Here is a 139972-nt window from a genome sequence, read left to right on the forward strand (position 1 = left end):
TCAGACTGGCGGGACCTCCAAAGGGACACAGTCTTTCATCTGTTTCTCAGAATAGTTGGTCCATACCCTCGTTCAATCAATGAGTCTCTCTTCTATTTTGTTAAATCTTTCCAGAGAGAACGTTTCCATGATACTCCCTTAATGAACTGCTTCAGTGCTAAACAACCCTCACCATTTGAAGGTTCTTCCTTCTGTTTAGACTCAGTCCACTTTTCTTGATTCAATTATTGAGAGTTTGAGCAGGGCTAGTTACCACATAGTCTAGCATGGCTGTCTCAGAAATGGTTCCGAAGCCATCCGGTCTCTAGTAGTGCCTTCAGCGGTGTGATGTTGGGCAAATCACTTAACCTCTCCATGCCTCAATGTCCCACCTTGCTCAGCTTGTGCATCTGAGCCATAGTTTCCTCCTCTGCTAAAGGCGATATCTTCCCTGGCTTGGTGGGCATCTTTGTTGTAGAACAGTATGCTGTAATTACTATTTATGCATACACTCTCCCACTGGACAGTGAACTCTAAGAAGGAGGTAACCACGTCTTCATATCTCCTCCAGCGTCTAGAGTTGTGCCAAAGAAGCGGAGTAGAATAATCTGTAGCCAAAATATTCTATGGCGAATTTTCCGCATCCACCTACAATTACAGGTTTCAGGATGGACTCCACTCCGCCCTTCTCTTCACACCAGTTGTAAGCTGGGGTACGGGTGGAGACAGGGCCCGGGAGGCTAACACTAAGCTCGCTTGCAAGAGGTTAAGACTGGTCAGGAATGTGGTCAGCCGGGGTCGCGGGTGGGGGCGATGGTGCAACTACACTTCGGCCACGTTTTCTGTTTGCGCTTTTATTTTAGGGTGTGGGGTAGGGCTGAGCTCCCTGCAGCTCTGCAGAAGTAACACACGGCTAGCTGCGCCCGGAATTTCCCAGGAACTCGGTGAGAACCTTTGGTGCTGGCGGCAGGCGCACTCCAGCGCCCCGAAGACGACGAAGTCCTGGCCGGGTCAGCCCAGGTGGGGGTGACGCACCTGGAAAGTCGTCCGCAGCAGGCTGGGTAGAACCACAGCAGCAAGGAGTGGGGGGATACATCACAGATGATCGCAGGCAGAAGCGTTGATCTGCACACACGGAAACATCGAGAACTCTCACGCACAGAGGACAGAAGCATGCACTGCCCTACGGACGGTAGTCATGGGGGGCGACACCAGGCAGAGTCTCCCAAACCAGAGTGCAGTGGTTGATTCCAAGTCCAAGATGGTTGCAGCACAGTTGGAGCTCTAGGCAAGCAAGGACTGGACCTGTGGGCGGGACCTGTGGGCGGGGTCTGCCCTGTGGGCGGGGCCTTGCGTGGGCGGGGCCAGGTGCTGGGCTGTCTCTGCTTGTCAAAAGGCTGCCGCGCAGCCAGACCTCGCCGGGAACGCGGAGCAGCGTGCCCACCCGCCAGACCAGGTGCGGACCGGGGAGCGGCGGGGAAGGGGGCCCCCGGGTCGGGATTAGTCCCGGGGTGGGGGCGTCAGGAGTACCAGGCCTGAGTGTCCAGGTGCAAAACTAGAGTCTAAGTCGCAGGGGCAAACTTGGCGACTAAGATCCGGGCTGTCGTGCCATGAGGCTGGGTCACCGAAGGGACAGACACTGTGGTCTGAGAAAGAGTTGAAGTTCATGCCAGGCTGGCGAGGGAGCAGCGACCTCTCCGTGCCCAAGCAGCTTAAAGCAGATACGGTCCGCTAGCACAGTGCTCAGCACTTGGGCAACAAGAACGTTTGTTTCCTTCCTCTGTCGGGGTGCCTTGGCATGGAGTGGAGGAATAAGACTGGGCGAGATTGGCTGTCGATGGTGCTAATGTCTCTTAGGGGTGGACTGTGTGTGGCCTTATTATCTTGTAGGACCCAAGTATGGTCACTTGCCATGGTGGATCTTTTAAGTAGAGTGTTTCTCTTTTCTTTTCTTTCATTTTCTTTTTTCTTTTCTTGACTTTTTAACCACTAATGACTTTAGACCCAGTTGGCCCTAGGGCACTGGCTTTATGTTTCAGGAGCTGTCCATAAATGCCCAGCCGAAATCAGGGGCAAGCATCTAATAGAGGAGGGGGCTCAGGGAGTAGTTTCTGTTTTGGAGAGTGAGGAGCTGGCACGTTGTGGGCAGTGGGTGAGGAGGATTCCAGGGAAGTATCTAGGAGGGCACATGTGTTCTCGAGGGAGCAATGGACATTGCCCACCTCCCCATGGACTACTGAGGCTGAGACCCAGGCTGCCTGAGCTGGGAGAGCCCTGGGTCTCTGAGCCCAGGCCCTTCCCGCATCTCCTCCTCCTCTTTCTCCTCCTCCTCTTCCTCCTCCTACTCTGTGTGGTGAGTGAGTCAGCCTCCTGTCTGGGCTCAGTTGCAGCCAGAAGGGCCAGAGCCCAGGCAAGCAGTTGGGCAGGCATTTTGGGAGCATTGCTGAAGCTCTCCTGGGCAGAGTTCAGCTCTGCTCCGGCTCCCGGCTGCAAGGCCATCTTCCTCATGGCCGGTGGTGGCCACTTCTGAAGGAAACACCCAGCACAGCAATCATTGTGGATGGCTATGATATGATTCCAGGAGGGATTATGTGAAGGGATTATGGCTTTGTGGTAAATCCACAGCTCTTCTCCTTCCAGGATCAGGAGGAGCATCCCAGCACTGCAGACTTTTCTAGCCCCTCATTCCATGTCTGCCCCTGAGCTTATTAGCTGCCCGTCTCTGTTAGTGAGGTGGGTGTGCACAAGAAGGCAGGAAGGTTCTGCAGCTAGGGAAGCCATGGTGTTGGCAAAGGTTTTAAGCCAGGCTAGGAAGTGGAGGTGATTTGCTGAGGCAGAAATGGATTATTCAGACACTGGAGTCTCAACTCTATGAACCAAAAGTATTGTGTATTGGGGGGTCTTCCTCGTCCCTTCCTTGCCAAGGTGCTGGAGGGATTGTGGGTCCTTTTGGGATGGTGTCAGGACTAGGGTGCAGTCAGGCCTGGAGGTAGTAGGACTGCAGTTTTTTCTCTGGCTTTTGTTTTGGAACCTTCAGATCCTTGAGCAGAAATAGAGGCCCCCAGAGTCCATTGCCCCTCATTCAACTGGCCTCTCTGAACCCATTGGAGAAAATTCCACAGCCAGTTGTGGGGCTGAATCAAACTGGAAAAAAAACCTGGGGAATTCAGTCGGTACTCTGGCTGGTCCTATGGCTTCTGTTTGGCTGATCTCTCATCAGGCACAACTTGGACCCTTTCCACGGCAAAGAATGAAAAGGGAGGGGAGAAAAAACTTCAGAAAAAAGGAGAGTGGGACAGGAAGGAGGAAGAGAGTTCGAAAGCTTTCCTGACCCCTCACAGCTCTTCAGCCAGGACTTTATTTATATAAATACTGTGGAAGGTCTGATGCTGTCAGGGTGCACTGGCTATTGGTGTTTAAGGTCTCTCAGTCTTCCTCCTCTTTTCAACCTCAGAACTGTCTCCTTTAGGGACTGAGTCCCCAAGAAAGCACCACAAGGACCTCTTGGTCCCCCACCCTTCACTCCCAGAATAGCTAGTGTCTAAAGCCAATGTTTTCCATGTTTGGAGAAAGGCCTGGGGCTCAGTGGACCAGACCACATGGTTATCCACAATAGGAGAAGGCATTTCGGTCATTCCGCTCTTTACCCCACATCCGAAGGAGGCAGCGGCCATCCCGGCGGATCGGCCACTGCTGGGAGCCAGCAGGTGGGTTCTAGTGGCCAGGGAGCCAGAGTCAGGAGCACCTGGAAGGTTGAGCTAGTATGACATTCTGGTTGGTTACCGGACAGGATGAGTTACAGGACTCCAGTTTCCCACTTGTCACTGCTGCAAGTCTGTTTTGCATGCAGGTAGAGAGAAGTAAGGAAAATGCCAGGGTTTGATTGACAGCCTCTTGTTTGCTCAGAATGACGCCAGACCCTCTGAGCATGAGAGGAAGCAGAACCCACCAGACCAGGCCTCTTCCCAGAGACGGTCTGAGTCCAGGATGGGCAGCTCTGGCTGTTGCTCTGGGCCACCAGGACCTCACTTCTAGTTACATTTCTCTGATTCCCCCTTGACCCTCTTGCGTCAGTGCCCTCATGGATGTGCTGGCGAGTGACCATGTAACTTATTGTCTATTGAGACTTTTGCATGAAAGGAGGTGCTATTAATAGTTATGTCAGTACAATAAACCAAAACTGTCCCAGGCAGAGTGGCATATGTAATCATTCTAGTAAATATCACTCGAGACCTAGTGGAGGTCACAGAGGGAAAGGTAGGTGGAAATGGGTTTAATGAGGAGGAGAAAATGGGGGTGGTACTTAATGGGGAGGGGAAGATGGGGATAGCTTAATTCTGAGGGCAGCCTCCCCCGCTCCCCCCAGCCTGCTCCCCACGTATTATCAGCCAATTTCCCTCTTCTCCCCGAGGGCAGCCCTGCTCCCAGCCACCCTCTCCCAGGACCCAGCCTACCTCTCATTCGGGTGCCTTCCTTTCACCCTTGACTTGTGAATGGCTTCACCTTTGGTTTTCCTGCCCCACCCCTACCTCAGACAGGGACAGGAAGGCCTGCCAATTTCCCTTTAGCTGCCCCTGGGGGAATCGGATTTATAATAGAGCCAAGACTCAGCCCCATGCTTCCTCTTCCCTCTTCCCCCATTTCTGCTTCCCCGATTTCTGGGGGCCACACCATTCCACGGGAACATCCAGCTCTAACGCAGGTAAACAACTAGAAAGGGAAGCGTAGTCAAACCTTGCCCATGTGGAAAAGGGACACAGGTCACGTGTAATCAGGTTCCGGGGACATGGTAAGCAAAGTGGAAGCCAGAGCCAGAGAGAAGCTGCTTCGCAGGAGATGGGGGTCAGTTCCTGGGCCACTGGAGTTTAACTCCCTGGTCTGATCTGACTATTGGGGAAATGGTCCAGGGTGGAGACAGGCTGTTCTTGCTCAACCCAAGCCATAGGCGTTGGTGGCAGTGACTGCATCCTGCCCTGGTGACATGTGGAAGAGAAACTGCCCTCCCTTCTGAGTCCTTGGTCGTTGTGGTCCAGATGCTCAGGGTGGATTCCCTGGAGAGTCCCCAGAGCAAGTGTTCGAGTGATGGGGACGTCAGCGAGGAGGGGTGGAGCCTCCTTGATGACTGCAGTGGTTCTCTCTATTCTGCAGAAAGGAAGTCATTCTCGTCACTGACAAATGACAAAGGCAAAGGAAGACCTTTTGGGAAGTCCCACCCTTTGAAGTGACTTATGGGGAGGTGGGAAGGGAAGATACCTCCTGGATCGGCAAGGAGAGGATGGGGGGCTGATCAGTAAATGGCAGGAGTGAGAGGCAGAAGCAGCAGGCTTCTGAGTGTGTGTCATGCTTTTGCAAACCTGCCCTGCAGGTCCCGTGCCAAGGAATAGACCAAGCAGTGTTCCCACAACCAGATGCCACACAAAGTCCCCATTCTGCACAGGGGAGAGTCCTGATCCTGAGCAGGGTGTGGGCAGCTGCACCAGCGGGAAAGTGGAGTTTGGGCAGGACCAGCAGCTGGTTCCTGGGAAGCTGCTGCCTCTCACTGGCCTTCTGATGACAGGTTGGAACTTTGAGGTGTTATGCAAGGTGACATTCAAGGCCCTGTGGGGCACCTAAGGCTTTGCTGGTAACACATCCAGTGTGTGCCACCTGCTGGCACTGAAGCTGTAGCTCCAGGAACAGCTACTTACGGAGCCCTCACTTGTACCAGGTGCTGTGCTAGGTACACGGCATAGGCAGCCTCCCGGGCCTGCCGCCATCTGAGAGAGAGAACTGCTGTGATCCTTTCACAAATGGAAGCTGAATCTCGGTGAGATTGAGAAGCGTGCCAAGGTGACACAGCTGGTGAGTGGGAGTGTCAGGATTCACACTCGGGTCTGTCTTAACCTCCATGGAACCCTACCACCTCTACATTTATGGACAGCCACAGGGCATTCAGGGCCATGCCTTGCACATAATAGGCCTGCAATAAATGTTTGTGCGCGGCAGGGTTAGATTCACTAACTAGTTTGAACAAGTTGACCTGGGAGCAAGCTTGGTTTGCCCAAAGGTTACTCTGGGGACAGTGGCTTCTCAGAAGGAGCCTCTCTCTGCCAGCACCCTCAGGCCTCCGTGCAGTCCTGGGTAGCTTACTTGGGTAAAAACAGCTGACAGGAACCTGAGAGAGGTGGCTCTGTGCAGGGTGATCGCATGGGAGCAAATAAGACTTGAATGGTCTGGAAGGCAAATAAGAAACACTTTCAACTTCAAGCAAGCCACTTTATTGATAATCTTCTCTGAGCTAAGTGTGCCAAGAAAGAAAAGGCCATTGTCCCATTGTCACCTGGGAGCTATTCTTGCCTTGTTTACCTCTTCCCTTCCTGGCTACCCTTAAAGAATACTCTTGAATCTAGCCCGCATGGAGGGGGACGTGGACTCTAGCCTCATCTGATAGGCTCTGCTGGGCATTGTGCCCATCACTCTGCTTGTCTCCTTCCATCATCACAGCTTCTCTTTGGAGTAAGTTACTATGATTCTCTCCAGCGTATATGTGGTGAAAATATGGTTTAAAGAAGTGCAGTAACCTGCTCACGGCTGCAATGTTAATCTGTGACCATGCTCTATACCCCTTGCTGGTGCAGGGCTGGTCTTACAAACCCCTCCAAGTGCCAGAGCCCAGACACAGAGGTAGAAGGAGAAAACACTCAGCTTACCGTCCTCAGCTCTGGTTCTCAGGGTTCCTTGGTATACGGCTGACATTTTAGGCAGTGCTATTAAAAGCTGAGCCAGCAGCCTGGTGGGATGAGCGAAACACAGGGTTTGCATTTTGGGTTCAAATCCTGGTTTTATCACTTTCTGGCTTGTGTCCTTGGGCAAGTTTCTTAATCTCTTCAAATCTCAGTTTTCTTATCTGTAAACTGGGGGTTATAATAACTCACGTGTAGGATTGCGTGAGTATTGAAGATGATCTAAATCAAGCGCCTGGGATGACATAGGCCCTTGAAAAGCATGTGCAGACAGTCATTCAGTAGATACATGTCAAGGGCCTTCTGTGTGCCAGGTAGTATTCAAGAACCTGGGGATTTACTCAGTGAAAAGACTCTTACAGATGTTTTCAAATGTACTAGACCAGAAACTCATCATTGCAAGAGGTTTCTTTAGAATCCAGGAATGGCTGTCTGGGCTAAACTCAGATTCTGTACAATTTCTCTTTCTGTCATTTGTTAGCTGATGAGCGTGGGAAAGTCATTTAGCTTCTCAGAGTCTTCAGTTCTTTTTTTTTTATTTTTTAAACTGTGAAATATATCGTGCACACATGAGTATGCAATACACTTATGTATAGATTAAAGAACAATATAATATATCCTGTACCTGCCCCCGAAGTTCAGAATGGAACATTTACAGTACCAGAGAAGCACCCTTTGCCCTGCCCATTTGCATCCTCTTCCTCATTCTCTACTCCGCAGTAATTAATATTTTGAACTTTGGTTAATTATTTCCTTGCTTTTCTTTGTAAGTTATCATCTACATATGTTTTACAAAACAACATATTTAGTTCTACATGTCTTTGAAGTTTACATACATTTATGTTCTCTGTGATGCACTTTTTTTTTTACTCAATATCATGTCCCTGAGAGGCATCCATGCCAATACACCCAGCTGTAGCTCATGAGTTTTCACTGCCATGTGGTATTCGTTTGTGAGAATATGCCACATTCATACGTCTTCCCTCTTGTTGATGGGCGTTTGGGGGGTCCCTAGTTGGGGACCATTATGAGGAGATAATACTGCTTGGAATATGTTGTGCTCCTCTCCTGGCGCATATGTAGGCATTCTCCGGGGCACATCCCCAGGAATGGAATTGTTAGTTCAGACAAAGTTCCATGTTTGGCATTACTCTACAATGCCAAACTGTTTTCCACAGTGGTTGTACCCCCTCAAAACCCCCCTACTCCTCACAATAGTGAATAAAAGTTCTCCTTATTTCTCACTCTTTCAATATTTGGTACAGACTTCATTTCTAAACATTTTACTAGATGAGTTTCTGAAGTCCCTTTCAACTACAATAATTATACCATTCTTGACCTAAGGACCTAGTTTCTGGCTGATGTATATGCCAGTCTGGTGTGTTGTGCTCAGGTGGCTCCGGACGTGCCACAGCCTGACTGAGAGCCTGGGCAGGGTCTCTGGGTGCCCCTGAAGCACTTCCTCTCTGTGCTTCCACCAGCAGCGGGTGAGGGACCCAGGGCTCCACATCCTCCCCATACTTGGCATTCTGTTCCATTTACTCAAAAGCCTGGTGTCAGTGCTGAGCACATACGAGGTGCTCAATGAATGCCCACTGAATTGCATTTTTTGTCAAGTGCATTAAGAGGGATGTATGTTTTCTTTTCCTCGGGCATCAGTTTTGAGAAAAGGACATGGAAGTAACAGGAGCACATGTGTGCTAGCTAATCAAAGCACATGGGGCTGGGGGCTGTGATGGGATTTATGTCTGTCCAGGGCTCCTTGATCATTTCAAGGCTCCAGGTGAGGTAAACTGAATTTAATAGTCCGCACTGACCGATTGCTCAGAATCTGGCCTTGTTCTTTGACCGTCTGATTTGTCCAATCTGAGAAGCAGGGAGTGGCTGCAGGACTGGCAGAGAGACAACGGAGGTGGTGCCACGTGGAAGGAGCAGAATGCCCACAGAGAACCCCCTCTCCTTCCAAGGGTTGAACACTGTTCCTGGGGGTGCTGGTTTAAGAGGTGCTAGATGTACCCAGTGTTCTGGCAGCCACGTAAACAGCCAGCTGCCCACTCACCGGACAGAAGAATGTGGCTGGCTGGGCAGTTGCCTGGGCCACCCCAGCCCGAAATCCTGTAATTACTCATCTAGTCGGTGCCTGTCAGCTCTGGAGGCAGGGGAGCACCTCTGCTCGAGGCCTCCTCACCAGGCCCACGCTGGGCTCAGTGGCAGGGCCCCACCAACTCTCCCGCCATCCCCCACCCCCAACTCTGTCCCTGTGTTTCTCTCTGCATCAACCTTTGACCCTTCTGAAGCTTACATATCACATAATAGCTGCCAGTGATTATTATAACTTCCTCTATTCCAGACACTGTGTTCAGTGTTTCCCTGCATTTCTCATTTATGCCTCTAAATAATCTTATGCGTTAGAGAATATTATTTCCCCCGTTTTACAAAAGAGAGAACTGAGGTGCAAAGCAGTTAAGTGGCTTCATTTCTTGCCCAAAGCCACGGAGCTCTTAAATCAGAACCAAAGCTTAAGTTCAGGTCTTCCCAAGTCCTGAATGCATGTCGCTTCTTCGCCTGCTCATTACCTTTCCCACAGTGTCCAGGCACTCAGCTCGGTCCCCCCTGCCCCCACCCACCTCTCTAAGGAGGCTGGAAAGGGGGCAGCAGGTGGTGCCCATGGAGGGGAGTGGGGCAGTCCCAGGCTGGCCGGGAGGATGCTGGAAAACACCTTCGGGGCAGAGTTCTTTGTTCCAAACGCTCTGAATTGCTCGGCCTCTGCCAGGGGTGGGAAGGTACTCCTGTCCAGCCTATTTGGCAAGCTCACCAACGTCTTGGGTGCCATGATGTTAAGAAGTGGGGGGCGGACTGCCTCAGGTAAAATTCCATTATAATGAACTCCATCTGAGATCTGAACAGCTTTGTCGAAATGGAATTATGTTAACCTGTGGGCAGTGGAAGAACTCAAGTGTGCAGCTTGAGAATCTGGAGGTGAAATGGAGCTAATGTGCCACGGAGTGTTTCTCAGTGAAGCTCTGGAAAGGTTCGGAGCCTAGAAGGAAAGGAGTCAGACACACCCCCAGTTTCTTCTCAAACGCTGAGCTCCTGGACAGTTGGGGAAGGGCAGGGAGGAGAGAGCTTTGTGCTTAACTCCACCTGACAGGACCATGACTGCGCAAGCCCCGCTCTGCTGGGAGCCCCGGAGAACAGGCCTGAAACGCATCTCCCAAGCGTCACCATTCACAATACCTAACCCATCGCAGAAACACACAAGGGATGTTTATTGGGTGGAGATACGTTTGTAGGTAGACTGGGTCCCCTGAGCTAGAAGGGAGATTTGAAAGGCAATTGCTTTGTGTGGCTGACACATCTTTAAAGAGCTGGGCTGCAACTCACATAGATTCTCCCCAGTTATTGGACCAATGGCTCAGAATAACAAGCAACAACCTTTACTGCGCCGGTGCCTTGTGCCAGGCACTGTGCTAAGCACTTTACGTGCATTATTTCATGTAATCCTCAGACCTGTGAGGCCGGTATTGTTACTCTCCTCATTTTATAGGTGAGGAAACCGAAGTTTAGGGAGCCCAGGTCATTGGTTCTGGTCACACAGCTGGGAGGGAGCAGAAGGCAGGGTGGGGGTTCACACCTAGGCAGCCTGTTCTCTGCATCGCGTCTCTGTGATCACAGAGCTCCACTGGTGTCACTGTGGGCTGGTTCCGGGGGGTGAGGGCCTGGGGTAAGAGTGAGGCTGGAGGGATACAAACCCTGGTGGGATGGACTGGAGGGCACAAGCCTGGTCTAGGGGCAGTCTTGTCTCAGGCCAGCAGGGCGCCACTGGAACTGCAGCCCAGTGTGGCCAAATTATCTAATTTTAAAAATAGAAAAATAGACATCCAGATTGTTGTTGTTTTTTTCGAAAGTGCAATTTCTCTACTTTTCAAACAGTGACAACTAATTTAAAAATGTATAGTTACTGGTGGTGATGGGGGGGGCGGGGGGGTGGCACACAGAACACAGCCCAGTCACTGCAGGCCTCCCGTGTGTTCCCTGGTAGTTTCTTTCTTTTAACAGGTGCCTGTTACATAGAACGGGACCAGGAAAGTCCTCGTTTGGATAGGATTTCTCACTGAAGGCGCAACAGAGCACTCTCCGTGGGTACTTTGTAATGCAGAGTGAGGGTTTTTCTGAGAGAGATGATGAAATCTTTCGGTCTGATGATATTCCATGAATGAATCCTCTCTCCCTCCTCCCCTTTTTCCTCCCCTACTGTTTTCCAAGTTGTTTCTAATAAATATTTTTCTAATATTTATTAGAAAGGAAATTCTTAATAGAGAAATCAAACAGAAACTAACAGTAAGGAAAGGATCTCTAAGTATTAAAAAAAACATGGAATGTTCTGGAGGGCTTGGTAGGCAATGAATGGCGCTTACCACGTATGATCTGCACTTTGGGCCCTCCTGGTTGTGAGGGCCTCACGCTGCCAGAGAGGGTCATGCTCCGTGGAATACTTCAGAATGTTCTCTCACGGCCTCTGCTCTACTTTACACCTGAATCTAGTCCTCCTCCTTCTCATAAATACTGGGAGAATAATAGTAACCTCATTAAGTAACATGTTCATGGGTTATAACGATTTTTATAACACACTTTAAATATTTCATCTCTGCTAATACAACAGTCCCATGAGGTGGGCAAACAGGTGTAGAATCCCCTTTGTGAGGCTTGGTGAGGTGGCAGCGTAGGCGTGGAGGACTGAAGCCCACTGTGCAGGGAGCCCCGGGCTTCCACCGGCCTTTCCTCACCTGCCGCCCTCACTCCTCACCTGGGGTCCACAGGTGGAGGTAGGTGGGGCAGATGGTAAGTCCTGAGCCCCTGACTAAGGTCCCCACCACCCTGAGAATCTTGATCCAGGGGAAGTGGGGGGTAGACATGGGAAAAATTCCCTAAACTGACTCTGGGTGGCCGGTGGCCAGCCTTCTCCCATGCCTACCCCTACTGCCGGTCACCCTGAGCTATTGTTCCCAAAGCTGAGCAGAAAATAGCTCACTAGGGAATTATTTTTGTCTCTGTTAAACTTCAATCCCTGAAGAACCTGGCTGCAGAGTTGTTTTTCAGGTCAGGGGGAGTTCTGGGAAAAGTAAGAGGCAGGGGAGCAAAGGGGAAGTAGTGGGTGGAGGGGCCGTCACTTCTCCCCACTGGGCGGTGATGGGCCACAGCCGCTGGCCTCCCCCTTCCCATCAGCCTGCCTGACTGGCAGCAGCTCCAGCTGACAGAGAGGAGCCTGCTCAGCCAGCCAGAGCGGAGTTTCACTCACAGCTCCTTCAGTTGGGCGCAGGCTATGAGCTGGTGCATCACATCTCTTCCCCGGGGATGCTTGCCTTTGCTGGAAAGAGTTGGGTGAAGGGAGTAGGATGTCTGTTACCCTGTACGGAGGCCCAGGTGGGCAGCCAGGGCAGAGCAGGGCAGCCAGCTGACTGCTGAGGAAGGAAAGAGGTCGTTTCTCTGGAGACCCTGGTTTAGCGCCTCCTGAGGCAGTGTTGAATGCTGCTCTGTGTAGTAAATCTGTGCCATCTTTGCCCCTGGGCACCAAAGAAAAACAAGGAAGAGGAAGATGGCCAATGGGTAGGGTGGGGGAGGGGGGTTATAGTTTGGAGGGAGTGCATGGGTTACCACAAAGGGAGTTATTTCATACCACTTGGTGGCCCTGGGAATCTCCTGATAGATTAGGACATTTTGACCCGAAACATTGAAACCAAATGATATCTTCTATCATAGCTCTGAGGGAAAGGCTGAGCTTGTATTACATAAGCCAGCAGTGATGTGGACACCCTGATTCAGAGTGTGGGCTGGCATGTGCCCACACGTGCAGGGGACTTCCCACACATGTCCATGGTGCACGTTGTTTGTGACCATCGTGTATTTATGGCTGATGCTCTTCCTCAGAGTGATTCCTGGAAACGAGGAAGTGACCTTGTTGACCAGGAGAGAGGAGTGGGCCCTGGGGTTGGGTGGAGTTGGGTTTGGGATCAGTTGGCTGTGTGGTAACTTGGGTCTCCCTGTGCCCAGCAACCATATCTGCCACCCTGGACAGATTGATGCATTAAATATGGATTGAGCTGGTGATGTGTGACTGAGAGTTCACCAACTTCCATCTGCCCTTATTGAACCTTTTGTTCTTTCTTTTCATTTTCTCTCAGAAAACAGTTTTCCCTATTCATCTGGGCTGAATTTTCCAGAACTCTCTCCTCTATTTCTCCCTTCCAGCTCAGTTACTGATGGTCCAGGGTAATGGATTCCACTCCCCCCGCCCCCCAGCCCCAAAGGAGGGTAGGAGTGGTGGTTCTGGATGTGTACCAGCTGGGACCTTAACTGAGCTACAGGGGTGGCCGCTGCTTTGCTGACCTTGGGGGCCCTTTTCAAACAAATTGATGGGAGGGGGGCCCGTTTTAATTTACTTTACAACACTCAAGGCTGATTCATTTTGGAATGATTCAGGGGATCTGAATGGAGCCTGAAAGTCTTCCGTTTCAAAATATTATTACAATAATTAAAAATTCCTGGTATTCAATTCTCAGTGGTTTTACTAGAAGAAGTATGCAGTAGAAGAAAGAATAGAATATACTTCCTATTAAAATGGCCAGTTGTTCCATCTCTTCCTGATGCCCCCTCTCTCTTTCCAGCCATGCAGAGTAGTTTCTCTGCCTCAGCTACACTCTTTCCCTTTTGCTGCTTAGCCTTTGCACATGCATATCTGCTAGGGACCCTTGTTCTCCTTCTTACCACTGCCTGTCTCAGTGGAGAGGCTGGGAAGTCACCTTCTCTAAAGAATCTTCTCTACCTGGCCAACACAGGCCAGATGTTCTCCTGCACACTTCATCACCCTGTGCGTACCTGTACCACAGCACGGACTGCACTGAGCTGTAGTTCCTGTTGGCCTCCCCCAGTACACTGTGCGCTTTAAGATGGCAGTGTCTGTGTGTGGCTCGCCATCATGTCCGTGACTTCTAATACAGGGCTTGCCACATAGTCAAGTACTTAAAACCAGGCAGGTGTCACCATCAAGGATAAGGCATAGGAAGCCAGAACCAATGCCTGCCAAGAAGAAATGCTGTGGCTCCCCTGGCTTTCCAAGGGGTCCCCTAGAGGAAATCTACTCAGAAGAATGCTGGAACCTGACCATACAGAAGCTCTGGAAAAGCTCTCAAGGGGGGAATCATTCTAATCAGGACCCGAGGAGCAGCTGTTCACCCAGGGTGACTGCTCTGCTCTCTAGGTGAATGGGAACCTCCCTGTTGGCCTCAGCCCTAGCTTCATGAATACATGAGGAGTGTCTACCCTGGCGAACAACCCAGAAGATAGAGAGGGTGCCTTTAGGTAAGTCATCCTCTTATGGGATGGAAGCTGCCTGATAGAGAGTTATCCCAGCCCTCCCCATCTCAGAGGATCCGGGTTCCTTTACTGATTCTGACAGAGGCTTCAGAATCTATCCCACGATAAGTGAATGGCCTCCCAAATCCTCCAAGAGCTGGAGGCAACCAGGAGTCCAGGCCCACTGAGCCATAGCCAGCCCAGTGTCTAGGTTAGGGGTCACAGCAAGGCTACCTGCTGCCAGGGCATCTTCAGCCTTCACTGCCACCTTCAGGTTCCGCCCCCCTGGCACCCCACTGCAGCCTTTCCCAGTGCTCTGCCTTCTGCTGCATGCACTGATGGGTGGAGGAGGAGGTGCCACTGCCTTGATGATGAACAGGGGGACATGATGGGATTGCTGAGCTTCAGGCCCCACTAAGAGGAGAACAGATGCATGACAGATGTAGGACAAGCTCTAGATGACATAGGAGGTAGGAGAGAGACAGTGCTGGGTGACAGAGGGAAGGGAAGGGTGATGAGCATGAGAAAGGTTCGTAATCAGTGACACCTTAGAAGCCACAGGCCTTACATTCCTTATGGAGGAAAAGTCCACATGTGTGATTCAGCCACCCTGCTCGTTGGAGAGACAGTAGAATGATCCATTTCTCCCCACCCTGAGCAGCCAGATTTTTGGAAGCCACAGCCAATGGGTGGGTTGGTCAGTTGCTTCCCAGTTCAGCAGAAATGTGGCTCTCTGGGCAACGTTTGCTTGGAGTGGAGCGTTTGGGGTGAGAGCGGGCTTCCCGCCCCCACAGCATCTCTTTGGGCCCTGCAAGTCTTCTCATTTTCCAGGCCCTCAGCTCACCAACTATTGTATAACAGCTATAGTTCTAAAAATGAGCTAACATATACAACTACAGTGTGCCAGGAGCCGTGCTGAGTGCGACCCAGATACCTTGGTCCCCGCAATAGCCCTGAGACAGCAGTGCTATCATGTCTCCAGGAATGGATTGGTGAGAGCTGGATGGTGGTTGGGTAACCAAGGGCGTCAGCTGGCCATGTTGGTTGTGAGGTAAACAAGGGATGTGATGCCAAGGATCTTGAGTATCTCAGAGCTGGCGGGCCCGGGGGATGGGTACTGTCCTTCATACAGAACAGGAAAAGTCTGAGTGATTCAGAGATCACACTGGTCCCAGAAGAAAAATGAGGAAAAGGAGACTGGCTAGGGAGGCTGTGGGTGGAGCGGGCCTCCAAGCCATCTGTCTGAGCAAGGGTGGACTTGGGCTGGAGGAATGCTTAGTCTGGGTAGAGGCTAAAAACTGGCCTGAGAATCTCTTGGGAAAAAGAAGCAGCTCTCTCCTGCTGTTCTGCGGCCATTGGAGTCTTATGTGGGGAGGGGGGATTTCATTACCCGTCAACTGCATCAGCAACAGCAGGGGTTCAGGTCTCCCTGAAGAGGGCTAGCCTCACTCACCCTGTATTCTTGATGTTCTTCCTTTGGGCCGCCTTGGTTTCTATTCCATGGTCTCCAAGTCACCGGACACAAAGTCTCCCTGCCCTATCAACTTTCACCTGTAGCTGATACCCCAGGGAAGTACCCTCATCCTGGTATCTCAGGAAAGCAACCCAGAAGAGGGAGAGAGCAGGTCAGGTGTATCCTACTTCCCTCTCAAATGGGGATGGGGAACCTTTTTTATGCCAAGGGCCATTTAGACATTTATAATATTCTCAGGCCATACAAAATTATCAACTTAAAAATTAGCCTATATTTAGTCACACATTTAATTAAGTCATTCCTGATGCCTTGTCAGGGCCAGACCAAATGATTTCGCAGGCCTTATACAGCCTACGGGCCAGGCGTTCCCCACCCCTGCTTTAAAATATTCCCTGTCCTCAGTCCTCGTCCATTTCTTCAGGCCATGACGCCAGAGCAAGGGAGCTGGAGTTGGTCAGGCAGGACCACCCACCTCTTTGTTTCTCTGTATTGCGTGTATGGATGGAGGTTGTGTTGGGTGGTCCTACTGCAGTCTACACCAGGCTTCCTGCGTGGCCTCCCACAGCTCCCCTCCTCTGAAGAATGAAATTCCCTTTCCTCTCGTGGCCCATTTCTCTCTCACCCGACTCTATCCCCTTGGAAGCTGCTCAGGCTGGCGATGAGAGGTCTTGGGATTTGGCCAGGGCGGAGGTGGAGAGTCACTTTTCCTTGTTGTGTGGCTTTGGACAAGTCGCTCCCCCTCTGATGGTCTCATTTCCTTCAACTGTAAAACCAGAGATATTGGGCTGTAGCTTATGAATGGGTTGGTGCCCTATGCTTCCCTGGCCACTGCTGCTGCCCACACTTTCCAGCAGTGACAGGGCATGGCCTGCCTGTTACCTGGAGAGCAGTAATCAACCCAGAAATCTTGTTGACAAGGCTGAGGGCAGAGTTTCCACTGGAAAAAAGCAGCTTGCAGGAATAATTGCTGTAGATAAGAAATGGAAATATATCAAAGTAAGCTATGTATCTCCTGCTCCATGGCCTGAGGCCTCCTGAGACCCTGCCCCTAGACGCTGCTTGGCTCCAAGAAGCTGCCAGTGCTCTCAAGAGTGACAGGACAAGCAGCCAAGGAAGTCCTGGTGAGTGGCCAGGCCAGGGAGTTTGCAGCCTCATTTCTCTGGAGTGACCTGTTAACCCTTGACACTGCATGGGGCGTTAGCCCTTGACTTTTAGAAGATTCTCCAAGGCGCTGTCTATTCCCCAAAGAGTTATTTGCTGAGATTGTGGGTTCAATCCCCGGTTGGGGCACGTGTGGGAGGCAACCAATTGATGTTCTCTCTCACATCAATCTTTCTCTCTTCTCTATCCACCCCCCCCTTCCTCTCTCTAAAGTCAAATTTTTTAAAAAGAAGCACCTTCAGAGCTAAACTCCTTTGTGCAACTGCTGAGTCATCAGCCACTTCATTTCCCATCATTCAGTCAGTCATTGAATAGCTCGATGCACCTCATCTGTGTCTTAGAGCTCAGTGCTGGGGCCAGCCTACCCTGGAAACAATGGCGCCCCAGACGGAGGAGGCAGGAAGGCTTGGTAGAGCTCATGCAGCTGTTCACACTCCTCCACAGCGTCCTTTTCTTGAGCTAAAGTTTGTCCTCCCCAGGTGAAGGCCACGGAGGCCGATGCTGCCTGCATTCACCCTTACTTACCCTGTGGGACTCAAGATCATACCTGGCAAATTTATGAGGTCAAATCAAATTCAATGTAGCCCAGTCTAGCCTCCTCTGCTTCTCCCCTGCCACCTCACTCACATCATAACAATTTTCCTTTCTTTCTTTTTCATGACAATTTTTTCAGCAGATGGAAAATGGGCCCCTTTTTCTAATTTGCACAGTGGCACCATGTGGTGGCCCTGCTGACCCCTCCCCTAGAGACCCCGCGGGAATGGCCTACTAGGTATATCTTGGGTGGCTGCAAAGAGCTGGTCTAGGACCAGTGATCTAAGCAACATAATGAAGAACTTTCTAAACATAGAGCCATCCAAAGAGAGTGGATTGCCCTGGGAGATTGTTCTCCATGAGGAAAAATGTTCAAGCGCAGGCTAGCAAACTGGCTAGAATGTTATAGGGGTGGGGGGCGGTTTAGGTGGTTAGACTAGGTGGTGTGAGGTTTCCTTCCCATCTTGAGATGTTCTGAGATGACTGGTATCTGTTTGCTTTGACTTTGGACATTGTAGTCTGCAGAAAAAAATTTCCAACCATTATCACCCATATTTAAAACATGTGCATGCAGGAGCTGGGGAGACAACGGGGGTAAGAAGTGGTTTGCACAAGGTATCTATTTCTACAGTACGCTCCCTCTCTTCTTGCCCTCATTTTTGCCCTGTTCCCCCTCGGCTTCTTTTGGGAGGTAGGTAATGCCGAGACTGTTCTGGAAAAAGAGTGTGGGTATATGTTTGGGCTAGTGGAGAAGGAAGAAGGGGCATCACCCTGGCTGGCCATGATATTGCTGTGCCTAAGTTACAGTGGCATAAAAAGATGCCAAATAAAGAATAAGGTGGGTCAAACAGTGTTCACCACTCTATGGGCAGAGCTGGAAGGATGAGTAAATGCGAAGCTGCGAGGAAAGGGCGTGCACGCACATGCACAGATGTGGCTGGCATCCACACGGGCCTGCCTGCTCCCGAGAGCCCACGTGTGGTTGACTCTGTACCAATTTTAGGAAGCAGCAGAGTTTTCTCCCCTTCTGGGAAATCACTTAGCTTTCTGTTTCTTCCTAGACAGAGGAGGATCTTGTGTCCATGTGAACAATTGGAAAGCCCAGTTTTGATCACTCCAGTTCCAAGCCCGCTGAGCTAGGCCCCACTCCTGCGCTTCCCTTCCCCATGGGGCTCCTTAGGGGCCACATCACTCCTGCCCTTTCTGCTCCTTAGCCTCTGAGGGTGAGTGGGCCTCCCTTGCACTACCATGTACGTTGGGACTCATCTGGTTACTGGGGGTCAGGGAAAGCTCGGTGAGGGAATCTCACTCCTGAATGGTCTTAGGCCTCATCGTGATGGGGATTCTAGCCTTGGGGTGGCACATTTTCAGAGCAGCAAAGCCCTAAGAGGTCAGACCTCTTGTCCACCACTTGTCCTCCCAGAGTCACAGCTGCAGCACCCTCAGGGCTCTGAGGAGAGTCCAGTGAATGTGGTGGCGTGACCCTGAGCCCAGTGACTCTTTGATCCTTGTCTTGCCTGGGCTCTGCCCAGGACACCCTGCAGACACCACTCCACAAGGCTGAGCCGATGAGACTTGGCCTGGGATGCCCATTTCCCAGAAGCCACTGGAAGATGGGGTGCCTGCTGTGTGAGCCGATGGGCAGACGTGCCGGAGAGGCAGTGGTTTTGGTTTGGATGACTGGAAGGAAACCTGTTATCTCTTCATTTCTTGCAAAGGCGAGGTCAGGCCTGGGGTCAGGTTCAGGCAGGCGTTTGATGTGGGATGCAGACCCTAGAGGAATGGAAGCCAGGGGCTTTCTGCAGGGCTGAGCTCCACCCCCTCTGCCTCTCTATGGCTCTGCACTGGGCTTTGGGTATTTCTAAAGCAGAGGCAGGAGGGGGTTGCTGTGGGGACAGCCCCAGCAAAAGTAGTGGGGCGTTCTGTGTACTCAGAACATGAATTGGGGGTGGGAGTTATGACGCGGCAAAGGGGGCTGGTAGTAAGTGGTGTTTTTCCACTTGCCCTTTTATTCACCCTGTGTCTTTGCCTCACATTCCATGCACTAGGACCTGAGAGCTACACCTAAGATAATCTCTCTGACAAGGACCATCCAGTAGTGCACAGCTGCATGGGGAGGGGAGGCCGGTATGTGGAATGGTATTTTCCCAGATAAGAGGGGCTGGTTGGCGCTAGCCGGTTTGGTTCAGTGGATAGAGTGTCATCCTGCGAACCAAAGGGTCCGTTTCGATTCCGGTCAAGGGCTTGTACCTCTGTTGCAGGCTCCTCCCTGGTCCGGGCCCTGGTCAGGGCACGTGCAGGAAGCAGCCAATTGATGTGTTTCTCTCACATCAATATTTCTCTCTGTCTTTCCCTCTCTCTTCCACTCTCTCTAAAATCAATGGAAAAATATCCTCGGGTGAGGATTACAAAAAAAAAAAAGAGTTGATTGGTAGAATGGAGGTCCTGACTGAGGCCTCCCATGCCCTGATTTTGGGAGCCTTGGGAGGAAAAGACATTTTCCCCTCGTGGCTTGGGAGTTATTCTTTTCATTACTCCCTGACTCAGAAGTGAGAGGTGTCCAGGGCTTTGGCTTGGGGAAATGACAGATGTTTCCCTTGGGAAAGCCAACTGAGCAGAGACTCCGGGCTAAGATGCCTAGGTTCATATCTGAGCTCCAGACACAATCGAGTTCTCTGTGCCTCAGTTTCCCACTCCTGAAATCGTAATAGTAACAGTACCCACCTCGAGGTTGTTGTGAGGACTAAATGAGTGAGTGCATGTGAAGAACTTGGGGCAGGGCCTGGCAGAGTGATAGTGTCTATGCTGATGCTTATCGCTGGGATGGGAGGAGCCAGCAGGAGGCAAGGGACGCACATGAGCATGGCAGTCAGCCTGTCCTCATGTGACCCCTGGCACCCCACTTGCCTGGCCATGGAACCCAGGGCAAGTCACTCAGAGTTCTCTGGACTTTGGTGCTGCCATCTGTAGAAGGGGCTGCTGCTCACCTCACAGGATGTTATGAGCTGACATGAGATCCTGCGTGCGAGCTTTGCAGACTGGCACACAGTAGGTACTCCATGCACTTTATTTTTTAAACTCAAGAGTGGTGTCTACCTGGATCTCATGTCTGACTTCTGAGCATCTTAGAGGTGAAGGGCAGGAAAGCAGGGATCCTTTCTGTTCCCACTGGGCTCTCACCTCAGCCTCTGGGAGCAAGCAGGGCATCTGAGGGTTGATAAGGCCAAGGGGTAGAATCCTGAAGTGCATGGTCAGCCGGGGCCTTGGGCAGTACAAGTAGAGGGAGCAAAGGAGAACTTAGCTTGGGGGTAAGTGACACCATGTTTGTCCCCAGCAGGTATGCCTCCTCCCACCCAAGGTCCTGGGCAGTGGGCCAGCCTAGCCCAGGTTACCTCAGCTCATGATTCACTGATGTCTTCCCCGGATGTTCCATGGGGCTGGCAGTGCCTGAGAGGGTGGCAAGTGGGCTCAGTGGGCTGGGCCCAGATCTTGGAAGCCCCTTCCCTGTCTAGTCAGGCCACTAGGAGGCAGGGAGACCAAAGTTGGGGGTCTAAGCCTTCCCCATCTGGGAGGCTGTCAGCAGGTTGCAGCGTCAGACACCTGCATATCTATATATCACCCCAGCCACCTCCTGTTGGCATCAGTGAGGGGAGGGTGTGTGTGTGTGTGTGTGTGTCTACGGGTGGATAAGCAGGGCTGGGTGTGGGTGGAAGTGGGGAGAGTGAAATTCTGCCAGCCCCACCTTGGTGACCCGTCAAGCCACTAAAACCCAGAATCTGAGCAGCAGAGTCACCTTCAGCCCTCACTGAGGCCGGGGGAGTTGAGAAACTGTCTGGGGAAGAGCTAAAAGTGGCAGAAAACATCCTGTTTGCGAGTGCGCAGCTGGATTTAACCCTTGCAGCACTGTGCCGCCTACACCCAGTCTCCACAGACAAGAGATCCCAGACACCTGTCATTGAAGCCGGCCAGGCCCTGGGCCGGACCCCAGCCTACAGCCCCCAGCTCCCCTAGGACACCCTGTGGCTCTACTTCTCCGAACACCCCTCACACCTGGGGTGAGGGCTATGGAGCAGGAGTGCCCCCTTATAAAGAAGCCCTCCTCCCCTTGACACCCTCTCTGCGAGGGGAGAGCCTCCAGTCCTCACTGCCCTCGCTGCTCCTTGCTACTGCCTGCCCCAGGGAGGGCCGTGCTGCCTGGCTCCTGCCCCTCAGCCCTGCCCGCTCTGACATGGCACGCCTGCCCTCAGCAAGTCACTTCTGTCAGGTTTCAGTCCCTGACCTGGAATCGATGTCCCTGAAAGAGCCTCTGTCACCGGCTTGCTGGGCTCCTTAGAGGACCGGCTGTGAGGTCAGTGCTGAGCTGTAAATAAAATGTTCCCTCTCTTTTCCTTTCAGAGCCCTTTCGGTCAGAAGTGTCTGCAAGAACTCACAGAAGGGACCCCTGGGCTCGCCTTACCTGCCCCCTGCTCCTCCAGGTGGGTGTTCCACCCTGACTTTCTGTCTCCCGGGGCGGGATGAGCCATGGGAAGGTGCTGGGCTAGGGGAGGGAGAGGTCACTACCCTGGGCTTCCCACATGCGGGTTGGCCCGTGTCAGCGGAATTTGAAGCAGCCCACAGCTGAGGCCCAGAGACCTGCCAGAGAGGCAGTGGGGGCTCAGAGGAAGGGGCCTGCTGCCTCCCAGGCTGGGACCCCCGGGGACCATCCAGCATGGTGATGTCTCCTCTCCCGCTCGCAGCTCCTCGTTCTCTCTCCTGCCTCCGGTCTCTGCCTGTGTACATTTGTGGGACGGCCAGGCCCCAGGCCAAAGATGCCCAGGCCTCTTCCAACTCTGGACTCTGGTCCTCGACTCTGGCTTCCTGGCATCAGCAAATAACCCCACGCAGGGCTGCATTTTCTCTAAGCTCACCCGGAAAAGGTGCTTTTCACCGGAAGCCTCTGGCTGCCGGGCCCAGCCCTTCGGCCTGCCTAACCCAGAGCTCCGCCAGGAGCCTTGCTGATGTCAAGTCCTCCCAACCCTCGTGTATCATCACATCTAATGAGCCCGTGTGATGCCGGCCATTTCTTACACGGATTTGACTGATGTTCCCCCACCCCCACATTTGACTTCTCTTTTCCACCAGATGTTTGGGCTCTTAGATGATGCAGACTCTGTGGCAACGTCATGATGACTGGGAGTTGCAACATCTCAGCTGACCTAAGGTTAAGCCACAGGCATCCTAGACAGTTTCTCTTATTGCCCTGCAGTGCTATTGGGCCCCTGGGATCCCTGCCCAAATGTTAGATGTGTGTGATAATCTCGTAGCCCAAGAGTCAGCCTAGACCTGGGGTGGATTATAGGGACACTGTTGACAGACCCACAGTCACTTTTTTTTTCCTTTTTAAATTATTTTAAATTTGTGAAATGTTTTCTGTATACAGACAGGCATATAAAACATAAAATAATGTTTTAATAATAAGATACCGTATACTTACCACTCAAAGAAATAGAATGTGGCTACTACATAATGCCTCCACATGCCCTTTCCCATGCCTATCTCACCCCCTCCAAGGTTAACAAAGGTTTCTGTTAACCATTGCATTCTTCTTTTTTTTTTTAAATAGTTTATTGATCTTTAGAGAGAGAAGAAAGGAGAGGGAAAAAGAAAAACATCAATGTGAGGACACAACATCGCCCCCTACTGGGGATCGAGCCTGCAACCCAGGCATGTGCTCCGACCAGGAATCAAACCTGCAGCCTCGTGGTGCACAGGATAACACTCAACAAACCGAGCCGCACCAGCCAGGGCTGCCTTGTTCTTTATTTGAACGTGTTTCTCTCTGCTCCTCTGTCTCTCTCTCTTTCTCTCCCCTCACACCTCTCTCTCTCTCTGTCTCTCTCTCTCTCTCTCAGTATATACAAACATGATAGTTGAACAAGTGTCAATCTAGCTGCAATAGGAAGAGGTAACAGTGTCACTATTATTACATTAAAGTTCCCAGCAGAAGAAGAGCTGAAGGAGAAAGTTAGGGGACCTACTACACCTGTCCGCGATCAGGGCTCCTCTGTGCCTTTGGGACTGACATTCCATATCCTTATCTGTCCCACTTTCCCTTGGCTTGAAGCTCTTTGTGGAACTTTTTAAAAATTAAGTATTCATTTTGTGCATTTTATAATCATAGTTGCTAGAGATACCTCAGGGTTTGGGCTTCTCTGGGCCTCATGTGTAAAGAGAGTGATAATAGCATTTCCCGCATTGGGGTGATATGAAGATGAACTGAAATAAAACTCTCATGGGCTTTGAAGTGTCAAACCCTGGCCCAGAGAGCATGGGTGGGAGGGTGCACAGAAGGGTGCTTATCCCCTCGTAACTGGCCTTCTCTCTTATTTTTCTTCTGACCTGAGGGACCCTCCTACTGTGGGGCCAAGGGGCCACTTACACCTGTGATGACCCTTGCGAAGACTCAGATAAAGCTGGGAGGCAGCAGGGTCTGAACCCATTTCAGGGAGGCCCCAGGTGCCCCAGAAGCAGCTCTGAGGCTGACTGTGTTCAGGATCAGAGGCAGCAGGTGGAGCCAAGGGCCCAGCGTGCACAATGGGAGAGTCACGTCAGCTGTTTCCTGAAAAGGATTTCTCTGAACTATTATAGTTTGTTCCTTCTATCTCTTTCCCCCTTTTCTCAAGTTTGAAATCCATCTCTAGATGATAATGCTTATTTATAAAAGCCATCTCTGAAAACAAAATCAGTTCATTGTATATGACTCACATTACTCAGAAAGACATTGAAAAGAATATGCTAAATTTATACTGGGCGGGTGGGGGGGTGGGGGGGGGAGAGGGAAAAAGCTTGATTACCCTGGTAAACACAGCAGGGGCACAAGGCCTGTGGGTCCTGAGCCGGATGGCTGTGAGGAACTGGGACAGGAGTGACAAGGGCCCAGATTTGGGCGTGTGAGTCCTTTATTCCCTCGCCTTCAAGAACCGAGGGGATGAGAGGTCCTCTCTGCATGTGAGGTCTGAGGCTATGGGTGGTCCTCTCCTTTTCTCCTGAAGGGGCACTGGGCTCTGGGCAACACAGAGGCCTCTGACCTGCTGCTGATGCCAGTGGAGCTGATGCCAGTGGTGCACATATGTTCATTCATATAGTCCTTCCTCTCAACCTTTAAAGTAAAACTCCATTCTTCAGACGAGGCCAGTGGGGCACAGAGAAGCCAATCACTTCACTCAGGGTAGCCCAGCTAGTAAGTGGCAGCGGCAGCCTTTGCCCCCAGGCTATGAGCAACTTCACCACAGCGTTACCCACAGATTTGCTTTCTTGGGGGAGGGAGCCCTGCTCCTGCTGGTGACCAGGAGGGTAAGCTGGGATGTGGAGAGTCATGTAGTGAGGGCACCAAAGAAATCCTGCTCAGGCCTCGGGGAGCTGCCCAGCTCCACAGAGCTCCCAATAGATGGGGGCAGGGGGTGCCCAGGATGCCCGCTGGCCCCGGCACTGACTCTGGCTCTGGCCACAACCTGCCAGCTGTTCTTGCAGGGATGGAGGCGATGGCGGCCAGCACTTCCCTGCCTGACCCTGGTGACTTTGACCGGAATGTGCCTCGAATCTGTGGGGTGTGCGGAGACCGAGCCACAGGCTTTCACTTCAACGCGATGACCTGTGAAGGCTGCAAAGGCTTCTTCAGGTGAGTCCTCCCCGAGGGCAGGAAGAAGGAGAGGAAGCAAGATTTCCCATGAAGAAAACCCCTGCATTTTCCATGTCTCCTTCCTTACCGTGCCCATGGCACATGCCAGTTCTCACAGCCACTGGGAGCCACAGGGTCTTGGTAAGGGGTATCTCCTCCCACCCTTCTCCTCACTCCATCTGTGTCCTCTGACCCTCCAAGAAAATGCCTTCTTGAGGCCACTGTGCAGGTCCCCATCTTTCCATTCTCCCTTGACCCACAGCGCCCTGCACTAACCCATGTGTCTGTCCTTCCCAGTGAACTTCCTCCCCCGTTGACATGAACAGCTTTGTAATCCACGAGACAGGCATGTCCTTGGGGAAGCCCAAGACCTTGACCTCAGAGCTTGCCCTCCCATCCAAATCAAACTATTTCTTGGAATGAGGGAAACTGCACCCCGGGCCGGACCTCCATCCCTGATCTCTGCCCGTATCTTCCTTCCCCTGTGGCTTGCTTGTCCCGGGTTGGAAAGCAGCCTCAGAATCCCAGGCAGTGTCAGCGGTGTGCTGTTTGGCCAGCGCCAATTTCTCTACCAGCTGCCTCTTCTCTTTCTCTGTGAGCCCAGCATTACCTATGGGATCGGTGTGGGGAAAGTACTGGTAAGGAAAGGAAGGCGGTTCCCATCCAAAGCCAGGAAAGGAGGATGGGAAGGTGATGAACTACGGTATGGGACTGGGAGCCATGAGGAATTAGCACTGGGCATATATTGGAGGGAGAGAAACCTGAAGAAGGTATCCGGAAAGGAGCTCTATGCAGGAGTCTTGAGTGGAGGTAGGCAAAGGGAAGGACAGGGCTGCAGCCACCAAGAGCGGAAAGAGCAAACCTAGTCCAAAACAAGGACATGGAGGTCAGCCTGGCTCCCTGAGTTGCTGGGCTCTCGGCTTGGAGGACAGAGTGAATCAGGGGCCTCGGGACCTGTGTGTGTCCCCTCTATAAACACAGGCTCCAGGCTCACCTGCCCTCTGTCCCGGGAATCAGCAGGCCGGGAGTTTCATTGCCTTGAGTAATCGCTGGGCAGCGGGGTTTCTGTGGGTGCTAATTGCCTGTTTGGCCTGGCACGGGATGCCCGCTCCCCAGCTTGGGGAACCAGACCGGCAGCATCGCTGGCTCTGACTCTGTTGCCACGTCTCTCGTTCCTCTGGCCTGAAGCCTGCACTTCCTGCAGGGTGGGCCTTCCAGAGCCCAGGCCGAGGGTACCGGGAGGCACCTGGACCCTTTCCTGTGAGGGCCTGGGGATGAGGAGCTGCTCCTCAGTGATCATGGGGGAGTCTGGGTGCACATGAGGGCCTGCTTCCTATCACGAAACCAGTCAGAAATGTGTGAGCTGGGACGCTGGCCATGCCATTCGTTAACTGTATGTTCTTGCTCAAATCTCTTGACTTCTCCATGTTGCAGTTACTTCAACTAAACCACATGGTACATTAATATATAATCCCTCTACTATGTACAGTTAATCTGAGGGTTAACAGGATTGTATATAAAAGTGCTTTGAAAAAAACATAAAGTGCAAGATAAGTATATTATTTTTTAGTCGATGGGTCAACACTGATGTTCTTAGTAGAACCCCTCCCTAATAAAATAACGAAAGTTTCTCCAGCCATCCACCCCCCTTTTGTGTTTTCTTTTCACACATTCCCTCATCAGATTTTAATGAGCATCTACAATCCAGACATTGGCTCAGAGTTACTAATATGGAGACTCCTGATCTTGAGTCCCACAGTCCCACGGGGCTGGTGAGAAGGCAGGTCACATCTCCCCAAAGGTCTGCAGCAGCTCTTTGGGCTGTTTGATTAATTATGGACCCCACCCGTAAGTCCCCTTTTTTCCAGGCCACCTACTGCTGGGTTCAACTCTGGGAGATAGGACCCTTAGGTGGCTGCTGGTTGGATGATGGCATGTTGGAGGTCAGATCCTTACTAGAGTAGCTCAAATCTCTGTGCATCCATGCTTGCTGCCCTCAGACATACCTGTAGACTCTGAGTCCTTGGGACAAGACTGGGTGAGGAATCTGGGTGGAGGGAGGATGGGTTCTCTCATGCCAAGGGCCAAGTGTGGGAGATGACAAAATGGACAAAGACGGTAGCCACCACTGACACTGGGATTGGGATTAGGATTTCACAGGCAAAAGTGACAAGGGATTCTCGAACAACAGTTTGAACTAGACAAAAACAGCATGCTGCCCATAATGCCAGGACTTGCAGGCAGGGGTTTTGGCCATGAGCCAGGAATAGACTCTAAGGCAGTGGTTCTCAACCTTCTGGCCCTTTAAATACAGTTCCTCATGTTGTGACCCAACCATAAAATTATTTTCGTTGGTACTTCATAACTGTAATGTTGCTACTGTTATGAATCGTAATGTAAATATCTGATATGCAGGATGGTCTTAGGTGACCCCTGTGAAAGGGTCGTTCGATCGCCGAAGGGGTCGCGACCCACAGGTTGAGAACCGCTGCTCTAAGGAATCTTGGAGAGAGGAGCTAAGGGTGGGATATGGTAGCCTAGTGTGTCCACAGGCAACATAGCCACACTGTTGATCTGTGGTGACATGGATGGCTCTGGGTCTGTTATCTTGTTACCTTGTCCTCGGTCTGCTTGTGTCTTTACTGTCCCTGTCTTGATGACTGAGTCTGGCTGCACTATCTGAAGCATCAACATCTCTGGTGGGGTTTGGTTTGAGTTTTTGATAAACACACACACACTCAGAATCGATCTTCATTATTTGTGAATTCTGTATTTGCAAATTTGCTCACCTGCTAAAATTTACTTGTAACCTCAAAATCAATACTTGAGCAATTCTGTGGTCATTTGTGGGCATGTGCAGAGCGGTAAAAAGTTCGAGTCTCCCAATGCACACATTCCCAGCTGAGGGCCATGTTCTTCTGCCTTCTGTTCAGCTCTTGTGCTGAACAAGTGTCCTTTTCGCAGTCCACTTAGTAACAAGTGTTTTGCATATGTGTGCTTTGTGCTGATGATTTCACTGTTTCAGATGGCCCCCAAGCCTGGTGTGAAGTGCCACCAAGTGTTCCCAAGTGCAAGAGAGCTGTGAAGTGCTTTACAACGAAAATACACGTTAAGATAAACTTTGTTCACACATGAGTTCAATATTAACAAATCAGCAGCATATATATTAAATAAGGTGTCTTTAAACAGAAAACACACACAAAACAAGGTTATGTATTGGTCAGTTGACGAAAATGTTGTGATTGGAGGCTCACAGGCTAAGCCTGTATTTCCCCCAGAAGCAGTGGTTCAGTGTTCCCTAATTCAGTGTTAGGGTTGACTTTATAGAATGTAACTACCTCGCATAACAAGAATGGACTGGATTTACATAATTTATCCTTTTCTCCTTAGCTTCATTCAAATCAACTTAGTATTCTTCCATTTTAGTTTAGTTCAAATAGATGTTCGAGAATCCCTTGTCACTATGTCTGTGAAATCCTGAACCCAGTGTCAGTGGTGGGTACCATCTACGTCGAGCACTGCAAGCTTGGGAACACAAAGATAAGGCAACCAAGTCCTTTCTCTTGAGGAGTTCACCCAACCCTTTCAAGCCAGTTCTCAAGGAAAAGGCATCACTTTAGTGCTGAGTCACTGGCTATTTTTCAAGCCCTGGGGACCAGTAATCCTGTTTGACCATTAGTGTTTAATTGACTTCTAAGGTAGTCAAACTAAACTGCTCTAGGAGCTAGTTGTGGTCATCCAGCAGGTCCAAAACTCATAATCAAGCTCCCAGGGGAAATACAAGGTCAGTTTCCTGTGAGGTTCTGATCACAACATCTCATCAATAGATCAATACATAACCTTGTCTTGTGTGTGTTTTCTGTTTAAGCACCTTATCCTATATACTAAAGCCTACTATGCTAAGTGTCTGGCCATCCAGTCGGCCATTCAACCAATCAAAGTGTAATATACTAATGATTTGCTAAGGCCGCTCAACTGCTCTCTATACAGTGATGTCGAACCTATGACATGCGTGTCAGAGGTGACACGCGAACTCATTTTTTTGGTTGATTTTTCTTTGTTAAAAGACATTTAACTATATAAAATAAATATCAAAAATATGTCTTTGTTTTACTATGGTTGCAAATATCAAAAAATTTCTATATGTGACACGGCACCAGAGTTAAGTTAGGATTTTTCAAAACGCTGGCACACCGAGCTCAAAAGGTTCGCTATCACTGCTCTATGATGTGCACTGACCACCAGGGGGCAGATGTTCAATGCAGGAGCTGCCCCCTGGTGGTCAGTGTGCTCCCACAGGGGAAGCTCCACTCAGCCACAAGCCAGGCTGACGGCTGGCAAGCGCACAGGTGGTGATGGGAGCCTCTCCAGCCTCTGTGGCAGCACTAAGGATGTCCAACTGCTGGACATCCCCCAAGGGCTCCCGGATTGCAAAAGAGCACAGGCCGGGCTGAGGGGACCCTGCCACCCCACCCCAGTGCACAAAATTTCATGCACCGGGCCTCTAGTTTGATACATATTGTTGATTTATTAACATTGAACTTATGTCTGAACAAAGCTTATCGAACATGTATTTTCCCTGTAAAGTACACCACAGCTTTCTTGCACTTAGGGACACTTAGGCCATCCCAGTAGGTCCAAGACTCACAATTAAAGTGAAGTGTGATGATGAAGGCTGGACAGTTCTGTTGCTGTATGGTCAGGAATTAGAGACAGTTGTGAGCCAGTCCTCCTACAAGCTAATTCATGTTGCTCCTGCTTCCTGCTCCTCTGGAATACATGGACATCCTCAGAGAAAGATGACATGTCCAGTGCATGGGCAGGCTTGTAGATGGTTATATGTCTTGGCTATATGTTAACAACCAGAGTACAAGTAAGGGCCAGAGGGGGAAATATGTAGGACTCCTGCAAAGTATATTATGTAGTGGATGACCTATGGGTGTGCATGAATCTCTGGTCATGAAAGGCTTTGTCCAGGCTCTAATGTGAAGGGAATGGTGTGAAGGACAGAGAAGAAAACCAGAGGGGTCCCTTGATAGAGAGAATGAAGATCATGGTGAAGTTTAAGAGGATGTCCTGGAAGGCAAGACTGAGAAGCCGGTCACTGTTTGCCTCTCCGTCTTGTCTTCATCCTTCCTGTTAACCTCTCCTTAATCAGAACCCTGTGAAGCTGTATGTTGCAAAGTGCCAACTGAACAAAGACAGTGTGGAGAAATGCCTTCTCAATTGCTAGCCCTGAAGTTCTCAGGGACTTTGTCAGTTATGGGTCTTGTAGCGTGCAGGGGGGCAACGGGAAGGCTGATGAAGACACAGGAACACAAGAAATGTTCTTTCGGGAAGTTTCCCCAGCTGAAATTTGTAGAAACTGTGATGTGAAGGGAAGCAGAGAAATGGGGCAGGTGTCCAATGACTTAACACTCAAAGTGCTTAAATGTCAATGGAGTAAATACGTAGAGAGGAGGGGAGGAGAGGCCGCACAGGCCATTCAATGGGCACAAGTGAATGAGTCACCAAGAAGTCAGTGTTGCTGGGGGAACTTTGTCCAGGTCAGCCTGGTGCTGGCCTCCCGCCACAGCTGCTCAGGGGTGTGAATGGAAGAGAGCAGGGGTGGGCTGGGCACGTTCTCTATGGATGGGCTAAGAGCAATGCTGGAAGCTTGGGGAGAGAAGGCCGGAGTATTTGGAAAGGGAAGATCGCTGGAGTTGTCAGGAAAGGCAGCTGCAAAGAGGTGATGAAGGCCTTACATGTCTTTTGGGCCAGTGTTTTGTTTCTTTGGGAACTCAGCACTTTTATCAGGGCGCCCTGGCATGAGTCCACTCTGCACGATGGTAATGTAGGGCCAGCAGAGAGAACGGCCAGATGTTACCCACACTTCCAAGCCGTACAGCTCGGGTGTGCCTCTGTCCGTGGCTTGTGAGTCCAGGGGAGTCCTTTAAACATGCTCTCGGGCTGTTGGGGGCATGTTTTTGACTGCTGCTCTCTCTGCGACTGAGATCTGGGAGATTCCTAATAAGGACCGTATTACGTGAGAACCCCAGAGGCTTTGGAATCAAACAGAACTTGACTCTAATCCCAGCTTTCACATTTGTTAGCTGTGTGACACGAAGCAAGTGATGTCACTTGGGCCCTTGCGTGTCACCTGGAAAAGGGGGATAATCCCTCTTCTGGAAGGGTGCTGAGAGCCTGGTAACAGGTGATAGGTGAAGGACTGGCATGAAAAGGCTGAGTAAGCGACAATTATGCTTTCCCTTTCCAGTATCTTAGTTTCTGAGAACAGGTCAGCCTCTTCTCTCCTCCATCAGGGATCCTGGAACGCCCGTGACTGTGACGTGTCCTCGGGGATCTCTGAGAAAAGGGGCCTGCGCAGAAGTTAGCTGTCAGGTGCGAAGAAGGAAGGGCTGGGCCAGGAGGCTCTAAGCGACCTTTACTCCAGTCAGAGGCTCCGCGGAGACCGGCTGGTGCTCAGGGAAACGGGACAACCGTCCTGTAACTCCCACAAGGGCTGCGGGCCTGAGACACCAGCAGCAGCAACATAAAAGGCAACAGCACATTCAGAGCCTCTGCGGCCTGCAGAGCCCTGGTGTTGGCTCCCAGGTGCTCAGGTTCTCGCTGGGATGGAGCAATACCGCCTTCTGCAGCCGCCCCCCTGGCAGCACTCCCTCCCCCTGCCTCTCCCTGCCCTTGAGTGAGTGTGTACTTTGTGTCCAGTCCTGCGGACTTTACTTAATCCTCACACCTTCTCTGTGGGGTCGCTTTCATTTTACAGATGCAGAAACTGAGGCCTGAGGAGATTAAGTAACGTGTCCGCGGTTGTGTATTAGGATTTAAATCCAAATCTAACCAAAGCTGTACCTCCTTTTAAATTGTTACACAGTTATAGCGGATGGTAGATTTTTTTGGTTTAAAAAAACAAACCCCTGCGTATGGTTTTTGATGTTTTTTTTAAAGATGCAAACCGTTCAAAAGGACATATTAGTGAAAAAATTAAGTCTCCTTCCCACCCAGTTCTCAGGCCCCTAGCTCCTCCCCAGAAGCTGTCACTGTTACCAGCTCAGATTATTTATATAAAAGTGGGGGAGGGGTGGGTATATTCTAGTCGCCATTCTGTGCCTTGCTTTGATCTGGTGAGGAACGCTTCTTCAAGCTTGTTCCCGTCCCAGCATCCCTCCTGTGTCCTGCCCACAGCCACCTCCTTCTGTCTGCTGCCCTCGGCCTCCGTGACCAGGCCTCCACTGCTGGGCGTTTGGGCTCCGTCCTGGGCTTCTCCGTGCCGCAGAAACCACCCTCTGCACGTATCCTGGGGCCCATGGGCTGAATTACCCACAGGATGAATTCCTGGAAGTAGACTTACTGTGTTAGAGACTCTGTGCATTTTACATGGTGGTAGATGTTGCCAAACTGCCCTCCAAAAAAATAAGGCCTGTGCTCTTTGCTACGTCGTTAACCTACCTTCTGTTAAAGTTGATTTTTTAAAATCGCCTGCTGAGAACGCTTGGATGCCACCACATACAAACAGGCATGTAGGTGCCACCTGTCAGGCCACATTGGTCTTTCCTACCGGAAGCTCCACCCACCAGACTCCTGTATCCAGACCAGGTTCTGAGATCGGTGACACTCAGAGCAGCAGCAGAGACAGGGCCCAGAGCTGGTACTTGGCCCCAGGCTCAGGTTTTGCAAGCTGTGTCTCTGCTGGCAGGGTCACCTCCTGGCAAAGGACCCTGCTGTCCCAGGCCCGAGACTCTCCTGGCCCCAGGCACTTTATGCTTTTGTGAACTGCTTGTCTCTCGTGCCTTGGTGAACGGGTCTCTGGCATGAGATTTGGTCCATGTCCTCTCTCACCCCTGACTTTCTAGAAACGGTGTCTATGTTTAGCCCTGTTGCACCGCCCCTCCCCCTCCTGAACTGGGGTATAATTGCCAACCGTCCAGAGGATGACGGGGTCCAGGGTCAGAGCAGCAAAGGCAACAGGCTCCCGTGGAAACCCGAGGCTCACAGGCAATTCGCGCTGGGAAGAAGGCAGTGCGTCTTCCGGACAGAGCACAGAGCCAGGCCTGGCCAGTCCGGCTCTGACTCCTCGGGGGCACGCGTGGAAGTGTCCTTGGGAGGCAGGAGGAGAGCTAGGATGTGGGGCCCTCGGGACCTGTGTCCCGGCAAACAGCCGTGCTGGGCCAGACACAGCTGAGGGGCTGCTCTGGGACCTGGGCTCCACGAAAGACCTGGGGCTGCCTGGTGAACTGGCGAGGGAGCTTCCCATCCCCCAAAGCTGACCCACTCCAGAGTCCGATGATGCTCCAGGTGATGTGTAAACTCCGTCTTCCCTGCTACAGTTCCAGGGCCTTTAGAGGAGCAGGGGAGAGCTGCTGACTGTGTTTTTTTATAATAATAATTGAAGAGCTTCGTAAGTTTATAGGTGACTTTCTGCATTGCGCAAATAATGCAGAGATGCCCTGCAAGGTTGGTGAGCGCTGGGACAAGGTGTGGCCAAGAGTGAGAAGCATGGGTGGCATTCTCACCACAGGTCTGGCCCCTGCTGTGAGATAATGTGCCTGGCCCGAGGACTTTCAACTTTCTGCTTTTTTCCCTCCCTCTCGCCCTCCCTCTCTCTTTCCCTCCCTCCCATCCCCCCCCCCCCCACCTCCTCCTTCCTCTTCCTCTTCATCTCTCCTTCCTCCTCTTCTTCCTCCTCCCTTTCCCTCAATACTCCTAGGCTTCATACTGCAACTATGAAGCTGGAAGCAAGGGCACTGCTTTCTCCACAGCCGGGGCTGGCGAGAGGCTTTGGCTCATGTGTCTGGAGGTGCCCTGTGTGTGTCCTCCTGGAGCCCATGGCCCAGAGAATGAACAGGAAGATCACTGAGCCTGACAGGGCAGTGGGTGGGAGGATATAGCCCCTCAGCCCCAGGGGGGTGGGTGGGGGAATGCCCAGTTGTAAAAAAAGGGGGGGGGGGGCGGGCGGAGGGGAATGAGAGTTTGCTCTGAATTAAAAACTTCTGGTCTTTGAGTAGATTTAGAGAATTATGGGCATTCTGGGGGCTTGAGCATTTGTGGTAACAGGTGGAGCCTCAAGAACTGCAAAGTGGGAAGGAGTAAAGGGCGGGGGACCAAGCTCACGTTCCGGAGTGAGAGAGACGCCCTGTGGTGATGATAGCATGTCATTCTGGGGTAGCCCTCACAGAGCCCAGAGTACTTCCACACTCTCCTGTCCCCTGGAAGCTGCTGGGAGGAATGGGGGCTCAAGGGGAAAGGCTTCCTATTTCCATAAAGGTGGGCAAACGCCTGCTATACGGTGTTTCCCCGGGTAGTCACCGCAGGGGCAGGACACAGCCTTGGGTGGCCTGGGCTCGGGGCCAGACCACCCCCAATAGCCTAGGCTACTCCGCCTCCCTGTAGAGCCCGGTCTGCTGGTTGGCCTCAGGTAATGAGGGTTGTGACAGGAGGGACAGGGGCCAATGCCAAAACCAACAACAGCTACTTCCTGGACTGCTGGGTTGTCCTTCACCTTGATCTGTGCTCAAGGGCCAGCTGCTCGGAGCCCCTGGCCTGTGGGCTCAGCTGCATGCGGCACATTGAGTTTCTGGGGATGAAATAGCACCTTCAATCCAGGAAGCTAAACGATGAGCACCACATCCCTAAGGATTCCAACTTGGGAGCCTTCACTTCTTGCTGAATCGCCTCACTGATGAGTTTCTTTCCATCAGCGGTCCCTTCCATGAAACAAGGGGGTGCACTGGGCCCCTGCGGGCCTTAGGGACTGTAACCGCCAGCAGAGCTGGTCCTCTGGTCTCTTCTCCCCTATCTCTAGGGTCAGATTGGCTTGGCCCCCATGTGTCCATGTCAACTGATTGTGTTTTTCCTGAATCCCTCTATGTTCTAGTGAATGTGAACAGTGAGTCATTTGTCACCAAGAAACATAATGAGTGTGTGACATCTGGGGAAGATGATGTCACCAACTCATCTCCAGGAAAAGAGAAGGTCAGACCTGGGCCTTCAGTTCTAAGGCTTAGTGCCTGGGAGGATGCTACTCAGGGAGAAAATGATTCTGCCATCCTCTTTCCTGGCTAAATCCCGCCACCTGTCCTGGGGGAAAAGTGGGGCCTCCCCTTGCTGGGGCTGGGGCTGGGCTGGGGTGGGGGCGCAGAGGGGGAGAGAGGAGCCTCTAAGACATGGGTGTGGGAGGCCTCTCAGAAGGTGGCCTTGGTGCAGTGAGAGAGGAAGCGGAACCAGGAAAATGAGTTTGCACACATAGATACACGTTTACAGTGGAGACCAGGTGGGTGTTGGCTTCCTAGCCGAGAACCTCTGACAGTTTTCTACTCTTACAGAACCTTTGTTTCCTTGCCTTTCAGAAAACCAAAGCCAGGCCTTAGGGCTCCCCCTTGCTCACCTGGCCCCTTCTCCTGGACAGATTATGTTGATGTCTAAAGCTATGGTTGGGCCTCTCCTCCCTTCTCCCTGCACCTGTGCACACGTCTTTCCCTGGGTCGGGGATGCCCTACCCCCAGCCTTCCAGATCTCTGGACTCTTAGGAAGTAAAGGCTGACACTAGCATCCTCATCTCTCAAAATGGCTCTGTAAAAGCAGTGAGGGCTACTTTGCAGATTTCAGTACTTAAAAAAATTTTTTTTACTCGGTTAATTCACTCATATATTTCCTGTGTAATTAACAAGAAGGTGAGGGGTAGCGTGCTGTAGACGTAAATGAAGCAATGATGGGAGCAGAGCAGACAGGGAGGAGGAGGGCACGGCTGCCATGGTTGGGGGGGAGGAGGGTGGTGGCCCAGTCCTTTGGGGAGAAATGTACATCTGGGGCCTTGTGGGCAGGTTCCTGCTGTCACAGCAGCCAGGACTGGGGAGCTGGAAGGTGGGTGACCCAGTGGAGGGCGTGTCCTCTCTTGGCAGACGCAGCATGAAGCGGAAGGCGCTGTTCACCTGTCCCTTCAATGGGGACTGCCGCATCACCAAGGACAACCGCCGCCACTGCCAGGCCTGCCGGCTCAAGCGCTGTGTGGACATCGGCATGATGAAGGAGTGTGAGTGTCCAGGGGTCAGGGCGGGGGGTTGGGACAGGCCTGGGGGCAGAGGAACCTCTGGCTGCTGTTTATGCGGGTTTGGCCAGAGGGGTGTGCCCGCCCTTTCCCCATAGCTGCTGGCATCCTGCCATCCGGGGCCAGCAGCCTGGGGAGGGTGGCCGAACCGCCAGAGTGAAAGCCTCTGTGTGTATGGGTCTTGGAGGCCAGGAGGAGCCCTCCAGTGAGGCTGGTGGGAGGGAGAGGCCGGGCACTGCCTTCCTGAGCTCCCAGGTCGGTCTTCCTCCGACATGCCATCCCTGTGCTCACAGCTCCCTGGATCCGAGGGGAAAGAATGAGGCTCAAGGACCCCAGGGTGCTTTGGCCCTTGGGAGAGGGCCTGCTGTGGTTGGGCGGGGAAGAGTGGTGGGAGAATGAATGTTCCGAGCCTGGCTGGCATCGGGGTCCGCCCACCCCAGCCTTCCAGCCTCTCTGGCCCCGGGAGCAAATCTGAGGGCTGGTGCCCAGGGGATACTGGGTGGAAAGATTCTGTGAGCGGAAGCACTGGACTCTCGATGACCCTCTAGATCCAGACAGAGGAAGAGGAGCAAGCCTGCAGGACATTCTGTCCAGCTCTGGGCGGGAGGAGAGGATCCGTGGGGCAGTTTCAGATGTTCTGACCCCTGGACTTTGCATCTGAGCTCTGGCACCAGTTACTTGGTAACCAGAGTAGACGCTGAATTCAGTAGATCCTGGGAGGGGCTAACCAGCACCTTCGGGGGCTCAAGGCAAGGGCACTGAGCTGGCCTGGGCATGGGTGCCCTCTGTACATTCAGCCCCTGCTTTGCCACTTGCTCGCTCCTGTCTGCAATCTGCACTCAGCCCTGGGACCGGGCCTAGGCCCTCTAGGCCACAGGCCTGAGGAGGTTGGGGAGGTGCGCTTAGACCTGGGGGAGGCGGGGGGACAGGTATAAGGAAGATGTATCTGGAACCAGAGGAAAAGTCACAGTACAGGGCTGAGGGGATGGGAAATTTCTTCCTTGATGGGAAAAAACAATCCCCGTTGTTGAGAAACAGAGGCGAGTGGAGGCCCTCACCTGGGGCCCCTCCTCAGGCCTTGACAGGGTCCCCTCTGGCTGGTCTCAGCCCCTCACTCCTGATCCCAGCTCCCCAGCCAACACTGGCTGCCCTGGCAGGAGTTTCCAGGCCCTGTTCCTCCTCGCCCCCACGAGAGCCTGCAGGCCCCGACATGCCCATCGCTCCGTGCCCAGGCCCCTGCCCCGCCCGGCTCCTGTGTTTATCCTGGAGCGTGCCGGCTGCAGGCCTGGGTGCCTCCTGGGCTTCTCAGGCGCTGCTCAGTGCGTCCTGCTCCGTGTGAGCCGGTGCTGGACACAAACCAGGTGCAGCCGCAGCCCCTGCTCCGCCCCCGGGGAGTGCCTGCACAGCCTCCAGGGGCAGGGAGACTGTTCCATGGCTCCAGCCAACCGGGAGCAGCACAGAGTCACACCGCTGGGATTCAGTAAGGCCCTGCCCCAGGAGTTCCGGTCAGGGCCGGCCTCCCTCATGTCCCGGAGCCCCTCTCCTGTGTCTCAGGGGAAGCAGATGATCCATCCGCTTGCAGCAGGAGGAACACTTAGAAATCCTCCGAGCCCCATGAAGGTAAAGCTGTCAGGATTGGAGTCAGAAAGCAAGTTGAGACTCGACTCCAACTCGGAGTCCCCTCCTCGATCCCTCTTGGGCCCCGCGGAGAGCTTTGCAGCCATAGTGAGGAGCAGACCTTGAGTGGGTCAGGGGACCCCTGCCCAGGAGCACCCTGTGGTGGGGCCCGCCATCCAGAAGTGGATCCTCCCCTGCCCCCAATCAGCTTTGTGCCTCAGCCACGCCAACCCTAGCCTCAGTCCTGCCCATAGAACCCGTGTCCCTGGGTCTGCTGTATGCCCAGTGCGGCCCATGCCCACCACTCTCTAGATGCCAGTGCAGGGAGCCACACTGAGCTAGGGATGGGCCCCAGAGCTCCACTTAAAATAGAAAACTTGGCCCAGCCGGGTAGTTCAGTTGGTTGGAGCATCATTCCATACACCAAAAAGTTGTGGGTTCGATCCCCAGTTGGGCATGTTCAGGAGGTAACCAATCAATCTCTCTCTCTCTCTCCCCCTCCCTCCCTTCCTCTCTTTAAAATTAATAAACATATCCTCGGGTAAGAATTTTAAAAAAGGAAAATAATAGAAACCTTGGTCTAGCACTAAGCTCTTAGACCACTTCCTGGAAGGGAAGTTTTTTCCAGGGACAGGTGTGGTCCCTGCCTTGGGGCAGCCCAGCTTTGGGAGGCCTGTCAGCTCCCGGTCATATCCCTGGGCCCGGAGTTCCCAGTCATATCCCTAGGATTGCTGCTCATTTATCACCAGGGCTGGCTGTTGCCCCAAGGCCTCCCTCCTAGAGACAACTGAGTGTCAGCATTTGTAAACCGTAGGACACCCAGCTCCCTGTGAGAAGCCCTGGGTGCCCGGCCCCTTCTGATGGGGCAACGGAGGTGGCCTTTCCCTGAAGGAGGCTAGGAAGGGGGAAGGGATGAGCCTGGGAACCAATGTTTATTGACCACCTACTGAGTGCCAGATATGTGTCAGACACATGCATTCTCTTGTTAAATTCTTATAAATTCCTAAATATGTAAATACCCTTTAAGATTTAATAGATGAGGAAATTCAGAAGAATTAGAAGAACATGCCTCTAAGCTAATAAGATGATGGCATGGGCATTCTAACCTAGGTCTGTCTGTTTCCAAAGACCAGACCTGTGGGCTCCAGCCCAGCACAGCCCCCAAGGATCCCCAGTAGGCCAGAGCTCCTTCATCGTGCATTTCCAGGCACTGCCTAGGGCCCTACCAATGAGCTAAAGAGAACTTTGTCCTGCTGAAGTCTCCCTTTCTCTCTCTTCAAGTCCTAGTTGACTTTATGTCCTTGGAACCCAAGAAATTTCATAGTTGAGTTCTTGCTTCTTGTAGACCAGTCCTGCACAGAAGTACGTATTCTGTTCACTGGTTTAACATGTTCACAGTTGTGCATCTTTTGCACCCAGCATTAGCACAGAGCCTGGCACATAGTAGGCGCTCAGTAAACGTGCTGAATGATTGCATGTTTGCTTCTCTGTACCACTACATCTCCCACTGGTCTATAGCTCAAGAAGATCCCCCAAACCTGACATTATCTGTGTCATTCGTTTGGAAAACCTTTATGTCTGCTTCCCTGCTGTTAGGCCACCAGTGACAATTTGAAATGTTTGTAAGTTGTTTGTGCTCTCAGATCTTGCCTCCCTAACTCGATTCGCTGGCATGGGAATAACTTGCCCAAAGCTATTTTCTCGCTCGGCAAGGAACTTAGTAGGAGTGGAGAAAAGCTACTAGGAAGCCATACAGGTTTCAGAAAATCCATGTACAGCCGATTTTCGAATAAGTTTTATTCAACGTTGCTTCATTATAACGTTGATGAAATGTGGTAGGAACTAACTCTTATTCACATCATTTAGGCTGTGGTAAAACAGTTTTTGTTATTTGTCATTTTGCTTAATTATAGAACCTACCCACATGCTAGGTAAGGACTTAACTGCACATCTCATGCACTTTATTCTTTGGAGAGCCCATCAAATGCTCTTTCAGAGCCTACTTGCTCTTGTTCTAGGTCAGTGGCTTTTAACTTCAAAACATATGTCCTCCTACTTGATAGTAATGGCATTTTTAGTAGCAATTCACTGAGCCAGTGATAACCCCTACGGAATTAATAACCCCTTAAACAAATGATGTATTTCATAAATCACAATAGCATCTGCATATGTGAGAGACTTAGGAGTTATTCAGTCACCAGACAATGTGGCCTGGAGGGAGGCCCACGGATGGGTGGCCCCTGTTTGAAACCAGCAGATCCCAGCATTTCTTCCTCTGGGACTGCACACAGGATTGTGGTCCCTATTGATACAAGTGATCCAGGGGAACAGTGTCATAAGGTTAACATTGAATCTTCTTAACTTTGTCCTTTCGAAGTAAATCATTTACAAACTTTGCTACTTTAATTAATTTTTCATACTCTTCAGATGGATTGGAACACTGTGTGTGTTCAATGCGGAGGACCAGGGCCCTACTGAGCACTTAGCCGATTCTAATCAGAGGCCCTATGAGGTCCTAGAAAAACTATGGATTCTAGACCCACCCTGGCCTGAGATGAATACCAGCCCCACTACTTGTTAGCTGTGTGACTCTGAGCAAGGTATATAGCCTCTCCGCCTCAGTTTTCTCATCTGCAATATGGGGATAATGGCACCTGCTTTAGGTGGTTCTTAAAAGGACTAAATACATGTGAGTTAATATGAAAAAACAAAACCACACTTAGAATTGTACCCAGTACATAAAACCTCTATATATTTTATCCATTTTCATTTACACTTTTTTATTGCAAAAAAACTTGATCACCAGGATTTCCAGCTCCCAACAGATTTGAAGTAACTCTTCAGGGGAGAAGGCACACTTTTAAGGGCAGGCACCGAAAGGAAGAGACAACACATAGTTTAACAGAGAGAAGGAGACCGAAAGCCATGGAAAGTAGCCCAAGAAAAAAATCATAGCAGGCTGAGTCATGCAGTGCAGGGAAACAGCCCTGAAGAATTCTGAGGTCATAACCTTGTTCCTGCAAAGTCCAGTAATTGTTCAGAATGATGCCTCTGAATCATCAAGAAAAGGTTACATGATGTTACAGGTGTTCTGTTACAAGGCATTCTGTGTTGAAAATATTTCAGTAACAATGATTTAAATAAAAAGGTAAGCTCAGCTCAGGATCTGGTGGACTGGCCTTCAGTGTGTGTGTTCCTGACATTGGAGGGTACATGCAGTGTCGGTGCATCTCTCACAGTCCTTTCCTGGGCCCAGGGCAACTAGCACATAATAGGGACAACCAGTTTTGATGTGTTGGAATCCAATACATCAGACTATTGAATAAGTACCATGGCCAGAAAACTCCACTGGGCTAGCCTTTATGGGGGAAACAGGAATTATAGGATGTGGCCCCTAGCCTTACTCAATAGCCTATAGTTCCAGTGAAGGAGACCTTGAACTTCTTAGGTTCTCTCTATACAGGCATTTATTGCACACCGTTCTAGCCATAAATATTACAGAGCAGAAGGCAATTGGGTGCCAGTGTAGGTAGGAAAAAGCAGACATACCACAGGATTAAAAAAGGAGAGGTCAGGGCAATCAAGAAACGCTTCCTGTGAAAAGACAGCCAGCTGTACGCTGGGTGCAGAAGAATAGGTAGAACTTGCACAGCTACTGGGGAGACAAGACTCAGCTGGACAGGTGTCCAGCAGGAGTGGAAATATGGTGCCAAGAGGGAGCAGGTCGTGTTCACGGGTCAGCAATCCCAACTCGACTAGAGCGGAAGTACATCCACAGGCCCTGGGGGGTGAAGTTGGAAAGTCAGGAAGAAGCGAAATCATGGAGAACCTTGACGTTAGTTTGCACCGTGGTAAGCAATAAGGACCCAGGAGAAGTTTCTGAGAGGAGAGACCTCATAGAACCACTAGGACTGGCTCAAGCCTGTGGACACCCTGGCATGACGGGCAGAGCCAGCCCCCTCTAATCCAGTCTCATCACTCTTCTGGCCACCCCTCGGGTGAGCAGGAAAGACCAGACACTTACTCTTGGGTTCTCCAGGCTAGAGCCTGGCACCCTGCCTGGACTGGGATGCTCCCTGCTCCCACTCCACTTGACCTCCTGGGGTCTGAGCAGACACCCTCTGTGGGAGGACGGTTGGCAGCAATCCGGGCAGGTGAGTCAGTAAGCTGGGCGCAACCTCCTCCCAGTCCTCTTCTTAGTATGGCTTACCTCAGCTGTGGATGGAACGCACCATCTTTTGCTGCAGGCATCCATTTTCTGCTGTGCCCCAGGCTCTGGTTGCCCACTCCTACCACCATAAGCTTTTCCTCAAACCGCCCCCCCCCCCCCACCACCACCAACAACAACTTCTCTCATCCTCCCCTCTCCTGAATCGCCTGGGCAGATGGGCCTTCCTTGAAGCCTGGAACCCACCCACTCTGAGGTTCTGGTTGCTTTCCCTGCTCTTGTGAAACTCCCCAGTTCTGTGGGCAGAGGCCCTGGCAACACCAGCACAGAGCAAGTAGCTACAGGCCACAGGCCCCCATGCCCACTCCTGCCGTCAGCTCTCGGCAAGCCCCGCCAGGAGGTCTGTTTGCCTGGCTTCTGTGCCAGGCATCCCTGCCACCAGCCCCGCCCTCCAGGCAGCTGCCCCAGCACCACCCCCAGCCCCTGCACGGCATGAAGGGGTGTGAGGTCTCCCCATCTTCAGACACTTGGATAGCAGCTGGAGAGAACTTCTCAGATTAGAACAATGAGGTGTGGTTGTCGGGGACTTCTAGAGGACTTGAAAACTTCCTTGGGCAGAAATTTCAAGACTGGACAGGCTGGGGAGGTATTGTTTTGCAAGGAACCAAAGATGAAAAGTCTTTCGCTGCTGGTCAGAATAGATCCGATGCCTGGATTCCATGCCCGGAAAGTTGGACGTGGGAATGGCCACATGGGATTGTCTTCTCAGCACCTCCCAGCTTCCAACACTGTGACGGCCCCCACCGTGACTCATTCGCCCTCTCTTCCCCCTGATGTCTCCCTCAGGATCAGGGAATATGGGGAGGGGGAAGGGAGGGGGAATTAATGTTGAATGAGCAGCTGCTTTGTGCTCAGCCTGCATCGCATTCAGTTCTCAAAGCAGTCCATCTTTCCAGGCAGATATTTTACTTTGCCACCCCTGAACACATTTTATGGAGGAAGGAACAAAAAAAAGGGGCCTTAGAAGAGATTGCATGGTCCAAACTGGTCATTTTTTAAAAATATATTTATATTGATTTCAGAGAGGAAGGGGGAGGGAGAGAAATAAAAACAACAGTGAGAGAACGTCATTGATCATCTGCCTCCAGCACGGCCCCTACTGGGGATGGAGCCCGCAACCCGGGCATGTGCCCTGACTGGGAATCGAACCATGACCTCATGGTTCATAGGTTGACGCTCAACCACTGAGCCACACCAGCCGGGCCAAACACAAGCCCAGAGAGTTCAGATAGTTTGTCCAGATGCACACACCCAGCCTCTCTAATGCCCAGGCCACCCACCTCTGAGCCTCTTTTCCTCCTCTCTCAGGTGCCTGCCTTTTCAACATAGAAAATCCAATTTTCTACCCATAGAGTGGGTTTGGCCTCCCCTGAGGCAGGAACCCACTTCCCCCTTCCGTGAGCTCTGAGTGTGTGGTGGGGGAGGCAGCCTTCACATCTTGTGTCTTTAGAGACCAGAGGAAGGTTTCTTGGAGGAGCTGCAGGCCCAGCCCTCCCAAAGCTCTCTTCTTACCCACAGTCATCCTGACCGATGAGGAGGTGCAGCGGAAGCGGGAGATGATTCTGAAGAGGAAGGAGGAGGAGGCCTTGAAGGACAGTCTGCGGCCCAGGCTGTCGGAGGAGCAGCAGCGCATCATCACCATCCTGCTGGACGCCCACCACAAGACCTACGACCCCACCTATGCTGACTTCAGCCAGTTCCGGGTAGGCCGCCCACTGGCCCTGAAGGATGAGCCACAAGGGGATCCTGGGCCTGGGGGGCGGGGGGGGGGGGGGGGCAAGGCCTCCCAGTCCAACAGGAAGGGAACAATGGAGGCTACTCCATCCCTCTCACTTCAGGGAGGCCGCCCCCTCCCATGGAACTTCCTTAAAGCCACTCCTGTGGGAGATCAAGGCCAAAGTAGGAAGGTGGCCTGAAATGTGAGCTTCTGATACTCCAGCTTTCCCTTCCAGCCTCCGGTTCGAGGGCCTGAGGGTGGAGACAGCCATCTGTCAAAGTCATCCTTGAGACACATGCCCAGCTTCTCTGGGGACTCATCCTCCTCCTGCTCAGATCAGTACACCGGCTCCCCAGGTAAGCAGGACCGCACACCTTGCTCCCCGGTGACCGGGAAGAGGAGCCCAGAGCTTCCCCATCTGCCTGTCCGAGGCTGCCAATGGGAGGATGGTCCTGTCACACTGTGGGCCACATGGTGTCCTCAGAACAGGTAGAACTCAGAACAGGTAGAACTTGCCCAAGGGCCCACGCTGGGAAGAGGCAAGCTGGGGTCCCAGGCAAGGTCTGCCTGCGGGAGCTCTTGCTACTCCCTCTGAGCCAGGCTTCTGCCCCTGGCTCCCTTCTTGGGGGAGACCTGCCTCCTCTAAATGGTATTTTGAGCCTGGGCCCTATGGGGTTTTTGTTTAGTGCTTCTGGTTTTATTGAAATATGATTGACAGATCACACTGTATAAGTCTAAGGTGTACAACATAATGATCATATATATATATATATAACCAATGAACATCTATCACCTTAGTTACAAAGATTTTTTGGTGTGATGAAAACTTTTAAGATTTACTCTCTTAGCAACTTTCAAATATTCAAAACAGTATTGTTAACTATAATCATCAGAGCCTGAGCCTTTTGGAAGGTGGGATTTGGCATGGAAGAATCCCCTTGCAGCCAACTTTACCCCAGAGTCCCAGGGGACCATTAAGGCCCTAGAGGACCTGTTACCTCCAGCCTATCCTTTCTTTTCTTCTTATGTGCTCTTTTTCTGCCTTCCTCTTCATCTTCCTGCCTCATCCTCCCCTGCTCTTGTCCTTCAACCCACTACCTCTCAGCCAACCCCAATCCTGCTGCCCTCAGCCTGGGGCCTCCCCTCCCCCCACCCCGAGGAACTAGAACCCTTCAGACTCACTGATGGATATGGGTCCCAAATCCAGGGCAGGTGGCAGGGGTCCCAGTGCCAGCTGGACAGAGATGGCAGTGGAGCCAGATATTGGCATATTCCTTTGCATCAATGAGGGTCCATCTGCATGTCACATTTGTCTGTACTTCAGTTTTTAATAATAATTTTATATTATTTAGGAGTTTTGATACCCTCTCATAAGTTAATTGATTTGAGATGCTCACCCCCCCCCCATGGTATTACCAGTAAACCATATGTTTATTTAACAATTCAAACTAGTTAACTTTTTATTTTTTAATTATCATACAAAAGTAGTACATGTTTATTGTAGACATTAAGAAAATAAAAATGAAATTATATATATATATATATATTCTTTAACCCTACTACCCATTTAATCACTGTTAGCACTGTGATGTATCTCTCCCATTTTGTAATTTTTATTTATGTATTTTAAATATGTTTTTATTGATTTTATTTTTTTAATATGTGTGTATTGATTTCAGAGAGGAAGGGAGAGGGAGTGAGATAGAAACATCAATGATGAGAGAGAATCATTGATTGGCTGCCTCCTGCATACCCCCTACTGGGATGAGCCAAAACCCAGGCATGTGCCCTGATCGGGAATCGAACTGTGACCTCCTGGTTCATGGGTGGATACTCAACCACTGAATCATGCTGGCTGGGCTATTTTTATTGATTTTATAGGGAAAGGAATGGAGAGGGAGAGAGAAACATTAATCAGCTGCCTCCTTCAAGCCCCCTACTGAGTACTGAACCTACAATCCAGAGGATCTTTAGGTACATTGGGCGATGCTCAACCAAATGAACCACACTGGCCAGGACTCATTTCTTAAAAAAACACATTTGCATATTCAGAAATGGAATTGTGCCATACACAGTCTGGTACTTTGCTTTTTTCTCACAATAATACATTGTATCATATTTTCACTCAGTATACACCCAGAATATTATTTTTAAAGGTTGCATGGCAGTCTGGGGTATGAATGTACAATAACATATCTAAATCCCCTACCATCAGATATTTAGATTATTTCCCAGCTTCTCATTAAGATAACAGTATACTTGCCAAAACCGGTTTGGCTCAGTGGATAGAGCGTCGGCTTGCGGACTGAAAGGTCCCAGGTTCGATTCCGGTCAAGGGCATGTACCTGGGTTGCGGGCACATCCCCAGTAGGGGGTGTGCTGGAGGCAGCTGATCGATGTTTCTCTCTCATCGATGTTTCTAACTCTCTATCCTTCTCCCTTCCTCTCTGTAAAAAATCAATAAAAAAATATGTTAAAAAAAAAAAGATAACAGTATACTTGTTGCTAAATATTTGCACTTATTGGGAATGTCTTCCTTGTGATGAATTCCTGGAAGTGGGAGTAGTGGTTAAAGAATATGCATAATTGTCAATAGCTTGCGAGGTGACTTGCGAAGACTGGTGCCTCCTTTAGTGCACAAAATTGCCTAGTTCCCTGCATCTTCATAAATATTGGTCTCAACATTTAAGCATGTTTGTTTCTAGTTTATAGGTGAAAAGTGTCAAGGTTTTATGTGACAATTTTTTTTTATCACTGGTGAGGTTAAACATTGCTTCCCACAAGTTTATTGGTTCCAAATTAGCTTTGATTTGGCAGCATTAGGAACAACACACAGAACATAAAATCATGACTTGAGGAAGTCTCATTTTGGAGTATCTGTGATTTGGGGTTTTACTGCCCCGCTCTGCTGAAAGAAGTGACGGGGAATCCTAGAGGGAAGCCTGGCCTGAAGAGTGACCTTGGGAGAGGTGGTCACTATGGGATTCCCAACTGGCCCAGCTGCCAGGGCACAGGAGGCCCACACAGGGCCCAGCAGGAGGAAGCCAGGCTCAAGTATCCTTAAGGAGTGCCTTTTCTTCCCTCTTCCTTCCTCAGACTTGATGGAGCCGACCAACCTCTCCAACCTGGACCTGAGCGAAGAAAACTCAGATAGCTCTTCTGTGACCCTAGACCTGTCCCACCTCTCCATGCTGCCCCACCTGGCTGACCTGGTCAGTTACAGCATCCAAAAGGTCATTGGCTTTGCCAAGATGATCCCAGGGTTCAGGTAAGAAGATGTGGGGACACCTGGGGAATAGAGTTAGAATCCTGGAGTGAGTTGCAAGGAGGCTTGAAGATCACACATCCACTGCTTCCCAAAACAGTGAGGCTCTGCCGCAGAGCTCCTAAGTAGAGTCTCTGGGCTAAGCCCAGGGGTCTGTATTTTAGGAAGTGCAACCCTCCAGCATTACTTGAGAGAGCTCTTCATGCCCCACACCCTGTTGATGATGAAACAGAAGCCCAGGAAGGTTTAGTGGCCAATGCCAGGACTCCCAGCATTGGAGCCCGTGGGTCAGAGCCAGGTCTGGAACTCTTAGCTCACTGCTGTGTCCACTCAGCTGGCTTGGGCTTAATCCTCATAGTATGCCTTTAAGTTAAGCCCTCGTTAACCCTCCACACTCAATTCTGAAACCAGAATGAAGTGTTAGAGGGGAGAGAGGGTTGGGCACGAAGACTTGTGAAGGCGCTTAGGAGTCCTAGGAGGAGACAGATTTACCGGCATTTAAGATCTGGGCATCCTTCACCCAATATACCCTTCACCCAAGGCCATTTCCTAACCATACTGAGACCTTTTTTCCCAAAAGGATAAGTATAAGGAGTTCTACTGGAGTAGAGATCCTGTTATGGATTCATTCATACAAATTTCTTTCACTCATTCAAGTGTTTTAATGGCATGTATAATACTCGTATTTAAAGTGTCACGCTGTGTCAAATAGTCTTTTTTTTATTATTTTTTACAGCCAAGTAGTACTCCATTGTGTCAATGTACCACTGCTTTTTAAAAAATTCTTTATTGTTCAAAATATTACATGTCTCCTTTTCCCCTCATTGACCTCTCCCCAGCCGTTCCCACCCCAAAGCACATGCCCTTCCCCCATACTATGTGTGTCCATGGGCTATGCTTATATGCATGCATACAAGCCCTCTGGTTGATCTCTTACCCCCTCTACCCTCCCCTGCCTTCCCTCTGAGGTTGGACGGTCTGTTTGATGCTTCTATGTCTCTGGGTCTATTTTTGTCCTTCAGTTTATGTTGTTCACTATATTCCACAAATGAGTGAGATCTTGTGATATTTATCTTTCTCCCACTGGCTTATCTCACTTAGCATAATGCTCTCCAGTTCCATCCATGCTATTGCAATGGTAAGAATTCCTTCTTTTTCACAGCAGCGTAGTATTCCATTGTGTAGATGTACCACAGTTTTTTAATCCATTTGTCTGCTGATGGGCATTTAGGCTGTTTCCAGATCTTAGCTATGGTAAATTGTGCTGCTATGAACATAGGGATGCATATATCCTTTCTGATTGGTGTTTCTGATTTCTTTTTTTTTTCTTAATTAAATCTTAATTAAATTGTTCAGATTATTACATTTGTTCCTCTTTTTTCCCCCCATAACTCCCCTCCTCCCAGTTCCCGCCCCACCATCCGCCCTCACTCCCCACCCACTGTCCTCATCCATAGGTGCACGATTTTTGTCCAGTCTCTTCCCACATCTCCCACACCCCTTTCCCCCCAAGAATAGTCAGTCCATTCCCTTTCTATGTCCCTGATTATATTATGATCACCAGATTATTTATTCATTGATTCTTAGATTCACTTGTTGATAGATGCATGTTTGTTATTCATAATTTGTATCTTTACCTTTTTCTTCTTCTTCCTCTTCTTAAAGGATACCTTTCGGCATTTCATATAATACTGGTTTGGTGGTGATTAACTCCTTTAGCTTTTCCTTATCTGTGAAGCTCTTTATCTGACCTTCAGTTCTGAATGATAGCTTTGCTGGATAAAGTAATCTTGGTTGTAGGTTCTTGGTATTCATCACTTTGAATATTTCTTGCCATTCCCTTCTGGCCTACAAAGTTTCTGTTGAGAAATCAGCTGACAGTCGTATGGGCATTCCCTTGTAGGTAACTGAGTTTCTTTCTCTTGCTGCTCTTAAGAGTCTCTCTTTGTCTTTTGCTCTTGGCATTTTAATTATGATGTGTCTTGGTGTGGTCCTCTTTGGATTCCTTTTGTTTGGGGTTCTCCGTGCTTCCTGGACTTGTAAGTCTATTTCTTTCACCAGGTAGTGGAAGTTTTCTGTCATTATTTCTTCAAATAGGTTTTCAATATCTTGCTCTCTCTCATCTTCTGGCACCCCTATAATTCTGATGTTGGTACGTTTGAAGCTGTCCCAGAGGCTCCTTACACTATCTTCGTATTTTCGGATTCTTTTTTCATTTTGCTTTTCCGGTTGGGTGTTTTTAGCTTCTTTGCATTTCAAATCTTTGCCTTGATTCTTGCACTCCTCTGGTCTGCTGTTGGGAGTCAGTATAATATTCGTTATTTCAGTCTGTGTATGTTTAATTTCTAGTTGGTTCTTTATCATAACATCGAGGGTCTCATTAGATTTGTTGAGGATCTCATTAAGTTTATCAGTGGCTTCTAGACAGTTCTTGAGAGACCTTAAAAGTGTGGTTCTGAACTGAATATCCTCCATTGACAGTTTTGTCCTGTTTCTTTGTCTCCGCATTTTTTTTATGCTTTCTTGGTGCACCCCCTAGTGGTCTTTGTGTGCAGTCCTCCTGTAGTTAAGCCTTGATTGTTGTAGTTAATACTAGGGGGATTTGACCTCCAGGCCAGCTGGCTGTCTGATTTCTTGGGATATACTCCTAGAAGTGGGATCACTGGGTCAAATGGGAGTTCCATTTTTAATTTTTTGAGGAAACTCCATACTGTTTTCCACAATCTGCATCCCACCAGCAGTGCATGAGGGTTCCTTTTTCTCCACATCCTCACCAGCACTAGTCGTTTGTTGATTTATTGATGAAAGCCATTCTGACAGGTGTGAGATGGTACCTCATTGTCATTTTGATTTGCATCTCTTGGATGATTCGTGACTTTGAGCATGTTTTCATACATCTCTTGGCCTTCTGTATGTCTTCTTTTGAAAAGTGTCTATTTAGGTCTTTTGCCCTTTTTTAATTTAAATTCTTTATTGTTTAAAGTATTATATAAGTCTCCTTTTCCCCCCATTGACCTCTCCCTGGCCACTCCCACCTCACCCCCAGCACATGCCCTCACCCCCCTACTGTCTGTGTCCATTGGTTATGCTCATATGCATGCATACAAGTCCTTTGGTTGATCTCTTAGACCCCTGCCTTCCCCTGCCTTCCCTCTTAGGTTGGACAGTCTGTTCAATGCTTCTATGTCTCTGGCTCTATTTTTGTTCATCAGTTTATGTTGTTCATTATATTCCATAAATGAGTGAGATCATGTGATATTTATCTTTCTCCAACTGGCTTATTTCACTTAGCATAATGCTCTACAGGTCCATCCATGCTGTTGCAAATGGTAAGAGTTCCTTCTTTTTTTATAGCAGCCTAGTATTCCATTCTGTAGATGTACCAGTTTTTTAATCCACTCATCTGCTCTTTGCCCATTTATTGATTGGATTGTCTATGAGTTCCCTATAAATTTTGGAGATTAAACCCTTATCAGATATAATATTGGCAAATATGTTCCCCCGTGCAGTGGGCTCTGTTGTTGTTTTGTTGATGGTTTATTTTGCTGTGCAAGAGCTTTTTATTTTGATGTAGTCCCATTTGTTTATTTTCTCCTTAGTTTCCATTGTCCTAGGAGCTGTATCGGTAAAGATATTGCTACGACATATATCTGATATTTTGCTGCCTATGGATTCTTCTAAGATTTTTATGGTTTCCTTTCTTACATTTAAGTCCTTGATCCATTTTGAGTTTATTTTTGTGTATGGTGTAAGTTAGTGGTCTATTTTCATTTTTTTTCATGTATCATCCAATTTTCCCAACACCATTTATTGAAGAAACTATCTTGACTCCACTGTATGCTCTTGCCTCCTTTGTCAAATATTAATTGAGCATAGTGGTTTGGGTCAATTTCTGGGTTCTCTATTCTGTTCCATTGGTCTATATGTCTGTTCTTGTGCCAGTACCAGGCAGTTTTGAGAACAGTGGCTTTGTAATATAGCTTGATATCTGGTATTGTGATCCCTCCAACTTTGTTCTTCTTCCCCAGGATTGCTGTGGCTGTTCAGGGTCTTTATTTTATTCCATATGAATTTTTGGAGAGTTTGTTCTAGGTCTGTGAAGTATGCCATTGGTATTTTAATGGGAATTGCATTGAATCTATAGATTACTTTGGGTAGTATGGACATTTTAATTATGTTTATTCTACCAATTCATGAACACGGTATATTATTCCATTTGCTGATGTCTTCCTCTATCTCTTTTTCCAATGTCCTGTAGTTTTCCAAGTACACATCTTTTACCTTCTTAGTTAAGTTTATTCCTAGGTATCTTAATTTTTTTGTTGCAATGGTTAATGGGATTTTTTTTTTTTTTTTTTTTTTTTTTTAGTTTTTCTTCCTGTGAGTTCATTATTGGTGTATAAAAAGGCCATAGATTTCTGGGTGTTAATTTTGTATCCTGCTTTATTGTCAAATTCATTTATTAAGTCTAGTAGTTTTTTGATGGCATCTTTAGGATTTTCTATGTATAAATAATATCATGTCATCTGTGAATAATGAAAGTTTTACTTCTTTTCAATTTGGATGCATTTTATTTCTTCTACTTGTCTGATCGCTATGGGTAGTACATCCAGTACTATGTTGAACAGGAGTGGTGAAAGTGGGCATCCCTGTATTGTTCCTGTTCTTAGGGGAAATTGTTTTAGTTTTTGCCCATTGAGTATGATGTTGGCTGTAGGTTTGTCATATAAGGCTTTTATTATGTTGAGGTATGATCCCTCTAGTCCCACTTTGCTGAGAATTTTTATCAAGAAAGGATGTTGGATTTTGTCAAAAGCTTTTTCTGTATCAATTGATATGATTATGTGATTTTTGTCTCTCAATTTGTTTATGTGATGTATAACATTTATTGATTTGTGGATATTGTACCAGCCTTGCATCCCCAGAATAAATCACACTTGGTCATGGTGTATGATCTTTCTAATGTAATGCTGGATCTGATTTGCTAGAATTTTGTTGAGGATTTTAGCATCTATGTTCATCAGGGATAGTGGCTTGTAATTCTCTTTTTTTGTAGTGTCTTTATCTGGTTTTGGGATTAGGGTAATGCTGGCTTCATAGAGCTTGGAAAGTGTGCCTTCCTCTTGAACTTTTTTGAATAATCTGAGGATAGGTTTAGTTTTTCTTTGAATGTTTGGTAAAACGCTCCGGTGAAGCCATCCAGACCAGGGCTTTTTGTTTGCTGGAAGTTTTTTGATTACTGTTTCAATTTCATCAGTAGTTATCAGCCTATTCAGGTTTTTTTATTCTTCCTGATTGAGTTTTGGAAGATTACATTTTTCTAGAAATATGTCCATTTCATCTAGGTTGTCCAGTTTGTTGGAGTAGAGTTGTTTGTAATATTTTTTTTTTACAATCCTTTGTATGTCTGTGGGGTCAGTTGTTACTTCACTTCTTTCATTTCTGATTTTGTTTATTTGGGTCCTCTCTCTTTGTTTCTTGGTGAGCCTGGCGAGAGGTTCATCAATCTTGTTTATCCTTTCAAAGAGCCAGCTCTTGGTTTTATTGATCTTTTGTTTTTCTTTTCTTTTTTTTTTCTTATTGTCTCTATGTCGTTTATTTCCTCTCTGATCTTTATTATTTCCTTCTTTCTGCTTACTCTGGGCTTTTCTTGTTGCTCTCTTTCTAATTCTTAAAGTGGTAGGGTTATATAATTTATTACCGTTTTTTCTTGTTTTTTGAAGTAGGCTTGTAGAGCTATGAATCTATGAATTTCCCTCTCAGGACTGCTTTCACTGTGTCCCATAGATTTTGGATTGTTGTGTTTTCTTTTTTTTAAAATATATTTTTTATTGATTAAGATATTACATATGTGTCCTTATCCCCACGTTACGCCCTACCACCACCCCCCCCCCCCCCCCCGCTCATGCCCTCACCCCCCCGTTGTCCGTGTCCATTGGTTAGGCCTATATGCTTGCATATAAGTCCTTTGGTTGATCTTTCCCCCTTACCCCCACCCTCCCCTACCTTCCCTCCAAGGCCCGACAGTCCAATCAATGCCTCTCCGTCTCTGGATCAGTCCTTGTTCATCAGTTTATGTTGTTCATTATATTCCATAAATGAGTGAGATCATGTGGTATTTATCTGCTCTCCAGTTCCATCCATGCTGTGGCAAATGGTAAGAGTTCCTTTTTTTCTTCCTCTTCTTAAAGAATACCTTTCAGCATTTCATATAATGCTGGTTTGGTGGTAATGAACTCCTTTAGCTTTTTCTTATCTGTGAAGCTCTTTATCTGATTTTCTATTCTGAATGATAGCTTTGCTGGATAAAGTAATCTTGGTTGTAGGTTCTTGGTATTCATCACTTTGAATATTTCTTGCCACTCTCTTCTGGCCTGCATGGTTTCTGTTGAGAAATCACCTGACAGTCGTATGGGTACTCCCTTGTAGGTAACTGACTTTCTTTCTCTTGCTGCTTTTAAGATTCTCTCTTTGTCTTTTGCTCTTGGCATTTTAATTATGATGTGTCTTGGTGTGGTCCTCTTTGGGTTCCTTTTGTTTGGGGTTCTCTGCACTTCCTGGACTTGTAAGTCTATTTCTTTCACCAGGTAGGGGAAGTTTTCTGTCATTATTTCTTCAAATAGGTTTTCAATATCTTGCCCTCTCCCTTCTTCTGGTATCCCTATAATTCTGATGTTGGTACGCTTGAAGTTGTCCCAGAGATTCCTTACACTATCTTCATATTTTTGGAATCTTTTTTCTTTTTTCTTTTTCGGTTGGGTATTTTTTGTTTCTTTGGATTTCAAATCTTTGACTTGATTCTTGGGATCCTCTTGTCTGCTGTTGGATCTCTGTATATTATTCTTTATTTCAGTCAGTGTATGCTTAATTTCTAGTTGGTCCTTTTTCATATCCTCGAGGGTCTCACTAGATTTCTTGAGGGTCTCACTAAATTTATCGGCAGTTTCCATAAAATTCTTGAAAAACCTTATAAACGTGGTTTTGAACTCTATATCCAGTCATTTGCTTTCCTCCATTTCTGTCATTTGTGACCTGTTTCTTTGTCTCCGCATTTTTTATGCTTCCCTGTGTTGGTAGAGTGGTTTTGTGTGCTAGGTGTCCTGTAGGGCCCAGTGACTCAGCCTCCCCAGTTACCTGAGGTGGACACTCTTGGTGCACCCCCTTGTGGGCTTTGTGCACAGTCTTGTTGTAGTTATGCCTTGATTGTTGTAGGATCACTGGGAGGAATTGACCTCCAGGCCAGTTGGCAGTGAGAATCGGCTGTGTCTGCAGTGGGAGAACTTCTGTGCTGAAGACACCCTTCTGGGGCAAGACTTGCTTCAGTGGGGCTTTGGTGCTCACTGAGTCTGCCCCCTGGATGTATCCCTTATGGATCTGAGGAGTTGTAATCCGGATGGTCCCCCTCTGACCACTGGGTACACTGGCTCTTGGAGGTTACCCAGCAGGAGCTATGAAGAGAACTGCAGATTCCCCTTCCTTTTTTGGAGTTTGGAGGTGCCCTGATGAGGCCCAGCTGTGAAGCAATGCAAACTGCTGTGGGGCCTTGGGCCTTCTCTTGGAAGTGCTGGGTCTGTGGTCCAGCTGCAATTTGTTAGGTAATTTTCAGGTTGCAAAGGGCCAGGGCATTCATATGCAAAAGCCTCTGCCTCAGCCTGGGTGGGGCGGGGTCTCAGGGAATCAAAGGGCAGAGCAAGGAACTATGGCGGATTCTCAGCCCTGCCCTAAGGGGCCGCGCGCGTCTCAGTGTCCCGACAATCCAATTGCTGCAAGCACCTCTGAGGGAAAGCTGCCCTTGAGTTCTGAGTTCTGCCCGCTGCCAGACAGTCCAGTTTCTCCCCCTATGAGTCCTGGGTCCGCAGAGACTTCCCGGAACCGGAGTTCAGAGCAGTCGGGAGCCTGTGACTCCCTCCCGATTCAAAAAAACAGCCGCGTCCTCAGGTACCAGCCCCTTTCCGCGCACTCTTGAGCCTCCGTACCTTTGCACTTTACTTCCGCAGCTCCTGACCCTCAATGTGCTTTTCTCCTTCCTTCTAGTTGTAGAATGTCCACTCCGCCAGCCCTCCTGTAAGTTCTGGATGATGTCCGTTTCGTCTGTTTATTGTGTTTTGAAGTTGTTGTAGGAGGCAGCAATTTCGGTGTTTCCCTATGCCGCCATCTTCGTTTCTCCCTGTTGTGTTTTCATTGTCATTTTTTTCCGGGATGCTTTTTATTTCTTCTTTGATCTCTTTGGTAACTAAATCATTGTTTAATAGCATGTTATTTAGCCTCCAAGTGTTTGATTTTTTTCTCATTGTTTTTATTGTAGTTGATTTCTAATTTTATGCCATCGTGATCTGAGAAGATGCTTGATATGATATCTATCTTCTTGAATTTGAAGAGACTTTGCCTGTGTCCCAGTATATGGTCTACCTTTAAAAATGTCCCATGTGCACTTGAGAAGAATGTATAATCTGTACCTTTGGGGTAAAATGTTCTGAAGATGTCAATTAATGCCATTTGATCTAGTGAGTCATTTAGGATTGCTGTTTCTTTGCTGATTTTTTGTTTAGAGTATTTATCCAGCAGTATCAACGGCATATTAAAGTCCCCTACTATGATTGTATTGCTGTCGATCTCTCCCTTGATATCTTCCAGAAGTCTTTTTATGTATTTGGGTGCTCCTGTATAGAGTACATATATGTTTACCAGAGTTATATCCTCTTGTTGAATTGCTCCATTTAGTATTATGAAGTGGCCCTCCTTATCTCTTTTATGGACTTCACTTTGAGGTCTATTTTGTCCAATATAAATATTGCTATTTTTTTATTTTCATTTGCCTGGAAATTTTTTTGCCATCCCTTCACTATCAGTCTGTGTGAGTCCTTTATTCTGAGGGGGGGTCTCTTGGAGACAGTAAATATATGGGTCATGTTTTCTTATCCATTCAGCTAGCCTATGTCTTTTGATTGGAGCATTTAATCCATTTACTTTTAAGGTTATTATTGATAGGTACTTTTTTTATTGCCAGCTTTATTCTTTATGCCTGTGTTCCTTCTTCCCTTTCTATTTATTCTTTTTACAGAAGTCCCTTTAGCATTTCTTGCATTGCTGGCTTGGTGGTAATAAACTTCCTTAGCCTTTTTTTTATCAGTGAAGCTCCTGATTTCACCTTCAATTTTGAATGATAGCCTTTCTGGGTATAGTATTCTTGGATTCAGTCCCTTGCTTTGCATCACTTTGTATATTTCATTCTTTTCCCTCTGGCCTGATGTGTTTCTGTTGAGAAATCAGTTGATAGCCTGATGGGAGATCCCTTGTAGGTAAATTTCTGTCTTTCTCTCTGGCAGCCTTTAAGATTCTTACCTTGGCCCTAGCTGGTTTGGCTCAGTGGATAGAGTGTCAGCCTGAGGACTAAAAGGTCCTGAGTTTGATTCTGGTCAAGGGCACATGTCTGGGTTGCAGGTTTGACCCCCAATGGGGGGCATGCAAGAGGCAGCAAATCAGTGATTCTCTCTCATCATTAATGTTTCTATCTCTCTCCCTCTCCTTCCCTCTCTGAAATCAATAAAAATATATATTTTTTAAAAAGATTCTTACTTTGTTGTTGATATTTACCAATTTAATTATGATGTGTCTTGGTGTTGGTCTTTTGGGTTCATCTTGTTTGGGACTCTGTGTGCTTCTTGGGCTTGTGTGACTTTTTTCTTCCCAACATCAGAGAAGTTTTCTGTCATTATTTCTTCAAACAGGTTTTCTATTTCTTGCTCCACTTCCTCACCTTCTGGCACTCCCATTATGTGGATATTGTTTCGTTTCATGTTGTCCCAAAGCTCCCTGAGGCTCTCCTCCTGCTTTTTAAGTTTTATTTTCAGTTGCTGCTTTGCTTGGATGTTTTTTCTACCTTGTCTTCTAACTCGCTGATGCAGTCCTTAGCTTCTTCTAGTCTACTGTTGAAACTTTCCATTGTGTTCTTTGCAGCTATGTCATTCTTCATTTCCTCTTGATTCTTCTTCATTTCCTCTTGATTCTTACACATGTTGCTGAATTTGTCTTCCAGTCTTTTCAGCATCCTTATAACCATTGCTCTGAATTCTTTCTCTGACAAATTGCTTGCCTCCATTTTGTTTATTTCCTTTTCTGGTGATTCCTCCTTTTCTTTCGTATGGGGTTGTTTCTTTGTCTCCCCATTTTTGTTGTTCCTTTGTGATTGTTTCTATGTATTAGATTAAACTGCTATGCCACCAAGATATTTTGAGTTTGTCTTATATAGTAGATGTTTTGTGGGACCCAATGGTGCAATATCTCAGGTCTTCTGGGCTGAGTATTCTAGGGATGCCCCCTACTTGGGATATTTGCATTTTCTTGGTGTAGTTGGGTCTTGAGTATTATTCTTCTGTTTGTGGATGAAGTCTCCTTTCAGGGTGTCTAGTTATGTGGATCACTCTCTACCATGTTGACTGAACAGCACAAAATACAACTCGACAAGACACAACACAGAGGGAAGAAAACACGAATGTACTCACTACACTGATAACCCCAATAAAAGTGACCACCAGAGAAAAGAGAATTAGGAGAGAGAAAAGAAAGCAAAAGTGATATTGAGAAAAGAAAAAAAGATAAGAGAGAAAAGAAAAAGAAGAATAAATATATGGGGAGAAAACACCACAAAGCAAACAAATAAACCAAAAATTGCAAACAACAAACACCCAGAAAAAGGGGAGGACAGAATCTGTAGAGGCAGAACTTATATACAGAAAGTAAGATTAAGGAATTGAATGAATAAAGGAAGGACCACAGTTCAGTATAGAGGAGGTAGAAAGAGAATGAGTGGATAAGAAGAAAAAATAAATAGATAGAAAGAACAAAAAAAAATTTTAATTTAGCTATTCATTTATTTTTGGAAAAGGAGAATAGAGGAGAGAGCAGATAGACTTGAGTTAATGAGTGAATCTAATTAAACAATTAGGAGAAGAAGAGAGCAAGAGAGGAAAGGAAAATAAAAACATAAAAAAACTGACTAGTGAAGAAAGAAAAAAGAGAGGGGTGCATGGACTTGGAGCAGGGGAGAGGAAATTAGATATATGAGTAAGCCAACAGAGACTACAATAATAATAACACATCAATAAAGCAGACAAAGAATATCAATTTTTAACAAGGGGTAAAAAGAAAGGAAAGAGAAAAACTAAAATGGGGACAGGAGAAGAGATGAAAAAGGGAGAAGTGAGGAAGAAAAATGGTGGGGAAAAATAGATAAAATAAAATAACAAAAAAGAATAAAAATAGGATGAAGAAAAATAATACAAAAAAATTCTAATAAAAAATAAAATAAAAAGTGAAGTGTCGCTCGCTTCAGCTGAGTTTTAATGCCCCGTGGGGGCTGGGTTAAGATCTCATTCTTCTGTCTGTCTGCCACTCAGTTTCCTGTTAGGTAGTCAGCACCGCGTTGAAGTTCCAAGCGATCCACCGCTCCTCTGTGTCTATCTCCACAGCCTTGGCTGCCAGCAGGCGGGACCATCTGCCCGCTTTGCCTGTCTGCCTGCTGTCAATCTTAATCAATCAAGCATCTGTTTCTGACAGGACTTTAGGTGGGGGTCGTGCTGCATTGCTTTCTGGGACTGAACGCTCTTTGGGGCTATTCAGAGTCTTTGTTTCCTTTGAAAAGCTCCTGGTGTAGGCTGGATGTGGCTGTATTAGCTGCCTTGAAGCTGCTGGGAGGGGCTGGCTCTTCAGGGGAAAATGCCTGCTTAGGTGTGGAGGGTCAGGAATGTCTCAGTGCCAGATTCCCGGTCACCTCTCCCTGTCCTGCTCTCCTCTACCACTTCTCTCCACACTCCACAAATCTGCACCTCTACTTGCACCACAGCCTTGGGTGAGGGTTTGTAATAGAAAGGTCTTATGAATTAGGTTTAGCGAATTAAAGCAAAGACAAAACAGAAGCAAAACAGCCACATGACTACGAGTTTCTCTCTCCCCTGCCCCCTTCCAGCACTGTGCAGCTTGGGCAGCTCTTCAGGCCGCCTTTCTGGGCGCAGCCTCTCATGGCTGTGGACTTAGATCTAGATTCCCCAGCTGCCAGCAGCCCTGTGGACTTCCTTTCCACAGTCGGATGTTACACCTGTCCCCAAGGGGCACGGACTTGGTGCAGTGTAACTTCTTTCTGACCCTCTCAGCCCAGTGGTCACACGTCTCTCTCCTGCCCAGATTCCCGATCCTACCATTCTCAGGCGTCCTCTGCCCTTTCTGGCTGCAAATTGTCTTGCTAGGTGTGTCTAATTTGCCAATTGATGTTATTCAATTTAGTTGCTCCTTCTATTTGCTCCAGAACAAGGCACAGGACATTTCTGCCTATTCGGCCGCTATTTTTCCTCCTCTTCTGTACCACCTCAAATAGTCTTAAAATAGTTAAAAGTTGACACCTTTAGTAGATATGTTGGGGGGGTAATTATATCTATATGTATGTATATTCATATCCTCATTCTTTCTAAAAGGTCATTTAGAACAGTGGTTCTCAACCTTCCTAATGCCGCGACCCTTTAATACAGTTCCTCATGTGGTGGTGACCGCCAACCATAAAATTATTTTCGTTGCTACTTCATAACTGTAATTTTGCTACTGTTATGAATCGTAATGTAAATATCTGATATGCAGGATGTATTTTCATTGTTATAAATTGAACATAATTAAAGCATAGTGATTAATCACAAAAACAATATGTAATTATATATGTGTTTTCCGATGGTCGTGAAAGGGTCGTTCGACCCCCAAAGGGATCGCGACCCACAGGTTGAGAACCACTGATTTAGAACATCGTCATAATATACATATATACATATGTATATACATATACAATGTGATTGAGAAATAGAAATAAATCAATCGTTTCAAGTAATGACAATAGTTGCAATTGTAGCAGCAGGCACATGATGGCTCCTAGATACTGATGTTCAGATTCAGTGCTGGAGCCAGAAAACAATTTCACATTGGCCAGCTCTGAATGGAAACTAAAATGGGGTACCATTTATTGTTTTGTGAATCTCCCTGCTACATAGGGAAGTCATCAGTTACTATCTAAGTTACCACAGTGCCAGCTAGATAATGGTGATTCACAAGGCTAAAACCCAGCACTTCCCAGTTTGTTTCTGCCCCAAGACCGCTGGCTCTGTGTTATTTTATGCCTCTCCCCACTCCAAATACCAGGGGGTGTTCCAATGCTTTTCCCCTAGAATTAATGGGAAAATTGTAAAGAAGAAAAAAAATCAAATGGCATTGAGACGCTTACTGCATTGTACATTTGGTTGTAGCAAAGGGAGTAAGGGGGGCTCTGGCAGTCAGGCAGGAGCGAGCTGCTGTCACCTGTGAGCTCAGCGTTGTGCGGGGCCTGGGATCTACCCTGAGCCTTTCCTTGGAACAGACAGCACATTCCGCTCAGTACAAGTTCCAACTTTCTCCTTCACTCTTCATGTTATTGTTTGCAAACTCCATGTGTTCCAGAGTCTTGTTTTATGTAAACAGCCATAGGAAAAAAATACCTCAGGGTGCCAACGGATACATGGCAGCACCCGGTTCTCATCTTAATTTAAGGGAGCAGTTCTCATTTAGGCAGGGCCCATCCTTCCCTGCCAAGTGGGGAGGGGATGAAAGGCCATCTGATGCTAAGGGTTGGTGATTCTAAGTGGTGGCTGGGATGGCATACAAGGGAAATGGTCCTAAAAAGAAAGTCACTCATTTAACCAGATTACCCCATGGCAGCCCCCTCCATTACGTCACCCAAACCCCTATTTTTCTCCCATGCCCTTGGCCCCTATCCCTTAACCTCGGCACATATACGCCTACACAAATAACACTACCAGTTCTTCAGTTTCTCTCCCCGAGGATGAGTTGAAGTCTTTCACTTTTCTTCCCTTTCGAGCCTCATTTCCAGAGTTCCTTTGTCTAGCCTTGCAGTCATGGCCAAAATGGCATGTACCTGAGCAGGTACTGGAGCTGTGCAGTTATGGATGCAAAACCCTGTAACTTGATCCTGACATGCTTGGGTTGGCCTCCCTCTCCTCAGCATGACTTGAGAAGTCACTCATCGGACTGTGTTCTAGTAGAAATGGAGCAGGCCTTGGAAAGAGCTCTTGGGGGTACACTGATGTGGATACAGAGGTGATGTGGAGCCTGGAAGAGGGCCAGAGCCCAGGTTCTGGAGCAGCAGTTCTCAACCGGTTTGTTGCAACCCCTTTGGGGGTCAAACGACCCTTTCACAGGGGTCGCCTAAATACATCCCGCATATCAGATATTTACATTACGATTCATAACAGTAGCAAAATTACAGTTATGAAGTAGCAACGAAAATAATTTTATGGTTGGGGGGTCACCACAACATGAGGAACTGTATTAAAGGGTCGCGGCATTAGGAAGGTTGAGAACCACTGTTCTGGGGTGGACCCAGGTGAGGCCAGCCCATCAGCTCTCCGGTTCTGCCGGTTTCTGTACTTAGGGGTTCTGTTTTCCCAAGAAGTGCAAGAACAGTGGCTATGTCCTTGGTGGCTTTGATCTTATTGCCTGTAGGCAGGGGTGGAGGGTGTGGGGAGGGCAGGATTAGACGTCTGTGTGGGTGAGTGGGTGGTGAGGGGAACAGGATGAGACTCTAATGTGGGCATGGGACCAAAGTAGGGTAGGACCGGATGGACTGTAGGGTATGAACAGTGCTGTGGTGTGGCCTGGGTCCTGCTCCTGACTCCCTGCTCCCCTCCCTCAGACTCCCAGTCTGCACCCCACCGATATCCCTCCCTCCGTGTTGCAAAAGAAATGCATGGAGGAAGTGGGGCCAGGAGCAGTTCTGGATCTGGGAATCAAGGACCACAGGTTTCACTGCCAAGAGAGGTGCATGAGAGACCAGGCCAAATCAGCTGGAGCCCGGCCTTGTGGGCCAAGAGCCTTCAACCTCACTGTCATTTCCATTCCCAGGGGCTCCTTCCTGAGTCTCAGACCTGAGGGACAAAGTGTTTCCGATGTCCTTCCCTTTGCGTTCACTTGTTCATCTATCCAAACAGCTGCTTTCTTACATAAACTGTGAGGGATTAAAGTTGACAAGAACACAATCTCTGTCCTCCCAGGATCAGAGTCTGATGGAAGAGATAGACATGTAAACAACTGCTGGGAGGAGATAAGAGCTCTAGAGAGGCCTGCTAGAGGGACCGTGGGAATACAGGTGGGAGGGGCTGGATTCTGCCTGGGGGGTGGGAAAGCCAGGATTGGGACATATTTCCAGAGCTCATCACAGGTGCCCAGAAGCGGCCACAGGTGCAAAAACTGATCAGGGTATAAACACTACACAGGCCCAGGGAGGAAGACAGAGACTGTGCTGGTGTCTGTCATAGCAGGAACAAGGTCTCTTAGGATTTCTCCACCTCTACCCTCACCCCCACCAGTTCCAGTTCTGGCTGTGAGCTGCACTTAGAAATGCCCTGTATTTTCAGGCCATGGGTAGTAATTCAAGGTCATTCTAGGTTTGCTTTCATAGAAGTCCAGATCACAATAGGCAGTGGTCCTCCCCAGCAATCTCTCTGGCCAAACACCCATGGGATGTTTGACCACTTCTGGACATTAATTTTTAGTGGGCCATTGAACAAAGGGTTATGTTCTAAGATAATCTCACAAAATTACTTGTAATAACAAAAATTAGAAGCAACTAAATGTCCCAAAATAAGTGGATAGGAGACTGATTAAATAACTTCTAGTATGTTGATATAACATTATCCAACCCTCTATGAACTGAGCTAAAGAAATTTTAGTGATGTAAAAAGTGGGACACAGGCCTAACTGGTGTGGCTCAGTTGGTTGAGCATGTCCCATGCGTCAGGAGGTCACAGGTTTGATTCCCAGTCAGGGCACGTGCCCAAGTTGCGAGCTCAATCCCCAGTAGGGGGCATGCAAGAGGCAGCTAATCAATGTTTCTCTCTTGTTGATGTTTATATTTCTCTATCGCCTTCTCTCTGACATTAATAAAAACATTTTGAAAAAAAGGAGTGGGACAGAATTACTATGAACTTGAGTATGTTAAAAAGATATTTGCATAGAAAAAAAGGTAAGAAAATATACCAAAATGTTCATTGTGGTTATGAATAGTTTTATTTGTTTTTATATTTTTTCTGTATTTTCTAAAGATGTAATGATGAACATGTATTAGCTATATAATGAATTAAAACCCAAATGAGGGTGTTTCTATTTTTTTAAATGTGGATTGAGCATCTAGAGAAAAGTGACAAGGATGGTGAGATGTCTAGATGCCCTGCCATTAGGGCTGTCTATTCTGGACAAGATGCAAGGGGTGCATGGTAGCTTTCTTTAAAAGGTTAAAGGGATGCCCATAGCTAATGGGAAGGTCTGGTTCTGTGTTCCTTGAGAAAACAGAAGTACAAGCAATGTGTCACCATGTGAGTTATAGATCAACAGAATAAAGACTCTTAATGAAGAGCTAATAGATTTGTGGCTGAATCTAGAGGCCATGAGCTCCTTGGCTCAAGAATCCTGGGGAGGCTGTGTGGGAACCATGTGTCAGGAATGCTGAAGAAGACACTGGACCACATAGCCTCTAAGAGAGGTCTTCCAACTCTACCACTCTGTGGTTTTTTTCAATGTAGACTCTTTGCTAGTCACCCTAATCATCTTTTTATGAACCAAAGTATAGCCACAGAGAGGATGACAGCCTATCTACAGGATATCCAGGCAGAAATATACAGTCAGGAAGAGAGGGCAGGAAAAACCAGAAGCAAGTTGATCTGCAGGCTCTGCTTTTTTATTGTCATTGTTCAGACAAGCCCAGCTCATGATGCAGAATAGTGGAACGAGACATTGGACTTTTGATCCATTAGCCCATATTTGTTGACTTTCTCTTGTGCTCAGGGCTAAGTGATCAGTGTGTGGGTAATTAAGAGGTGATGCTGGCCTTCAAGTAGCTTACAGTTAAGGTCCAGATCAGGCATATAAAAAACAAAGCCAAAGGGAGAAAGACAAAATAGGAGTGCAAGCAATGTGTAGGGGGTTGTAAGGGAATGGCTCCAATTCTATTGAAGAGAATCAGAGGGTGGGGGACTCCAAGGGAGACCTCATCAGATTTAGGATCAGAAGGACCAGATGGGGGAAAAGAAGAAGGGCATTTTTGGCTGCAGCCGTCACATGCTCAGAGGTATGGTGGTGTGAGAACACAGCATCGGAACATGGAGTGGTCCACAGTTGTTCAAATGGAGGGTTGGTGGGGTTTGCAATGGGAAATGGGCTGGAAAGACAGGTTGGAGCTAATTTATAGAGTACAAGCTTGATCCTGGGTATTTGATAATCAGTGAGGATTTCTAAGCACAGGAGTGCAATACTTCCCTGTAGCAGCAGTAAGAAAGATGAATGAGAGACACAAGAGTTTTGACTCCAGAATTCTAGTAGGAGGCAACTAAAAAAGATGATGGAGCTATAACCGTCATCTGGGAGTGGGAATGAAGTCAAGGGTTCCAGAGATGTCCTAGAGACAGAGTTGGCTGACCTTACTACTAGGAAGGACTGAAGGACAGGAGGAGGGGGGTGGGGGGGAAGCATGGGAGCTGTTGAAGATGATTCTGGCCATACATTTGTAGACCACATATTCATGTCATAACCCTGGGAGCTTCCTCCGACTCTATCCTCCTGTCCCTAAAATACCTCTGGTTGATTAGAACTGGGAGATCCTGGCAAGTCACTGGGTTTTCCTCTTTTTTAGTAGCTGAGCTACTTCATTTCTTATCTTGACATACAGTCTTGAGTTGTGTCCCTCAAGAAACAGTCTTGTTCTTTCCAACTAGGCTTTAAGCTCCTCAATGGAGGATCCAGGGCACATACTGGTTACCTGGCAAGTATAGACCTGTCAAAACACTACACTGATTTGCATGACTTGCAGATCTAACCTTCACCTCTGCCCTCCCTGGCAGAGATCTGACCGCTGAGGACCAGATTGTGCTGCTGAAGTCAAGTGCCATCGAAGTCATCATGTTACGCTCCAATCAGTCCTTCACCATGGACGACATGTCCTGGACCTGTGGGGCTGAGGACTACAAGTACCGCATCAGTGATGTGGCCAAAGGTGTGTCTTGGCTCTGTCTTCACCCTCTCTCAGCTCCCAGAGTCTGGCTCCACCCATTCTGGGATCATGGGCCCTATTCAGGCAGCAACAGGGAGAGAAAGGCAAGGGTCAGGCCTGGTCAGGGTTGGAGGTGGGGTGGGGTGCAATGGGTTTCTCCTCAGTTCGGCCCACAGCATCTGACCATTCTCTCTCATAGCTGGACACAGCCTGGACCTGATTGAGCCACTTATCAAGTTCCAGGTTGGTTTAAAGAAACTGAACTTGCATGAGGAAGAGCATGTCCTGCTCATGGCCATCTGCATTGTCTCCCCAGGTATGAGGCCTAGTAGTGAGGAACTCAGGGACCTGGGACATGGGGAATAGGGAAAATGAAGTCCTGATGAGAACCACTATGGCAGTCTTAAGAGAGAAGTGAGCAAATTTTAGACAGACAGACCAGGAAACAACCACTTTGCTGCGTTTGCAAAGCTCATATTGTTTCTGTACACTGAGGGCCCCCACTGTCCTTGGCCTTACCTAGTGAGGCGGTTAGTGATTCATAGGTGGGATTCTTGGGAGCCAGGTAGATGGGGTTTCTCAGACCACAGAGAGTCCTGGATAGTCCCAATATGCAGGGTTTGCTCTTGTGTGAATAACACTGAACTTCCTTGACACTTGAGCTCTCCTAGGGGTCAGGGTAAAAAAACAAAACCAAACCTGGGAACCAATGTATGGTTCTGCCTAGACAGTATACCTGACTAATTTTGGAGGCAGTGTGCTGTGATCCATGAACTCTTCTACCTGTTTGGGATGGGAAGAGGGAGAGAGGCTGAGGAGGAGGTTATTGTGGTCCTAAGGATGTTATATTTGGTGATGAGGCCCAAAGTGGTGCAGCCCTGTCTCAGCTACTCAGGGAACAAGTGACTTCTACCCAGGGATACTTTCCTAGGCTGGGGAACCAAGGAATGGATATGGGCTCCCCTCCCCTTTCCAGCCAGCATTCACTCATTCATTCATACATACACTCAGCAATGATTTATTGAGCACCTACCAGGTACTAAGTACTATGCTGGGCTTAGGGATTCAGCAGCAAACACGATTTCTCTCCCATGAAGTGTAAGAGGAGACATGAAACAAATACTATTTAACAACTAATTTCAAATGTAATGAGAGTTTTAAAAAAATAAAGAGGTGTGAGATACTACAGATGGGTATAATAAAAGGAGGGAACCTGATGTAGTCTGGAGCATGGAGGTAGGGAGTTATCAGGAATGGCTTTCTTGAAAGTCTTTTAAACTGTTATGTGAAGGATCAGTAAAAGTCAGGCAAAGATAAAGAGTTGAGTTCCAGGCAGAGGGAACATAAATGTGTATCTGAAGGCCAAAGACTCTGATGGAAAGACTAAAGATAGAGGGACAGGGCCAGATGGGCCCATAAAATTACCTGCAGCTTGATCCTAAATGCAATAGGAAGTGGTTGAGAGGCTTTAAGGGCTGTGATGTCACAGGTCAGTAGTCATACAGGGGTGACTTAGGAGAATGCTGAAGTTGGGGGTCTGTCTATGTGGACCAAGGGGTGGTGGGGAGATTGAATAGTAAGGACCCAGCTCAGAGCTCCTGTACCTCCTCCTCCTGCCTCCCTGTGCCTACAGACCGTCCCGGAGTACAGGATGCTGCACTGATCGAGGCCATCCAGGACCGCCTGTCCAACACACTGCAGACCTATATCCGCTGCCGCCACCCACCCCCAGGCAGCCACCTGCTCTATGCCAAGATGATTCAGAAGCTGGCTGACCTGCGTAGCCTCAATGAGGAGCACTCCAAGCAGTACCGCTGCCTCTCCTTCCAGCCCGAGTGCAGCATGAAGCTCACACCTCTTGTGCTGGAGGTGTTTGGCAATGAGATCTCCTGACTACAGCACCCTGTGGTGGTGCCTGGGTGGGGCTGCTCCTCTAGGGCTGGGTGACCGGGCCGGGGGATGGCTGCTGCCCAACAGCCCTTCCCACCCACTCTCCAGTATAGCCCCTCTTCCCCTACCTTTTCTCCCTGCCCAACCTAACACCAGGTCCCCGATATCTACAGGCCACAGGCTGACCCCAGTCCCTGAAGACCTCAGTTATGAGGAGTTGCTGTTTATTTGACAGAGAGACTCAAGTCGGGGCAGAGGGCAAAGGCTGAAGGCAGGACCTCACCTGGGAATGTCCCCACCATTCCAGAAGTGGCTGCTGGCTGGTGCCCAGGGTTAGGAAAGGAAAAACAGGTGGGCAGGAAAAACACACCTATTCCTCAGGGACAGATACCCATACCTCCCCCCCGATTCAGGTCCACATGTCCAGAGCCTACTGGGGATCTCCCTCCCCTGCACCACCATGAAAAGGAACTGGCCACAACCCCCACTTTATCCCCACCTCACCCTGCCACCAGTCTGTGCTGCTCTGTCTCAGGGCAGCATGCCATGATGGGGCCTTCTCCCTCTGTCTTCCCATCCCTGGCCTGTCTAGGATACTCACTGCCAAGAATGACCAAAAACTGGGTGACTTAGGTCACAACTTCCCTTCACCCATCCCTGTTGGCCAAAGTGCACTTGCCTTTCCCTCAGAGCCCACTTTCATCCCATCCCCGTGGTAACGTTCTCCTTGGAAGTAGCTATGGTGAGGGAGCTTTCTCCCTATGGCTGGGCCACTGGCCCAAAACCCACCTGCTGGGAGAGCCAAGGAAGGAAGAAAGAAGGGCCCAGGTGGTGGGACACAGGCAAACCCTGCCTTACAGAAGAGTAGTGGGTGGTGACCACAACTGTCCCCTGACTCCTCAGTCTGGATCTAAGAGGTTAGCTGAGGCAGGAGCTCTCCTTGCAACAATCCACGTGGCAGGACTGAGTTGTCCCCAGGTTGCAGGGAAGCACCAGGCACCGTCCTCATCCTCCCTGCCAGTGCCTTACCTCCCACCCCAGAGAGAGACCTGCTGCAAGCTCCCGGGCCCTCCGACTGTGGCCACGGGTGCTGGTGGGACCTCATCCTAGGATGGCCAAGGATGACCCAAAGATCCCCCCACTCTCCCAACCACCCCATAGTCTAGAGAAGCAGTGCTCTGCTTACCAGTGGGAGCCACGTCTTTTCCACCTGGTGTGTGGGATGGAGGTGAAGGCCCTCCAGACCCCAACAGCCTAAGTCACACTCTCCCTGCCCACCTAGCTGTAGTTCTAAGGTGGCCATTCCCTCAGGAGACCCAGGAGCTGTGCTCTGAGACCTCAGGATGTGGGTGCAGGGAGAATAGGCTGGCCTCTGTGCCTAGTCGGAGAGCATTTAGGGGTGGAGTTTTGTGGGGCTGGTTCCCCTTATTCTCGCTCCACCACCCCAAAGTCATAAGGAGCCTGGCGGGCAGGGTGGGGGTGGGGTACATAACTTCAGACTCCGTGCTCTTCGTAGCCAGCCCAGCCCAGGAGATGGCAACTCGAGGTCCGTTTACTCTGGGGTGGGGTTCCTCAGTGTAGGTATGTGGGACCAACATAAAGGGTTCTCCCAGGAGTCCCCGAGGGTCCTTCAGATAGTCTCTTGAGTTTGGTGGACACAGCCATATTCGAGGTCTCAATACGGAGGAGTTCATGTCAGTAGGCTACCCTTCCTCCTGCATCTGTGTCCTCTGAAAATGCCGGGAGCAACCCGACTTACCACAGCCAGAGCTGTCAGTGCCCACCTGGCCCAGCGTGTCCTCAGGTGGGAAACACCTGGCAGCCACAGTCCTCATTGCAGAATAGCATCCTCATGGCCGAATCTTGTGTTTATTAGATGTGAGTTGTTTTTGGAATCCGTCTCCACTTCGCACTACACTCTAATATAGCGGGTAGTAGGCACCACTGATTAAGAGGTATTTATGGGGGGAGAACTTATATTGTGAAAATTCTATACAGTAATTATTGTTGTTATTGTTGTTGTTTTATAACTTTGGGGGAGACCCTTATTATTTGATTTTTAGCTGCAAAACACATTGGTCCAGCTTGCTATTCAGTGGGAGGAAAAGTTTGAAAATCGCTAACATCATTCAGCCTCCTTATTAGAGAAAACTGCCGCTTAGAGGAGGGCGTGACCCACCCCAACTCATATAACTAGTTAGAAGTAGCGCCAGGACCGGACCCTGACTTTGGACTTAAGGTCCAGTGCTCTTTTCACTACACCACGCTTGAGCTCAGACCCCGTTGCTCATTCCCCCAGTGGCCAACCCAGTCCTTTGGGGGAAGTGCTGGAGTTTAGACAGAGCAAGTCTAGATCCCAACCCCCTGCCTCCCTTCCCGGGGTTGTCACCCCACTGACCCATCAGGAGTGTGAGGGACACCTCAGCCTGTGTCTCAATGTGAATCAGAACCCCCACCCCCAGGGTGGCCCTGACCAGATGGGGTCTCTGCCTCAACCCTTATAATGCTGTTGCCTTATCAATAAAGTGCATTTGTCTTTGTGATGCCTCCGCCTTCCCAGCTCTCCCCCTGGTCCTGCTTCCTCTAGGTCCCGACTGGACATGGAGAATGCCAGCTCCTAAGCCCTGGGCCCACAACAACCCACCCCACTCCCAAAGGGAAGTCTGGGAGCTGGGATGGAAGAAAAAAAAGGAAAAGTGGGGTTTCATGGGGCTGAATTGGAAGGAAATGTGATGATCATCTGTTTTGCTTTAGAATGAGAGAAGGTGAAGGCAGATGTTCATAAATCGAATACTTTTAAAATATATTATTGGAAACTCTAGAAAGTGTGTGCCCCAAAATGCCAACTAAACAAGATTCCGGGAGAGAGCTCCTTCTGCTGCCTCACTGGGAATAAGTGGGAGAATCCAAGTGAGGAGAACAGAGAAGATTGGGGTGTACGACAGACTTGGTGAAAGCTGGGCATGAAGCGGCAAAAGCAGGCTTTATTTAGTTAGTTAATCCTCACCCGAGGATATTTTCCCATTGGTTTTTAGAGAGAGTGGGGGAGAGAGGGAACGACAGAGAGAAACATCGATGTGAGAGAAACTCATCAACTGGTTGCGTCCTGTACAAGCCCTGACCAGAGTCCCAGGCCGGGGAGAAGCCTGCAACCAGGGTTCGTGCCCTTAGCCAGAATGGAACCCGGGACCCTTCAGTCCACAGGTAGGTGCTCTATCCACTGAGCTAAACCGGCTAGGGCCAAAAGCAGGCTTTAAAGAAAGCCTCCTGAGTTATTTCCAAAGAGAAAAACAAAACAAAAAACGTTTGCCAGAAATAACCCAATGAAGAAAGGCTTGCTTATGGTAATAAAAATGACTCATACTACTTACTTCATGGCAAATGCTGCTGTAAATAAATACTTTATGCCACCAACTTGCTTTGTCCTTATCAGGACCCCAGGGGAGATGGACTGCCATCACCCCCATTTGACAGAGGGGATAACTTGCCCAAAGCCACGTTGGTGGAGAGGTGGGATTTGAACCCTTGGCAGCTAGCTCTGGAAGCCCTTAATGAGCTGCTACACTCTGCTGCTTCTACTGAGCTGAGTGACCTGACAAGTCACAGTCTTGCCAGCTCTCTGCTAAAGAGCATGTGAGGGAGGTTCCCATTCCTAAAGGAGGCCCTAAGATGGGAGAATTGGAGGGGCCGGATCAACTGGTGTTCGACTCTCAGGAAACATTCAATGGGGTCCCATCAATTATGGCCCTTAACTGAGAAACTCAAGAATGAAAGCCAAGCAACTGTTGACAAAAATGTTTTGTGTTTGAAATGGCTGCTGTGCCAGTGATGGAGAGTTGCAGGGACCAAGAGACGCCAATGCGCCCAGCTCTGTTCCCCAAGGACGTGGGGTTTATGATAAAGGGCAACATCACCTAACACAGCAAGCAAAAATAGCCCCCACTTCCCCAAACCACACGGTCATCTGCACGTGGGGAAGTCATGTCCAGCCAGAGTAAGTATTTTGGATAAGTTGGCCGGGAACCTGCAGGTGTGATTTACTTTACTTTTTCAGAAGTATCTTCAGAGATTTCAAGCCAAATGTGTCACTGGGGGTGGGGTGGGAGTAGAAGAACTGAGGATAGGGCTTGAGGGCCATTTGTCATGAAAAAAATGAAAGAACTTAGAAACAGCTGCTTAAGTGTGCATGTCTCTGGCTGGTGAAGTGTGAAGATGAAGTTCTTAGAAACGGTTAGGAGAACCTATTTGGTGTCTTATAGATGATCTAGAACAGCGGTTCTCAACCTGTGGGTCGCGACTCCTTTGGGGGTTGAACGACCCTTTCACAGGGGTCGCCTAAGACCATCGGAAAAACACATATATAAACAGTGGTTCTCAACCTTCCTAATGCCTCGACCCTTTAATACAGTTCCTCATGTTATGGTGACCCCCAACCATAAAATTATTTTCGTTGCTACTTCATAACTGTAATTTTGCTACTGCTATGAATCGTAATGTAAATATCTGATATGCAGGATGTATTTTCATTGTTACAAATTGAACATAATTAAAGCATAGTGATTAATCACAAAACAATATGTAATTATATATGTGTTTTCCGATGGTCTTAGGTGACCCCGTGAAAAGATCGTTCAACCCCCAAAGGGGTCGCGACCCACAGGTTGGCGACCCACAGGTTGAGAACCGCTGATCTAGAAGAACACGAACTCTCCAAGCCTGTGTGTTACAATAAACGCCAGGTAAACTAAGAGAAATGCACCCAGAAAACCTCAAAGTTGGGATAAAAGGATTTTAAGTTTTCACACTCCATTTTTGATTCTACATGTGTGCTATTCAACGAAGTAGCCACCGGTGACTTTTTCAATTAATTAAAACTAAATTAAAGCAAACATGTAGCTCTTCCACTGCACTAGCCCCATTTCCATTACTCAGTGGCCCCAGGGCTACTGGAAATGACAATGCAGACACAGAGCAGTTCTGTCATCGCAGAACATCCTGCTGGACAGCACGGGTCCGCACAACACCTTTTTACCTGGTACTAACCGTGGATGACACGCCCTGGCGACCTGTTGGGCAGGTAGTCACTAAACTGTTCAACATCTATAGAAGATAGAGAGGGACTACCCTCCCTTTACATCAAGCAATGCTGCTACTGGATGCTATGAACAGGGCCCTCAGAAAAGACATAAAGGAAAAGCAATTCACGGGCCGTGGGTTTGACAGGTTTAGAGCTTCATGTGGCAGAGATAGGTCAGTGGTATGCTGGGAAATACCGATTCTGTAGTCGGAGGGCATCAAACAGGGCCTGCCAGGAGGGGCCAGAGCCGTCTGTTCAGTGTCTCTAGCTTCTGCTGGGACTCCTTGGAGGCTGTCTGTGTAGTGTGAGGCCTCTCTGCCAGCCCTCGGCTAAGCAGACAGAGCAGCTACGGGGATGCCTGCCAACACCCTTTCAGACGTTAGCACTCATGTGGGCAAGAAGTCTGTGAGGCTCCTGAAGGAGTCGGTGTGCCAAGTGACCAAGAGGCACAGTGGGGTGTGGAGCAGAAGCGGATGGGGGGGGCGGATTCAGGAGGAGGGGGGTCCTGCTCCAGACAGCTGCTCTGAATCTCTATTCAGACATGTCATATAGGACAGCGGTCGCCAACCTTTCGGACCTCACAGACCACCAGTGGTCCGTGGACCACCGGTTGGCTACATCTGATTTGTGATACATGAGGAAGTGCAAGTTGGGCTCTGGGGAAGCTGACTGAAATGTAGGTGGAAGGGCGGGGAGTTTACTGGGGAGAGGTCGCTGGGTCACCAGCTTTGATGGCAGGGAGGGAAGTAGGATCGATCAGGTAGAGGGAGAAGTTGGTCTCACAGGGGTCTCAACCAACCCTCCTGGGGAACTCTGAAATGGGATGGCACTTGCCAGGTTTTTATATTCCTTCATCGGCTAGTCACTGGATGTTGGCTGTTCCCACAAAGAGTGTCACCTTCATGTGACCTTGAGCTAGGTGGCTCTTTTCAGCCAAGGGCAGGTAGGACTGAAAGCTGTTCCTTCACATTTTGTACTATCAGGTGGGTCCCTTCAGAATGGGCTGCTCTGCCTTGGGGAGGGGCTGGAAGGCTTCCAGGCCTTCCTAGGGCTCTAGGTAGTGGGACATTACAAGTCCCAGACACTCCCTCTAGAGGAGGATGTCACCAGCTTCTCCCCAGCTCTGGACTATCTGTTCTTTTCCTAAATCATCTTGAGCTTTACCACTAGGTGGTGCGTCTGCTCTACATGGACAGGTCTGAGCTGTGGGCTTGGCTTCTCTCTTCCCTCCACTCTCCTCTCTCCCCGACTCCTGTCCTTTCTCTATTTCTGTGAAGCTGAGTCCCTTGGGGCACTTGTTGTGTTCATCTCTCCTCACACCAGCGACCAAGCAGAACACTTAGGGACCTGCTCTCTGGCTTTCCAGGACACCTCTCGAGTCACAGCCAGGGAAGATTCTGACACTCACACCTTAGCCAATGGCCCTCTAAGGCTGAGCTCTGGGCTGGGACCTCTGAGCACCTTTCATGGAAGCCCCAGGTTCCCTCTGAGGTCCAGCCTAGTTGTTTCCAAGCACAAGCACAGCACTGCACTCAGTGCTGGGGATACAGCGATAAGACAGTCACTGCCCCGGGAAAAGGCACAATCCCGTGGGAGAAAACAGACCTATAAACAGACCATAACCAAGCAGTACAAGCAGAAGCCACAAAGTATAACATTTAACAATATAATCTGTTGGGTCCCTGTCCTGGGTCTGCCACCTGTTACCTGTATGACCTTGGACAAGTTACTTAATGTTTTTGAGCCTCAGAACCTTCATCTATACAACAGTAATAATAATAGTACTTACTTCCAGGTTTGTTGTTGTGTTGTAACTGTGTAAAACATTTATCACACCACCTGGGCGTAGTCATGAATCACAAATGCTGGCCAGCATCATTATTACGTTGCAGAGTGGAGGGATGGTCAAATCAATTTTTAACAGATGTTGACCCTGCTCTCATCCCCTGACCATGGATGCTTGCTGTGCTTTCTGGACTGGCCCCAGGTGATCTCTTAGGCCTGGGAAGCTATAGGCTCCTCCTGCAGGCTCCAGGAGTATCTACTTCAGGGGGAAGGCATCATTATGCCATCTGGCCACCAGGGGGCAGCTATGCAACTTAATAAGCCAAATGGGTCCCAACTGAAACAGCCTGCTTAGAGAGAAAAGTGTGGGAAAGAGATGGGAAAGTAGGCACATAAACTGAAACACATGGGACTCTAGCTAATATGGTCCCCAACTTCCTTCAATTATGGTCTTTCTTTGCCAGCTTTGCTTCCCCAATGACTACCACCACCCAACTTCATTGCACACATAACCAACCCATAATTATTGTTGGTATTCTCTGGTAAGAAGTGGCTCATACCCAGAGAAGGGGAATCAAAATGAGCTTCAAGAATCAGGTTTACTCTATGTATTTGTTTTGTTATTGCTTCTCATTTTTACCCAAGCACTTCCCAGGTTCTAGCTCCTTTGGTGAGATAAAGCCTACTATGATCAGGTCTGTCTGCTTCTCCAAGTTCACGTGTCACTGTCCAGATGTTGGAACTCAAGCCCCTAACACCTCCAACCACTTGCTGGTCTCCAACCATGTGCCTTGGCAGCCTGCCTCCAGGAACCAGCAGTTCTCAAGAGAAAAATAAGCACTGCAAAGAGCTTTTGTTTCTGTGGGTTATATCCATCAATATTTACCATGTTAGAAATTTAAATTAAGAAATTTGAAAAACATATTTTAAAATAACACTAATGAATCCTATATAATAAAAGGCTAATATGCAAATCAACCGAACAGCAGAACGACCATTTGCTATGATGTGCACTGACCACCAGGAGGCAGACACTCAAAGCAGGAGCTGCCCCATGGTGGTCAGTGCACTCCCACAGGGGGAGTGCCGCTCAGCCAGAAGCCAGGATCACGGCTGGTGAGCATAGCAGCAGTGGCAGGAGCCTCTCCTGCTTCCGCTGCAGGCAGGCAGTAAGGAGCGAGGGGTCCCGGACTGTGAGAGCCCCAGACTGCAAGAGGATGACTGACTGCTAGCTTAGGCCCAATCTCCCCAGACTGCCAGTTTAGGTCCTTAAGCTGGCAGACAGACATCCCCCGAGGGGTCCTGGACTGCGAGAGGATGCAGGCTGGGCTGAGGGACACCCCCCCCCTCCAGTGCACAAATTTCATGCACCGGGCCTCTAGTCTATTATAAGTTCACATAATTTTTATTAAAACAACCTTTTTCCCAAAGCAGAACAAATTTAGTGACAACAGGGTATGGTTTTACAGTCTTGCAAATCCCTTTAATGCTGGCTTACTAGAAGGCCGCTAGGTTCTCATATCTGCTTCTACAATCCGTCTGTTAGAATATCACACATCATGGAAGCTCTGGACAACTCCTCTGTAGAGAAGTGAGAAAATGAGAGTAAGAAGGCAAATGATGTCTTAATATTATTGTGAAAAGAGTTTTGACCTTGCAGAGCCCCTAAATGGGGCTTAGGGACCGTAGGGATCCCCAGACTACACTTTGAGATCCACACTGTATGCATTTTTATGTGTTGTTTCCTGACATACCCTCCACTGGCTCTCTCTCCCCCCGTTTTCTCAACTAGGCAAACTCCTACTGCATCTTCAGTTTCCAGTTCAGGCTTCATGTCTCCCATAAGTTCTTCCCCGGACGTCACCCTGCTAAACCCCCCGCCTGCCCCATCTGGGTAGAATTGTGCACCTACCCTATTTATAGAATGAAGTGTACATTGTAGTGGGTTTCAAGTTTCTGTTTTGCTTATAAGGCTCCCTTCCAGACTGGAACAAAGGAGGGAAGAATTCCATAAATGTAGCTGAAAAGATGGATGAATGAATGAATGAATGAATACAAAGCCATGTACTACCCACTTCTATGAGTGTCTGCTCTACACAAGAGGTGTCAAGTTTAAAAAATCCTGCTCAGGTCCCTACGAGAAAATGAGATGCAAACAGACTTATGCAAATTTAAACACCTTCCCCTGAACTTTGGAAACTGAGAAGTTAAGTCCCTGTGGCTTCAGAACCCACATGCTAACTACCTCTCCCTAAAGCATCTTTCTGTAGGTGGACAGTTTGCTTTCTGTACCAAAATGCAGAATTGGCATATTTTCCTATTCATATTTATCTGATTTGATTTATCCCACATCTTAGCCTGCTCAAATGTTTGAATCCTCATCTTGTCATTCAGTATTTTGACCATCCTCCTGGCCTTGCATCTTCCAAAACTTAGGTCTGCAGACCATGCACAAAGGTAACTCACACAGAGCCCTGGGCCAGGCCCCTCCTGCAGGTTGCTTTCAGGGCTCTGTGGTTCGGCTGTTCATGACCTCAGAGGGAGCCAGAGAAGGGGGCGTGTGGTGAGAGACTGAGTTGCAGGAGGGAATAGTTGCAAAGACCCAGGCATCCACGCAATTTGGGAAACCCGTCCATGCTTCCACAACCCCTCTGTCCTTAGGACCCAAGAGTCTCACCCCAAGTGTGGACAGATCCTTATGGAATTAAACCATATCTGAGCCAAGGATCAGAGATCCAATGATATCTGATATAGGGATGCAGGGAGGAGTGGATCAAGTGTCAAATTCCAAGCTGGATTGTTCTGCAAATTCTGTCTGAGCTGCACTCGGGAAAGAAAGGCATGGTCTCCTAGATACTGGTTGCTGAGAGGAGAAAGGCGACAACGGGCAGTGGGCAGAATGCTCCTTAGGCATCCCTATCGTGGTGGGGGATGGAGAAGTCACATGTCGCCAAGCCTGGCCATTCTCATTTAGCTCCACGGGGCCTCCCCACTGCCCTCTTCACTTGCACTCAGAATCCTAAAGACATCTGGAAAGGCCTGTGCCACCCCATCTAATTAAGAATCCCGTAGATGCCTGTGAACATCTGTGGCAGCTGGCACAGGGCTCGGGGCTCGGGTGAGGGGAGGCAGGGGCCCCATGTCTGCGCCTGGTTCCTGTTTCTCCATTTGCCTACCCGATCAAGCAGCCCATCAGAAGAGGCTCTGCCACCAAGGCTAGCCCACCCTGGGCCTGTAGGACTGTGAGCACCAGCTTCAGAGTGCCAGGGCAACCCCTTCCTGGGGTCCCTCTGTTTTCTCCACCCCCTCCCCAGTCTCACCCCCATCCCACTGATTTAAATGTCTTCCCCTCTCTCCCCCTGGAGCCCCACAGAGGTGGCAGGGAGGGGGTGGGAAGAGCCCTGGGTGATAAAGTGGGGATGGGGAGACGAGATAAAGGAGGTGGCAGAGAGGCCAGCCCCATTTCCGCTCTGATAGGGACCCCACCCCAAGGGACTCGCTCACTTCTGCTGTGTTGACAGGAAAGCCTTGAGGTGGTAGAGGAGTGGATGGGAGGGGAGGGAACGCTGTCGCTGGGCAGGATATCAGTGGCCTTGGGAGATGCCTGTTTGCTGTTGTTTCTCTTGGTTGTTAGTTCATTCTCTGAACTCCTCCTACCACAAGCCAGCAGGTGCTAGGCTGTGAGGGCTGCAAAGGCAGAGAGAGCTCAGGTGCTCTCCCAGCCCCGCTCCCTGCCACTCCCAGCCTGGAGGGAAGCAGCCAAGGTGGTGCATAAGAACATGGACTTTACAAGTAGATCGTCTGCCTCTGAGAGTGTCTCTCACTCGCTGTACAACTTCGGGGAAATTACTTGACCCCTCTGGGCCTCGGTTTCCTCTTCTGTGCATGGGGACATAGAGTCTTTGTGAAGATAACACCAAGAAAGGCTTGCAGCATGGTGCCTGGCAGGGCCTCATCTAGGGTAGCAGGTGAGGACAGCAGAAGCAGCACCGAGGGGAACAGGGTCTGAACTTCCATGGGGCTGCCGGCAGCCTGTACTTGTCCTGTCCCTTCCCTAAAGTGAAGATAATGGTACCCACTGCATAGGTGTGAGTTCATACACAGCATCTAGAGTTGTGGCTGGCGAGTAGTAAATGTTGAGAACAATTAGCCTTTACTAGTACTTTCATCACCACCTGGCATCCTCTCCTCTACACAGACATCCTCTTCCTTACAGGGTCACCCTCCCCCTCACAAACACACATCCCAAGTCAAGACTGAAGGGGGTGGGAGGTGGAACTCACAGATGGGCCCTCTCATTGAAGGACTGAGATGGCACCCCAGCCATGCACACAGCCTGCTCACCATGCCCCTCCCAGCTCCAGGGCAGCAGGGCAGCTTCTGTCTTGAGTGGAGCCACCCCAAGGCAGGGGACCCTGGAGGGGGGAGTTGGTAGAGGGGCTCCTGGCCCTGGGCCCCCTGCTCCAGGCCAGGGCTCTGCCTCACCCCATTATCTCCTCCTGCAAAACCTCCTCCACCCGTCAACCCCCAACCGAGATTATAGACCCTCAACTGTCTCCAACTGCTCTGATTCATGGATAAGGCCGGACCCTGTCCCCACGCCACAGTCCCTGGCCACCCCCACCTCTGCCTGCTTCTCTGGGAGCTGGGGAGCTGGTGTCCCTGGGGCAGGGGACCCAGGAACAGGGTGGCCAGGAGGACCTTGCCCCCCACCCGTAGGTGGCCTCCAGAACTCAGAAGGAAAGCCAGTCTCTGATGGGGAGGGACCTGGTCTCCCTCTGTCTCCTTCTTGATTCAGTGCTGCTCAGCCTGTCTTGTTTCTGTGTCTCCAGGCCGCTCTGTACTTTCTGCCTCTCAGGCGGCTCTTCCCCCACCCCCAGAGCACACCTGGCTCCTCACATCAGATAACCCAACCACAGCAGCTCCCCTTGCCCCAACCCCGCTTCTAGCAGCCCCCTTCTCGCCCCTCGCTCTCTTCCTCCCCCGCCTCCCCCACCTTACAGCTCCCCAGGTTCACCTAGATTCCCCTGGGAGGCCTGGGGGCCCCCAAAGCCTTACTGGGTAATGAGTGTGTGAAAGACAACTCTTCTTACCCGCAACACACACACACATGCACGCACGCACACACACACACACGCACACACACACGTGCACACATGGTGGAAACTTTATACCCGTGTGCCATGTAGGAAACAGAGTGAAGGGGAGGGACCCAGGGACCAGCCTTGAGGTATGAGGAAAATCCAGCCTGAGGAAGTGAGGGGTGGGGGGGTTGCAGAAAAGGTTGGGGGTTCCACGGTTTCCTGCTTCTAGGCAAAGAGAAGCGTCTTCCCTCTCCCAGGGCTTCCTGCTTGCATGAGGTCATCCCCGTCCTAGGGCTGGAGGACTCCCTCAGGCCAGGGTCTGGGCAGGGAAGCAGACAGATGTGATCTGGGCCCTTCACAGCCCCAGCCCCTGCCTCCCACTCCCCAACAAAGGCCGGGGTGGGAGGAGCTGGGGTGGGGGTGCAGGTGGGACTGGGGGATGCTGGGTTCAGGGAGCAGGGATGAGGGTGAGATCTGGGCAAGGGGGGTGGGGACACAGGAGTGGGGGACAGGGACTGGTGGGTGCCTGGGAGGTGGGCCTGGAGGTTTTAATGCCTGACAACAAATGAATCATAGGCAAATGATGTGGAAATGATGGCGTAAATAAAGACGTGTTATTTCAAGGCCCCAGTGTATCACTGTAGGAAGATAACTGAGGGGGGAGGAGCAGGAGGCTTCCCGGGCAGATGGTGCCCGTAGGTGGGGGCCCAGGTAGAGTTCCTGTGGGGGGCGGTGGAGGTGATGGCCCACTTACATCTCATGTCACCTTCAGGCAATGTGAAATGGCAGGTGGCTGACCACAGCCTGCCAACCCCTCCCCCAGAGCAGAGCAGCCCTCCCATCCCCTAAGCTCCTTGGGGATCCCTCCCACCTCCCCTAACCTCCCTGGGCCACTGCTACCCACACACACTGTTACCTTTCCCCAGGATCTGTTCTTGACCTTCCTTGGTTCTGCCCTCTGGGGTTGCCCCTCCAGGACCAGGACAAGGTCCTGCTCAGCAGGGACACAGGAGCTAGTGGAACGCCAGGAGCTTCCAGTGGCCAGAGCACCTGGGAACCCAGGCCGAAAACCTGGGCTTTTCCCATCAGGACAGCGCTGAGCTAACACCCATAGTGACAGTGCCTGGCACATGGACAGAGCCCAATATATACCTGCACCTGCTAAGTGAATAAATTCATCACCTCCAAGAGGATGTCAGGGGCCTACGAGTAGCCCAGTCTAGGATTCTGGCCAACCTTCATCCCCACTCACCACAGCTCTTTACAAGGTTGGCAATTATTAAATAACTAGAAAAATGTGTATACTCATACCACCTTACATAATCATTACTATTGCATGCATTTCCTCTGAATCTTTTTCTCTGTGCTTATGGTGTGTGTGTGTGTGTGTGTGTGTGTGTGTGTGTGTCTTTAAGACAGTTGCCATCATGGGGCATACACAAATCTATATTCTCCTGAGATACTAGGCTGCATTCATATGCATCTTTTTATCAGCTTTATAATTTTCTATTAAGTGGAAATACAATTTACTTCAAATTTTCCAGCTGTAGGTGTTCAAATTGTTTCTAATTTTCCCCATTACAAATCGTGTGGTGGTGGACATCATTATGCACTTATTCCATTCTGTTTCAGCTATAGAAAGCCAGTTTAGGTACATTGGGTGGAGTTACTGAGCCAAAGGGTAAAAAACATTTTATAGCTCCCACTATATATTGCCAAACTGATTTCAAAAGAGGTTACACCACCAACAACAACGTGTACATTTCACCACACTCTCACTGATGTCTGAAAGTGGCGTCTACCTTTATCTTGCTTTAATTGGCATTACTTTGAACATTTCCTTACCTTTGCTTACTAGCTCTGTTTCCTCTTTCCCTGAAGAGTCATTTCTGTGCTTTGAACTTAGTCTAGCATTGTTTCAGTGTTTATCAATCCGTATGAGCTCTCTCTATAAGAATGATTTTAAAGCATCATCCATTCCAATTGCGCCCCATCTCTCCTTTTGGACATTTTCCCCCCCTTCGGATTCAGACAGGGCACTGACGCCTGCTTCATTGACCTCTCCGACTGCTGCCTCTCAACCTCCTTCCCTGGCTGCCACCCCTCTGCTCACCTGAAACCTTTGTTTTCTCAAGTGTCTACATCGATCAGCTGCCTCCTGCATGTCCCCTACTGGGGATGTGCCCGCAACCAAGGTACATGCCCTTGACCAGAATCAAACCTGGGACCCTTCAGTCCGCAGGCTGACGCTCTATCCACTGAGCCAAACCGGTTAGGGCATCAGCAAATTAACTCTTAATATTGACCTCACTGGCCTCCTCCTCCACTTCTTGAGCCTCTTTCCCAGCAAGAGACTACAGGGCTGACGAAGAAGTTAAGCCTGTGCTGGTCAATACAGAAGCCACTAGCCCACGTGCTACTGAGCACTTGCAATTTTGTGTTTTGGTGTGTTTTTTGTTTGTTTGTTTTGTTTTTTAATCCTCACCTGATATTTTTCCATTGATTTTTAGAGAGAGTGGAAGAGAGAGGGAAGACCGAGAGAAATATCGATGTGAGAGCAACACATTGATTGGTTGCCTCCTGCACACACCCTCACCAGGGCCCGGGCCGAGGAGGAGCCTGCAACCGAGGTACCTGCCCTTGACCAGAATCGAACCTGGGACCCTTCGGTCCACAAGCCGATGTTCTATCCACTGAGCCAAACTGGCTAAGGCTTTTTATTTTATTTTATTTTTGATCACTTGCAATTTTGTTAGTTAGAATTGAAATATGCTATAAGTATAAAACCTAAACTGGATTTCAAAGACTTGGTATGAAACAAAGGATGTAAACTATTAACAATTTTTTGTTTTGGTTACATGTTGAATGACAATATTTTACATATATTAGGTTAAATAAGTATACTATTAATATGAGCTTCAGCTTTTTACTTTTTCTTTTCTTAAGGAAAATTTAAAGTCACATGTGTGGCTCACATTCTGTTTCTTTTGAACAGTGCTGATCTAGACCCCCCCCTGCAGGCAAAACTCGGGGCTCCAGGCTAAGAGGCAATGACAGGTCCCCACAGATTTAGATGCAGACCCCACTGGAGATATCACCACCCAGTTGGATACGCAGGACAGACGTTGAGTGGCCCAGTGGCCTGGACAAGGCAACATTTCCTGGGCTGGCGTATGGCTCTCCAGAGCTTGTCTCTGTGATGCCCTGTTACTCCAGACACACAGTCACCCAGAGCCACCCACCTCCATAGTTCATGGAGAAGTTCTTCATTCATTGAGGCCAGGCCCTGGGCCCCTCTCCAGAAGCCCAGAGGCAGGGCGCTAACATTAGTAACAGGACACTGTCTCCTATTTCTCCTGTCTAGCGCCCTCTCTCCCACCCACCTGCGCTTAGGCTCAGCCCACCTGTGGGCTGGAAGGGGATGAGAGAGGGAGGCGGGCTTGACATGCCCCTGGGCCTGTAGATACATTGGCTGGGTCAGCAGATGTATTTTATGCTCAATTTTGAATGTCTGTCCTTCCTGTTGTCCCACTGATAGGGGAACAGAAAGGGAATAGGAGGGAGCCAGGAGGGAGGGCACAGCCCACTGGGCTGCCCTTCTCCACTTCCTTCTCTCTTGCCTGTGCCCCAGGAGAGCCATAGGAGGGCACCAGGAGCTGGGACCACAGTCTGCACGGGTCTGCCCCCCTTCTCCCGCCTAGATGACTCCACCTCTCCCAGGTCCTGGCTGGGATCCGAAGGCCCCAGGCAAGTGGGGGAAGAGGAGCCACTCCTACTTTCCCAGCAGCTGCTGCTGCTGCCTCTTCCTGTTTTGCTAAAACTCTGGCTCTGGACCCAAGGGGGTGGGGGAAGTTGCCAGCCGCTCCCGCCCCCCTAAAGGTCAACTTTGTCCCCCTGGTCCTCTTAGCTAGTTATTTATAGCCCCCCAGGCCCTGGCTGAGGAGCTAGATCTCTCCTCCCTCAAATGTCAGCAGCTGTGGCTATTACCCCAGGGATGCAGCCAGATGTGCAGATCACTCCAGATGTGCTGTTGCCAGGATGGGGAGAGGGGCAAGGCTCTTTCTACAGCCGGTTTGGGCATTCCCAGCAGCCGGGTCCAGGTTCCCCTCAACTCTGACGCAACTGAGACAACACCAGAGGACCGCGGGAGAGTGGGTCCAGCAAGTGTCCCCACTCCCCTAGCCCAGCCAAGCCACGCGGCACGCCTCGCAGGGGTCAGCTTGGGTTAGAGACCCATGTGGATTCCTTTGCATAAATTAGGTCAGCATCACTGAGATTGAATTTGTAGGGGAAAACTGCGGCTTAGAGGGACAGAAGAGACAGGACACTGTCTCCTGTTACTAATGTCAGCATCGAGCTCCATCCCCAGCAGAGCCCTGTGTGCGTCAGGCTCTGTGCTGAGCACTTCACGTCCTGATCTCAGGAGTCCTCACAACAACCCTAATATGGCAGGCACTCCACACCGCCCGCCCGTCTGCAGATGAGGAAACCGAGCCTCCGAGAGGTCAAATTCCGTGCTGCAGCTCAGGCAGTGGGTGAGCCACAACACCAACCCAAGCAGCCCCCCTCCAAATTCTTGCTTTTAACCGCAGTGTGCCGCAGCCTCCCTTCCCCATTCCTCTACAGGTTTCTAAATGGCTTCTTTAAAGCTCATTGTGGAGCGCATCCTCAGGGTCTGCCGAAGAGTCGAGGGTGGCCTTGCCTCTCAGCCTCCCAACTACTGCCTCAGGCACGGAGGGGGCAGGTCAGAGCAGGATTAGTGCCCCGGCTAAAGGACCCAGTAATCCATTGGGTCCTTTCCAACACGGAACTGCTGTGACCCTGTGAACCCAGCGTCTCCTTGGCAGCACCGGCTGTTGGAGCCCCTGTCTGACAGCTCTCATCCAGGCTCTTTTCGGCTGCCTCCTGCTCTCCAGGAAATGATGCATTCCTCCATGATCGGACCTGTGGCTTCTTTTGCCTCGGTGCCCTGCCCAAGGACCTGGCACAGAGTAGACGCTCAATAAATAAGTTACACTCGATGAGAAAGAGTGCAGTGGTGGTCACATGTGGGTGGAGCACTTCAAAGTCTTAGTAAGGACACTCCCACCCATGTCCCTTCGTAGCCACCTTCACCCCATTTCACCCTCACTTCACTCAGCTCATTGCTCCTTTCCTGCCTCCACTCCCTGGACATGCAGGGGCCTGTCCAAACCCACTCCAAAAACCACTCCTGGGGAAGAGAGGCGAGTGCCGTAGGCCAGGACCTCCTCAAGGTCTTCCCTGGGGGTTCCCTGGCTACAGACAAGTGCCTCCTAAGAGGCACCTTTACAATTTGTATCAAGGTGGGACCCTGCCCTCCAGCCAATGTAGCCACTGGCGCTACAGAGGGTGCTGTTGGGGACATGGAGCAAAGCCGAAGCCCCAGGCTCACCTGTGGGTGGACCCCAGCATCCCTGCAGGGGCCCACTGGAGCAAGTAATCGTGAGCTGGCTGTGGAAAAACATTCTGCAACTCAGACAAATTTCTTCTTGCTCATGATTAGCGTATGGCCCGGTGGCTGCCTTCCTGACTGTAATCTCTGCTGGCACAGGCATCTCCGGGCTGGGCAGTGCGGGCTGTGGAAGGAGCGCTGACCTAGAAGCTGGGACGCCCGAGTTCTCTGCTTGCTCCCCTCTCTGATTCATGACTAACCATGTCGTCTCTGGCAAGTTATTTTTCCCCACGGGTCTTCAGTTTCCTCATCTGTAAAAGGAGTGGTTTGGATTAGGCCAGGGGTCCCAAACCTAACCACGCTTTAGAATTACCTGGGAACTGCAGATTACTGGGTACCCCCCACCCCAAAGGGTCTGAGCAGGTCTGTGAGAAGGCCCAGGAATCTGTTTTCACAGGTTCTTCCAAGTGATTTTGATTTATTATCAGGGTTGGGGGATCTTACAGACTAGATAATCTTGTAAATCACTTGAAGCTCTTAGGAGCAAAGATTCTAGTAAATAGAACCGGCGAGTATCAGGTTTGGGTGCTGGGAGGTTTTATCACAGGGCAAGTGAAGAGTAGTTTATTTCATTGTCATCATCATCATCACTATTATTATTATTACTGTGCTGACATTATTGTTATGGAGGGAGATGGCAGTGACCCCAGCTGTTTGCTTCCATCACTAATGAGGCTCTGGCTTCAGGGGACCCTCACTTACCTCCAGGTTGGAGGTGGGACTGGGGTAAAGGGGAAGGGAGGAATGGGCCTTCTCTGGTGGGTGGGGCCTCTTGGCAAGGGAACCTTTCCTTCCCTCTCCTGGGTGGAGTTTGGCTGCATGGGCTTTGGCACCGACCTCTGGGGCTGAGAGAGTGTCTTCCCACCCATATTTCTCCCCCACTTTCTGTCTCAGCTGTCTGAGCCCTGGGGACTGCCCCTTCTCCTCCTCCAGTCCTGACTTCCTCCCCAGACTCCCTCAGTCCTCACCAACCTCATTCCTGAGCCTGCTAATCTGTTTGCCACCCCTCTGCTTCCTTGCCTTGCCCTGGCACATGCCTTTCTCCCTACCTGGAATGTCACCCCCCTGCCTCCACACTGACTCACATTTCTGGGCTCCTGTAAAACCCAGCTCAACACTCGCCTGCTTCATTCCAGCCAGGCTCTGCCCAAGTCTCTCCTCTTATGTACCCATTTACGCTTGGAATAACAGAACAGAAAACTGCTTTAGACTCAGAAAAAATAAGTAGAGATGATCCAAACCAGCTCCCTCATTTGACAGATGAGAAAACTGAGGTCCAGAGGACTTGTGACTTGGCCAAGATCGCACAGATAGTGAGATTTTTAAAATAGTTGGCTTCCCAAGAGGCTTTCAAGTATTTTATGTGTTTGTTTTGTTCCTTCAACACATTGTGATCTATATGAGGGCAGAGGCTGTGTTTTTGTTTTTGCCTTTAATGTTCTTTATCTCCACAGTGGAGTGTGTGTCTGCGCGCGTGCGCACGCACGTGGTGTGTTACACCCAGGACTAGAGTAAGTAATTATAATATTTCTTATGCTCTCAAGACAATACTTCTAAAACTCACATTGGTCCAAACTTTTGCATATATTATTCATATGATCTCAGAGCAGCCCAGTGAGGTATGTAGCCAAATTATTGTTATTTTACAAAGCAGGAAACTAAGACTTAGAAAGGTGAGACCCAGGAAGTTAATGGCAGAACTAGGCCTAGAATTCAAGTTCCTTGACTCCCAGCCCCAACCAGGGGCCCTGATACCCATAATGCATCTCTTCAAGCTCTCTCCCGATGTTCCTGGGCACCTGGAATCATCAAGGGGGTGATCTTTGCCATCTTGTATATTTGTTGCTCTCTCTTCGTCCTGGGGTTGAGGAGAGCCTGTCTTTGGCTTCCTGCCCCTCCCCATCCTGTCCCACCGCTTTCTCCTTGTGTCCCCTCACAGCACTGTTGGCACATAGACGCATACACATATACTCAGAACTGCAGGTGTCTAGGGCGACAGACCACAGGGGAAACCACATCACCTTTGTTGACACTGAGGGAGGGAGGGGCGCAGGGGAAGGGACTTGCTTAGTTCTCGCCACCTGCCCCAGTCCCCACGGTCATCAGCCTCCCAACCAGAGTCATGTGGACTTGAAGCCATGCCCCAGCCTCTTCTTCATTTATCCATCCAGTTATGGCCCAGGAGGCTTATCACTTCTTTTCTCAGGTCCTGAAATCCTGGATGGGGGTCTGCCTCGCTGCATCCCAAAGCCACACAACCCACTCCCCAATCCTAGCCAGAATACTTATGTAGCTCCCTAATCAATACAACTGTGAAAGGTGGGAACCAGAGGTGAGATAACAGGGCTGGGTCAGTGAGGAAGAAAACTTGGCATCTAGGATGTCACACATAGGTCAGCTGGGACCTCAAATAGCCACGTATTACCAGGCCTGACAGCAGGTTCTCTGTTGTGGTGACCTGCTAGAGGAAACTGCACAGGCTCTGCATCAGACATATTCAGGATAAAGTCCTTACTGGCTCTGTGGCCTCGGGGAAGTCATTTTGTTTTTGAGTTTTAGTTTGCTCACTAAAACAATGGGGATAATAATGAGACATAAGTGAAAGGGCCTTGAACAGCATATGATACAAAGGAGACGCTCAGTAAATCCTAATGATCTTCCCTCCCTTCCTTCCTGCCTTCCACTTGTTATATCTGGTACCATGAAACCCTTTATTTGGAGGTTTGCCCCTCTATTAATCTGCCCCTTCAAAGCCCTATGAAATGGCGTTTGATCCCAGGTTCAGAAACTGGAATGCAAGGCCCAATCCAACCCAATGAGGGGGTCTTCAGAGATCTCTCAAGCCTTTGGGGACGGAGAGCTTTTTGATTGCCTTTGTGGAGAGTGTGTGGAGAGTGTGGACTGGGGGATGGATTGTGGCTTTGGCTGCTATATCAGGTTGGCCGGTTCAGGGGTGATCTCGAGCCCTGAGTTTAGACCAGATGACCTTCTGGAGCTTTGAATCCTGGCACAAGGAGGACACCTGGTAATATTTGTTGTATGAATGAATGGCCCCTTCACTTACTAGTTGTGTAACTTTGGTCAGGTTTCTTAACCCTTTATGAGCCATACTTTAATCATGACCATGATAAGGGTTATTGTTAAGAATAAATGATCTTCCCAGTGGCTCAGTGGTTGAGCGTCAACCTACTAACCAAGAGGTCACGGTTCAATTCCCAGTCAGGGCACATGCCCAGGTTGTGGGCTCGGGTTTTGGGCTTGATCCCTAGTGTAGGGTGTGCAGGAGGCAGCTGATCTATGACTCTCTCTCATTATTGATGTTTCTATCGCTCTCTCCCTCTCCCTTCCTCTCTGAAATCAATAAAAATATATTAAAAAACAAAATAAAAAATAAATGATCTGATTTTTGCCAAGGGGGTAATATAGGACTGCTACATGGTAAAGAGAAAAAAAGAAAAGAAAAAAGAAAAAACTAAGTATGGGAAGAAGAGGAAAAGGAGGGAAAAAAAGTCAAGTAGGCCCAGAACCACCAAGAGGAGCCAAAGAGGAGCCCCTCAGGCTTTGTACTGGGCAGAGACTCCAGGAAGACTCAGGGGAGACAAGGCCAGTCCCATGAAGCTCATCTCTTCTGCTAGGTGCTGAGCTGAGCAGTCCGTGAGAAGCCTGCACTCAAGAGCCTTTTATAAAAAACGTCCCTCGGTAACCAGGGTAGAGGAGAGAGAGGCAGCCTGTACTTTTCTGCCTCGTGTCTCGTGTCTCGTAGGGTTCTTGGAGGCTCTCTAACATATCCCAGCAAGGGTCATGAGACTTAGAAACTGGCTTAAGACTCGGTTATGGGAAGTAGGGCGTGTGAAATGGTAAGTAAACCTGGGAAGGGAGGGAGGGGCACAGTCCGTCTTCCCAGATGCAGGTCCCACAAGCTATCTTTCTCTCTGTCTATACTTTGGGGGCAGTGAGTCCTGGTGTGTGCAGAAAGTCAGGTGCTGGGTACCATGGGGTAGACACAGGCAGGGGGAGAGACCCCCTTTTTTTAAATGTATTTTTATTTATTTCAGAGAAGAAGGGAGAGGAAGAGAGAGAGAAACATCAATGATGACAGAGAATCATTGATCGACTGCCTCCTGCACGCGCCCTACTGGGGATCGAGCCTGCAACTCGGGTATGTGCCCCTGACCAGGATCGAACCCGGGACCCTTCAGTCTGCAGGCCAAAGCTCTATCCACTGAGCTAAACCAGCTAGGATGGGAGAGACCCTTTTTGCTCAAATCTCTCAGAGCTCGGTGATTATGTCAAAAAGAAAGAGAAGGTTCACAAATAAATACATGATTGATGCACATGGTAGAAATGAGTACACAAAGGCCTGATTTCAGTCCAGAAATAACGACAGGAGTCCTGAGGGGATTAAGAGAGGGCGGGGGTGGGGGGGGTGCTAAAGAAGAGAGACACAGGGAAAAGACTGAGTGTCTGAAGTAACCAAGCAATTTTTCTGGAGATTATGGGCACAGAAGAGGCATCTGGAAGGAGAGTGATCTGGTTTGGAAGTAAGGGCTGGGAAGAACACACCTGAGGTAGAAGAACACACCTGAGGTGGAAGATCATGTGTCTTGCAGAGTCATAGTAAAAAAGGGTGTGTTGGAGGTGTCCAGCTGGGGTACGGTCCTTGAAGGCCATGAATATCTGTCCCAATTCAGCAAATAACTATAGGGGGCTTGAATTCTGTGTAAGGCACTTAGCAAGACACTACAAGAAATGCCGTCGCGACTAAGGCAGTAGCTGGGTTCAGGGGTGTCCACTCTTGAAGGAGAGTTGAGACAGACTGACAACGTGGGGTGGGGTCCTTTAATGGAAGGAAGGATCCCTCTGGCTATGGGAATCGGGGAATGGCTCCTGGAGAAGCTGGTAAAGACTTGAGGACTGGAAAGATTTCAACAGGAGGAGAAAGGGCTGTGAGGACATTCATTTTTGGAGGGAACAGGATGAGCCAAGGTGAGGGAGTGGGAAAGAATGAGAACACAATGGGGAGCAGCCAGCAGCCCACTTTGGCTGAAATAATAATAGTAATCATAGCAACTAACATTGTTGAGCACTAAGTACCAGGAGGCACTGGGCAGAACAGCAGCAAAAGAGAGAGAGAGATTGTGCAGTATGGTGCCAGGCAGCAGGGGGGCTTGGAGGCCAGGAAAGGACTTTGGGAGGATAAGTTGACAAGTGCACTCACCGCCCCGCTGACTGAGTGCTGGGACACCCACAGGGACTGAAGACTGAAGACGGACTTGGACGTCGGGCTGCTAAAAATCCCAGTTAGCAACTAGTGGTGAGGCTGGAGCTGTGCTTGTGGAGACTAGGAGTCTATGGTCAGAAGCTGGACCTCGGAATGGCCAGGCCCTCTTAGGCCACTGTGGACTCTTGTTTCTCCGTCTGGCATGGCTCTGCCTCTGGCTCAGCCTCAATTTCTCCTTCTGTAGAATCCTGAGACTCTTGGGGTTCCTAGGAATAAGGGAAGATTGGGGTCAGATGGAGGTTGCGCCCTGCCTTCCAGTGGTGATGCCCCACGGGAACCCAGAGCCTGGTGGATCAGGTTGAGGACCTCTCCCCTTCCCAGGAGCCACGGTGTCTCTAACCCAGCAGATTGACAGAGGCGACAGGGCTGACAGACTAGGCTGGGAAGCAGAGTGGTGAGGTCCTCAGCCTCTGACCCCTGAATCTGACCTCCCGCGGCTAAAGGGGTGGAGGGGGTCAGGGAGGGCGCTGCGAAAAGCCGGCAGGAGCTGAGTTTATTAGCCGAGGGAGGGCTGGAGGCGGCTGCATTCCGACTCACAGACTGGAACATTTCTGTGATCCGCTGTAATGCACTGGGAGACACTGGGCACATTGCTGAAGTTTGACTCATAGGGACCGGGAGGGGGAAAGAAGGGGGGAGGGCGGTGGGGGGAGAGGAATGGGAGGAAGAGAGGAAGAGGAGAGGAGGGAAGGAAATCCCTTGAGAAATTTCTTTAAAAAAAGAAAAACTTTCAAAACCCGCACCGCCCCCATCCCCTTTTGCTTTTAATAGGAACAGGCTGGACCCTTCGGTTCCCCTCTGCAGGCATTGGGTGGGGGGTGGTAGAGGGGGAGGGCTGGGCAGTGATTCAAATCAGATCCTGGAACTTTCCTCAGGCAAGTCGTGCGGGGGGCGGCGGGGGGGGGGGTGCCCAGGAATCTCGGAGGACTGGGGGCTCCACGCGTGGCCCTCCGTGTGACTGTTTGCTCGTGGGCCGTACTTGTCCGCGCTCGTGCGCGCGGAGGTCCTTCCCGGGCGTGTGTCTGCGTCAACGACTCGGGCCCTGTGTCAACATGGATGTGTGTCTGTGCCGTGCACGCAGGGCTGTGGGCGCTCAGGTAGCCGAGTTTCCGGGAATTGTGCGCGGGTCGGGGCGCCGCGCCTCGGGCTGGGCGGCGGGCAGCGCGGCGACCGCGCGCGGAGAGGGGCCGCGTCCCGCGCCCCGCGCTCCTCCCCGGCCGCGCGGGGTGTCCGCCGCCGCGCGGGGCACGTCTGCCGGGCGGTGTGTCCCAGGGCCGCGCGCGCCGGCCCCCTCCCTCCCCTCCCCCTTGGCCCGCTCTCAGCCTCAGATAAAGCATTTCCTTCCATTGTCATCCTACCCGGCCGGCCAGGCTGCCAGGGCCCTCCCCCTCCCGGCCCCCTCCCTTCCTCTTGCCGTCTCTCAGTCGCTCTGCAGCCTCCGGCGACTGGGGGGATGTGAGGCCGGCGCCCCGGCCCCCAGCCCCGCCATGAGCCCCCCGCTCTGAGGGCCGCGGCCCCTGGATGCACAGTCCCCGCGCGGGTGAGTACCGGGCAGCCGCCCCCAGCCCCGCCCGCCCCGCCCTGCGCGGTTCCTCAGCTCCGTCCGCCCGGCTCGGGCTCGGACTCGGGCTCCGGGTTGGGCTCCGGACTCCCCGCGGCCCGGCCCCGCGTGCGCCCCCCGGCCGCGCCCGCCCCACCCGGCTCCGCGGGGCTCGGGCCGGCTCCCAGCCGGGGCTGGTTCCGGGGCCGGAGGGCTCGGGCCTCCCGCTGGGCGCCCACATCCGCCCGCCCCGGGGCAGCGACAGGCCCGAGGGAGGGAGTTGGAGGCCCCGGGCCGCCGATGCTCAGGCCCGGGGTCCCTTCGCCCCCATTCCTGGGGAGGACGGAGCCGGGGACCGGGGAAGGAGGGACGGCCACCGCGGCCCCGGGAGGGGGCGGTGCTCCGAGGCGGAAGGTTTGGAAGCGCGAGGGCAAAGGGCAGGACCCACTGAGTTGTAGCCGGGCCGGTGGTGCTGGACATCCCATCCCGCGGACCCCGGCAGGGCCTGGCCCCGGCCCCTCGGCTGGGGCCAAGTGACCCCCTGGATGGAGGGTCCGGGGCTGGGAGGTTTCTCCGAGCACCGCCCCGCACCCTGCTCGCCCATTAGGGTGAAGAGACACCTGTGCACCAGTGCGCTGCGGAGGGGCTGACAGAGGTAGAACCGCAGGCGGTGTCCTGAGTGTTGGGGACAGGATGTGCGCACCCCCAGGCCTGGGGTCTGCTGGTGCAGGGAAGTGTGAGAGCAGGCTGCAGATCTGGAAGCTGGGCTGGGCTCTGACACGGGGAGTTTCTAGACCTGTGCGCAGAGAGAGAGCTCTCTGGGGCCTGCAGGCCACCCAGGTCCCCCCAACCCCTTTTTCCTTCCCTCTGGCTGCCCATTCGGATCTGCACATTTGGATCTGACCTCGCCAGCCACTGCTGCTCCTCCCACCAAGTCCAGGCCATTCCCTAGTCCCTGTTGGCTGTCCTGCATACCCAGAGGCCTCCCCCTGCATCTGGACACTGGCCGTATTCCTCTGCCCATCCCTCCCCACACACCAGTTCAACATCTGCTTGAGGCCCAGCTCGGCCTGCCAATTTCTAGGGTGAGAATGGGGCATTGGGTCTTAGTGGCCCTGCTGAGGACTCAACCTCTGGACTGTTCAGCCCATTCCTTCGGGACTTGCACCTGGACCCAGGGGCCTTCTTTAGGACTCCTTCTCAGGCACTGGGTTGAAAGAAGGGAGACTGTGACTCAGTTTCCCACCCCCTAACGGGGCACCTTGGCAGCCCATTTCTCCCCAACAGGACCCTTCCATGAAGTGGCTTAGGTTGCCACACACACACTTCTCTCTTCACACCAGCCCTCTTAGGCATCCCAGGCTCTCTTTTCAGCATCTGCAAGCCATCTCGTAGCTCCTCATAGCTTAGCATCTCATTCTTCTTCTCTGCTCTCTATTCCCTCTACCCACCTCAATTAATAAGTAATTTTCCTCTTTTCTGCAGTCACTTCTGAGGGAAACTAAGGCACAAAGCAGACGTGCTGTGTTATGCACAGTGAACCAAGACTGGAACCAGGTCCTGGACCTGCTGGGACTCCTCCCTTGCCTTTAGTCCCCCGATGCTCCTGGAACCTAGCAGGGCCAGGCTCAGAGCTGCGGCTGGTGTTACATCTGGAACGGTCGGGGGAAGTGTTCTCCTGAGGCCTCTGTATTTGTTAGCTTGAGCTCATGGGTGGGTGTCTCTTTGGCCACCAGGTCTTAGGCTGGGATTGTGAGGCTGGGACGTTGCATTCAGGTCTTGCACTGACCCTCCCAAGAATCTAAAATGGTCACTCTGCTTTGATACTGAAGTTCAGTTTCCCCATCAATAAAATGGGGAGAAAAGTTCAGGTGCACTTCCCAGAGCACAGAGGAGGAGAGGTTAACTATCAAGAGAGGGATCCGTGTTCAGTGTGAGGGCTATTATGACCCCCCTCCCCCACTACCTTCAGGAATAACAAACACCAGCTTTCATCCTCGGTGGCTTCTGGGAATGAGAGTTGGAACTTTTCCTTCCTCCGTCCCTTCCTTAATCCTGATAATGGGAGTGAGCTCATGTGTGATGGGAGAGTGGGGGCCCTCTCTTGGCTGTGGGCATGCTTGCCCAAAGCCTGTGTAATCTCCACCTCTTCATCTTCTTTCTCCTGGCCTTTCGTTACGAGCTGGTAATTTAGAAGTTGGCAGGGGCCTGAGAGAAGATGAGCTAGTGTAAGGCCCAGGGTCACACAGTAGGGAATGGCGGGCCGGGTGGAGCTGGAAGCAGACCTAACCCTGCCGGTGCCCATTCTCCTGGCCTGGCTCAGGTCCTGTCCATGCCTGCCCCTCAGAGCTTGGCCCTGGTCTGCCTTCAGCCAGACTGAGACTGGGGCCTATCATGGGCCTGGGAGCTGGGGGGAGGGCATGTGTCCTCCCTGAGGCTCCAGGACTGCGTTTGTGTGTGTTGGATTTGTTCACTAGATGGGGTACTTCCTCTGGGGCAGGAAGCTTTGATTTCCTGTGGTGGGGGCGTTGGTAGGATTAGGAGTGGGGGGCTCAGCTCTGGGTCATCTCTGATGTTGTTGTTTGGAACCACAGAGGGGGCAGACTTGTTGCAAAGGCTGTGTCCCCCAACCCAGGGAAGGCAGGGTGGAGAGCACTGGTGAGGAGGCCCAGGCCGAGGCTGGAGAAGGAGGCTGTGAGGCTGCTGAGATGAGGGGGGTGGTGGGCAACACAGCAGGAAGCCTGGTCACCAGGTGACCCTGCCGGGTATTGTGTTTCCCTGTGATATTTCCCCCTGTTTCTGTGGTAACCTTCCCAGGGGGACCCAGGCCTTTGGGCTGCAGGAAGGTGCCCCCAGACAGCCCTTTCCTTAGAGGCCTGAGTGTTAGGAGGAGTCCCTAAATCTGGCCACCTCCTTAACCCTTTTGGCTGCTACGACCAGGGCCTGGGAATCTAGGCAAGTGGGCAGAGCACTGAGGGGTGACTGGGCAGAGGCCCTTTTGCATCTTTTTGGGGTGAGGGAAAGTGGGAAGAGAAGGGCTGCTGGACTTCGGGGAGGGCTCTGTGCCTGCACTCATCCCATCTCCTCACTGCCCTCCTTCAGCATCTGCCCTACAAGGGGGAGGTGGACAGCATGCTGCCTGGGGCAAGGGATAAGGGTGGAGGTGGCGGAGGCGGGGAGGGGTGTTTTCATCAGCGGAGCATAGCTTCTTTGGTCCTGGACCAGTTCCCAGAGACAAAATAAATTCAGGATAGTGACTCTTTAGTGTGGGTCAACATGTGAGGGGTGTGTGTGCACACTGGGTGTGTAGTGGGGGCCTGTGTGCCCCAGGCTATGTTTGCAGGTGTGGTTCTGTGACAGTTAGTGACCCACGTAGTGGCTTTGTGTTGGGTCTTTTGGGAGTATGTACATGTGTAATACAGATGTATGCCATCTGTATAGTGTATACCTTCGCTGTTTGTGGCTCTGTGTGGGGAATATGTTCATGTTTTGGGGAGCTGTATACCTGTGCAGAAATGGCTTTTTAATAGAAGTCCAGATGTTGGCTGGGAAGCACCATCTCATTTGTGGTCCTCAGGCTCAGTTTCTGGACCATTTGTTTGGGAGTCACCTGGGAGTGTATTAAAAAGAAAGATCCCCATCCAGACAGATTCAGAATCTGCAGGGGAAGGGCCTGGGAATCTGGATTTTAGGCAATTCTGGTGCAAAGCCGTGTTTGAGGACAGGAGGACCAGCGATGTGGGCCAACCTCTTCATTTTTTCTTTTGAAGAAACTTTGAGACGTTTAGAAGGTGTGCAGTTTGTCCAGGGACACGGGGCTATTGAGAGGAAGAACCAAGACAAAACTCAGGCTTATGAAGACTGGTCCAGGGCTTAGCTGTGCATCCTCTGTGTATGCAGGTATGCCCCTGTCCACACTCAGCGTGACGGAGGGGGCTAGGTGAGGCTGGTGCACACACTAACTGACCCTTGACCTTTCTCTCGGGGTCCCGGGCTTCCTAATCTTGCTCTCTGGCTATATCCTGCTTCCATCTCCCTGGGGAAATCCTGGAACTATTGAACATCAATCCTAAAGGTAATGTTGGCAACCAGGAGGCCCTATTTACTGAGCCAGTCATTCAGCTCTTCATCCATTCACTGGATTCTTACTGAGCCTTGACATGTGCCAGGCACAGATATGCAGTGAACACATCAGCAGAGCATCTGACCTCAGGGAACTTCCACTCTAGTAGAGGAGACAGACAGAACAAGTAAGCAAGTAAAGAAATGAGTATGTACATCTAGTTGCACATTGTGATAAGCTCTAAGAAGGAAATGAACTGGGTGCAGTAATAGAGAATAACAAGGTGGGACTTCCTTAGAAAGGGTGGCCAGGGGAGGCCTGCCTGAGAAGGTGACGTTGACGCCTTCCCTCACCTCCCCAGACTAGAAGTGAGCCCTCAGAGCCTTCTGAGCACGCTTGGGAACTGCCTGGATCCAGGTGGGGGATCTGAATTGCCTGGCATGGGATACAGCAGGGTCTCTGTTCCTCAAGCAGCCCCCAGAGATTGGCCAAGGAGAAGAGGAACAGGGAGAGCTGGACAGGGTCCACCTTGAGGCCACTCCGTGGCTTGGGAGAGCAGCTGCTCCTTCAGGCGAGTCCAGGCCCTGTGGGCATGTTGGATGTTGGGAAGGTAGCAGCCTCTCCAGGAGCTCTCAAGCGCCGCCCCATTCCTGACCCTCCTGCCTCACCTTCTTCCCACCTCATTTCCTTCCTCCCCATCTCCCCACCCTGGAACTCCTGTGCCAAGTCCCTCCCCTCTAGGTCTAGCCTGGCTGCCTCTGTGGCCACCGGAATTTATATACCTGGCTCAGAAATCACTGAGGAGAGAGGGAAGGGGTCTAGGCTGAGAAAGGGCCTAGAGCCCTAGACCCTGGAAAAGAGGACAGAACCCGAAAGAAGGATTGGGCAGATACTGTCGAGAATGGGGCCAAGAGAGGGCGCGGAAGACACCTTGGCAGGGTGCTGCAGAGCCTCTCTTGGGCCCTTGGAATCTCTCCCCAAACTGGCTGAAACTCTCAGCCCAGGGGGAGTCATCAGCTAGAAGACAGTGCCCCTCTCGGGCAGGTTAAGAACAGGTTAACTTTCGCATCGGCCAGCAGCCTTCAGGCCCTTTCACCTCCAGCCTCCTCTGGGAGGGCACCCGGGGCTGCAGGCTGCAGAAAGGTGCAGCCCTCTCTAGAGCTGAGACTTAGAGGAGCCTTCATCTAAGAGAAGAGGCCCGCCTGTCCCCGCCTCGGCTGGCATTCCACCCTGGGCCTCGTTTAGGCTGCTCAGTGCAGAAACCCCCTGGACTCCTGTGCCAGGCTCAGCCCGAGCCACTCCACAACCTCCACAGCAAGGTGGGGAGGGGACTTCTCCTAATGAGGAGGCCCTGGGCTAAACTCGCCATCCCCGCCCTGTCTCCAGCCACTTCCTTTTTTCCTTCAGTTACCCGCAGGGATTGGAAACCCTGGCACTTTGAGACTTTGGGCCTTCAGGGCCCAGCCTGAGCCTTGGAGAGAATGAGGGGTGCCCTATTCCCTTTCAGGAGTCCCGCTCAGCTCACTGCAGAGCCCATTTCAAGGAGCCCAGCTCTGGCTCTGTAGTCACCCCATTCCTCCCTCCCCCAGCTCCCAGGAAGGCAGGGAGGAGCAGGGCAGGCTGGGAGCCACAGGGTCGGAAAGAGCCCGGGGTGGGGGAATTTGGGGACTGGGCTGAAACTGGCTTGTTTTGCTTGCCCCACAAACCTTCTTGGGCATCCGCTGCGCCCTCTGGGGCGTTCAGGTTGTGGAACTGCTCTCAGAATGACAGGCCGGTGGCACCCAGTTGGGTCGGGGGGTGGGGGTGGGGTGAAGGCGGGGAGCCCCAGGCAAGGGGGAGCTGGAGGGTTAAAAATAGCAGCAGCCGGGTTTCAGTTAGCAAATGTGGAGGCGGGGAGCTGGAGGCGGGGCGGTGGCAAGCAGTGTTTGCCCACAGCACAGGGCTGTTTCCCCTGGGTCCCAGGAGTGAGTCACCGTGGAGCTGCTGAGGAGGTGCTGCCACCTCGACCCTGGCGCAGGGGTTGAGCGCAGCCTTCATCCCGGGTTCGGGAGGATGTGCAGCTCCCTTCCTGGCCTTCAGGGCTGTCTTGAGAACTGGGCCAGGGGGATGGTGACATATAGGGGAAGAAGCGTGCCATTCTGAGGCCAAAGACCTGGGTTTGAAACCCAGCCGACTGGCTGAGAGACCTTGGGCAAGGTTGCCAAGGGCTCTAAGTCTTGGTTTCCTCGTCTTTCAAGTGGGGATTTTCTCACATGCATGTGTAAGCACTTGGTAGATTCTGCAGCACCCGACAGAAGTTAATTATCCCCTTAGGTCTGCTGTGCCCATTGCAGAGCTTGGCGGGAGGGCCTTCCTGTGAGGAGGACACAGGGGGAGGCCTGGACGACCTTTGTAGAGTCCTTTCTCCTGCGAACAGCTAAGTGTAACCTTAGGTACATGGTTCTCTGTGCCTCAAGTTTCTCCATCTGTAATGTGAAAATAACAACAGTTTCAGCCTCATGGAGTTGCTATAAAGATGAAAGTAAGTAATGTTAACACCGTGCCCGGTATGAAGTCAGTGTACACAGAATATTCGTCATTCTCATTAGTGTTATTTTCATATTTTTGAAGGTCAGGGACAGGGAATGCTGAAGACGCTAAGAACAGAAACTGGGCCCAGCCCCAGTTCACAGAAAAAAATCAGGCCAAATTCACTGTTCCAGATTCCTCCACCCATAAGGGCCCGGAGCAGCAGGCATCTGGAGCCAGCAGTCATAGGGTGGACTCCTCTCTCACTTCACTGCTCCCAGCCTTCCCCAGTGAGGTAGGACGCCGGGGACCTGAGGGTCTCGAGCCCAGCTGGCATTGGAGAGGGCCTGGGACGGGACCACCTGAGGGCCCCGATGTGGAGCACCTTGCCAGCATCTGCTGGGGTGACCTTTCGCTTAGCCCCTCCCTGGCAGCTCTTAGATGAATATGAGGCAGAGTAGGGATGGGAAGGTCAGTGATGTCAGCAGTGAGTATTCCCAGCACAGCGCCCTGGAAGAGGCAGAAGGCATTTCTCTCTGTAACTGATCATTATTCAGCCTCCAGGCATTCATTGAGTAAGTCCTGACTGTGTGCCCAGCCCTATGCTAGGTCCTCTGTGTGATTCAGGAGAGGCAGAGGACGCTGGGTTATAGATCACTCAGAACCTCAAAAGACTTGAGGTCCAAGAATTCAATACATGGAGTCAATGAAAGCACAGTGGTCTGGGTCTCTGGGAACCAGAGGTTGGGTCTTGACTCTGCAACCCATTGGATGTGTCAGTTTATATTTGTGTGTGTGTATTCTGTTTTTATTATTATAGAAGCAGTTTATGTACATTGCAGGTATTCAGACAACACAGACAAACAAAAATTAAAAACTAAATAAAAACTTCACAATCCCAGCTGTCAGAGATCACTGCCAGGATACCTGGGTACACACCTTCCCATTTCCTGACAGGCCTTTGTACACCATGCTTTTTACCTAAATGAGATTACATTGTGTGTGCTGTTCCTCCAGGCAGTGCTCTCCACCTTCCACTAAGGTCACTTTTCATTTCATCAAATTCCCAGTTGGCCAGAAATTGTTCACATCTGGTTTGTCCAAATCAGTACCCAGGACCAGGCATCTGGCTATTGCATTCCCTGAAGGCTGTGTAAGCACCCTGGCTGGATTTGTGATCTGGAAAAATCCGGCTCATCAAGTCTTAAGGGCAGCCTTGGCCACAAAAGGGAGTCATGTCACCTGGAGAATCTGCCCTAAACACTGGCCATCTTCCAAAAATAACAGGCAAAATAAGGGAGCTACCGAGGCCTAAGTGGGATGGCAATCTCCAGGGTATTTACTGTCATTAATATTAATGTGGTTTCCCTGTTAATGCCAGCATTCATCAATAGCTTGTTGCTATTCACAGACTCATACCCATGATGCTCCCAGGCCATGGAGCAAGCCAGGATCCCCGCAGTGGCCTCTGCCTTCCCCTAACCCAGATGCAAGGATATCAGTGGCCCTTTGGCTGTGTTCTTAGTCCCCAGGAGCCTGCCATGAAGGTGGGTGCTCCCTTCTACACTAGTGGGTGCTCCATCCCTTCTACCAGCCCACGGGTGCTGTGTGTGTGTGTGTGGCCTCAGAGAGAGAGAGAGAGAGAGAGAGAGAGCGAGCGAGAGAGAGAGAGAGCGCGAGTGAGCACGCGCGGGACAGCATCTCTTCCCAAGGGAGTTTGCTCACTGTGAAGGGTGACTTGCTGTGGTTATGCAACCTGCATTTATGTAGGCCCCACAGTTTGCAGAATGCTTCCACACAGCCTGTGATCCTCCCTGCAGCCCTGGGAGGTTTGCTTGGTTAGTTTACCCTGCTGGAGGCAGTGCACAGGAAACAAAGTGGTAACATGTACATTGAAAAAGCAGGAAAAATATAGGATAAAAAAGGGAGTGAAGATGGAGTTGGGGAGTGCCTCCTGGAGACCAAAAACATGTGAGGGACACATGCAGAGATGATTCTCTGTTTTCATTTTTGTTGTTGTGGATGTTTTCTGGATGGAAGACCAGCACACTGTGGGAACATGTTGGCACTGGGAATCGCCCCCAGGCCTTCAGAGGCCGGCCCCTGCTGTGCCCTGTGGGCCCTCAGTGAGGTGGGTGGAACTAGTTGTGCACACCAGTGTAGTGATTATGAGCTCAGGTTCTGGAGTCCCAGAGCCCTTCTTGCCATCTGTGTGATTTTCCTAATTTCCCTGAGCCTCAGTTTCCTTCTTTGTAAAATGGTGATAATAGTATCTACCCTAATAGGGTTGTTTTGAGGACCAAACAAGATAGTAAAAGAGAGATGTCTAGTACAGTAACCAGCACACTGAACATTTGATACATGGTTGTTGATCATTACTAACATTAATAATTATAATACGATAATTATTAATGTAACTTAAACTTTTCCCTGGCAGTCTCTGGAGTAGCTGAGTGGCCTCTTAGTTGGCATAGGTGAGAGGAGCTGAGGAAGGCCCCTCTCCTGGCTCACGTGCAGCAGGGAGAGGCAGATGGGCGGGCAAGCAGGAATGGGGTACACACACAGGGAGGCAGGGTCTGGCCATGGAGGTCCCAGAGCCGAGAGAGCAACGAGGAGGGCAAGTGAATGACTATGAAACCTCTGAGGGGGAAAGGAGAGGCCCTGAGAGGTAGCCCCAGGCGGTGACGATGCTTCCTGTTGGGGCAAGCACTGGCCCTTGAGAAAGATTGTCTAGGACTGTCTGCTAAGAGGGAATAGCTGGTTTAAGTGGAGCACCAGGAGGTGGGAGAGGGGGGGAGACAAAAGCAGAAGCTGACAGGACCTCACCTCTTCTCCTCATGTTACCAATGGGGCTCCCATCTTGACTGCTCGGGATGTTTTGCTTAAGATAGGAATGATGGTGGTTAGACATTCGGGTGAACTTCCTGTCTTAGGGATTGGAGCTACTGGAGCGAGGAGTGAGAGTAAGTGGGAACTTTTACTTCTGAGTGCTTCAGGACCTGCGAAAGTGGGGCAGTCTGGACCACGGGCTGGGACTAGGGGAGCCTGCCTGCTCTGGAATTCCCTAAGTGGCAGGGCAGGCCTCCCCTGCCGCAAGAAGGCTGTGGTGACAGGAAGTGGATGCTGCCTCCCCGAGCAAGTAGCTCTGCTCTTGCCCTCACACCTTCACAAAGAGCAGGCTGGGAGGACCGAGTGGTGGGTCCCAGAGGCCCCCGAGGCCGGCAGGGCTTGGAGGAAACTCCGTTTTTTCTTTGCTAAGGGACTGTGAGGCTCTCCAGAGAGCGCTAGTCCCGAGAACCGATTGCTGCCCACATTCAGCATGCCCAGTTCTCCCTGCCTTAGGGTCCAGGGGTCTCCATCCATGAGAGGCATGGAGTGGAAGAGGACCTGGGGCTGGGCAAGGAGCCAGGGAGGGCGCTTTTCCCACCCCTGGAGAGCTCAAGCTGCCGCTGCCATGGTTACGTCTGCTTCCTGTTTGATTCATCTCAAACAGCAGAAAGAGGGGGGCGAGGCTCCCAGCTTGGCCACCGCTGCGTGGGGCTGTTTACAACAGCCGCTTGCGGGATTCCCAGAAAGAGACTCCAAACCGGACATCCTGCGGCTGCAAAATACCCAGGTGTCAAGAGCTAAAAATAGCTGCCACCCGGCCCCAGCGCGGGGAAAGGGGCAGGCTTGCTGCGAAGGCTGGAGGGCCAGCTCTGCGGCTCTCACATCCAGCCTCCTGCTGGCGTACAGCTGCTGAGCCTGCAGAGCTCCAGTCCCCTCGCCTTAGACTGACAGGAGGCCTTTGTCGTGGCAGCCCCACGTCCCAGGCAGCTCACCTGGGAGCCCCGCCTCTGCCCCCGTGGGCAGCTGGTCCCTCTGCCTGCACTGTGGACCTTGCTTTGGGATGCTAGTGAGAGAGCCTCGAGGGACCTGGGAGCCTCTAGAGAAGGGATATGGCAGAGCACTGGAGAGCAGGGGAAATGAAGCGGGTGCTCCTCCAAGACCCCCGACCCGTTGCCAGCCCCACGTGCCCACACGCAGTTTGAAGTCATTGCGTGGATCTGGGAAGCCAACAGTCAGTTGCCATCAAGAAGTGATTCTTCAGGATTGTCTTTGCGGGGCCCAGAGATGAAATAGGCAGCTTCTCCCCTCCAGCCTGCAGCAGGGGTGGGGTTTACTGCTGGTCGGGGTCTCTGGGGGCTGTGCGACTTCCCCGGTGCCCAGCTAGGTCCTGCCTTTGCTCTCCCCTTGCTGGCCTGCGGGGAGAAAACGTGTTGGGGAGAAGCAGTTGGGTGTGTTGGTTGAGAACTTGGATTCTGGAGCCCAGTTGCCTGGCTCAAGTCCCAGCTCAGCCACTTCCAAGTTACGTGACTTCAGACAACACTGCTGGGCCTCAGCCTGCTGATCTGTGTAATGGCAATAAAAACAGTAACCGTCTTGTTGGTTTGTCATGAGGGGTAGATGAAGTAGCACATGTAAGGCACTTAGAGCAACTCCGGGCACACAGTCAAGTGTTAGTTTACAAAAGTTCAGGTGGAAGAGCAAGCGATGAGACAGGTTGGGAGAGGCATGGGATACACGATGGGGCTGGGGACGGCGTCCGGGAGAAAATGGGCTGTGGTAGAGGAGAGGAGGATGAAGTGCTTGTGCCAGAGGGAGGCTGCAGGCAAGTTCAGGGGTCAGCAGTATTGATCACGGCCATGAAGGCAGCACCAACCACATGCTAGGTGGCTCACGCACAGCGTGGTTCATCTCAGATGGCTGCTCCCACGCAGATATTATCCGCTCATTACAGGGGCAGCTGAGGCTTGACCAGGTTACATCGTGTCCCTGGCTCTCCCTGCTGGTCACTGAGGGAGTCAGAGTTTGAAGCCAGGTCCATCTGACTTCAAAGCCAATGTCCTCCACTCTGAGAACCCTCACTTCCATGACTTCATGTGGCAGGAGTTTCCAGGCAGCTTCCAGCTCCCTGGGTTCTGGGTAAATCTGAGCAATAGGCAGCTTCGTGCCAAGAAAATTAGTAAGAGAATTTCTGGAAGGGAAACTCAAGAAACTGTCAAAAGGGGTTGATTCTAGGGAAGTTCAAGGGAGTTGGATGAGCGAGAAACTTTGTTTTATACTTCTTGAGGCTCCTTGGAAATTTGTTAGTATCTACGTAGCATTTTTTTTTAAATTTTTTTTAAAAAGTGTGCTTTATTTTAAACTCCTTGAAAGTGAGAACCAGATTTCATTCCTATTTCCATCTCTTCAACCCCCAGAGGAGTGATCTCACAGGGAGGACCTTCGTACCTCTGTCTGGGACTAACTTTTTGGGTTTGATCTGGCCTGGCTGTACCACTGACCTGCCGGATGACCGTGACCCAGCCCCTTGCCCTCTGTCTTCCCTCCTCTGTGTTACTCTGAACAGTCTCTAAAGCCCACCGTTCCTAAAGTTCTCAGACTCTGTGACCTGAGTGCCTTCAAGAAGAGCTGCTCTGTGCTCAGCCCTCGCTGTGTCAGAGAGGTCTGGCAACCATGCTGTTCTTTCTTGTGTTTGTTTATTTTGGGATCTTCCTGAAGCCATTTCACCCCCCAGCTTTCCTCTTCTCTGCCAGCCAAATACGGAGTCAAGCTTTGTCCTGCCTATGTCAGAGCTGCAGCGTGGGGCGGGCAGGGGTCAGCCCTGACCTGGCATTTGGCCTCCTGCTGCTGCTGCCTGCTGCTGCCTGCTCTCCTCTGGCTGTTGGGGCCTGGGCCTCCTTAGCTGGTCAGGAGGCCAGGCATGTGGAACCGCTTAAGAAAGATTTTGGAGGTGATGGGAGGAGGCTTCTGGGTGGCAGTGCTCCTCGGGAAGCCCTCTCCCTGACCAGGGGCCTGCCACCCCTGGGGGAGCAGGTGATCAGACAGGCTCAGGTTTCTGCGGGGCAGGTAGGGCCCAAGGCAACAAGGTAGGAGGGGAGAGCAGCTGGGCAGGTGCCCAGGGATAGAAGAGTGGCCTTTGTGTCTGCTCTGGAGGTTGCTGAGGGCCGGGAGGACCCCTGGAGCAGGATTTCTGGGGCTCTTTGGTTCTGGATGAGAGCAGGTGTTCTGGTTTGGGGAGGTGACTCGGTAGGCCCAGTGCCTTGGTACTGAGTAAACTGCCCCTTCAGCCTGACTGCAGCTGCTTCCCAAGATGGTAGAAATGGGGGGGGGGGGCGGGGGGGCAGCCAGGATTCCAAAAAGGAGAGGTCCCCACCCTGGCCAGGAGATGTGTGGAGAAGGATCCAGCCCTATGAAGCATTCTCGGTCCCTCAGGTCCATTCACTCCTGATCTTATTACAGTTTCACCCCAAATTAGTGGCTCTGAGAGGGGCCAAGGAGAAGAAGGGTCCCTTGCCTTATCCCCAAGCCTAGGATGCAGGATGTTCACTTTCTGGTTTCAGTTCAACCACCGACTGTGTCCCTTTTAATACCTTTCCTCCCTCTGGGACACAGGAAAGCTGTTCCCGGGATCTTTTCTCTATTGTTCTGGGCTCTTCTGAACTCAGAGGTTGTCAGCACGGAGCCAGGGAGTTAGGGGAGAAGCAGAACTTTTTTCCAGGAATTGCTTTGGAAGCAGCCCCTGTTGGCAACACACACACACACACACACACACACACACACACACACACACTTTTTCTGAACAGAATGTAGACCATCAATCAGCATCACAGAACATCCCTTTGGGGCCAGGCAGCCACACACTAGAGTTCAGGGCCATTAGTTTTCCTCCAGAAAGTGCAGGGTGTCCAGAATCCGCAGTTACCAGGGGAGCGAAGCGCAGAGAACCGGGTTCTGTTCCAGAGCGTGAAGGCTGCTGACCAGGCCTCAGGCAGGGACCCCCGGAGGTAGGAGAGAATTCCCCAGAGGCAGGGACTCCAGGCCGGACGTGGCCTCTGAGCGTGCACCCCGGAGCCTGGTTCAGAAACCTGTCTTGGGGGACCAGGTCCTGCAAAAAAGAGAGGCGGTCCTAAGAGAAGCTGGGATAGGGGTTACCACGTCCTGGGGTGGAGAGACTGCCTCCCACACCAGTGTTCCTTGGGGTTCACAGACCTTGAGAAATGTTCATGCCCTGTCCCAGGCAAGGGGCCAGGAGAGAGTCATTATGTTCCACTCACCACTTTCTGCCGTGTGCCCAGCAAGGTGTTAGGTGCAGGTGGGCATGGCTTACAGACGACACCCAGGGGCCATAATTAGTGGAGTGTCCAGGTGGTGGACACAGAACGGCTGCTCTGGGAAGCCAGGAGCGGTCAGGATGGGCTTCAGGAGGACATGGGCGTGGACTGGACTTCAAAAGATGGGCAGAATGTGAATAGGTGGAGTGGTATTTCCCTCCCAAGCATTGTCATTCAAAGCTCAGGGCCCTGGTGATGGAAGCCAGTTGGTGGGAGTCTCTCTGTGCCTGGAGTTGCCCCCTCCCCCAGCGCCTGCCTGCAGGGAGTTCTCCTTTTCAGCTTTGGAAGAGGAACTGTGGCTGCCCCTTAGACACAGCCCAGAGAGCAGCACTCACCAGTTGTCCTCCAGAAAAGATTCCTTGTGCCAAAGGAGGGCTTCTGTGTGTCCACCAGACGCCCCCTCCCAGCTTTCCAATCTCCTGGCCTCCTGTCTCCTCGACCCGGAGCTGGGACAGCAGGAGGGAAAGTGTCCACTTTGGACAGATGGCCTCTGGACTCACCTTGTCTTCCCCCACCCCATCCAGTCTGTATTCCTCAGGGCCTCTGTGCTGCTCACAGCTCTGGCCCTACTGTGGCGTTTCATGGGTTCTGAATGGGATGTGTCTGAGCTGGGCTTAGGAGGCTGTGACAGGTGGCCATTTCCAGAAGGAACCACTTCTGTTACAACTTATTCAAGAAAAGGGCTGAGCAGTTCTTTCTCTGGGCGGGGGGCCAGGGGCTGGGGGGAGGGGGCTGGCTGAAGGGCACAGCTGGAGCAGTAGGAGGAAAGGGGTACCTACTATGGGGTCCTTGGGCTGCGCATTCCAGACCCATCACTTTACAGCGCCCACCAGGCCTGACTTGACCTCCAGGCCATGACCTAGTCCCTCCCCCACTGTGAAGCCTCTGAGTGGGCTCAGGTCCCCTTTTCCAAGCCTCCTCCTCCTCCTCCTCCTCCTCCTCCTCCTCCTCCCTCTTGGCATCTTCAACAGGTCTCACCAGCCCTGCTGTCCCACCTCCAGCCCCTTCTTTCCCTTGGGGCTACAGGAGCCTGGGCCCAGGGAAGATTGTATCTGAGCACATTGGGAGGGCTGAGGGCATTGTTGGGTGAACGGGGCCTCCCTGGGTTCCTGCTGTGAACTGAGCTCCTGCAGGGTGAGCTACCTGAGTCGCTTAGGAGATTGGATGAGGAAGAGGGAGCTGAGGATCGCTGCCATCCGCATGGGGATTTGAGGAATGGGATGGGATGGAGTCTTCTCTTTTTGGTGAGCTTCTGTTGGCGGGGCCAGGTTTTGGAGGGCTCACGCTGGAGGGGGGCCCTCTGGAGAGGCAGGGGCCTTCCTGGCTTGGACATGTTCCCTCCCTCTTCCTTGCCCCCTTCCTGCAGCCCCTTCACTCCATCTCTCTTCTCTCTACAGATGGGACCCAGGTGACCCCGGGTGCCCACTGCCCCAGTCCCCCTGGCACAGGTAAGCATCCTGAGGGAGACTGGGTGGGAAGTGGGAGCTGAGGGTGGAAAGGACATGAGGAGGGCGAGTAGCTGAGCAGTGGTTGGGCAGGGGAGCTGGCTGATCTGCCAGAGAATCAGGAGGTTGGGGTTCTGGGGGAGGGGGTGAATTGGGGTTGCATGGGAAAAGGGTGAGGAGTGGAGATAAAGAGGCCACTCTGGATCCAGGCCAGCCCCAGCGCTAGGAAGCACGACAGGAAGAGGAAAGGCAGGATGCGGTGAAACAGGAAGGCAAGTAGGAAGCTCATATTTATACTCAGGCCCCTGCCTCCCGTCGGGCTCATGTTCTCGGTTGTTGGCTCGTTCTGTCCTCGCACCAGCTCTGCAAGGGCATGGCAGCTCTTGCAAGATGGAGGATGCCTTGTGCTGCTCAGGTAGGAGGGGAGGGACCCCTCTTCCTGGCTCTCTCATCTCCCTTGCCTCCTGTTACGAGTAGGCTGTGCTGAGCAAGGAGGGAGTGGACTTCCTGCTGCTGCTCTGGTTAGGACATGCCTGTGGGCTGAGGCTGGGGCTGGGGCTGGATGAGGGCTCCCTACTTCAGCCAGTATCCACTGAGGACCTACTGCCTGCATACCTGATGCCGAATATTACACATGGCAGGGAGAATTGAGGGCCGGGTGTCCTCTTTGCATCCGTCCTGGCTGTCCAAAAGCTTACAGGGAGGCTGGGGAGATAGGACACAAAGAAAGAAAAGTAATAGCAGACTACAGTATGTGACCAGTGCCAAATGAGGGGACGTCTGGTTAATGTGTTGATCCATTCATTCAAGAAACATTAAATTCACCGTCTATTATTATTCAGTCTTCATAGATGTGTAATTTTCTAAAAATTAAATATAGAAATTGGAAAAAGAAAAATTAACCCCATCTCTGTGCCAGCGGCACCTTCCTATGCATTTTTGGGGGTTGGAGGGGAACAGATTTATTTATTGATTCAACCAGTGTTTATTGGATGCCTAGCATGTCCTGGGCACTGTTCTAGGTTCTGGGATAGGGAGCAATAAGCAAAACCAAGTCCCTGCCATTGGGGCTTCCCTCAGACCACGCAGTGCTTGTGGGGCACAGAACTGTCAATGTCACTGAAATCCATGTGGCACTGGGCTGGGTCCAGGGGAGAGAAGAGGGAAGATTCTAGCTGGGCTTGGAAGGGTGGGTGGGACCTAGAAAAGTAGAATTAAAGGGTGAGGACAGCACCAGGAGGGGGGCATTGTAAGCAAAACCCAGAGGACAAAGACACATGGGCTTGTGACAGGATGGGAACCGATGGCTGAGATGGAGGATTTATGTTCAGATGTAGGAGAAAAGATGAAAAAAGCAGGGTTAGCACCAGACGGTTCAGACCTGCACATGCTGAATCCCCCTGCAAGCCGTTCCCAGGGTTTTAGGCAGAGCCATTTCCAGAAGACTTCTGCTCTGGACCCTGGAGGTGCTGGGAGTGAGGGATAGGGCTGTCCATGGTCTGTGTGTGGCCGAAGCCACAGCTGCAAGTCCTCTTGCATCACCAGGTGAGTCACCCCAGGAAGCCAGGACACCAGATGAGGAAGGACAGAGACCCTTCCTGGGACAGGAGTGTGTTGGCATTGGAGGCCATACTCAACCAGAATGACCGGGTTCCCTGGATGCATGCATGAACAAGGGGTCCGGGAATCAAAGCTGTGCTTTGCCAGTCACGGGCTGCATCTGGGTGCTCAGCCATCCCTTCTGGTCTCCTGACACCTGCTCTGCCCCTCTCTCTGCCTTTTCGTGGTGAGAGAATGTTACAGCAGCTGCTCCTTAGCCTCAGCCTCCTGTAGGCCCCTCCTCTGTGCCCAGTGAGAAACACCCACCAGGGGCGGCAACTTGCTGAGAGTCACTGGGGGAGCGGAGCTGGAACACTGGCCTCGGCAGGACCGGAACCCATGCTCCCAGTCTGCTCGGAGCTGGGTGGCCTTTACCTGAGCCTCAATTTCCTTATTTGGGATAAGAGAAGAGTAACAGCCACCTCCCAGGGCCTATGGTAGTGATGAGGTGAGAAGGTTTTGCAGCCACATGTGCACATGTGCTACAGAGGCTAGGACAGTGACCAGTAATGGTTGAGCTGGGCCTGGAGGCCGTGTTTCCCGACTCCCTGGCTGGTGCTTTGCCACAGTGCCTTCAGCTCCTGACAGCCTCTGGCCCCGGGGACAGCCTGGGGCTGCCCTGATGGGGATGGCTCAGCACTGGAGGAGCCGAAGCAGGCCTCTCCAGAAAGGTTTCAGCGCTGTGTGCTCTGAGGGCACCTGCTCCCATCCCGACCTGCCTCCACTTCTCCGGGAGCATCTCCGGCTGCTCAGCCCAACCTGGCTCAGCTGGCTGTGCTGGTGGAGAACCTGGTCCGGCAGCTAGTTATAAATAGCCCCCGCACCCACAGGCTTGGCAGGGTGCTCCTGGCGTGGGTGCAGAGGACACTTGAGAAGAGGCACCTGAGTCGTGTCCTCACCACTGCAGGCCCCGACCTGGCGGGAGGGCACCCGAGAGCAGGCTCCAGGGGCACATGGGCTGTGCAGCCCCTGGGTGGTGGCCAGAGCTTGGCTGCAGGTTTGAGGCACTGCTTCTTTTTTAAAAAAATCCTCATTTGAGCCCTAACCGGTTTGGCTCAGTGGATAGAGCGTCGGCCTGCGGACTCAAGGGTCCCAGGTTCGATTCCGGTCAAGGGCATGTACCTTGGTTGCGAGCACATCCCCAGTGGGGGGTGTGCAGGAGGCAGCTGATCGATGTTTCTCTTTCATCGATGTTTCTAACTCTCTATCCCTCTCCCTTCTTCTCTATAAAAAATCAATAAGATATATTTTTTAAAAAAAATCCTCACCTGAAGATGTTTTCTCCATTGATTTCTAGAGCGAGTGGAAGGGAGGAGGGAGAGAGAGAAGAGAAGAAAAACATCTATGTGAGAGAGACACAGTGATTGGCTGCCTCATACATGGGCCTTTACCGGGGCTGGGAAACTTGCAACCAAGGTACATGCCCTTAACTGGAATCGAACCTGTGACCCTTTCCTTCAGTCCTCAGGCCAACACTCTAACCACTGAGCACACTGGCCAGGGCGAGGCATCGCTTCTTTATCCTATGGCCTGCGGTGGAGTAGGGAGGGTGGTGACTGAGAGGGCCTTTGAAGCCCTTTGGGGTTGGAGGCTGAATGGGGGGCGGGGGCGCGCTGTGCACCTGTCTGATCTCTGTCTTTGAGCACAGCTCATTGCGGGCACCTGGGTCAAATCCTCATTCCAGGTGGGCAGAAGGGAAGGAGAAAGCAAGGCCCAGAATGTACCACCAAAGGGCTCTCAGCTGTTTCTAGGTCCCCACAACCCCAGCCTCCCGCCTTTTAGTGGAAAAGTAGAGGCTCAATTCGAACCCCACAAGCGATAGACTAACCATGGACAGTTGAGATCACCTCCTTACTCATGGGTGACATGGAGTTGAAAATACCTACCTTCTAGGACCGTGGTGAGGATGGAGTGAAGAAAAGGCCCCTAGAGCAGGAGTGGGCAACCTTTTTGTGCGTGCGTGCCCAAACCAGCAAAATCTCTGACTCAAAATTCTTCTGCGTGCCAACCCTAATTTTTTGAGAACATGTTACGCCTCCTTGATATCTCTTAAGGTGTACGTATGTGAAGAACCTTGAAGAAATAATAAAATTCATTCGAGCGACAAAAACACAGTATATGATGATGAAAAATACATTTATTTTTTAATGTATACATGTTATGTAAAATTATTGATCTAAGATGCACCTACACTGAATTTATCTGAAAAATGAAGTCAATATTAAGAAAAAAATTGTAAATGGAAGATTATAAGAGAGGGTTTTGCGTGCCAGCAAAAGTTATTGGCGTGCCATGTTTGGCACGCGTGCCAGGGGTTGCCCACCCCATCCCTAGAGCATGTTTTGTTATTTTGAGTCAAGTGAGCCTGAAGGAGGCCATGAGGCTGTAACCTGCCCCTGCATACAGACTTTTCAGCTGACTCTGCTTCCTTTCTGTGTGTCCTCAGGTTGCCCCAGGCCCCACGCAGACACGCCAGGCCCTCAGCCCCAGCCTATGGACCTGCGGGTGGGCCAGCGGCCCCCAGTGGAGCCCCCACTGGAGCCCGCGCTGCTGGCCCTGCAGCACCCCCAGCACCTGCACCACCACCTCTTCCTGGCAGGCCTGCAGCAGCATCGCTCGGTGGAGCCCATGAGGGTAAAGATAGGAGCTCAACCCCCAAACCCCCTCTCTCCCTTCAGCCTCCCCCCAGACCCTGTCTCAGTCCTTAACTCCTTGCCCCTTCCTGGGCGGCCAGCCCTGCCCACAGCTCTCCATGGACACGCAGATGCCCGAGTTGCCGGTGGGGCAGCAGGAGCAAGAGCTGCGGCAGCTTCTCAATAAGGACAAGAGCAAGCGAAGTAAGGATGGAGGCCTCCTGCCTGTGTCCATGGCCCACCCACCTGGGCACAGAAGGGCTGAGGTGGTAGCGACGCCAGCTCAGGTCGCCCTCTGCTTGCTGGGCTCTGTCTGTGAATGTAGGTGGGGTAGAAATGGGGGTGGTGTCTGAGGTGGGGCCTCGGGCTTGGCTCTTGCCTGAGGAATCCTGGGACACCTCGTACTATACTAGGGGTGTGGAAAGGCAATGGGCAGAAAATGTGCAGGCAGGCCACCTGTCCACCCACTCCAGCCCCACTCATGGTCCCCCCCCCCGCCCCCACGCAGGCGCTGTGGCCAGCAGTGTAGTCAAGCAGAAGTTGGCAGAGGTGATTCTGAAGAAACAGCAGGCAGCCTTAGAGAGGACAGTCCATCCCAGTAGCCCCAGCATTCCCTACAGGTAACGCTCTCTCCTACCTGTTCCCTCCTGTCCCTGCCATGCCCTCTCCTCCCTATAAGTCCACCTGTGAGCACTCATTTACCCTCTCCCAGCTGCTTATCACCTGATCCTTATGCCTCACCTCCCTTAGTAATACCTGCCCCAGTCCCCTCTCCCAACTGACACCTGCCCTCCTCTCTTCTTTAGTTACCTCCCCACCCCCACCTGAGGCTTCCATCTTTGTGCACACACCCACCCACACAGGCTTTCTTCTTCCACACAAGTCCCTTCTCTTTTCTGTGTCTCCCCTAAGCACAAAAGCACCCTGGTTCCTAGAGCAGGTTCTTCTCAGGGGAGACGGTCCCCAATGTGTCTGGGACCCTGGCTGCTGGTAGGGTGGGTGGCCCGATGCTGCCACCTGCAGATGGCCCCTGTTCCTGCCAGTCCCACCCCGCCCCCCCTGCTGGCTGCCACCTCCCCTGGCCAGGCCGGTGGCCGTGCTGAGGAAGGGGCCTCTGTGGAGTGAGGTTGCGGCCAGGCCTCTGAGCACCCTCTTCCCACTGAAGCAGCCTTGGCACTCACCCCACAGGACTCTCGAGCCCTTGGAGACGGAAGGAGCCACCCGCTCCATGCTCAGCAGCTTCCTGCCTCCTGTCCCCAGCCTGCCCAGTGACCCCCCAGAACACCACCCTCTGCGTAAGACAGGTGAGTGGGACAGGCAGGCAGGGACCCTTCACGAGTTAGGGGGAGAGCCTTGAACTGGGACGACTGGGAGGGAGGGCTAATGGGCAGAGGGGAGGAGGGTGGGTGTGGGGCCAAGTAATGCTGGTGCTCCCATAGTCTCTGAGCCCAACCTGAAGCTGCGCTACAAGCCCAAGAAGTCCCTGGAGCGGAGGAAGAATCCGCTGCTCAGAAAGGAGAGCGCCCCTCCCAGCCTCCGGCGGCGGCCTGCCGAGACCCTCGGAGGTGAGGGCCAGCAGCGGGGCACGGGCGCAGGCAGGGGTGACTGATCTTGTCCTTTTGGGTGAGGTCCCACCAAGATGGGTCCCCTCCTCAGGGTTACCATGGGTGCTTGTACAGGGTGTGCCCTACACACTTGCCAGGGGTGAGTTGGGGCTGAAAGCCAGCCTCTGCTCTGTTGGCTAAGCTGCCCAGAAGAATTGCCTTAAAAAGTGTGCAAAGGCCCTGGAGACTAGTGGCGGCCTGCCCTTCTGGGAGGAAAGCAGGAAGCAGAGGCGGCCCTCTTGGCTACTGGCTACTGCCTGGCCTCTGACTGTGCCTCCCTCTCCCCCCCCACCCCCCTGCTCCCCAGACTCCTCCCCCAGTAGTAGCAGCACACCTGCGTCAGGGTGCAGCTCTCCCAATGACAGCGAGCACGGCCCCAACCCCATCCTGGGCTCGGAGGTAAGGCCCTCAGGGGCAGTTCTGAGGCTCATTCTTCCTCTCAGCAGGGGCCCTGGGGCTGCTGGGCTGCTGGGCTGCTGGGCTGGGTGTTCTGGGGAAGGCGTCCCCAGGGGTGGAGGTCTGGGACCAGTGACCCCTGCCCTGCTCCCCATGGCAGGCGCTCTTGGGCCAGCGGCTGCGGAGGCAGGAGACCTCTCTGGCCCCGTTCGCCTTGCCGACAGTGTCCTTGCTGCCCGCAATCACACTGGGGCTGCCCGCCCCTGCCAGGGTGAGTGGCTGAGGCGCCCTCCCCCTTGCCAAGCTCCCCAGCTTCCTTTACTCCCTTCTCCTGCTGCCTCACCCGTAGCCTTCACTGTTCTCTCTGCTGGAGCCTGCTCCCCTGTGACTCCTCCCGCCTCTCCCCCAGGCTGACGGTGACCGCAGGATCCATCCAACTCTGGGCCCTCGGGGGCCAGTCCTAGGGAGCCCCCATGCTCCCCTCTTCCTGCCCCATGGCCTGGAGTCCGAGGCTGGGGGCACCATGCCCTCTCGTCTGCAGCCCATTCTCCTCCTGGATCCCTCAGTCTCTCACACCCCCCTGCTGACTGGTGAGTCCTGCTGCTTCCCCAGGGGAGGGGTGGATTCCGACACCCTGGTAAGGGCTGCCCCCTCCACTGCTCCATCTTGCTGTGCATCTCCCTGCTGAGTCTCTGCCCCCACCCATGCCCTTGCTTCTTTCCATTCTTCTCCATGGCTCCCCCCTGATGCCACCCCCCACGTTCTTTCCAGTGCCCGGGTTTGGGCCCCTGCCCTTCCACTTTGCCCAGTCCTTACTGACCACCGAGCGGCTCTCTGGGTCAGGCCTCCATTGGCCGCTGAGCCGGACCCGCTCAGAGCCTTTGCCCCCAAGCGCCACCGCCCCCCCATCACTGGGCCCCCTGCAGCCCCGCCTGGAGCGGCTCAACCCTCACGTCCAGCTGATCAAGGTGAGGGGAACGGGGTAGGGGAGGTGGTAGGGGTTGCTTCACTGGGCCCACGGGTGCTGAGAGAAGAAGGGAGGGTTTGGAAGGGCAGGGATCTGGAGCGCCGAGAGCTACTTGGCCAGTGGCTGCCCAGCCAAATCAATGGCCACCCAGCCCACCACGTCCCACCCCACACTCCACGCTCCAGTATGGCTTCTCAGCGGGCATCTTCCCTCCTCAGAGGTCAGCCAAGCCGAGTGAGAAGCCCCGACTACGGCAGATACCCTCGGCTGAGGACCTGGAGACGGATGGTGGGGGAGTGGGGCCCCCGGGGGATGACAGCCTGGCATGCAGGGGGTCGAGCTCGGGGCAGCATGAAGCCAGAGGCCCTGTTCTCCAGCAGCACCAGCAGGTATGGCAGTGCCCGCGTACCCCTCAGAGGTGTAGTCAGTTAACGCGGGGGCCTGGCATAGACGAAGGGAGGGAGATAGGATGTCAGTGCAGGGAACAGCTCTGAGACCCACGGTGTCCGCCAGATCCACACACACACATGCACATGCGGTGCACATAGGCATGCAGGCACACTTTCACTTAGACGTGCACTCCAGCCAGCCTGCCAGGCTCCGGGTGAAGCATGTCCCTTGTCCAGCAGTGGGACTAGCCTTTGATGGAGCCATACACATGCCTCCCCTGGTACTTCTGTCCGGGACCAGTTGTACTGTTTCCAGGAAGGTAGCTAGGGCAGGAAGTGGGGCAGAGCCAGGCTCAAGCACGCTAACCAGCACTCCCACCGTGTGATCAAGCCACGGGGTAAGCATTTGCTAGGGCTGCTGTCGCAAGTACTACACACAGGGCAGTTGAAGCAACAGCAATGCGTTGCCTCCGTTCTGAAGGCTACAAGTCTGAAACCCAGGTGTTGGCAGGATTGGGTCCTTCTGAGATGTGAGGGAAGGAGCTGCTCCAGTTCTCTCCTCAGCTCGTAGGCGACTGTCCTCTCCCTGTGTCTTCACATTGTCTTCCTTCCGTCCATGTCTGTATCCCCATTCCTCCTCTTTATACGGACAAGAGTCGTGGTTTAAGGCTCACTCTAATGACCTCACGTTACCTTGGTTACCTCTGTAAACACCCTGTCTCCAATTAAGGCCACATTCCAAGGTACCAGGGGTTAGGATTTCCTTCATCAATATGAGTGGGCCCATCAGATGTGGTAACAGTGGCTCACGCAGGTCCCCATGTCCTCGGGCAGGTGCACGGTCCTTGTCCCTGAGATCCCTCACCTGGGTTCTGGCTTTGGAGTCCCGAGGGCCCAGGGAGCTCGGGGGAATGGGCCGGTCAGTCTGAGGTGCAGACCTTTGGGGGCTAGTGGGAGCAGGGAGCTTAGAGTCAAAGGCCGGAGCCTGGCTGGGAGGCAAGACTAGAGGCCTCATCCCTGGAATCACAGCAGAAAAGGGGGCCTGTTTGGAGGTTTCCGAGGTGTTGGGCAGAAGCACAGGGAGCAGGATCCTGAGAACCTGGAGACTGAGGCCCCTGTGTCCCGCAGGTGTTCCTCTGGGAGCAGCAGCGACTGGCCGGACGGCTGCCGCGGGTAGGCACTGGGGACTCTGTGCTGCTCTCCCCGGCCCAGGGCGGTCACCGGCTCCTGTCTAGGACTCAGTCATCCCCAGCTGCACCTGCCTCGCTGCCAACGCCAGAGCCCCCCAACCAGGCCCGTGTCCTGCCCAGCTCAGAGGCCCCCGCCAGGACCCTGCCCTTCACCACAGGTAAGTCCTGGATTAGCCTGGGGCAGAAGGAAGGGCTTGGGACCCACAGAGGCTGGGGCACGGGTCCATGTCTGCGTCACAGTACCACTCAGGACGAGGCCACAGCACACTTTCTTGGTCTCGTGAGACCCACACAGCATCTGTGAAGCAGGGGGATAGGTGGTGGTTCTCGTTTTACACACGAGAAGGCCAGGCTCGGGAAATCTAAGGTGACAAGCTTGTGGTCAAATAGCAAGCTGGCAGTCAGAGCGGGCTAACAATTGCCAGGAGCTCCTGACAGCTAGTTCAGGCCTTTCAAAAATGACATCATTGTTTTTGCTCTGCTTGGAGAAAGAGCTCAAAAGCATTTTAGAAGTTTTGCCCGGCCGGTGTGGCTCAATAGTTGAGCATCGACCTATGAACCAGGAGGTCACACTTTGATTCCCGGTCAGGGCACATGCCTGGGTTGCAGGCTCGGTCCCCAGTTGGGGAGCGTGCAGGAGGCAGCCAATCAATGGTTCTCTCTCATCATAGATGTTTCTATCTCTCCCTTTCCCTTCCTCTCTGAAATCAATAAAAAGTACTTTCTTTTTTAAAAAGGCATTTTAGAAGTTTTGAAAAATGCAGAAAAAGCATAAAAATCAACAAGCAGTATCCCCCCACCCAGAGGTAGCCACTCTTAAACACTGCTCGATTCTGTCCTTGTCCTGGTCGTCTGTACACACACCACACACAACACCACATGTACCACAGACACAGTACCCCGCTTTATTCAGTTAACATATTACAAATACTTTATGATATAATCAATCTTCAGAAATGAGGTTTTTATAGTGTCCCATCATAGTACTTTATTTTTATTTAGTGCCCAGGGGTCCCTCAGCTTGGCCTGCACCCTCTTTCAGTCCAGGACCCCTCTCTCTTTACCTCCCGCCTGCTCGCTGCTCCTTACCACTGGGCTCGCTGCTCCTTAGCGCTGCCGTGGAGGTGGGAGAGGCTCCCGCCACTGCTGCTGTACTCGCCAGCTGTGAGCCCAGCTTCTGGCTAAGCGGCACTCCCCCCTGTGGGAGCGCACTGACCACCAGAGGGCAGCTCCTGCATTGAGCATCTGCCCCCTAGTGGTCAGTGCGCATCATAGCAACCAGTCGTCCTGGTCGTTCCCCCATATGGTTGCTTAGGCTTTTATTATATAGATTTCTTACTGGTTGGGCAGTTAGACGGTTACTTGTTTTTCCTCATTTGAATTTCCTCGTACCTAAACCTTCATTCATCCCTGCGTCAGTCTCAGGGAGTGGCATCTATGGGTCCAGTAGTGTGAGAATTCTGAAGACCCTGACATCCTAGACTTGCTGAAAGGGACTGTCCCACTGGCAGTGCACAGGGCCTTCCTAGGTGTTCGCTGATCAAGCTGAAACAGACACTCCCCAAAACCGCATCTGTCTTGTCACATGGCCGCGTGTCGCTCTGGGCTTCCCAGCTCCCAGTTTTGGAGTTTCTGTGGAATTCTTTCTCCTCTGGCTCCTCCTATGTGAGTCAAGACATCCAGTGTGAGACCCCAACATCGGGCCTCCCTTTGTTAGGCTCTGAGTTCTTTTTTTTTTTTTTAATATATTTTATTTATTTTTTACAGAGAGGAAGGGAGAGGGAGAGAGAGTCAGAAACATTGATGAGAGAGAAACATCGATCAGCTGCCTCCTGCACACCCTCTACTGGGGATGTGCCCGCAACCAAGGTACATGCCCTTGACCAGAATCGAACCTGGGACCCTTCAGTCCGCAGGCTGACGCTCTATCCACTGAGCCACACCAGTTAGGGCAGGCTCTGAGTTCTTGATGTTGTGGAAAGGTAGTGGCCATGTGAGAAGGATTGGTGTGTCAGGAAGATGGGGCCGTGTTGGTGTGCATGTGAGGTGGTGAGGCTGCCTGGGTAAGCAGCCGGGAGTGTGAATTCGTGGGAAGGGCCAAGGTGTAGGATGGGGTGTGGGGTGTGTGTGCCAAGCCTGGTTCCATGTGGGGGGGGGGGGCACTGGGGACTCCCTGGGGTCCTGGCTCTGACCCCCGTGCCCCCCAGGGCTGGTGTATGACTCGGTTATGCTGAAGCACCAGTGCTCCTGTGGAGACAACAGCAGGCACCCGGAGCACGCGGGCCGCATCCAGAGCATCTGGTCCCGGCTGCAGGAGCGGGGCCTCCGAGGCCAGTGTGAGGTGAGGAGGCGGGTGGGCGCTGTGGCATCGGGGAGGTAAGAGTAATGGAAGGGAAAGGGCCGATGGCCTAGAGCCAGCATGCGATGGAGGAGGCGGGTGGGCGCTGTGGCATCGGGGAGGTAAGAGTAATGGAAGGGAAAGGGCCGAGGGCCTAGAGCCAGCATGCGATGGAGGAGGCGGGTGGTGGTATGGCAGGGAAGGGGGCAAGCAGGGCCTCAGGAGCTCCGGGGGCCCTTCCTCAGTGTCTCCGAGGCCGGAAGGCCTCCCTGGAGGAGCTACAGTCGGTGCACTCCGAGCGGCACGTGCACCTCTACGGCACCAACCCGCTCAGCCGCCTCAAACTGGACAACGGGAAGCTGGCAGGTAGGGCCCAGTGGTGTCTGGGACCCTCGTACCTCCCCTGGCTCACCTTGCCTCCCCGTCCCAAGTCTCTCCTGTCCCAGCTCTGCCAGCCTGTCCCCCTAGCATCCTTGACATCCCCACGCCTCCCCGGCCCCTCTGCTGCCCATCCCCTCGCCTGTGCACCCACCCTGGCTCTCTTTCCAGGGCCTCCCTGTGTCCTGGCCAGGCCAGAGGCTGTGAGGGTTCAGCTCACACACACCCGGCCTCTCTCCACAGGGCTCCTGGCACAGCGGATATTTGTGATGCTGCCCTGTGGTGGGGTTGGGGTAAGTGTGCCCGGGGTTCTCGAGCAGGCAGTGCCGCGGGCTCTCAGGTCTCCTTTCCATTCCCCCAGGCCCCACCCTGCCTGCTTGTTCTTGTGGTTCTGCCAGACCCGGCGGGCCAGAGACTTTCCCATAATGCCCTTCTGCTGGCTAGAAGCGCTTTGTGGACCAGTGTGTCCTCAGCCCACCAATATCTCCTAAGTGTGGAGCCTGTGCCTCACACTTAGAAGGTGCTTGGTAAATGTCGAGTGAGGCTCAGAGAGCAGGGCCAAGATCATCCCTTCATAAGACCCCAGGGGTTGGGACTGGCTATTCACCCGAGTGAGCCCCCAGGCAGAGCCCCCAGGCAGAGCCCCCAGGCAGAGCCTCCAGGCAGAGTCGGGGCTGGCTGGGCTGGGACTGTGGGTGCCTCGTGTCCTTGGGGACTCAGGCACTTCCCTCCCACTCCCCACCTTCCTCCCTCCCTCCTCACACTGCTTGGGGGGCTTCCTGCCTCCCTAGCAGTGCCCGCCTTGCCTAAAAGGTCCCCACAGTGGTTGCCCGGCTGGTGTGTGGAGGCAGGGGATGGAGGCCTGGTTCTGGAGGGAAATGGGAGCTTAGCTGGGGGGACTGTTGGGAGCCAGTCAGCGCCCTATTCACAACTTCCCATTTCTTGCCACTTTCTGATTTTTCCAACTGTTTTTGCTTCTGTTTTCTCCTCCCTCCTCTCCCTCTCTCTCTGTCTCTCTCTCTTTCTCCAGCCTCTTGAGACTCTCTCTGCCTTCCTCGCCTCTCTTGGTTCGCCTCGCCCTCCCCATCTCCCCATCATGCCCCCCGGCCCCTCCCTAGCCTTGAGGCCCAGGGACTGGGTTTGGGGGGCCTCCCAGCCTGGGCTAGGGGCCCTGAGTGGAAGACAGTGGTGCAGACGGCCCCTCGAGCTCCGACGTCCCGCAGGGCCTGAGCAGAGCCAGCTGGGGCTTAAAACCCCCTCCAGGCCCAAACCCCAAGTCCCGCCCAGGTAACGCCATGCCCCCTCCTCTGACCGGGGAGGCAGGCGCCATGCTGCCAGCGCAGTGCTGGCCCCATACGGGCTGGTGATGTGGACTGAAGCTGGGAAGGAGACGTCATGCTGGGACTGGGGGATACAGGAGGCCTTGCCTTTGGGCGGTGGGGCACTGGGGAGGCAGCACTGTCTGCCCAGCTCCCTGCCCCTGGGGTCCTGGCCATGGGGTGGGCACCACCCATGGGCCCTGCCTCCCGTGGGAAGCCTTGGATGATGCGGGCCCTGACTCTGGCCCCCACAGGTGGATACTGACACCATCTGGAACGAGCTGCACTCCTCCAATGCAGCCCGCTGGGCCGCCGGCAGCGTAACCGATCTGGCCTTCAAAGTGGCTTCCCGCGAGCTGAAGGTAAGACATCTGGGTTGAAGGTGGGCAAGCCACGGAAGGAGGGAGCAGAATGAGGCAGCCGGGGGCCCAGACCCAGGGCCCCAACATCTCATTTCTCTTGGATAGCACCACAGGGTTTTGGAAGGGGAATCAAGAGCTCTGGGGACCAAAATGAGGTTTGAACCATAGGTTCATGTTACTTGGTAGGGAGTCCACCACTGTGACCCTGGGCCTTTGGTCTCTAAGAGACACAGGTCATGATCACCCAGGATCATTTAACATAGACCCAATGTGTGACTGTAGGCAAGTTGCAGGGGTCTCTGGACCTCCATGCATTGGCAGATTGTTTCTTTGCAGTGTTGAAGTTTTTTGTGTGTTTTTTTTAATTGATTTTTAGAGAGAGAGGAAGGGAGAGGGGTAGAGATATAGAAACATCAATGTAACTGCCTCCTGCATGCCCCCTACTGGGGATCAAGCCTGCAACCCAGGCACGTGCCCTGACCGGGAATTGAACCATGACCTCCTGATTTATAGGTTGATGCTCAACCACTGAGCCACACCGGCCGGGCTCCCCCTGCAGTGCTGAAGTTTTATAGACTGGGTTGGTACCTGGGCTGGACACCTTACAGGGGCTTGTCCTGCGGTCCACCTCCCCCCACCCCGTTGTTTAGGAGCTCAGCCCATGGTGGTCACGGTGTCCTCAGTGTCAAAGCCCTTTGGTGGGCCTTTGCAGTTAAGGGCACAGAATTGGGTTTAGAATTCTGGCTCCACCATTGACAACCAGGCAACTTTGCACAAATTGCTTAACCCACCTAAACTTCAGATTTCTCCTGTCTGTAAACTAGAGCTAATAATAATATTTATCTCATGGAGATGTTATGAGGATGAAGTCCAGTGTTTATAAAGAGCTCAGCACCGTGCCAGGCACGTAGTTTTGGCCCAACAAACAGCTGTTATTACGAAGTGCTAACAGCCAGGACACACCAGGCAGGGGTTTCTCTGTTCACATCCAGCCTGAAAGCAGAGGATGCCAAGCCTGGGGGCTGAGTACTGGGCACTTCAGACCATCCTGGTTCTGGGAGGAGCTGGGGCTGGGGGCATGTTTATGGAGATGGGGTCAGAGGGCTGGCCCTCCAGTTGATAAGCATTCTTTCCATTTCCAGAACGGTTTTGCTGTGGTTCGGCCCCCAGGACACCATGCGGACCGTTCCACAGCCATGTAAGGTCTGGGGAAGGCCTAGGTGGGATGAGCCTTTGGGGGCTGGACCAGGCCAGGAGCGGGTAGAGACGGGAGGCCGGACAGGTGGAGGCGCAGCAGGATGGGCTGTCAGCACTTCCCTTTCCTCCTCCCAGGGGCTTCTGCTTCTTCAACTCCGTGGCCATCGCCTGCCGGCAGCTGCAGCAACAGGGCAAGGCCAGCCGGATCCTCATCGTGGACTGGGTATGTCCTGGTGCCCAGCCCCTTCAGACCCAGAGCCCTGTGGAAAGAGTTCTGAGCCTGGCATCAGGAAATGTGGCTTCATGTCCTAGTTCTACATTGGCCTCGTGAGCCTCCGTTTCCCCCATGTATAAAAGGTGGGAGAAGACAGTATATGGGAAGGCCTTCAGCCATAACTGACTCCCACAATGGGAGGAAGGAACCATTTGAGTGCTGTCTTTTGGCCTCTGTTGGCTTCTTTCTGCGGCTTTAATTTCTGCATTTCCCCTATAGATAGTGACAATAATAGTAACAGCAGATAACATTAACATTCCACTAATCACATCCGGACACTGATGGGTTTTACATGTGACGTATTTATTCCTGACTGTAACCTGGTTTTCAGACAAAGGAAGTGGGCACAGACAGGTTAAGTAACTTGCACACAGCCATGCGCCTAGTCTGTCCTGAGCCGGATTTGAAACCCGTTGGTTAGTGCTAGTGTACGTGCATCTAAGTATAAGCTGCCCCACTCTGCATTGACACCTGTGATTGGGACATGCCTGTACAGAAGCTGAGGACAGTAGAGGAGTTTTCCACACGTGCACCCATGCATGGTCCTGTGAGCTACCGACTGCAGAGCCACAGCTTTCCCTAGGATGGATGGCGGTGGGCCTCACGTACCTGCCCCTCTGTCCTTGAGCTTGTTTCTCATCACCTGCATCATTCCATGACCTTGGACAAGACACAATAGTGAGATTTTCTGATATATCATCCTGGACTCGTCCCTCTCCTCCACTAATCCACTCCCACACACTCCCTCACGGTCAGGTCTGCCCTTGGCATGCTTCCTCCCCTTCAGGGTCTCATAAACACCCCCATTCAGCATGTTATATACACATCTCTGCATGTATGCAGAGACTGAGGCTCAGAGAGGGCCCATGGATTACTTGGGGCCACTCAATAGTTTTGCTCTAGGAACTCCAGTTTCCTCACCCCGTCTAGGGTCCTGACCCTCAGACTGGTCACTAACCTCAGAACCCTTCCAACCTGCTCCCGCCTCCATCTCTCTGATCCACTGCCCATCTCCCACAGGATGTTCATCATGGCAATGGCACCCAGCACACCTTCTACGAGGACCCCAGTGTGCTCTACATCTCCCTGCATCGCCATGACGATGGCAACTTCTTCCCGGGCAGCGGGGCTGTGGAGGAGGTAACCACGTGTCGGGTCTACCTCTTCCAGCCCCATTGACTCTCTCTCGTGACCCTTACTCTGCCTCTGTTACAAGTAGCTGTGTGATCCCGAATAGATTGTTTAGCCTCTCTGATCCTGTTTCTCCATCTGAAAGTGAAGAGGGTATATGAGCTGGTCTTGCAGAGCTAACATCCTGGCATTCCTCTCCTGGGACTCTGCTCTCCTCATGTCTCTCTTGCGTCCTGTTTTCCAGGTGGGAGCTGGCAGCGGTGAGGGCTTCAACGTTAACGTGGCCTGGGCCGGAGGTCTGGATCCCCCAATGGGGGATCCTGAGTACCTGGCTGCTTTCAGGTAAGTGCTCTGAGGCCTAGCCCATCAAGGCCACCCTTTCCTGCCCTTTTTCCCAGCAGCACCAGGTTGGAGGCAATCCGTTGGTTTGTCAGCCTGTCCTCATTCAATCACCAGACATTATAAGCCAGCCCGAGGCAAACAAAAGCAACAGCACTGTTATACTGGCCTCTAGTAGCCTCCAGTTCCAGTGCAAAGACAGGAAATAGAATGAAATAGTCAAAGGGTACTTTGTAAAGGCACTTGTTACCAAGAGCCAATGTTGAACTGAGTGCTGGTAGACAGGCAGGTGGAGTGAGCAGAGCAGACATTCAGTCCAAGAAAGCTGCCTGGAGGAGGTGGGCTTTGTGCAGAAGGTGAGAAATTTAAATTGCAGAGAAAGATGATGTCCATACTGGGGGAACTGCTTAGGAAAAGCCATTCTAGAAGAGCAGCTTTGGGCTCTTGTTCAAGAGCCTTTATATATTTCTTTCTGGGGCTCTACCACTCCATTTGGGAAAAGGAAATCTGGAAGTAGGTCTCCAAATACTTTCCTGGAGATATTTTCCATGAGAGCTAATTCTGTAAAAGCCCTGCCCATAGCCCAGGGCTTTGAAAGACACCAAAATGGACCCTAGAGGTGGGTCAGGGTTGGAGGGAGGCAGCTGTGGGGGTTGGCAGGGGCTGAGGAGGAGAGAGTACATCTGGGTAGCCCAGGATCTCAGAGTCTAGTCACCCTAGTCAGCTCTTAGGTGGTGAGTGGCAAGGTGTGGTGGCAACTAAGTACCGAGTATTTCTAGTCCCTGAGGCTTAGTGACCTGTACCTTTCTTGTGGCTCTGACCACTGCACTCTATAGCCACACACACACACTCTTCTTTCATCCCCTCTGGTACCCCATTGGCTCCTTCCTGCCTTGTTCCAGTTGAGCACACTTGGTGGCTGAGCCCTTAGGCTATGTCAGGGTAATGGCACATCCCTGTGCAAAAGCTAAGGTCAAAGAAGTGAGAGGGGCCCTGGCCGGTTTGGCTCAGTGGTTAGAGTGTTGGCCCATTGACCAAAGGGTTGCAGGTTTGATTCTTGGTCAATGGCACATAACTTAGTTGCAGGTTTGACCTCGCCCCCTGTTGGGGCTCAAGTGGGCAGGAGACCACCAATTGATGTGTCTCTCATGTTGATGTTTCTTTCTCCCTCTCTCTCCCTCCCACTCTCTTAAGAATGAATGGGAAAAATATCCTCAGGTGAGGATTTTAAAAAAATAAGGAAGTCAGAGGGATCCATTAATCCTTCTGGGAGATTGGGTATCTTGGAGTCCTAACAGCAGGGTGCCCCACAGTAAAGGTGGTAGAGAGGGCTGGCACCAGTGGGGGCCCTTGGCCTCTGCCCAGAAGGCTACAGTGTGGTGAGCCCTCCTTCTCGCACCCTCACAGGATAGTCGTGATGCCCATTGCCAGAGAGTTCTCTCCGGACCTGGTCTTGGTGTCGGCTGGGTTTGATGCTGCCGAGGGTCACCCAGCCCCCCTGGGTGGCTACCATGTTTCCGCAAAATGTAAGGAGGGCCCAACCTAGGGGAATGAGGGCTAGACTGGGAGGGGAAGGCGGCTGTGTCGGGCCAGGACTGTGAGTGTGGGGACTGAGGTACGGCAGCTGGCCCTGGGATTCCCTGGATTCTTCTAGCCTAGCATAGCCCAGGGCCCTTTCTCACGACCAGCTCCATTCACCATGGAAAGCTTGACTAAGTCACACCCTGGGGACACAGGAAGCTCAGCCATAGGACTTCCCCTGCCCTAAGTGTGTCATTCCCAGGATGGGCTTGCAGCTTCTTTGGAGGGAGGATAGGAGGAGCAGTGTTCTCAGAATCGAGGGAGCCCGCTCAGCCTGCTGGGCCACAGGGCCTGCAGGACAGAAAGAAAAGATGGTGAGACTCATTGAAAAAGATGTCGCTGGAGTCGATGTCCCCAGTTCAAGTCCTAGCCCTGCTGTTTACTAGCTGTGAACCCTTGTGCAAGGACCTTAACTTCTGAGCCCTGAGTGAGGCATACTCATAGGTTTCACATGGGACTCCATGTGAAAGCGCTTGGGATGGTAGAATTTTGCATCTGTATCATCTATATATATAAAAGCCTAAATGACTGTTCGACCTGTAACTATGACGTGCACTGACCACCAGGGGGCAGATGCTCAATGCACAGGCATGGAGACATGGAACGGACTGATGAGTCTCAGAGGGAAGAGGGAAGTGGGGAGGGCGGGAAGAGATTAACCAAAGATCTTATATGCGTACTAGAGGCCCAGTGCATGGATTCGTGTACCAGTGGGGTCCCTCAGCCTGGCCTGTGGGGATTGGGCTGAAGCTGGCAGTCCAACATCCCCCAAGGGGTCCCAGATTGCAAGAGGGCGCAGGCCAGGCCGAGGGACCCCACCAGTGCACGAATCCGTGCGCCAGGGCTCTAGTCCTATATAATAAAACCCTAATATGCAAATCGACCAAACTATGGATCGACCAGTCGCTGTGGTGCACACTAACCACCAGGGGGCAGATGCTCAATGCAGGAGCTGACCCCTGGTGGTCAGTGTGCTTCCCCAGGGGGAGTGCTGCTCAGCCAGAAGCTGGGCTCACAGCTGGCGAGCGCAGAGGCGGCGTTGGGAGCCTCTGTAGCCTCCAAGGCAGCACTAAGGACCCTTTAGGGGATGTCCGCTTGTGCAGTCTAGGCTGAGGGGCCCTCTTCTGCCCCCCTAGTACACAAATGTTCACCGGCCTCTAGTTACATATAAGGGAAGAAGCAAGCAGGGATATAATACGTGGAGAGGGTCCACCTCTCCTCCACCCCTCTCCCTCCCTTCCCTCCCCTTTCCTCAAATATCTAGGTTTTGGGTACATGACGCAGCAGCTGATGAGCTTGGCTGGAGGTGCAGTGGTGCTGGCCTTGGAGGGCGGCCACGACCTCACAGCCATCTGTGACGCCTCTGAGGCCTGTGTGGCTGCTCTTCTGGGCAACAAGGTGAGCTGCTCCCCTCATCCATGCCTCTGGGAACAGGAGCCCAGCACTCGCGCAGGACAGCCCCCAAAGAGCAGACAAATGGGGTGCATCCCTGAGGGCCCACAGATAGGGCGGGGATGGCCAGGCCTGGAATAAGAGGGACAGAGCGGATGCCTCTTCCCCAGGTAAGGTCTGGAGCCAGAACCTCCTGCCCTAGGCGGAGCCAGAGGCACATGCCTATCTGTGCCCAGAAACCAGAAAGCCAGGGCCCTTGGTGTGGGAGAGACCTGGGCTATGGGTCCCCAAGACTGGTGGTTGATGTACTGTTTTCTTCCGTAGGTGGATCCCCTCGCAGAAAAAGGCTGGAAACAGAAACCCAACCTCAACGCCATCCGTTCTCTGGAAGCTGTGATCCGGGTGCACAGTGAGTGTAGAGGGAGAACACTGACTGACCCTAGACTGGGGAGAACCTCAGGGGTGCTGTTCCCAGTCACCAGAGCTTCCACTGCCAGCCAGCTAGGAACCTTGGGGCTGGTCAGGAATAGGCTTCCTATCAGTTACCTCACCCGGATGGTGGGGCAGCCACCCCAAGTGTGGATACCCTCAGAGCCTCCACATGGGCCCCGCAGGGACCACCAGACAGTGGCCTGCCTCCTCAAGGCAGGACTGAGCTCCGATCTCCAGTCACAGCCCCAGGCCAGGGCCAGTGAACAGCTACACTCAGGCTCGTTAGTAAACAGTGCTGGTTCACACCTCACCTTCAGTCCTGGCCACAAGGGCCTCGGTTGCTCTGCCCGTTTTGGGGGCTGGGTCTTAAGATAATCCCACATTTGGAAAGCACTTTAAAATTTCCATTTCAACTCGGTACCTGTGGAGCATTTTGTGTAAATACCCATGATCTACGCAAGGGATACAAAAAAGGGATAAATTAGGTTTCCTTGCATCTGGGCTCAGTAAGGGCATGTAGGGAACATAAAGGTGTTGCAGGAACTTTGTACAGAGTCCTCGCTCTGGGCGTGTTCCCTGGACCTGACTTTTCACAAGGGGAGGCAGGGTGGGCATGTCCATGTGGGAGCCCAGGGCGGGTGAGTGGCTAGCCGGTGGCCACCCCGTGATGACAGTCAGCTCTCCCCGTGCTGGGTCCTGGGCTGACCATTGCTGGACTGACCACCTGCTCCTGTCCTGTGTTCTGGGCTGACCATTGCCTGGGGCTGATGCCGTTAGGAACCATGCACCTGTGGGAATAGGCTAGAGGCGACCTTTCAGCCAAAGGCGGGGGAGAATGGCTTGGGCACCTATGAGGCCACCTCATAGCCATGCTGAATGCTCTGCTCACTTTGTCAGGCTGTGGGGGCCAAGTCGAGGAAGGTTGTGTCTTGAGGTAGAGGCAGGTGAGAGAACTGACCCCAGATTGAGGATACGGCCGCTACTCTTGGACCCTGGCCTGAGGTGTTCGGTCTCCGTACCGGTCTAGGATGTGTGGGGAGGCAGGCTGGAGGACTTGTTCTCCCCAACCCTCTCTGACTCGGCTTCTTGTCCCAGGTAAATACTGGGGCTGCATGCAGCGCCTGGCCTCCTGTCCAGAATCTTGGGTGCCCAGGGTGCCAGGAGCTGATGCAGAAGAAGTGGAGGCAGTGACTGCACTGGCATCCCTCTCCGTTGGCATCCTGGCTGAAGAGAGGTAATACCGACCCCCGGCCGGCAGCCTCGCCACCCCTTGAGCCCTTCCAACCTAAGGATCCCAGATTCCAGCCCAGCCTTCTTGGGAAGGTGGGCTGAGGCCCTCTCTGCAGCCCCTGGCCCCCCAGCAACCCCATGCTTATCCTCCCCCAGGCCCTCAGAGCAGCTGGTGGAGGAGGAAGAACCTATGAATCTCTAAGGCTTTGGAATGGTTCTGCTGGCCCATCCTGCCCTTCCGACCTGGTTCTCTTCTTACCTCTGGCAATAGTACCTGCTCCTGGGGTTTTCAGAGGTCCTCTGGGCAGGTAATTGTGGCCAGAGAACAGTCCCTTGACAGTCACTCCAAGGAGACTGCAAAGGCCCCTGGGTCTAGGATAGGGACCAAAGAGGACCCTGAGGAGGCAGGCAGGGCAGCTGGCCAACCCCCTGTAGGGCTCTCCTAAAAACAGAGTCTGCCCATGTGGGGTCCAGGCCCTACTGGGCCCCCATTCCTCAGGACTGCACGGAGGACTGGCTCAGTCAGGCCCACCCATAACCACTATTCTTGGCGCTGTAGACCCTGGACTTTGCACACAGCCCCAGGCTCCACACAGAAATGTGAACTTGGCCTCAGCCAGGGTAGCCCTTCCTAGGCTCTGAGGGCTGGAGTGGGGGGGAGGGAGATAGGAGGAGCCAAGGGGTCCTATATCCCTGAGTGCAGGGGGAGTCCCTCCTCTTGCCTGTTTACTCAAATGACTATGGAAGCCACCCCAACCCCGCACCACCACCGGGCAGTGAGACAAAGCTCCCTTGAGAACAGTCATCGTTAGGCCCCCTCTGGTGCCGACCATCTCAGTGCCCTGGTGGAGGAGATGGGTGCTCTTGGAGTTCCGTGCTTCCTGATCCAATGGTGCCAAACCCTCATCTCCCCTCAGAAGCACAGTGTGACCCCCAGGGATCCCTCGGTCACTGCCCCCTCCAGGAGTGTTCTCTTTCTGGGGTGTCTCCCACCCCAGCTCCAACTCCTGCCTCACATAGGACTAGCTTGGCTGAGGGGGAAGGGGGTAGGAGAGTAGATGCAAGACATGGGGGAGGGGAGGCAGACTGGCAAAGTCAAGGCTTCTGGGGCCAAGAAGGATAGTATGTGTGTGCGAATATGCGCGAGAGTGTGTGTGTGCGTGTGTGCGTGTGCGTACATGTCTTCCCTAGGACAACCATACCCTGTGTATGTATGCATGTTTTTGTAAAAAAGAGAAAAAAATGGAAAAAAATCTGAACAATAAATGTTTTATTTGCTTTAAAGGTGCACATGACAGGGGATGGGGTGTGCAGGGGGCACACAGCTCCACAGCACAGCGTGCGTCTGTTCACTGTGGAGAAGAAGGGACCAGCCCCCCCCCCCCCCCCCCCGCCCCCAGCTCCTTGCCCCTTGTGGAGCTGCCCTGCAGGAAGAATCCATTCTGAACACTCTAGCTGCCCCTGCCTGCCCCACCTGGGGTAATAAGGAGGTGGCAGCTTTGGGCTGAGTCCATAGACAGAGGGCCCACTGTGGGGTGGAGTGGGGGGGGGGGGGGCCGGGGGGCAGGTATATAGCTGCTCAGAACCTGCTCACTAAGGCATCCCCGAAGAGTCGTGAATCAGACTTACCTGGTTCCAGTCCCAGCTTGGAGGTCAGTTGTGTCATGTCACCTCTAGGGGCCTCTGTTTACCAGTTAAAGGCTCCAGAAATAGACAATGTTTATGGTTCCTGCGCTAATGCACCATGACTTCTTAAGCGTATACTGAGCCTCAAAGAGAGAAGAGGTGAGGCCACAGGCCTGGACAAGCTCAGTGCATGCCAAGATGATGGTGCCAGGGCTGCCAGCGCCTGTCTCTATGGCTCTGAGTGGGCCAGGCTTGTCCAGCCTACGGGAGTAGAGCCTCATGACCTCAGACCTGGCCAGAAGCCCTCACAGCCGGGGAGAGTATGAAGGGAAGAGGATCTATCCCCTTCCCATCTGTCCTGCCTCTTGGGTGACAGACACTAAACCCCATCTGTCCTGGCTGAGGCTGTGTCCATGGGCATCCTCACCCCGGCCAGGGTGTGCTGAGAGCCAGAGGAGGAGAGTCAAGCCGGTGGCTTCCCCCATGCCAAGGGGACCAGAGGGAGAGGGTCTCCAGCCCCTGAGACACCAACCCCTCTCCTGCCTACCAGGGCACATTGTGAGCTAAGGAAATGGCTTTACAAGACAACTAGAGACCCAGCACCACCAGCCCTCCCACCCACTGCTCTCACAATCCCCCCAAGAAACAACCAGAGGCTGTCTGATACAAACAGTCGCTGTATTTCTGCTTAAGTGACAGTAACACAGATAAGGCAAAGAGCTGAGGTGGGAAAGGGGTAGACGTGCAAAATGGCAACCTAACATAAAAAGACACACATATCAGTAGCCTCTTCCCTCCCGAGTCAGGGGAGCCCTTGGGCCAGTGTATGGGCAGAGAGCAGGTTTATCCTTCAAGAGGGAGGTAAAAGATATAAGCTCTAGGTGAGGGGCAGGAGTTGCGGGGGGGGGGGGGGGGGGAGGCATCTCATAGCAGGGGGTGTTCTGGGTGTAACCAGGGCAGGTGTGAGAAGGCCGAGTGGAAATGCAGGGCTGCAGGTGTGTAGGCACAGATCTGGGGTCCTTCTGGCCTGCACCATGCTGCCCCCTACTCAAGCCCTTCTGGGGGCAGGAGCACCTTCCCCAAGATCCTTAGTCTGGCCTCATTTGGGGAGTCCTGCTCTGAGGTGTGTGGTGCGTGTAAGAGGGAGGACTTGGGTGGTGACGGAGATGACTGACCAGCACACTCGGGAGGCCAGCTCAGGGTGGGACAGGGACACTGAACTCTCTGCCTAAGACCTTGGGGGAACAACAGGATGGGATGCTGGGGTTTGGGGTGAGGTCTCTACTGGAGACCCCTTACTTGACCTTCCCTTCCCAGGTTTCCACCCTGGTCTGAGGGAAAGTCCCTGGGGCAGCAGGGACCAGATCACCTGCCCCCAGGCATGGGTCAAGGCCTCTTTGCCCCTCAACTGTTGCCTTGGCCCTTACAAAACTTCCTCACTGAGCGCTAAGAAAATAGATCTATTTGAAAAGCTTCCGTCCAGCCAGGCTAATGAGGAGCAACAGAGCAGGACCCCTTTCCACCACCCCCAGGTCTCCCCCAAAGTGGACGGGGACAGTGTCCTGGGAGACCAAAGTCTTCCTGTTTTTCCTGCCACGGTGCTGGGGTACCCCAGGGGTGGGACAGTCCCACCTGATGTCTCAGAAGCTGAGTCCAGGTCCTGAGGACCCCAGGGTGCAGAGATCTCACCCCCTGGGTCAGAAATCGCTGAGGATGCTGATGTCGGCAAAGTCAGCCCGGTAGCGGTGGGCGTAGAGGCTGAGCAGGAAGGCCCACTTGAAGGCAATGAAGCTCCAAACGCAGGACAGGTAGTAGCTGTTGGGGTCTTTGAGGCCTGCAAGGGAGAGGAGCCCGACTGACTCTAGAGGGCCTTGCCCTCTTTCCCAGCCCCCATCCCACAAGGCTGGGGCTGCCCTTTCCAACCTCCAATAGAGGCTGAACCAGCCTTCAGGGCTTGCAGGCAGTGGGATGAGGGAAGGTCAAGGCTGGCCATTCACAGGTGTGGCATCTTTTGCTTTTGTCACTTTTACCCTCAGCCACTTCCAACCCGCTTGAACCTGCCTGAACATCAGATTCCCTAGGGTCAGGGACAAGGGCCTTTGGCTTCTTGCTGGTTGCAGCCACCAGGGGGCACTGCCATCCTACTACATGTGCTCAGCACTTCCCACACATTTCACTGAACCCTTCCAACCCCAGGGTATGGCTACTCTCATTCAACCCACTCTAACAGTGAGAAAACTGAGACACAGGAGGTTAAGTGCTCTGGCCAGTCCCTTGGATGTAAGCGCCACCCCCCAGTCCCCGTCCATCCCGCCCCGCCCCCCCCAGCACTGGCCCTCACTCTGGTGTCGGGTGATGGCCAGCACAAGGAAGTTGCAGAAGGTGGCAATGGAGACAGCTGAGAAGAGGACGCCCACGAAGAAGAAGCCACGCAGCCCCTTGAGCCAGGTCCTCCAGTAATCCTGCATGTACATTATGTGCGTCACCAGGACCCATAGTGCCAGCACACCTGTGGGACAGACTTGGTCAGTGGGACAGACACTGCCATCACCCTCTCCTCCCAGCCTCCAGCCAGTGACCCCGGGTCCTCCAGGGACTGGTAGGACCCCTAGGCCAGACCTATTTCTGGGTTAAGAAATGCTGAAATACAGAGAGTGTTGGTCTTTACAGTCTCATGACTCTGGAATGGAGTTTTTAGAGGCCATAGGGCCTGTGATATCACGGGGGCCGGATTGCAAGAGCAGATAAGGGAATCTCTCTTCAGTCACACAGTCGAGATCGGCAAAAATATAAAACCAATGCCATTCTAATTTTTTTTGTTTTGGAAAACATGACTGTTTCCTTACACACATATTACTTGTGTTAATGCAATGTGATTTTTAATATTTTAAATGCTTACAAATGTTCTCAGTTATCATTTCTAATATGGCACATATAGATATAACCCACATAAAATTTTCTTGGGGTTTCACTACTTTTTTAAGAGTGTAAAGAGGCCCAGCCTGGGGGCCACAGGTGTGGGAAGTGGTCCTCCCACCCTGATGTTCTTCCACCCAGCCCGAGGGCTCTCAAGACCTTGCTCATGGCCATATTCCCCGTCACTCCCTCCAGTCTGCTGCAAAGGGCAGGCCTGATGCCCTCAGCCTTTCCTGGGTCCACCCTCTGGGCCAGGCTGGGCATTTCCCCGACAATGCCAGCTGCTGCTCAGCCAATACGAGTGCCCTCTGTGCCAGGCCGTGCCTGCCGCACAGCCTAAAGAGTGGAACAAATATCAATTCCCTTGGCAAGGGTCCGGAGCAGGGCTGCAGGGTCGCTGCAAGGAATGAGGAGAGAGGCAGAGCCAGCTGCAAGCCTGGCAGGTGGGGCCACACAGGCCGGGGGTCCTAGGCGTCAGGAGACCTGTGCACACATGCACAGGAAGGATGGACATGTGGTTGGGGAAAGTGGCTATCTGTGGCGAGAAAGAGAAGAAAAGGAAGTTGATAAGGAGGTGGGGGTGGGAAGAATGCTTTGACTGAATCTATGATACTTTAATTCTTAGGCTGGGTGGTAAGTGTAAGAGTGTTTATTAAATTATCCACCCTTTTTCAGTTGCCCAAAATATTTCATAAAAATGTTTTTTAAGTTAGGGAAAACAAGGCAGAGGGGAGCATCATCACAGAGCTATGCTCTGGTCACCAGCCCAGAAGTTGTCACAATTTAGGCAGCCTGGTAAGGGATGAAAACCATGAGACTGCCAGCCAGGACGCCTGGGGCCATACTCCATGGCACTCCCTCATGACCTCTCAGAGCCTTAGTGTTTCATATCTAAAGATGGATAAGCCCAAAGGTCCCGCCAGCATGGAAACTTGCAGACTCGAGTTCCACACTAGTGAGGTGCAGCCCTGCCAACGCTGCAGCTTCCCCTCCCGCCCTGTTTCACCCACACTCTCCCAGCTCTGCCCCTGCCCACCCCAACCATCCAAGAGGACTGTGGGGCCTGGAATATAGGTCCCTCCACCTCTGAGATCGGGATGAGCTCGAGCAAGCATCTCTCCATGGCCGAGGCAGGAAGTAGGAGCAGGCCAGGGGTGGACAGAGTAGCAACCCCACGGCTTCAGCTCACATCCTACGTGATCTGGGTTGTGTGCCAGCCACCCTTCCCAGAGTCTTTCCCTATCTTCTCACATGCATCCTAGGTGTTCATTTGGAGAGCCAATGGCTTCTTAAAGGGTCCAAGAAAGAGGCTTGTTGTCACTGAGTGCATTTGAGGAACAGTCAGAATGACACCAGTCTGGGCCAGCCCCGTTGCCCTCTGTCTCTTTAACATGCCATGGAGTGGCTGGGGTAGCTGAGCTCTCAGATCCTCTGCCACTCAAAGATTCTGGAAGCTAGCTCAGGAGAAAAATAAGGTCAGAGCCATGCCTCTGTGACTCAGCAATTTCTGAGTTAGGAGATGCTGAAATACAGGCCTATGGAAATGCCATCTCTTAGCCCCCAAAACACCCACCCCCACATATACCCATGTGCCAAAAGGGGCTGAGCAGGAGGAAAAGGCAGATGGCTACCTTGGGTGTTCCAGGTCACAGGTCTTTGTTAATTAGCAGGGACAACCTTCCCCACCTCCCCCTTCCCCTGCACACGGGGCTCACCTCCAAACACCAGCCAAGCCTAGAAGCAGGCTCGGTCTCACCTACCCCAGCTCTCACCACTCTCTGTGGAAGAAGGGCCTCCCTCACCAACTCCACCCAAAGGTGCGCAGTGAAGGAGCAGGAGGCAACTGTCCCTCAGCCCTGCTCCCTTCCCTAGGACACTGTAGGCTCCAGGAGCCTGGTCTGCACAATCCAGGCAGAACGGACAGGTCCCCAGGCCCACACACACACATGTCCATGCCAGACCTCACCCCTCACTCCACCCAACCTGCTTCCAGGAACAGAGACCCTGCTTCTCTCAGGGAAAAGCAAGGCCCAGAGCTCCTCTCACTCACAACTCCCCTGGGAAGAACACAGAGCCGTTTGGACTCCTGGGACAACTTTTCTATTCTTTTCCTCTTTCCTTGTCTGCTAGATGGAGAGTAAGAGTGTGCGTGTTTCCCCAGGGTTCCCACAGCAAAGCTTTCTTCTGCAACTGCCTTTCCTCTAAGCTTCTTCCCGGCACCACCAGGATGGGAGAGAGCGGGTCTCCACCCATGAACGCTCTTCCCGCTGGCCCCAGGGGCCCCAGGCTCACCCTGTCCCAGAAGCCAGCACCCCACTGGCCACTGCCCGCTACCCAGGAAGAAGGAACACACTAGGGCTGCCCTCTGGTGACTCGGCAGTTTCTGAGCTAGAAAACGCCAAGTCAGAAGTGGGGTGCTCACAAGTCAGTAAATTCGCTGATGCATCACCCCCAAAAGAGGAAGAAGTCTGACTGGCTACAGACTCTCAGAACCTACTCAGGGTGGAGGGGGCACGTGGGCAGCCTGGCCAGGCAAGCCCTCCCTCGCCCCACCACACCACCGCCAGGCAGCTATGGCTCTTCCATGGCCACCTCCTGGACGTCCGAGGCCAGACTGTCAGGGAGGCACCAGGACCCTGCGCCCGCTGATCGCTGCCCTGGTGCCCAACTCCACAGCTGGCCTGCCTCAGAGGGAAGCCTGCAGGGACGGAGAGAGGGCAGAGTTGGGGTCAGAGGGAAGCCCCAGGACTCCCTGGAGCATAAGCTAGAGGGCCTAGTTCAGTGATGGCGAACCTTTTGAGCTCGGCGTGTCAGCATTTTGAAAAACCCTAACTTAACTCTGGTGCCGTGTCACATACAGAAATCTTTTGATATTTGCAACCATAGTAAAACGAAGACTTATATTTTTGATATTTATTTTATATATTTAAATGCCATTTAACAAAGAAAAATCAACCAAAAGAATGAGTTTGCGTGTCACCTCTGACACGCATGTCATAGGTTCGCCATCACTGGCTAGTTCATGGCTCTCCAAAAGGCAGCTGTGAGATGAATGAGAGGACACAAATTGCAACATTACAGGCCTGAAAATCGTGTGGGGGGTGGGTAGAGGGGTAGGAAGGGAGGGTTGGAGGATGGGGGTGGGTAGGGTGTCTCTAAGATCATCTCCTTCACTGGCATCTCCTCCCACTCCTTACAGATGAGGAAATTGAGGCCCAGAAGGCATTGATGGGCCCAAGGTCACACAGCCTGGGCTCACCACACCAGGCCAGACTCCCAGCACACCCAGCTCTGATCCCAGGGGTGGCCCTCCCTCCTCACTCCCAAACAGCCCCCATCTCAGGTCTTATCAGTCCAACCACAGCGCCTGGCCTGAAGACACCACCTTTCTGAGGGGAAAGCAGAAGGCTGGCAAGAAACGGGGGAAAAAACTGCAAGAGAACCAGGAGAAACAGGGTAGATGGTGAGGGTCCCGGGGCGGAGGGAGGAGCCGGGTCTGGAGATAGGTGAACAGAGGTAGTCTGGCGGCCCCCAGGGAGAACAGAAAGCCACAGGTGGGGGGGCATCCCGGCAGGCATGAGAGCAGCCCAGCCAAGGCACCCACCACCCTTCCTTGGTGATCCCCAGTGCTCTGGTTGGCGCTGCGCAGGCTGTGGCTATGTATGCCCTCTTATAAGGCAGAACTTCCACCTCCCGCTCCTTTTCTACCCAGGGATGGCTCTCAGTAAGCTCAGGGGCAATGAGTAAATCTAGTTATTCGTCATCAGACATTACGGTCTCTCTGGGCAGAGGGTTTTAGTAATGGAATAAGCACATCATCTGTAAAAGCATTATCCTTACGTGTATTTTTTTCCCCAAAGGTCTTTTCCCACACGTACTATTTCATGTCGCTGTATAACCCCGGGCGAGCTATTCATTTACTCCAAGCCTCAGTTTAAGCAGGCACAATAATAATGCCTACTTCACGGGACTGACATAAGGATTAAACGAGACAATGGAAGCAGATTGCTTAACAGTGTCTGGCACGTAGAATGCATTAAAAAAGTTAGCAAGTAGAAAAAATATGTTTCACTTTCACACTAATTTTACAACACAGAGAGGTTAACGGCATGCCCTAAAGGTGCACAGCGAGCACGGAGGACCGGTGAGCACCCGGCTCCCACCAGGGTGCTGACGTTCTCACTCCAGCGCTGGTCTCCGCTTCCCTCCTAGAGGCACCGAAAGGGCGGCCAGGGCGGGTGAGCAGATACCGGTGCAGGAGCCACAGGACTAGGGTGGCCCAGAGACACCGCCGCGGCGGAAACAGAACGTGCAGTTTCCCTCGCATCCCCGAGTGCTCCTCCAGGTGCCCCCCAAGGCCTCCGCTGGGCGGGGTCCACACCAGAAAGAGGCAGGCGGGCTTCCCCAGGAGCCCCCGGCCCTCCTTCCCACTTACCCGCCTCTGCCCTCACCCAGCCCCAAGGAAGAGGCGCTGCAGCAGCGGGACCCCCAGAACAGGTGTGTTTGGAGGTCTTCACCCTGAGCCCGGGGGCAGCCCTGGGAAGCGGCGGCGAGCGACGCGGGGCGCAGGGAGGAGGTGCCATGGGCAGTGGGCGGGCGAGGGGCCGCGAGCCACCCCAGGCGGCAGCGCCTGGCAGGCAGGCGGGTGCCAACCCCAGCAGGACGTCGGCGCCCGGGCAGCGCCAGGGCGCGGAGAATGCTTGGGCCGCGAGAGGCCCGCGCTGCGAAAGGCTGTTTTGGGTAAACACCCCCCCTGCTCCCCCGCGAGGTGTCACCCGCGAGGAGCCTCGGGAGCAGAGCGCCTCCCCTCGCCCCACAACCCGGCCCCAACGCCCCCCGAGCCCCGGGGTACCTGCGAGTCCCCCCATCGCCGCCGTCCACGGCTGGCTGTAGACCACCGTCCAAACGATGAAGATGGAGAAGCCGGCCACGGAGCTGAGGCCGGAGTAGGCGGCGCGGAGGCCGAGCTGCCTGCGAGACGGGGCCATGGGCGGCGGGCGCCGGGCGCGAGGGCGAGCTCAGCCAGGGGGAGTCACAGGTGCAGGGCCCGGAGCCGGAGCCTGAGCCGCCGGCCGCCGCGAGCCCCGCCCAGGCCCGCCCCCTCCCCGGCCCCTCCCCGCGCCGCCGCCGGCACAGCGCCCTCCCTGGCCGGAGGCCGCCGATGCCGGAGCCCAGGCCCGCAGAGCTGGGCGCCTGAGGTCCTGAGACTGCCGGTCAGGGGACGGATGCCTGTCCACAGGGCAGTCCCCGGGCTTGTCTCAGACCCGCCGTATCCGGATACTTGGGCGCTGGCGGGGCCTAGCAATGCATGTTTATAGAAGCAGCTGCGGTGGCTGCTTTAAACGTTCAATCTCTGGATAGGAGGCACCTTCTCTTTTAAAATTTGAGATTTAAATGTCTCATCACAAATTAAAACATCAATTAAGAAACATGAAAGTACACAGTGAATACGATTCCTTCCGCCCTGCCCGGTCCCCTCCCAGACTTTCTTCAGACGGTACTTCACACTGAAGCTTGAGAATCCCTGCCACCATCACCTTCTAACTCTGGCTCACAGCTCCCCTTTCCTTTCATCTCCACAAGCCTCTCCCCCCTGACCCCCAATCCCCACCAAACATCACCTCCACCCTCAGCTCAGATGAAAGGGAAAACCCGACCTAACACAGAGCCCACAGGGCACTTAGAATCAAGTTGGGGAGGCCCATCACATATCTGCACAGGATAAGTAGCCAGTATTTCTTGTATTCATTTCTTTCCGCTGCAAATTACCACGAATTTAATGGCTTAAAATAGCACACATTTATAATCTTCTAGTTCTGTAGACCCCAAAATGGGTCTCCCTGGGCTAATATGAAAGGGATAGCAGGACTGCCCCCCTGAAGGCTCAAGGAGAACATCTGTTTCCATGCTAACTATATACATTCCTTGACTCAAGGCCCTCTTTCTTCATCGCCCTTCACCGTCTCCTTTGAACTCTGCTTCTGTTGTCACATCTTCTCTCTCCCTGACTCTGCTCCCTCCCTCTTTTCTCTCATAAGGACCCTGGTGATTAAGAACCTGGATAATGCAAAATAATTTTCCCACATCAAAATCCTTAACTTGCCCAACCGGCATGGCTCAGTGGTTGAGCATCAACGTATGAACCAGGAGGAGACGGTTTGGTTGGATTCCTGTCAGAGCACATGCCCAGGTTGCGGACTCGATCCCCAGTACGGGGCATGCAGGAGGTGCCCATCAATGATTCTCTCTCATCATTGATGTTTCTATCTCTCCCTCTCTCTTCCTCTCTGAAATGAATAAAAATATATTTTAAAAATCCTTAACTTAATCACATCCACAAAATCTCTTTTGCCATGTAAAGTAATATATTCACAAGTTCTGGGGATTAGGACGTGGACATCTTGGGGGAGGCATTATTCTGACTACCACACCCGTCTGAAATTAAACTCCGTAAGCAGGGACTGTACCACCTTTGTTCACACCAACACCTAGATGAATGCCGGGCACATAATAGCCCCTTAATAAACATTAGTTAAATAAATGAATGCAGGTGAATAAAGGTAAGCATTAACTAGCAATCATGCACATGAAACCTAGGCAGGGTATGATTAATTAATTGCAAAATGAGTGATGTAAACTAGTGTAAATAAGCCCCATCTGCCTCATTTCAGAATCGTCGGGGAGCTTCTTTAAAAACAAAAAGACCCCAGACTCCTCTCCTGGCCCATTACATTTGAATGTTGGGAGTATTTTTTTTTTTTAATGAGAAGTGATTTTAATGTGGTGAGAACCCAGCCCTCCTCCGGGAACCGCTGATGGAGAGACTCATAGCTTGATGGTCAGAGAAGGGAGTGAGCCCCAAGGTCCACAGTACACTGCCATGGATGGCTTCAGAGTCCACAGTCCACTGGCCAGCTGGCATGGCACTCCAGGCCGTGGGAACAGCATGTATACAGACAGCACAGAGGGAAGAAATAACATGTCAGGTTGGGAATCTGTAAGTAGTTTGTGGTCTGTGGGTGGAGTGCTGGGTTTTGAAGTTAGAAATGTTCTGAACATAAAGGGCTTTGAGTGCTCTGCTAAGAAGGCTGTCCGCCTCCCTGTGGAGCCAGAGGAGGGAAGAGAGTAACAGTTCTGTGTTCTAGAAATGTGGCCGGAGTAATAGTGTGGGGGTGAAATTTTCCCCACCTGTAAAGTGGGGACAGCAGTGAAATCTACAAGTGTTGTGATGAGGACATGGTGCTTAAAAGAGTGCCTAGCACATAGTAGGTGCTCATTAAATGCCCACAAGTATGATTGGTAGCAGCAGACCAGCTGCCATGGCAAATGATGTGGGGAGTCTGAAAGGTGGTTTAGGTCAAGGCAGTGAGAATGGAAACGAGGGAGCTGATTCAGGACTTATTCTAATTAAACTATTAGAACCTTAAAGGTCAGGTAGGAACTAATTAGCTGGGCAGACAGAAAGGAGGAGAGCAAAAATATTATGAGTGGACATATTAGGAGTAGTGTAGAGTAGGGAGAAAACTTGTTAGGCTAGAGTAAGAAATTGTGCAAGAAAATAATGAAGAAATAATTATGCAACAGTAGCTTGGGTCCAGGTTGTACAAGAAGGTTAAGGGCAGGCTGAAACTTTTTCTTAATTGTGGAAACTTTTTCTTAACTGTTGAAGGATTTTATACTCAGATAGGGTTACCACTTACTCTGTGGCCCTTGGCCCCTAATTCAATAGAAGTTTCTGCCAAGAAAAAAATTTTCTATATCTGCCCTCTCCAAAATGATATTATTCACGTATGGCTATTATTTGATATGTGACTCGCTGAATTTTCAATGGTTTTTAATTTTAATTTAAGTAACCACATGTGGCTATCATATTAGCATGTGGTCCTCTCAGAGCCCCATCACTCCATCTATCTAATGAGAGTGATGATGATGGCACATAGGCTTGCTGTAAGGGTTAAGGTTTATTGAGATTCTAGAGTTAAAGCACTCACCACAGTATAACTTAACACATGTTTATTGCTGTTGTTGAAATTGTTTGCTATTGTTATTATTGAACAGGAACAGCATGACATAAGCCATGCCTTGGGAATATTAGTTAGACTGTGGTATCCAGGTTAGATTGAATGGGAAAGAAAACTGTAAAAGAGCCCTAACTGCGTTGGCTCAGTGGATAGAGTGTTGGCCTGCGGACTCAAGGGTCCCAGGTTCGATTCCGGTCAAGGGCATGTACCTTGGTTGCGGGCACATCCCCAGTGGGGAGTGTGCAGGAGGCAGCTGATCGATGTTTCTCGCTCATCGATGTTTCTAACTCTCTATCCCTCTCCCTTCCTCTCTGTAAAAAATCAATAAAATATATTTTTTTAAAAACTGTAAAAGAGAAAGCATTCACAAGGCTATTTCAGTGGTAAGGTGTGGGTTCATTGAGATCTTACTTGAGACAGCCCATGAGAATGGAAAAAAAATGGAAGGATTATGGAGCTACAAGCAGAAAGGTGTACATACAATTCTTCCCACATCAGCTTCTTTTCTGAAGTACTTTCAGAAAGCACACTCCC

The 139972-nt window shown here is 51.8% G+C and overlaps 3 protein-coding genes and 1 long non-coding RNA gene across 13 annotated transcripts; 2 read left to right on the top strand and 2 right to left on the bottom strand.

Moving 5' to 3' along the window:
* Positions 1-1348: 1348 nt before the first annotated feature.
* VDR (vitamin D receptor) lies at positions 1349-69254 on the top strand. The gene is made up of 10 exons (XM_036298307.1): positions 1349-1435; positions 21619-21698; positions 24721-24880; positions 35779-35909; positions 43288-43472; positions 43722-43842; positions 46583-46754; positions 64673-64824; positions 65021-65137; positions 66455-69254. The coding sequence occupies exons 3-10, from the start codon at positions 24735-24737 to the stop codon at positions 66712-66714; spliced, it is 1284 nt and encodes a 427-aa protein (XP_036154200.1). The 5' UTR covers positions 1349-1435; positions 21619-21698; positions 24721-24734; the 3' UTR covers positions 66715-69254.
* Positions 69255-81360: 12106 nt separating this feature from the next.
* On the bottom strand, positions 81361-90522 carry LOC118649546. Its single transcript, XR_004965689.1, has 4 exons — positions 90391-90522; positions 89349-89617; positions 84071-84381; positions 81361-83638 (listed from the first exon to the last, which is right to left on the bottom strand). It is a non-coding gene; the product is annotated as an uncharacterized LOC118649546 (long non-coding RNA).
* HDAC7 (histone deacetylase 7) lies at positions 90435-128159 on the top strand. Of its 10 annotated transcripts, none has more exons than XM_036296712.1 (26): positions 90435-90508; positions 106077-106127; positions 110170-110357; positions 110458-110560; positions 110865-110976; positions 111545-111660; positions 111796-111921; positions 112268-112359; positions 112517-112627; positions 112766-112946; positions 113128-113324; positions 113542-113712; positions 114841-115060; positions 117110-117243; positions 117486-117606; positions 117790-117911; positions 119192-119299; positions 120442-120497; positions 120632-120719; positions 121791-121910; positions 122146-122243; positions 123648-123766; positions 125086-125219; positions 125538-125622; positions 126741-126879; positions 127032-128159. In XM_036296712.1, the coding sequence occupies exons 3-26, from the start codon at positions 110217-110219 to the stop codon at positions 127075-127077; spliced, it is 2940 nt and encodes a 979-aa protein (XP_036152605.1). In that variant the 5' UTR covers positions 90435-90508; positions 106077-106127; positions 110170-110216; the 3' UTR covers positions 127078-128159. The 10 variants fall into 10 exon arrangements, 8 of the variants coding, with proteins under 8 accessions (XP_036152605.1, XP_036152600.1, XP_036152602.1 ...); XM_036296707.1 differs by lacking the exon at positions 90435-90508 and adding an exon at positions 90787-90951; XM_036296709.1 differs by lacking the exon at positions 90435-90508 and adding an exon at positions 90791-90951 and having other exon boundaries at positions 117862-117911.
* Positions 128160-129160: 1001 nt separating this feature from the next.
* On the bottom strand, positions 129161-136504 carry SLC48A1 (solute carrier family 48 member 1). Its single transcript, XM_036296715.1, has 3 exons — positions 136270-136504; positions 130843-131010; positions 129161-130335 (listed from the first exon to the last, which is right to left on the bottom strand). Exons 1-3 carry the CDS (start codon positions 136403-136405, stop codon positions 130199-130201), a joined length of 441 nt encoding a protein of 146 aa, XP_036152608.1. The 5' UTR covers positions 136406-136504; the 3' UTR covers positions 129161-130198.
* Positions 136505-139972: the final 3468 nt, after the last annotated feature.

This window comes from Myotis myotis, unplaced genomic scaffold (assembly GCF_014108235.1).
Source record: "Myotis myotis isolate mMyoMyo1 unplaced genomic scaffold, mMyoMyo1.p scaffold_m19_p_3, whole genome shotgun sequence".
NCBI lineage: Eukaryota > Metazoa > Chordata > Mammalia > Chiroptera > Vespertilionidae > Myotis > Myotis myotis.

What these genes read in the sequence shown, in the direction of transcription:
- VDR (XM_036298307.1), top strand. Translation starts at nt 24,735, where the DNA reads ATGGAGGCGATGGCGGCCAGCACTTCCCTGCCTGACCCTGGTGACTTT. An exon ending in AAGATGATCCCAGGGTTCAG is followed by an intron (nt 46,755 to 64,672) that starts GTAAGAAGATGT and finishes CCTCCCTGGCAG; the next exon opens with AGATCTGACCGCTGAGGACC. An exon ending in CATCTGCATTGTCTCCCCAG is followed by an intron (nt 65,138 to 66,454) that starts GTATGAGGCCTA and finishes CTGTGCCTACAG; the next exon opens with ACCGTCCCGGAGTACAGGAT.
- HDAC7 (XM_036296707.1), top strand. An exon ending in CCACCCTCTGCGTAAGACAG is followed by an intron (nt 111,661 to 111,795) that starts GTGAGTGGGACA and finishes GTGCTCCCATAG; the next exon opens with TCTCTGAGCCCAACCTGAAG. An exon ending in CTGCTCTTCTGGGCAACAAG is followed by an intron (nt 125,220 to 125,537) that starts GTGAGCTGCTCC and finishes TTTCTTCCGTAG; the next exon opens with GTGGATCCCCTCGCAGAAAA.
- SLC48A1 (XM_036296715.1), bottom strand. Translation starts at nt 136,405, where the DNA reads ATGGCCCCGTCTCGCAGGCAGCTCGGCCTCCGCGCCGCCTACTCCGGC. An exon ending in GGCGATGGGGGGACTCGCAG is followed by an intron (nt 131,011 to 136,269) that starts GTACCCCGGGGC and finishes TCTGTCCCACAG; the next exon opens with GTGTGCTGGCACTATGGGTC. An exon ending in GGCCATCACCCGACACCAGA is followed by an intron (nt 130,336 to 130,842) that starts GTGAGGGCCAGT and finishes TCTCCCTTGCAG; the next exon opens with GCCTCAAAGACCCCAACAGC.